General features: G+C 40.3%; 4 protein-coding genes and 1 long non-coding RNA gene across 7 annotated transcripts; all 5 read right to left on the bottom strand.

Annotated features, from left to right (window-relative positions):
- Nucleotides 1–7,529: 7,529 nt before the first annotated feature.
- Nucleotides 7,530–11,213, bottom strand: LOC111720287 (immunoglobulin superfamily member 1-like; the record flags this gene model as incomplete). The annotated part of the gene is made up of 5 exons (XM_031961782.1): nucleotides 7,530–7,655; nucleotides 7,951–7,988; nucleotides 9,199–9,486; nucleotides 9,910–10,209; nucleotides 10,892–11,213. Coding segments are annotated over 5 exons (1,074 nt in total), but the record flags the coding sequence as incomplete, so codon positions are not given.
- A 258-nt stretch (nucleotides 11,214–11,471) lies between these two features.
- Nucleotides 11,472–43,166, bottom strand: LOC111720215 (leukocyte immunoglobulin-like receptor subfamily A member 6). Its single transcript, XM_031961783.1, is given in 11 exon segments — nucleotides 11,472–11,789; nucleotides 13,560–13,835; nucleotides 14,145–14,164; nucleotides 14,424–14,487; nucleotides 37,747–38,034; nucleotides 38,466–38,759; nucleotides 39,669–39,968; nucleotides 40,286–40,585; nucleotides 42,485–42,760; nucleotides 42,919–42,954; nucleotides 43,133–43,166. Coding segments are annotated over 11 exon segments (2,196 nt in total). The 3' UTR covers nucleotides 11,472–11,481.
- Nucleotides 43,167–51,496: 8,330 nt separating this feature from the next.
- On the bottom strand, nucleotides 51,497–90,488 carry LOC105750101 (immunoglobulin superfamily member 1). The gene is given in 24 exon segments (XM_031961784.1): nucleotides 51,497–51,622; nucleotides 52,962–53,242; nucleotides 53,669–53,968; nucleotides 61,109–61,238; nucleotides 65,774–65,890; nucleotides 66,256–66,293; nucleotides 66,402–66,478; nucleotides 66,645–66,672; nucleotides 66,783–66,890; nucleotides 67,332–67,619; nucleotides 68,063–68,362; nucleotides 69,061–69,360; nucleotides 69,665–69,964; nucleotides 72,299–72,574; nucleotides 84,920–85,027; nucleotides 85,517–85,804; nucleotides 86,251–86,366; nucleotides 86,368–86,435; nucleotides 86,437–86,537; nucleotides 87,237–87,536; nucleotides 87,841–88,140; nucleotides 89,695–89,970; nucleotides 90,159–90,194; nucleotides 90,455–90,488. Coding segments are annotated over 24 exon segments (4,296 nt in total).
- Nucleotides 90,489–106,020: 15,532 nt separating this feature from the next.
- Nucleotides 106,021–107,432, bottom strand: LOC116422937. The gene is made up of 3 exons (XR_004233430.1): nucleotides 107,196–107,432; nucleotides 107,050–107,087; nucleotides 106,021–106,684 (listed from the first exon to the last, which is right to left on the bottom strand). It is a non-coding gene; the product is annotated as an uncharacterized LOC116422937 (long non-coding RNA).
- A 15,761-nt stretch (nucleotides 107,433–123,193) lies between these two features.
- On the bottom strand, nucleotides 123,194–134,213 carry LOC105750182 (immunoglobulin superfamily member 1). 3 transcript variants are annotated; one of them, XM_012547172.3, is made up of 15 exons: nucleotides 134,091–134,213; nucleotides 133,576–133,669; nucleotides 131,047–131,143; nucleotides 130,109–130,181; nucleotides 129,854–129,889; nucleotides 129,359–129,637; nucleotides 127,307–127,606; nucleotides 126,688–126,987; nucleotides 125,888–126,181; nucleotides 125,216–125,485; nucleotides 124,726–124,824; nucleotides 124,602–124,629; nucleotides 124,361–124,437; nucleotides 124,201–124,238; nucleotides 123,194–123,834 (listed from the first exon to the last, which is right to left on the bottom strand). In XM_012547172.3, the coding sequence occupies exons 4-15, from the start codon at nucleotides 130,140–130,142 to the stop codon at nucleotides 123,712–123,714; spliced, it is 1,878 nt and encodes a 625-aa protein (XP_012402626.1). In that variant the 5' UTR covers nucleotides 130,143–130,181; nucleotides 131,047–131,143; nucleotides 133,576–133,669; nucleotides 134,091–134,213; the 3' UTR covers nucleotides 123,194–123,711. The 3 variants fall into 3 exon arrangements, with proteins under 3 accessions (XP_012402626.1, XP_012402625.1, XP_023357064.1); XM_012547171.3 differs by having other exon boundaries at nucleotides 124,602–124,632; XM_023501296.2 differs by lacking the exon at nucleotides 129,854–129,889 and having other exon boundaries at nucleotides 124,602–124,632.
- Between the last annotated feature and the right edge of the window lie 9,966 nt (nucleotides 134,214–144,179).

Raw genomic sequence — 144,179 nt, forward strand, 5'->3', positions numbered from 1 at the left:
GCCCTATTCCAACCATCCCTTCAGAATTCCCTGGATCTTCTGCTGTCCCCCTAGTTTTGTGGGCCTCTCTGTGGGGACATGGAATGGATACTTAGGTATTCCCATGACTAGTCACCAAGCACAGTCAGCTCCACGGCTGGGCTAAGATGGGATGCTCTGTGTGGTGGTGTCTTGTTGTAGTAAATACAGCTGTAGCTCCCAGTGTCCTCGGTCCCCACAGGTGGAAGTGAGAAATCGGCCCTGGTCCCTATAGGGTCCTGTAGTTGTAAGGGCTCCAGGCTCTTTGCATCCAGCAAGGCAAAACTGTAGTTCTGAGTGGGAGATTGTGTAAACATTTGGCACCAGATGCTCACTGTTTCCCCTGAAGATATCAAGGGTCCAGGTGAAGCTCCAATGTTGGGTTTGGGGAGGACTCCTGGTAAAGGAGGAAGGAAGAAAGTTAATGGTCTGATCTCCCCAATCCCATGCAATCATTCCATGAAAAGATCCAAGCAGGGAAAGGGTGGGCCAAGGGTGCTTGATCAGGTCCATTTGCACAGTCCTGTAGGCCTGGGATACTCGGTACATGGGCTCCTTAGTCACTTTAAGAAAGATGTTCTGGGCCCCAAAAGACTGTGAACCTACAGAACAATGAAGGACAAGGATCAAGGTGGGCAGCAGGTAACCCTTTCATATTTGTTCCCCTTCTTACTCCCTTCAAGGGGTCCAAGTCTGACCCTACAGCCAGGCCAGCAGGACCAAGTATGGACTCTAATACAACATGGCTGGCAAATTCATACCTTTCTTTTGCATTTTAAGGTTTGAAAATCTCTGTCTTCTCTTCCCAATAACTCCATAATTCTGGGATAGAGAGAATTTCTAGATTCCCAGGCCCCAATTTCCCCATACTGTGGCAGGTCCTTGTCTTACCACTCACTGTTCATACTGCAGGGAAACCAGAGCAGGAGCTGCTAGAGGAGAATGGGGGCTCCTTCTGAGCTCTGCTTTTTCTGTGTCAATCATCATTTATCAGTCATTCACTATTCGCTGAAGGGGCAGCCCCAAAGATTTAGGGAAGGGGTCACCCTTGCTACCTGAAGATGATCACAGTTCCAAGGATGATGGGGTTTGAGCTCAAGAATCCCCATTAGACCATTCACACCATTCGAATATGAGCTTCATGTCATGAAGGGGGGAACTGAGTTCCAGAAGGCCAGGACTTTCCCATAATGACGCCATCAGCAACTAGAGTGACAGGTGTGTGAATGGTATTTCACAGCCACCATATCTGAGGCTCCTTCTCCCTTCATCAGGCTATCTTTTGTCACAAGCAGATGGATAGTAGCTTGGGGTGGTGAGAAGGGCCCCTGTGCTAGAGTGGATCCATGAGAGCAGTAAAGATGGCATGCTGGGAAGGGCCAGGACATTGCCACTTGATAGCAGCTGGGACAGCATCCTGGGGCAGCCAGGGTCTGAGCTGGGCTTTAAGCATGTATAGGAAAGCGATGGGTGAAGGTAAGATGGGCATTACAGGCAGGGGAAACAGGGTGAGCAAAGGCAAAGAGGTGGAACATGATGGGGGTTAGGGGAAGCATCTGTCCAGGCTGATGGGAATGTCAGGAGGCCAGAAGGGAACACTGGGAGACACAACTGGACAGTTGCGATATTGGCAGTGTGAGCATAAAGAAGAAAGAAAAGTTCATCAAGGGAAAGTTTCCTGTGTAAATCTAGGTGCCCCTGATCCCAAAGGCAGCTGTGTATGTCTGAGGGAGGAGCATCCTGGCTAATATGGCTGAGTCACCAAGGGACACTGAACAGTTGAGGGGAGATCCCTGGGTTTGCTGCTAGGATACATGTCTGTTAATCCTGTCTTATGGAATATGGTGGGCATGTAATCCTGCATGTTAATCATGCTGGGATGTATTCCTGCAAAGCTCCTGGTGAAACACATATGGGAAGGAAAGAAAAGCAAAGTCAGGGAAGGCCTTGGAAGAAAAAGGTTTAGTCCTTATCCTCTCTGTTTCATCCTCTTTTCCCCAAACTTACCTAGAGGAATGGACCCATGGTAGTGGAGTGCAAGCAAGAGAAGGCAGAGCAGGAGGAGCAGAAAGGAAGCACAGCTGCGGATGATGATGAGGTTGTTACTTGGCTCTGAATATAGGTGAGGGGAGAGAGAAGAGTCATCATGACTGAATGTGCTAAGGTCCCGCTGACCTGCTTGAGTCCCCTTACCTCTTCTCCCCACCTCAGTTTCTCCATCTCTAAAAGAAAAATCTTCACATGTGAGCTCTCCTCCTGGCAGAATTATTGAGGGGAAATATTTCTAAACTTTATAATCTTAAACTCTGAATGGGAGAGGTGGTTGGTGAGTGGAGACAATGAATAAAGATCGAAAGTTTTCCTTATACCCATCAACTCTCTAGAGATGGATCTGGGGCTCCTCTCCCAGGACTGGCCTTTCCTCAAAGGATTGTTTGATACCTGCACCCCTCACCTGTCACCATCAGGGCCAGGGGTTCACTGTACTCTGACCACAAGGGCCCCTTTCCAGAGCGGCACCTGTAGCTTCTGGCATCTCTCCAGTCATCTACTTTCTTGAGCACAAAGTCTGCCTGTGACCACGAGTCATTTCTCTCCTCTCTGAACTCTCCATCCTTCCAGAGCTGGAACTTGTCACTCCCCAGTCGGCCCTGGCACCTCAGGGTCACATCCACTCCCTTGGATACCACGGGACTTGGGAGAGCCCAGAGGGTGGGTCTTGGGAAGATTTCTGAAGAGGAAACAACTTTGATTTTTAGGGAAGCCTCTGGAGCCAGTGTTTCTCCTCCACATCCTGAAGTCACCTCCTTTCACCACCCCATTCATTCCTTGCAGTGTCTCCTGTTTTCCTCCCTGTTTATCCTGGGAGTAGATTCCTGGGGTGATTTGAGACAAAGACTGAAAAGAGAACATTGTGCTTTTGGGGGCAGGACTCACCCATCTGTGCCCTAACCTCCCAGTGCAGACGCAGCCCTGTAAGAGAAGACCAAGTTACAGATGGCTCCCCTTCAGCCCATGCTGACTTCTTCCCCAGCTCTTGCCAAAGCCCCTGATCTTCTAATTCTTCTTTGATCAGAATATGAAGGGAGATACCTGTGAGTAGAGCCTGGGTCCTGCTTTTCCCCCAATGATTCTGTCTCCTCTTTAGGTTTCCTATCTGTTCTTCTGACTCAGTCAAGTCCATTCCACAATATCCCTCCTTCACCAGGGTTAACTTAGGAGACTCACCAATGGAGAGCAGCAAAGTGATTGTGAAGTCCATGGTGGGTCTTCAGCTCTTTCCCAATCTCGACTGTGCAGAGGACCAGAGGTTGCAGGACTGGAGGCTAGCCCAGGATGTGGTGGCCAGCCCCACTGTCTTACACCCTCCAAACTCAGGCCTCACAATTTCCGCTCTTATACTGATCAAAGAAACCATGGTTCTACAAGGCTTATTTCTGAATAAATAAGAATGATTTAAAGTAAATAGAACCAGGGAAAAAACTGTGGAATATGATGGGCATTTAGTGTTAAAGACAAAAGAAGGTGATCTGTGGCCTCCATAGGTGCATCCCTGTTCTGTGAAAGAACAACATCCATCATAAAAAGTCTGACCATGTAATCACCAAGATTGAGCACAAACTCTTAATTCCATAGTCTGGGAAGGCTGACTCCATATCCTTCACTTGGGGGGGGGGTGGATGGGCACATATTCCATTCCTAGTATGACTTCTGGGTGAGTGTCATTTGCTGTCTTAGTATGAACATCATCACCAGCAGCCACCACACCCACAGTAACAACCACAGTGGATATCATTTTAAAGTACTTTCAGCTTGGGAAATGTTTTATAAACGTGTTCTCATTTGAGCCTCCGAACAACCTACAGCAGTAGGTATCACATTATCCAGATTTTACAGATGAGATTTCTGATGTAGACAGTTAAATTCCCTCCCCAGATTCTCCGAGTCATGTTTGAACTCAGCATTTCCTGGTTTCTAATAGATTAAAATCATGAATTAAAATGCAGATGATTTAGGCATTTGTTGCCCTTAATCACCAAGTATATACATGACTCAGTAACTCCATCTCCTGTAGGATGCCAAAATGGCCACACCTTCCAACTGAGAACTTGCCAGCACTGGTATTGCCCTTTGGCCAGCCCTTCTGCATATGCTTACAATAGCTGGTTGACTAGGACATATCGAGAGTCAATGGGGACAGTAGCTGACTGTTCTGGGATGTCTTGCACATCATTAGTCAATAATCTGTTGGCACAGAGTCCCATGACACAGGTGGCATCCTACCTAGAAAGACCCCAGCTCAAACTCTGTTGGAATCTTTACAAACTGTTATGGGCCAGAAGAAACAAGGTACTAAGTGGAAGTGAGAAACAATACTTGTTTACTTATTGGAGTTCACACATTTGGGAGATTTAAGGGTTTAGTATGAGATATCTGAATTTACACCTCCCTTGAAGCTCTTAGGGCCAGAGAGCACGCTGGGAGATATCCCACAATCCTACTCTTGGAGAAGCAGCATAAATACAGCTTCAGTGAGGCACTCAAGAGCTTTTACTTGGGAACATTCCCAGGGGTCAGAGATTCAGCACAGTGGGAGATTGAGAGCCAGAAGCCATCTCTCAGAGGCAAGAGAGATTCATTGCCTCTTCCACCTTGGTGTTGCCTGGAGGCTGAAGAAATCAGAGGCAGAAGCCAAGGACAAAGCTGCAAGAGCTCTTAGAACCAAGCAGAGAGATAGGCCTCAACTAACCGGGCTATTTTGGAAGGAGAAAATAAACGTTTGCATTTTTACCAGCTGGCTGCGATTTTGGGTGATTATTTACTTTCAACTAAAACTAAGGCTGCCTCCAGAAAACCTCCCCGAGAAACCTGCTCTCCCTCAGAGAGAACCATTATATTATTATTTTAAAGAAGAAAAAACACAACATTTTGGCACCCTGAACGTGGGACTGACAGGCCCCTCAGTGGATTTCAGTGGAAAAGTTCTGATCCTGATTTCAGTGGAAAAGCCTCTGATCCTGAATCCAGTGGAAAAGTCTCCTCAACCCAGAAATTAGGGTGAGTACATCAAAGAAATTTTGTTAAAAGAGTTAAAGTAGAATTTCAGCTAAGATGGGACAGATGTTTAGAAAAGAGTCTTCTGTTTCTGTTCAAGGAAAATGTTTAGAGAGCATTGTCAAGATTATGGAAAGCCAAGGTTTGATTATAATTTTGCAGCAGATCACTGAACTTTTACAAACTGTTAAGAACATATGGCCTTGTTTCTCTCTGGAAAAAGAATTGGATTTAGACGAATGGAAATTAGTAGGAGAGGATCGTTGGCAATTCTATAATAAAAATGGACCTAACAATTTCCAAAGACATACTTAATACATATAATTTAATACAACTGGCTTTAGGGAATTTTCTGAAACTAAAGCTGCCTCCAAAAAACCTCCCCAAGAAACCAGCTTTCTCCCAGAGAGAACCATTTATATGATAAAGAAGAAAAAACACCAACATTTTATAAGTGTTAAAATAAGGAAAAAATAGAAAGTGCTAACTAAACTAGGTGAGAAGCAGGAAAATTCAGATAAGAATGGAGTTAAGTACAATTCTGAGTGTGATACTTCACAACAGGAGGAATTAGATCATTCCACATCTCATGATCCTTCCCCCTCAAATAACCCTTCATGGGTGGAGGAAGAAGGGGGAGGAAGAGAGGCAGAAACACAGTCAGCTTCTCTTGTGAAGCAGAATATGACAAGATTAGAAGAAGCATTAATTAAGGCAAAAAATGAACGAGAAGATGCATCTGATTTTATAAATGCATATCCTGTGATTGAAAAACTTGACTCTTCAGGACAAAAGGAGAGAAAATACAATCCTTTTAATTTGGAAAAACTTAAAAGATTTGAAAAAGGCTTGCACTCATTATGGGGCTACATCATCTTATGTGAAGATGTTACTAGATAATTTGTCTTATGAAATCTTAACCCCAAATGATTGGAAATCCATAGCAAAGATATGTTTAGAACCGGAACAAAATTTATTGTGGCTTTTGGAGTTTCATGAATTATGTAGGAGTCAACCCCAACGCAATAGGCAAACAGGAGCTTATGGCAAAAATCATACTTGTGACACCCCTTTTCATAGTGGCAAGACACTGGAAACTGACTATTGCCCATCAATTGGAGAGTGGCTGAATAAAGTATGGTATATGAATGGTATAGAATACTCTTGTTCTATAAGAATCAACCACCACAATGATTTCAGAGAGGGCTGGAGAGACTCACATGAAGTGATGCTGAGTGAAGTTAGCAGAACCAGGAGATGATCGTACACAACAACAACAAGACTATATGACGATCAATTCTGATGGATGTGGTTCTCTTCAACATTGAGATGATTCAAACCAGTTCCACTTGTGCAGTGATAAAGAGAGCCATTTACACCCAGAGAGAGAACCATGGGAACAGAGTATGGAATACAAAACAGCATTCTCACACTCTCTGTTGTTTTTCACTTGCATTTTGTTTTCTTTCTCACTTTTTCTTGAAAGATTCCTTCTTGATCTGATTTTTCTTGTGCAACAAGAAAACTGTATGTATACATATATTGGATCTAACATGTATTTCAATGTATTTAACATATATTGGACTACCTGCCAGCTAGGGAAAGGAATGGGGGGAAGGAGGGGAAAATTTGAAACAAAAGCTTTTGCGAGGGTTAATGTTGGAAAAATTACCCATGAATATGCTTTGTAAATAAAAAGGTTTAATTAAAAAAAAAAGGAATGAATCTTAAATCAATCTTACTTTGTAGCAAAGTAAAGGTCTAATAATTTGTTACTACCCAGGGCCTCCACTCAGAATTCTGATTCCAAGGTTACCCAGGAAAATGTTATCTTTCTAATATTCAGACTGTCTCCTATTATTTCCATCTGTTTTACATTTAGTTCGTCTTGATTTGTTTTTCCTGGTGACTTTCTTTTTTTACATTTCTTGTAATGTATATGAAAGCCAAACTTTCTAATCAGCTCTTTTCTTTTCCTCAAGAATATTTGGAAATCCTTTATTTCACAGAACATTCATGCACCACTCAGGGATTATAATCAGTTTTGTGGGGTTGGTGATCCTAGGTTTTAATCCTATCTCCATTGCTTTTCAAAATGTTTTATTCCTGGGCAGCTAGGTGGCACAGTGGATAGAGCACCAGACCCAAAGTCAGGAGTACCTGAGTTCAAATCTGGCCTGACACTTAACACTTCCTAGCTGTGTGACCCTGGGCAAGTCACTTAACTCCAATTACCCTAGGAAAAACAAAACAAACAGACAAAATAACTTAATCTAAGTTCTCCAATCGCTTAATGTAGAAACAGCTGTATCTTCTTTGATTTTGTTTTCATGATTATTGAATCGTTAATTTCTGGGAAAGATGCATTACGGAGCAGATGGAATGAGGGTGAGGGAGAGGAGAAGAAATAGAAGAGAAGAAGGGAGAGAATTCTTTTGTGAAAAGTGCCTAAACCTTCAGTTCATATTGACATAGAGTGTGGCTTCTGTTGGTGTCTTCTTGGTGTCAGTTTTCCTCTTATTCGATGCTCTTATGTTCAGCTGAGTGTGTGTCTCTTCCTGTGGATCGTCGGCCATGGGAACCTGAAGGAGAAATAGAAGAGGGAGAGAACAGTGATGAATTAGGAGCAGATGTTCTTAATCTGTTTCTATGTCATGAAATCTTTGAAGACTCATCTGCTGAAAGCAATAGATGCCTTCTCATTCTCATATTTTTAGATAAATGAAATATACCTCATTAAATTATGAAGGAAATAAAGGGTATTGAAATACTGTCATTGAAATGTTATAGAAATAGTCACAATAATTTAAGATATCCTCATTTTAGAGTCATTGAATGGCATTCCTGGGGGTAGAAGACAGAATGGGGTTAACTCACCAATGGTCCTCTTGTTGTTTCGCTGATCTCTTCTTCATCTGAAGTGAAGAATAGATTCCATCATTCCCAAGCTCCTAGGACCAGGATTCCCTTCTATTATTCCTCTCCCCCCGGGCCAGGATTCTGTCATCTCCCTGAACAGATAACTTATGTGACGACCACGCTAGCATCCAGGACACCCAAGAATCAGCTGGAGTCAGGATTAGCAAAAGTCCTTAGTCTTTATTCTTGGTCTTTAGGGGTAAAAGTGAAGGGGATGGAAGAGAATCTCCAAAACCACCTTCTTCCTCATCCACTGCAAAGGGTGACCCTGACTAGTCTTGCTCCACCCCCTAGTCCCTCCAACAATCCTCTTTATGCACCAATCATTGAGCCAGCACAGCATAGTGGGAAGGATCATTTTCCAGCATATGCTCATGGAGTATTGTTCAATCAGTAGTTAGCCTCAAGTGCTTGGTAGTCCTGACCCTCAGTGCATCAATTCAATAATTTCAGCCCTCTACAAACTCTTTCCTCTCTTGGTGCCTCATCATGATGGGGCTTGCAGGTATTCCAAGGAAGACAAGAGCAACAAAAATAGCTACAGTAGGAAGAAAGGGAAGAAATGGGATAAGAGGCTAGAGTCACTCTCGGATTTTCTGCTAGCATTTTCCCCTCACCAGAATCTCTGACTGCTTCAGAGAGTCCAACTTACTTGGGAAAAAAGAAAAGGGCACCATGGGAGGAGGTGCTGAGTTTCCTTACCTTCTAGGGATGTATTCCTGCAAAGATCCTGGTGAGACACATATGGGAAGGAAATAAAAGCAAAGTCAGGGAAGGCCTTGGAAGAAAAAGGTTTAGTCCTTACCCTCTCTGTTTCATCCTCTTTTCCCCAAACTTACCTAGAGGAATGGACCCATGGTAGTGGAGTGCAAGCAAGAGAAGGCAGAGGAGGAAGAACAGAAAGAAAACACAGCTGCGGATGATGATGAGGTTGTTGCTTGGCTCTGAACATAGGTGAGGGGAGAGAGAAGAGTCCTCATGACTGAATGTGCTAAGCACCCGAATAAAGATGTATTTGTCAAATATGACATAAGAGGAATGCTTCATGTCCCAGATCACACATTGGGTCCCCATTAGCCAGGAAGTGAGAGTCTCTATAGATCCTTAAACTATGTTTCCAGCCAGAAGGAAGGTCATGCTTTCAGTTCCTTGTAGGGGCTGAGGAATGGGGCAGTTGCCAGTACCTTCCTATTGGGGCCCTCTCACCTCTTACTAGAAGCTCCAGGGCATCACTAGGCTGCTTCCAGAGACTTTCATTGGTGCCCAGCTGATAGCTGCAGCTGTAATTGCCAGAGTCCTTGGAGGTAACATGGGTCAAGAAGAACTTGCCCTGGTCTTCATGCGCTTCCATGCTGTGCAGGATTCCCTCAACTCCCTCCTTGTACAGAGCAAACCTAGGTATCCATGAGGATCCCCAGCAAAGGAGGATGACATTGCTCCCCGACGCTACCTCTAGACCAGTCCAGGCTGAAAGGGAAGGCTTGGGGAGTGCATCTGGAAACACAAATAAAGACCCAAGATGCTCAAGATCCCCTCCACAGTTATGTTGAGGGTGGGTATGGGGGGGCAAGATCATAGAGGTCTCTGAAGAATTCCTGATCAACCATTCCATTGATTCTGACCATCATTGCCTTTAGTTTGTTTCCCTTAACAGGGGTAGATACTAAACTTCAGATGGTCTTTGGGGCTGTCTAGGAAAATATGGTTGTTTCTCTTTCCATTCTTGTCCCTTGATCTTGGTGTATTTCCTGAGCTGGTCCATCCTTCCATCTATGTTTTCCACTTCCTAAAGCATAACCAGTCCTTATCCCAACCTCTCCTTTTGCTGTTAAAAGGTGCCCACGTTTTCTGGGCTACCTTTCAATCTTAACTTCCATCCCTCTATTTTTTGCCTGGAGAACTTGAAGCCATTCATACCTGTCACCCAGATCTCTAGGGCATCACTGGGCTCTGACACCTGGTATGGAGTCATTCTTTCAGAGTAGACACAGGTGTAGTTCCCAGCATCCTGGGCCCTCACAGAGAGGAGGGGGAAGTAAGCCGAGATACCAGATGTGCTCTGGCTCTGCAGGGGCTGAGGGCTGCCCACCTTCAGCAGAGTGAATGTCGCTCTCCAGAGTGCTGACCGAGGGGGCTTCCTGCACTGGAGAGTCACATGCTTCCCAGGCTCCACCACCAGGCCTGGGAGGGCTGAGAGGGAAGGCTTGGGCAGAGATCCTGAGAGGGGAAGAATGGGGGGGGGGTATCAGGACTCCTAGCTCAAGTCCCTGTTTGATTCCTGTGTGACCATGGCTCATTCATCGGGTCCATCTGAGACTCAGTTATCTCCTCTGTAAAGGAGCAGGTATGAATAAAAGATGTCTGCTGTCTTTCTATTCACAACCAGCTAGCAATCTAAGGAGACTGTCACACTGCAGGGACGTCACCTAGCCTATGACCTCATGCCTCTGATCATTGACAGGCAGGGAGAGCATGGTCTCCTCCTTCTCATTGGGGCCACCACATTGGGGCTCAGGGCTGAGCCTAAATCCAGTGCTCAGATCAGGGTCCAGGAAAGAGAAGGCTTGTCTCTGGGCTCTGTCTCACTTTTAAGTGAGGACAAGTCCTTTCCCCTGTCAGGACCTCATGTGATCATTGGTAATGGGAGGGTTTGGCCCCTTTCAGCTCTGGGTCTCTGTGCCTCTTCTACCTCCTAACTCAGAGCTCACCATCAACTTTTACCTAAGATCCCAGATCACAACAGAACTATCTCATGTCTTACAAGATCCCTGACTCAGGACCGGCCCCAGAACAGATCAGGCTGTGTAGGCCCCCTGCCCTTGGCTCTGTGAGACCCCTGCCTGGGCAGAGGGCAGAGGGGTCACACTCAGCATTATTCTGGAGTCCCCACACCCCTCACCTGTCACCACCAGCTCCAGGGCCTCACTGAACTCTGATTGTGCATCAGAGGCTGTCCTGTCCTTGTAAGTACATCTGTAGCTCCCAGTGTCCTCAGGTCTGACAGAAGGGAGGGAGAAGTCAGTCCAGAGATCTGCTGAGTTCTGGTTCTGTAAGGGCTGCCAGGTTCCAGTCTTCCACAGAGTGAAAGTCACCTCCTCAGGAGAAGCCAGACTGGGCCTTGAGCACCAGAGAGTGATGTTGGTCCCTGGGACCACCACAAGGCCCGGCTGGGCCCACAGAGTGGGTCTGGGTAGTTTTCCTGAGGAGAAAGGGGTGCCTGAGGTCAATGTCAGATGTCATTTCTAGACCCCTCTGCTAACCCCCTGAGAGGGCCAGCAGAAATCTTGTTTCTGGTCTCACTCTCTCCCTTAGGTCCTGTCTGAGTGAAGAACACCTCTGTTATCCTGGGGCCTAAACTGAGATGGCCCAGAGGTTCCTTCCAGCCCTATTCCAACCATCCCTTCAGAATTCCCTGGATCTTCTGCTGTCCCCCTAGCTTTGTGGGCCTCTCTGTGGGGACATGGAATGGATACTTAGGGATTCCCATGACTAGTCACCAAGCACAGTCAGCTCCACGGCTGGGCTAAGATGGGATGCTCTGTGTGGTGGTGTCTTCTGGTAGTAAATACAGCTGTAGCTCCCAGTGTCCTCGATCCCCACAGATGGAAGTGAAAATTGAGTCCTGGGCCCTGCAGAGATCTGTAGCAGTAAGGGCTCCAGGCTCTTTGCATCCAGCAGAGCAAAACTGTAGTCCTGAGTGGGGGACTGTTGGGGCATTTGGCACCAGATGGTCACTGTTTTCCCTGGAGATATCAAGGGTCCAGGTGAGGCTCCCATGTTGGGTTTGGGGAGGACTCCTGAGAAAGGACGAAGGAAGAAAGTTAATGGTCTGATCTCCCCAATCCCTTCCATTATTCCATGAAAAGAGCCAAGCAGGGAAAGGATGGGCCAAGGGTGCTTGATTAGGCCTATTTGCACAGTCCTGTAGGCCTGGGATATTCGGCTCCTTGGTCATGACTCCTGGGATTTGGGTTCCTTGGTCAACCTGAGAAAACTGTTCTGGGCCTAAGAAGGCTGCGAATGTACAGAGCAATGGGGGAGAAGGAACAAGGGGGGAGCAGGTCACCCTGCCCCCCTTCTTACTCCCTTCAAGGGGGCCAACTTTGGCCCTGTAACCAGAGCAGCAGGACCAAGAAAGGACTCTCATACCTCACAGACAAATTCAGACTTTTCTCTTAGATTTTAAAGTTTGAAAATCTGTGTCTTCTCTTCCAAACTCCAACTGTGGGATAGAGAGAATTTCTAGATTCCCAGGCCCCAATTTCCTCACACTGTGGCAGGTCCTTGTCCCATCGCCCACTGTTCATATTGGAGTGAAACCAGAGCAGGAGCAGCTAGAGGAGAATGGGGACTCCTGAGCTCTGCTTTTCATGCCCTCCTTCATCATCTATCAGTCATTTCCTGCTTGGTGAAGGGGGGAGACCCAAAGATTTAGGAAAGGGGTCACTCTTGCTACCTGAAGACAGTTACTCTCACAAGGATCACAGAGTTTTTAGCTCAAAAAACCCCATTAGAACATGCAGCCCATTAGAACATGAGCTTCATGTCATGAAGGGGGGAACTGAGTTCCAGAAGGTCAGGACTTTCCCATAATGACATCATCAGCATCTAGGGGGACAGGTGCGTGAATGGCATTTCACAGCCACCATATCTGAGGCTCTTTCTCCCTTCATCAGGCTATCTTCTGTCACAAGCAGATGGACAGTAGCTTGGGGCTGTGAGAAGGGCGCCTGTGCTAGAGTGGACCCATGAGAGTGGTAAAGATGGCATGCCGGGAAGGTCCAGGACATTGCCACTTCATGCCAGCTGGGACAGCATCCTGGGGCAGTCAGCGTCTGAGCTGGGCTTTAAGCATATATAGGAAAGTGATGGATGAAGGTAAGATGGGCATTACAGGCAGGGGAAACAGGGTGAGCAAAGGCAGAGAGGTGGGACATGATGGGGGTTGGGGTAAGCATCTGTCCCAGGCTGATGGGAATGTAGGGAGGCCAGAAGGGAACACTGGGAGACACAACTGGGCAAGTGTGGTATTGGCGGTGTGAGCATAAAGAAGAAAGGAAACCTTCATCTAGGGAAAGTTTCCTCTGTAAATCTGGGTGCCCCTGCTCCCAAAGGTAGCTATGTATATCTGAGGGAGGAACAGCCTGACTTATATGGCTGAGTCACCAAGGGATACTGAGCAGATGAGGGAAGATCCCTGGGTTTGCAGACAAGAGAAATGGGTCTTAATCCTATCCCTGACACTTAAGGTCCCGCTTATCTGCTTGAGTCCCCTTACCTCCTCTCCAGGTCTCAGTTTCTCCATCTCTAAAAGAAAACTCATCACATGTGAGCTCTCCTCCTGGCAGAAATATTGAGGGGAAATATTTCTAAACTTTATAATCTTAAATTCTGAGTGGGAGAAGCAGGTTGTCTCAGAGCCTATGGAGGTGGTTGGTGAGGGGAGACAGTTAATAAAAACTGACAGTTTTTCCTTTTACTTATCAACTCTCTAGAGATGGATCTGGGGCTCCTTTCCCAGAACTGGCCTTTCCCCCAAAGGATGATTTGATACCTGCACCCCTCACCTGTCACCATCAGGGTCAGGGATTCACTGTACTCTGACCACAAGGGCCCCTTTCCAGAGCGGCACCTGTAGCTTCTGGCATCTCTCCAGTCATCTACTTTCCTGAGCACAAAGTCTGCCTGTGACCACGAGTCATTTCTCTCCTCTCTGAGCTCTTCATCCCTCCAGAGCTGGAACGTGTCACTCCCTAGTCGGCCCTGGCACCTCAGGGTCACATCTGCTCCCTTGGAGACCACGGGACTTGGAAAAGCCCAGAGGGTGGGTCTTGGGAAGATTTCTGAAGAGGAAAGAAATTTGATTTTTAGGGAAGCCTCTGGAGCCAGTGTTTCTTCTCCACATCCTGAAGTCCCTCCTCTCATTATCCCTTTCATTCTTTGCAATGTCGCCTGTTTTCCTCCCTGCTTAACCTGGGAGTGGATTCCTGGGCTGATTTGAGACAAAGACTGAAAAGAGAGCATTGTGCTTTTGGGGGCTGGACTCACCTGTCTGCACCTGGCTTGACCCAAGGTGGAAGAGATTCTTTTCCTACCCTGCCTTATTCCTTATTCCTTATTCCTTATTCCTTATTACTTATTCCTGCCCTAACCTCGCAGTGCAGACAAAGCCCTGTAAGAGAAGACCAGGTTACAGATGGCTCCCCTGTAGCCCACGCTGACTTCTTCCCCAGCCCTTGCCAAAGCCCCTGATCTTCTAATTCCTCTTTGATCAGAATATGAAGGGGGATCTCTGTGATCAGAGACTGGGTCCTGCTTAGCCCCCAATGATTCTGTCTCCTCTTTAGGTTTCCTCCCTGTCCTTTTGACTCAGTCAGCCAAGTGTCTTTGCACAATGTCCCTCCTTCCCAGGGTTAACCCGGGAGACTCACCGATGTAGAGCAGCAAAGTGAGTATGGAGTCCATGGTGGGTCTTCAGTTCTGTCCCCGCCTCGACTGTGCAGAGGACCAGAAGTCACAGGACTGGAGGCTGGCCCAGGATGTGGTGGCCAGCCCTTCTACCTCAGGCCTCCTAAAGCCAGGCCCCACAGTTTCCGCTCTTATACTGATGAAAGGACCATGACCCTCCAAGCCTTATTTCTGAATGAATTAGAGTGACTTAAAGTAAATGGAACCTAGAATAGACTGTGGAATATGATGGGTATTTAATGTTAAAGACAACTGACGGTGTTCTAGGTCTTCATACAAACATCCTTGTTCTGTGAAAGGATCAGCATCAGCGACAAAAAGCCTGACCTTGAAATCACCAGGATTCAGCTTCAACGCCCAACCCCACAGCTCCGGAAGGCTGACTTGGTAGGTAGATGGGCACATGTTCCATGCCTGATATGATGTCTGGGTGAGTGTCATTTGCTGATGTCTTAGTATGAACATCCTCACCAGCAGCCACCACACCCACAGTAACAAGAACAGTAGAAACCATTGTAAAGTACTTTCAGCTTGGCCAATGTTTTACAAACAGGTTCTCATTTGAGCCTCAGAACAACATGTGAGGTAGATATCACTATCCAGATTTTACAGATGATATTGCTGATGTAGACAGAGGTAAATACCCTGCCCAGGCTCATAAAACAAATAAGTATTTCCATATCAGCATTTCCTTGTTCTAATGGATTAAAATCATGATATAGGCAGATGATGTAGGCATTTGTTGCTCTCAATCTCCAAGTATATAAATGACTCAGTAAACTCCATCTCCTGTAGGATGCCAGCATGGCCAGCACTGGTATTGGCTGCTCTGCTTGCCCTTTTGTCAGCCCTTCTCCATACGCTTACCATAGATGGCTAACTAGGACATATCGAGTCAGTTGGGACACGAGCTGACTGTTCTGGGCTGTCTTGCACATCATCAGTCAATAATCTATTGGCACAGAGTCCCATGACATCCTAGCTAGAAAGACCCCAGCTCAAACTCAATGACCATTTATCAAGCTTCTGCCATGTTGCCTGACCTGTGCTACTTGCTGGGAATTCATAGAGAAAAAAGAGATAAATCAGTCCTTATGGAGCTTATACTTTACTGGCAGGGGCAAAAATATATTTCAGTACAAGCATTTATGCAGGATGAATTTGCAGGTTAAGGGTCAACTCTCATTTGAATGATTGTTAATGAAAATACAGGTATTGAAAGAACACAAAGAAAATGTGGGGAATAATGGGTTGGGACACAAGAGAAACTGAAAATTAAGCATGGCAAAAGAGAGTCTAGAATGCATACAGCTTTGACCTTGGCAATATGTGGCTCAGCATACCTGGTGAAGGCATTGGGTGGTTCCCAGGCAGGCTTTCAGTTCATTTAAAAGTAAGATTCATCAATTTTACTTCCCTGTGTTTGGAAAATGTGAATGGGAACACAATTTGTTTGTAGATCTGATGGTCCCAGGTTCTGTCTGATGCACAATCAGTGCATTGAGCAGACTCTGTAATCTCTTGGGGATGCAAAAACAGAAATCTTCCCAAAGAGCCTCCATTCTCTCAGGTTACATAGCATGTACATGGGCTATATTTATACAGAATAAATATACCAAGGTTAGTATAAAATAAATATACATCTGTGAGTAGATATGTATTTGTCAGGGAGGTAAGGCACTAGTATATATGCTACTAGGAATGATTCCATTTTCACGATGGTGTGTGAGCAGATTCTCCAATGAATGGAGGGTCTCAGTGAGACAAAGGTGGTGGGGGCAGGGCATACAGAAATGACAGGTGGCCCAAACAAAGATATATCCCTATATAGAAACAGATCTATGTATATAAATACACACTTCATAGCAGAGTATAAATATCAGAGTCAATTTTTCATCTAACTATCTGATGGTTTAAGGGAATGGAAAACCTGAGGTGAGACCAATGTGGTGAGATGACAGTTCCAAACATTGCTGAAACCCTCATCTTCATTTCAAGAAGTGTTACAAGCTTAAGCTGTGAGAGTGCTGCTTTGCCATGCCTCCATCAGGCCACATCCAAAGTACCTTGGAGTCCTGTAGAATCTGAGGCATCCTGTAGAATAATGAGGGAAAATCCTGGGCAGGGTGATTTGAATGATCACCAGTCATTGATCTGGCAAATCCCCTCCATGAATTTGGGGGATTTACAATTCAGAGGCCCTGCACTGAGGAATTAGAAGAAAATATTGGTAAGTGATTAAGAATTAGTTCAGCTCTGGGCCTAGAGCCTGCTGGGAAAACTTAAGGTCAAGGAGAAACAGCTTCTTCCCTGGGGAGGACCAGACGGCTAACTCATGAGTTTTTCCCTTGATCTCTTCTTGGTCCCTTTTGTATCTTAGGAAGAGGGAAGTTTCCAGAACTGGGAATCTCTTCCACAATCCCCTCCCCTTGACTCATTATCCTTCCTTGCCTCAATAACTTACATAGTGGTTCCACTTTGGGGCCCTCAGGCTGCATATGGGTACTCTAACAGAGACAAGGGTAGCAAAGATCACTGTGATATGGAGAGGAGGAAATAGGACAGGGGGAAAATGTTCCATCTGGGAGGCTTTATGAACATCCTGTAGTCACCATGTCTCCGATTCAATGTAGAGGTTCCAAGGTTATATTGGAAAGAAGAAATAGAGGATTATGGGGAAAGAGGTGAATCTACTTATCTCCTAGGGCTCTCTTCTTGCCCATACCTTGGTGATGCACAAGGGAAGGGAAAAAGCAAATTCAGGGAAGATCACAAAGAAGAAATTGCAAGTCCCATTCCCAACCTAATTTTATTCCTTACGACATAAAGGTTTAAGGCTGTTTTTCCTATGGAGATGAATCCTTATGCCATCAAGAGAAGGAGGGAGGAATAGAGCTGAATCTGATAATGAGGGTATTACTGGGATTTGATCCTAGTGATTGAGGGAGAAGAATCTTCATAAATCAATATCGTTAGATAACCCTCACATCATCATCTGTCATCTCACATCATCTGTCATCTAGGTGACCTCGCTAGGCTCAGAAACCTGGTAGGGAGCCATTCTTCTATAGTGGAAACAGCTGTAGTGCCAGCATCGTGGACTCTCACAGAGAGCAGGGATAAGTCAGCCGAGGTTTCATGTGGGATCTCTATGGTTCTGCAGGAACTGAGGGCTCCTTACCCTCGGCAGAGTGAATATCACTCTCCAGAGTGCTGCTTTAGAAGCCTTTCTGCACTGAAGAGTCACATGCTTCCTAAGTTCCACCACCAGGCCTGGAAGGGCCAAGCAGGAAAGCTTGGGCAGAAAATCTGATCTGGGGTATACTTCCACCATTGTTCAAACCTATCTTTGAAACCCTCAGTCTTTTCCCAATTTCTATCTCATAATGGTCAAATCAAGCTACAACAATGTAACTTAAAGGCATTCCTGGCCTGGTTCACAAGTTTGAGTCCTATATCTGTCATCTAGAGCTTTAAGATTTCACTTGTTCAGAGATTTGAAAGGAATAGTAAGATTTGAACCTATTCAGAGTCCTACTAGATTCCTTTTATGACACAGATATAGTGCTGAGAGGTAAACCAGGTAGGGTACAAGCAGAGAAAGAAAATTATAGACCAATTTCCCTAATGAATATTGTTGCCAAAATCTTAAATAAAATATTAGCCACGAGATTACAGAAAATTATCCTCAGGATAATAGATTATGAACAAGTAGAATTTATAGTAAGAATACAGGGCTGGGTCAATATTAGGAAAACTATTAATATAATCAAGTATATCAATAACCAAACTAACAAAAATCATCTGATTATCTCAGTAGATGTAGAAAAAGCATTTGATAAAATCCAACACCCATTCCTATTAAAAACACTTTCCTGAAGTCAGGATGATCTGAGTTCAAATTTAGCCTCTGACGCTTAACACTTCCTAGGCGTGTGATTGTGGACAAGTCACTTAACCCCAATATAATAATAAATAAGTAAATAAATAAATGAAAAGAAGTCTTAGTTTTGGCAATAAGTGAAGAGAAAGAGATAAAAGGAATTAGAGTAGGCCATGAGGAAACTAAATTATCACTCTTTGCAGATGATATGGTGATATCCTTTGAGAACCCTAGAGAATCAACTAAAAAATTACTATAAAAAGGAATTAGAGTAGGCCATGAGGAAACTAAATTATCACTCTTTGCAGATGATATGGTGATATCCTTTGAGAACCCTAGAGAATCAACTAAAAAATTACTATAAACAATTCACAAGTCTAGCCAAGTTGCCAAAAACAAAATAAATCCACATAAATGATCAACATGTTTATATATTACCAATAAAGTCTAGCTGCAAGAGATACAAAAGATTCATTCAAAATTCATTCAAAATACCTGTCAATAACATAAAATATTTTTGAATCTATCTGCCAAGGGAGAGTCAGGAACTATATAAACAGAACTCCAAAAAACTTTCCACACAAATGAAGTGAGATCTAATGAGTTGGGAAAATATCAAGTGCTCATGGGTAGGCTGAGTGAACATAATGAACATACTACTTAAATTAATCTACTTATTTAGTGCCATACCAATCAAAATCCCAAGATATTATTTTACAGATCTAGAAAAAATAGTAACAAAGTTCATCTGGAAGAACAAGGTCAAGAATTTAAAGGGAATTAATGAAAAAAACTGCTAATGAAGATGACCTAGCTGTGCCAGACCTAAAACTATATTATAAAAGAGCAGTCATCAAAACCATTTGGTACACATTAGGAAATAGACAAATTGATCAGTAGAATAGGTTAGGATCACAGGCAAAATAATGAATGACTATAGTAATCTAGTGTTTGAGAAACCCAAAGAACTCAGATTTGGGATAAGAATTCACTATTTGACAAAAACTGCTGGGGAAAATTGGAAACTAGTATGGAAGTAATTAGGACTCCACCTACACCTAACACCACATACCAAGATAAGATCTAAATGGGTTCATGATTTAGATATAAAGAGTGATATTATAAGCAAATTAGAAGAACATAGGATAGTTTACTTGTCAGATCTGTGGAAAAGGAAGGAATTTGGGTAAGACGAAGAACTGGAACTCCTAACTGAACACCAAATAGATAATTTTGATTATATTAAGTTAAAAAGTTTTTGTACAAACAAAACAAATGCAGACAAGATTAGACAGGAAGCAATAACCCATACAGACCCATAGAGAACCCTGTGAGAATTGAATGTGGATCAGGCACAACCTAGAATTCTCAGACATTTTATTGTTGTTCGCTTGCATTTTGTTTCCTTACTCATTTCTTTTTTTTTTTTTTTAATCTGATTTTTCTCGTGCAGGAAGAGAATGTATGAGTTTATACATATTGGATTTAATATATTTTTAACATGTTTGACATATATTGGATTGCTTGCTCATCTAGGCAAGGGGATGGAGGAAAAAAGGAGAAAATCTGAAACACAAGGCTATGAAAGGGTCAATTTTGTCAAATTATCTGTGCATCTGTTTTGAAAATAAAAAGCTTTATTAAAAAAAGATTTGAATCTTCTCTCTCATGGAAATGATTCAAAGTGGGAATATAACTTAGATAGTCATTTGGGTATAGAAATCTATCTTGTCCTACAGAGAAAAAGTAGGGGAGGGTGAATGAGAAGCGATGGCTTGATAAAAGGGAAGGCAGCAGTTAGAAACAACAATCTTTTAAAGATGATGGTGTGAAAGAAGAGAGAAGAACAAAAAAGGAGTAATGTTAAATGGTGGAAAACACAGTAATCATAAGTGTAAATTAAGAATGTGATGAACCCAATAATTAAATCAAAGTGCACTGAAGAATGCATCAAATATTATAATTGTATGGTACATTGTTTAGAAGAAACACATTAGAAGCAGAGAGACAAAGTAAGACTAAGACTGGAACAAAATATATTATGCTTCATCTTAATTTAAAAAAAGACTGAGGAGCAATCAACTAAATTTAATAATCTTATCCAAAAGCATGAGTGGGTCAAAGAAAAAAATCATAAATGCCATTTATAATTTTATCAAGAAGGATGACAATAATTGCACTATATAGCAGAATTTATGAGATGAAGCCAAGGATGTGCTTTGGGAAAAAATTACATCTGTGATAGCTTTCATTCATAAAATAGAGAAAAAGGAAGGAAATGTATGATTTGTGCAGTCAAAAGTTTAAATAAAAATTATCTAATTAAATATTTAATTGGACTGTCTGAAAAATCCAAGAAATAATGATTAAAATTGAAGGAAAAACATCAAACAAAGAATTTTTTTGTTTTTTTATTGTATTTAGTATGTTATTTCCCCATTTTTACATGAATAATAAATTTTAACATTTTTACATTCACTAAATTAATTTTAAAAATTATAAAACTTTTCTTTCAAAGAAACATTATATTATGAGCACTGCTCTGAATATATGACAGAAGCATATGGACTACTGAAACTCTTTCTCCCTTGTCTCACTCTCTCAAAAAATTATGGTGACTCCAAATCAATGTGGTTGCAATATTTACAGGAGGGGAAACATTATTATTATTGCTACCAACAATGAACAAAAATGAAATTCATTCTCTGCTGGTGTTTCATAATTTCAATAATGTTTTTTTTTTAAAACTTTGAGTTCCAGATTCTCTTCTCCTCCTTCCTCTTCAACCACCTTTAGACTGGTGTACTCTGTTTGTCTAAACCTATACCCCAGTGGATGTTCTACTACCATGGCTCCTCAGTGGTGGCAATGAGATAAGGTGCACACGGGAACACATGAAATAAGGATCAGTGAGAGGAGAAGAAAGGGAAGAAGAGAAGAAGAGAGATAGTTCCTTTGTGAAAAGTGCCCAAACCTTCAGGCTAAATATTCAGGGGCATAGATTGTGGGTGCTGTGAGTATCTATTTGCCATTCTTTTTCTTCTTATTTAAGGTTCTTAAGTTTGACTTAGTATACATCACTTCCTGTGTGTTTTCAGCCATGGGGACCTGAAGGAGAAATATAAGAGGGAGGGAACAATAAGCGACTTCACAGCAGCAGTTCTTAATCTATTACTGTTATGAAAGCTTTGAAGACTTGTTTGAGAATGTTCTAGATGCCTTCTCAGTCTTACAGTGTTAGATACATGAAATGTATTCCAAAGAATTATGAAGGAAATAAATGATATTGAAGTATAGTTATGGAAATGTTATTTATATATTCTCACAAATTTAAGAGATTCTCATTTTAGAGGCATTGTACTAATTTGTTCTCCATCTGTAGAGATACAAGCAAACCCTCTCCCCCAAGCAGTTAACTTATCTGGTCCCTTCTATTCACCACTTTCTGGATCTCTCCATATCACCTGGTATTTATCTAAAAATAGAGGATCTGCTCGCACTGAACGCTGCCCTCCTGGTGGGTTGTAAAACCTGTCTGCTGGAGCCAATGCATTTTTATTGAAAATTTTAAAATAATAATGGTATAGAGAGCTAAGTTTAAAAGTTCCCTTGAGTTACCTGTGGATCCCCCTCCCTTTTGTTTCACCTCTGCAGGTGATATCTCAGTAGTCTCAGCTGCATGCAACTCTATTCTCCCCAATTGTAATCCATTTCTCCCATTGAGTTGCTTCATGGCTGATTGATCATGTTAGATTCTCTGGGTATAATATCGGCTGCCATCATGCCCCAAGAGTTTTTTTGGCTGGGGCCCTGGAGCTGGGCCTTGCTTCCTGTTTCCTTGAGTCAATCTACATTATAATGCCCAATAGAAACCTCTGTTGCATTTTGGACATAGGGTTTTGAGTCTTGTTCTCCCACCCTGTTTTCTCACTCTATCTCTATGCCAACATTGAGCTTTCAGATGCCCTACTTTACCACATTGAAAGCACTGATGAGTGTTTTTGGAAGTCCCTTGCCAAAAGGCATACTGTCTTTCCATGTTCAGATCTTGAAAAGTCTGTATCATAGCCTGGGTATAAAAGGTATTTGTGCCCACTGTGGCACCGTGTCTTATGATCTCATCTGAAGGAGCATCCTTGTGTAGTCCTATTATAATTCTTCTACAAACCTCATTAGCTTTTTCCTTAGCAAGTTGTATTATCATAATTTCTGTTGCTGAATTTTCACCAATAGTTTTTATGATAGTTGTCTGCAGATGTCCACGAAATCACCAAAGGGTTCATTTGGACCTTGTGCTATTTGGTGAAGGCTTCCCCTCTATCTTGTCTTCCTGGCATGCTTTGATAGCATCAGCAGCAATTTGTTCATATGCTGCCAAAGGGTAATTAATCTGCACTAAAGTGTCTGCATAATGATCTAAACCTGTTAGTTGGTCAGAGGTGACTGGTATAGTAACTCCAGGTTGCCTATTTTTTGGGATTGTATTCTTCAGAGTTTGCCATACTCAGAAAGCCACATGTCCTTGCTATAGATTTCTGATCATTAGGGGTTAAAATTTCAAAAACCAAATTCTCTAATAATATTTTAACATGAAGAGGTAGACCCATAAAGAGTGCAAGCCTTTTTCAGATTTTTAATAATTTCTAGATTAAAACGAGTGTATCTTCTCTCTTCTTGATCGGGAGTCAAACTCTTCAGTCACATTGTATTCTTCTGTTCTTAAATCAGTTGTATCCTATCCTTCCCCTTCAGCTTTAACTAGTGTTTTTTTGTAAACATGTCATAGTGTGTGGACAAAGATCCTTTATGGGGGGTGCTGATGATGTTACTGCCTTTCCCACTCCTCCTCTCTCCTCCACCCCTGAAGAGGAAATTGAGGGAGAAGGGTCAGGAGATGGGGAATGCCCTAAGGGTGCCTGCTGGGGTGTAACTGAGCTGTGAAATTGAGAAGCACCACACCCCTATAATTTATCTGGGCTGTACTTAATTCCTTTCTTGTCCAAGTGTCCATGCTTTTCAGCTGCTTTGTTAATACATCCCCCCTCCTGCTCTTTCTCTTCACACTTCCTTGTCTGCCTGTCCTCCTTAAAACTTTTCCTTTTTTTTTTTTTTTTTAAAGAACTTGTGGTATTCTATAAAGCCAGTTGTATTATATTGTACATAAGAAATGTTTATTCAGGAATTGAATCAGGACCCATAGATTCATCGTATTTGATTAGTTGCTCTCCCACTATTTCCCACTTATCTGGCTCTAGTTTTTCTTCTTTAGAGAGACAAGGAGACATGCACTCTAATATATTGAAGAGTCCAACGATCTGCTTCCAAGTTAACAACAAATATTGCTTCTTTCTTAATCTAACTATGCATTCTACATACTTTCCTTGGGGTGGGAGAGGCTCTTTTCTTAGTATTTGCCCCATTTCAGCTGAAACAAAATAAAAGTGACTAGTTTAGCCCTTCCCCAAGTTTCCTGCTTGTCTATTTTTATACTCATCCTATTTCCTGGTCACAGAGACTTCTCCACTGAGTTTAAGATCATGTCAGTTGAATTGATTTGTGCCCTGCTTTGCAAGGCCCTGAGTTTCTGGGGCCCCATGTTTAGGTGACAAAATGTAATGTCTGGGCTAGCTCTCTGGAGGATCTTGGGATTGAATCCTTGATCTTAGTGGAGGAGTGAAGGAGGCAGGAGGGCCACCACGAGGCTGGTGAAAGATGGAGTACCAAATCTTCTCTATGTATGTGTCTGAGACTCTTCTATATCTGTGGCTGAAAGAGTCCTCTGTGTCTGTGGCTGAGAGAGTAATTTGTGTCAGTGGCTAAGAAGCTGATTCCCAGTCTTCCCAGCCCTTAAATATTTCAGTACAGTTACATAACTACAGCACACTTAGCATGGGCCAACTAGAGTTATTACATCACCATATTATATTAAGTATAGATTCAGAGAATTGTTATCTCACCCTGAGTAGGTGCCTAACTATAAGCACCCTACTGTCCTTGGTTCAAATACACCTTTTCAGAGTTTGGGCCCTCTACCAGATTACCACATAGTTTTTTCACCTTTTTATTGTTTTTGTTTGCTTTCCATTTTTTCATTTTTGATCTGATTTTTTTGTACAACATGATAAATATAGAAATAAATATGTGTGGAAGAATTATACGTGTTCAACATATAGTGGATTACTTACTGTCTAGGGGAAGGATTAAGGGAAGGGAGGGAGAAAAATTTGGAACACAAGGTTTTGCAAGGGTGAATGTTGAAAATTATCTTTGCATGTATTTTGAAGATAAAAAGTTATTCTTAAACAAAAAAAGTAATGACGTTACACAGTTAATTGTTGCCAGTGACATAAACATATTTTGCTTTTTTCCCAAACAACTTTAATCTATCAAGAGAAATATGAAAAAAGTTTTTAATCATAGATAATTAGACATGTTAATTAAAGTAACTCTCCATTATACCTCCCTCTTTTTAGAATGTTAAAGGTGAGAAGGTAAAAAGAAAAGCAAATCATTGAAAGAGGCTGTGAGAAAATTGGAAATGAAAAAACTTTATATTTAGCTCTAAAATGAGCACATATTTTGAAAATCATTTTAAAATTAAACTCAATAATCTGACACACCTTTTAGATAACAATGAAAGAGAGGCAGCAAGGGAAGCAATAAACTGGGAAAATATTTTTACAGTCAAAGGATCTGATAAAGGCCTCATTTCCAAAATATATAGAGAATTAACTCTAATTTATAAAAAATCAAGCCATTCTCCAATTGAAAAATGGTCAAAGGATATGAACAGACAATTCTCAGATGAAGAAATTGAAATTATTTCTAGTCATATGAAAAGATGCTCTAAGTCATTATTAATCAGAGAAATGCAAATTAAGACAACTCTAAGATACCACTACACACCTGTCAGATTGGCTAAGATGACAGGAAAAAATAATGATGATTGTTGGAGGGGATGCGGGAAAACTGGGACATTGATGCATTGTTGGTGGAGTTGTGAACGAATCCAACCATTTTGGAGAGTAGTTTGGAACTATGCTCAAAAACTTATCAAACTGTGCATACCCTTTGATCCAGCAGTATTACTACTGGGATTGTATCCCAAAGAGATTATAAAGAAGGGAAAAGGACCTGTATGTGCACGAATGTTTGTGGCAGCCCTTTTTGTAGTGGCTAAAATCTGGAAACTGAATGGATGTCCATCAGTTGGAGAATGGCTGAATAAATTGTGGTATATGAAAATTATGGAATATTACTGTTCTGTAAGAAATGACCAACAGGATGATTTCAGAAAGGCCTGGAGAGACTTACACGAACTGATGCTGAGTGAAATGAGCAGGACCAGGAGATCATTATATACTTCAACAACAATACTAGATGATGACCAGTTCTGATGGATCAGGCCATCCTCAGCAACGAGATCAACCAAATCATTTCTAATGGAGCAGTAATGAACTGAACTAGCTATGCCCAGAAAAAGAATTCTGGGAGATGACTAAAAACCATTACATTGAATTCCCAATCCCTATATTTATGCCCACCTGCATTTTTGATTTCCTTCACAAGCTAATTGTACAATAATTCAGAGTCTGATTCTTTTTGTACAGCAAAATAATGTTTTGGTCATGTATACTTATTGTGTATCTAAGTTATATTTTAATATATTTAACATCTACTGGTCATCCTGCCATCTAGGGGAGGGGGTGGGGGGGTAAGAGGTGAAAAATTGGAACAAGAGGTTTGGCAATTGTTAATGCTGTAAAGTTACCCATGTATATACCCTGTAAATAAAAGGCTATTAAATAGAAAGAGAGGCAGCTAGGTAGCACAGTGGATAGAGCACCAGCCCTGAAGTCAAAAGGACCTGAGTTCTATTCTGACCTCAGACACTTAAAACATCCAAGTGTGTATGACCCTGGCCAAGTCACTTGACCCCAATTAACTCAGTAAAAAAAATAACATTGATAGAGCATAAGGAGCCATTGATTTTTTTTTTTTGTATTGGCAGAGGACCAGAAACTCAATCATTAACCATAATTTAGAAAATTGTTGTTCAAAAATGACATATGAGCATATTATATTTCTTGACCAAAAGAAATAATGGAAAGACTTGTTTAAGAGAAACTTGGGAAAAGTTGTATAATGTGATGCAGAGTAAAGTAGACAAAACAAAGAGCTGGATTTCTATAATAATAGCATTATAAAAGAAGACAATTTTTGCCTAAAATGACAACTCTGATCCTGTAATGACCATCTGCCCTTCTAGAGAACTAATTATCATGCATGTATTTACCTCTTGACAGAAAGGTGATGAATCGAGATGGAGAATAAGAATAAGAGATGGGACACAACAAAGTTTAAATTTTTTTATAACATTTTTAGAAGGTCTTTCTTTTATTTTTCTTTTACAAAGAGAGGGCTGAGTTTTTGGAAAATGACAGGTGATAAGAATAGGATAGGAAGAAAAAACAAAGAAAGAGAATAGAAAAATATGAATGCTCTCTCTTTCATTAGGCTGTGACCTTCTTGAAGACTGAGAATTTTTTTTACCTTTATTTGTAACCTCAGAACATAGCACAGTGCCTGCATAGATGTTTGTTGACAAATTGAAAACTGATGATGTGTTGTCACCACTGTCATTGTATATAGTTCTAGAGATGGTAGCTAATTAATCCCAAGAAAAAAATTGAGGCAATACAAGAAACCTCAAAAGGATTGTTTTTTTCAGGTGATATGATTACTTAAATGTTGAACCATAAAGTGCAAAATAAAAAAAAAATTAACAAAATAATTTTGTTAATTTGTAAGATATAAAACCAACCCAAGAAATCTGGAGTATTTTTGTACGTTAACAACAAAGCTCATGAGAAAGAGATATAAAATACTGTTTATTCATAATTAACATAGAATATATAAATTAACTGAGACTTCTTTTACCAAGACACAAAGGAGAACAAATGGACTTCAACACTAATTAAAGACAAGCTTTAATCATTTGAATATTGACTTTGCCTGTAATTCTGCTGGGAGAGGGAACTTCCAGGTGAGGAATTCCATCTATTAATGTACTAGGCCAATCCTGTGCAATTTAAAGTCTAAAAAAATTGACAGAGCATTGAGAGGCTAAAGCATGTGCCTAGAATTGGAGAACTAAGATGTGGTGGAGTGAGATCTGAAAGAAGGTTTTGATGGCTTCATGTCTGCCTTCTCTCAACTGCCTCCTACTGCTTATAAACTTCTCATGGTTAAGCCTTTCTAACAGAACAAAACTATAAGACTATAACACTAAATATTAAAACCAATGAATTTATATGCTCTTTTCAATATCAAAAAATTACCAAATATTTCCTCATAGAATCAAAGGCATATGTACATGTAAATATGTAATTTATATATTTGTGTTCATATAGATTTATACATACATACATAAGTATACGCACACACATTTCCAGGAGTATGTTATGCAAAAACAACAACAAACATTGTAAAGAAAAACAACTTTGAAAGTCTTAAATACTCTGAAAATGCAGTGATCAAGTGATCAATATCTGCAGAAGACCTCCCAAGAAGCATGGACTCCAAATCTTGACTGAGAAGTCATGGTTACCAGGAGTGTGTGTGTGTGTGTGTGTGTGTGCATCCAACAGCTTCATAGAAATCCTGCTCAGGGTTTACCTCTTGGAATCAGAGTGAGATAAGCAGAAAACTGGATAAAGATGTGAGGGTCAAAAGGGAAAAAAGAGGAATGCCTCATGTCTCAGCTCACATTCTTGGTCACCATTAGCCCAGAACTGAGGACAATGCCAAAGTCTCTGTAGACCCTTATGCTCTATCTCTTGGCCAGATTAAGGCCATGGCTTTATATTGGCACCCTCCCTTTGTCTTCCTTCACTTCCTTCTAGAAGCTCAGAAAATCACTAGGTTGTTCCCAGGGATATGTATTGGTGCCAAGCTGATGAATGGAGGTATAATTTCCTGAATGCTTGAGAGTCATATGAATTAGGAAGAAGTGGGCATTTCCATGCTGGGTAGTATTTTCTCAATTATCCCCTTGTACAGAACAATCTTAGTAGCCCATGAGGGTCCCCAGAACTGGAGGGTCACATTGGTTCCTGAGGCCACCTCTAGGCTAGTGAGGCTGTGAAGGAAGGCTTGAGGAATACATCTGGAAAAACAAATAGAGGCCAGAGGACCTCAAGATCACCTCCCCAGTTGCTATGGACATGGGTGGATGGGAAACAAGACTGGAGAGGTCTGTGAAGAACTCCCTGACTATCAACACCTGCTTCCATTGACTCTGATCATTCATTACCCAAAGTCTGTTTCCCTGAACAGAAGTATATATTAAACCTCAGGTTTTTTTTTTAGTGTTATCTAGGTATAGGAAAGTTATTTCCCATTGCATTCTTATCCCTTGAGCTTGGTGCAGTACCTGAGCTGGTCCATCCTTCCACTTATGTTCTTCACTTCCTAAGCATCACCCAGTTTTTGTCCCAATCTCTATTTTATGATGATACAATGAGCCGGAAAAGTATGTTCTTACAGATTTTCTGGGCTGCCTCTAAATCCTACTTCCCATCCCTCTACTTTGTACCTTGGGTACTTGAACCCACTCTCCCTTTACATCCAGATCTGTAGGATCTCATTGGGCTTAAACACTTGGTAGAAAGCCATTTTCTTCTAGTAGACACATCTGTAATTGCCACCATCCTGGGCCATCATCTTCATTACCATCATCTTCCTTATCATTGTCACTATCACCATCATCTCCTTTTTCATAATCACCATCACTACCACCACCACCACCACCAAGTTCATCCTCATTATTATAAAGGCTCAGAATTAGAGCTTTTATCACTAGGAGCTTCTAGGATATGGCTAATGTTTTGAGCTTTGGCTGCATTTTTACTTCCTCTTCATTTCCCTATAGATACTTTGAAAGCGCTCTAGAAAAGAAACAAAATAGGGCCTAAATAAAGTTTTAGTCTCATTGAACTTTTGCAGGTACAGGAACAGGATATATATGGGACAGGGGAGGGATGGGGTAGTGAGCCTTGGACAAGGCGTTGTATCAGAGACTAAAAGAAGAGAAAGTCATGGAATCCAGAGGGGACTAGTTAGGACTAGTGCAGAGCCTTTCACTCCCTTATATATTCATTCATAGTGGAAGGAGGAGCAAAAACATCCTCCCATCACTTCCTTTTATGGAGGGCTGAAAATGCATATCATCTCTTTATTTGCCACCTGGTGCTATGCTAGGATTTTTCTGCCACCATCATCTTGATAATGTTCAGATTCAGGTACTCTCTGACACTGTCGTTTCCCCATCTTCTTCAGGGTCCTCTTGCTTATCATCTTCTCCATTAGATTGTAAATGCCTAGGGGTCAGAGCCTTTTTTTTTTTTTTAATTTTTCCAAGTTGCCTCATTAGGGCTTATCACTTAGGACCTCAATAAATGTTCATTATATCATATTGTATCATTTATTGATTCATCCATTCAACAAACGCTTATCATATCCACTATGTGCAAAGCACGTTAAAGCTGTTGATGCAAAAATAAAGCTGAAAAATTTAACCCCTTCCTTCAAAGACATTACATTATTTCAAAGAGATTACACTGTAGATATACAGCTACAAGATGTATATAATGAGCAAATATCAAGTTAACAAAAGTTACATAGTCATTTCAAGAGAGGGAAGATGTCAAGAACTGAGGGAGGGGTAGTAGTATCAGCCAGGGTTTGGGAAGGACTTAGCCCCTAAGGAGTTGATCAAAGGAAGCTAATGATTCTAGAGGCCAAAAGAGAGGGTGAATGGTAATCCAGACAGGAGGCAGGGGCACATGCTTGAGGAGGTACCATTTCCACAGAAACTCAAACATTAGGTAGGCTTCCTTCCTTTTTTGCATCTAGGTTCCTGACCCGGCTGTTCAAGCTTTAGAGTCAATTTTTGGAACTCTGCCCTTGGTCCTCCTCCAGGTCTTCCATTCCTTGCCCAAAATGAACCCTAGGATTATAAGGACTAGTGTGGCCAGGCCAGTGCGCATGAGATTCCCCCACAGTATAATCCTTTTGAGTGGCATCTGAGGAAGAAAAGGTTAGAGGCAGTCATTGATGCAAGAATGGAAGTTTTTGATTCAAGAAGTCTTTGAAATGTCTCAGATCCTAGCCTGCTCCATTCTTCCCTCCTGTTAGCTGAGAGTTCCCCACAACTTACTTGAACTCAACTCTAAGACAGTTTGGTTTGGGACAGGACCACACTGGAGAAAAATGCTGAGAATGACTTTCTTGCTACTAACCTCCACATTCACATGAGGAAGATTCCTCAACTCTTGTATTTTCTTCCCCTTTCTCTGATCCTGTGTATTGGGGAAGCTGGAACTTTATACCTCCAACTTTTATTACTTCTCTAGAGGAAAGGTCATCCCTAAGATTGAGGGGCAGTGGAGTGCAGAAGCATACAATGACGACATCTGGGACAGGTGGTGAAACAGGGAAAGAAGAGATAGGTCAATCTGTCAAGAGATTCTGAAAGGTCAGTGTAACTGGAGGGTGGGCAGGCTGGCAAGGAGTCAACAGGGTGGTGAACGCGTGGCCTTAGAGGAGACTTGTATTAGAAGAGTGAGTGGGATGGCTTCTGAAATGAAGGACAAAATCTGTGCAAGTGGAGTTGGTGAGGAAAAGTGGACTGAGTAGTGATAGTTGAAATTGTTGGGAATGTCAGGAGGGTGCATGCTCCTTTGGGCAAGACACCTGAGGCATAGTGATCATTCATGAATAGGAGAGCTAATTCTGAACTTCTGAGAACCATGAAACTTGCAATATATAAAGGTCCTAATTTGCCTTAGAGCCTTCACAGATGTGAGCAGCATGGATATTTTCTTTGAGATGAACCTTCCAATTTCAGAAAGGCTTTCTCTGTGGCCCAGTCACGGCCCTGTGCTCCAAAGTGGTTCAGTAGATGAAGATATCTATGGGTTCAAGGGATTGGAAGGATTAGTTAATGTGAACAGATGATAAATGAGTTGTGTGAATTTCTGTCTAAGGTGATAGAAACCATACTGAAATCAACTGGAAAATAATCCTATCAAAATGAAGTTGGAGCTGAACATGGGCAGATCAGTCTAGATATAGATTGAAGAGACTATTGACAGCTTACCTTGAGAATTAATTCTCTTCACACTTATGTAGGCTGTTTGTTTTATCTGGCAACAGCTGTTGCATAGGGTTGGAGGTGAAATATATGTCCTTGTGGAGAGGTTCATTATAACTACTGACTGTGAACTCTGTCAGGTTCCTGAGCTAGGAAAAATGTTCTCCCAGCACATCTTCTGTTCAGACTTCTTTCAGAAGACTTCTCCAGGAAAACAAATACTAAACTCCTCCATTGCCCATAAATTCTGTGAATGTTAGTACAACCCTAATCTCCATTGCTTCCATGTTGCCATCTCTCAAAGGTGCCCACTTGTCTCCTCTGTGACTACCCTGCCCTGATTCAAGGTCTCATCATCAAGTGGCTAATTATAGCAAAAACCTTTTTGAATCTGACCTGTCTACTCCGTGACTCCCCATGTTTAGTGCTCCCTTTATTAACCTGCCAAAGCACAGGGCCATGACTGTATCTTTACCCTACTCAATAAACTTTTGTGCTTTTCTTCTACCCCCAGGATTGAAAAGAAAATTCTCTGTTTTGTATCTACATCGCTTGACCAGCTCTTCCTTTCCTCTCTTTGGTCTCTTCTACTATTTTATTGTCCTGCTTTAACTCTCCCATTTATCCTCACTGATCTCTGGGAGGATGCTCCCAGATTATGCTCCAATTTCTGAATCTGTATATTTTCAGTAGCTGGCATACCTTGTCCCCTCACCTTTCTGGTCTTCCTCACAATGTGCCTAAGATCCATTTTTGGCTTTCCCAGTTATGCTAGTATCTCCTCTCTGAAATGACCACTCATCCATCCTATTTATATCTTTTAAGCACATGTATTTTTACATGTTCTCTCCTCCATTAGAGTATCTCCTTCTTGAGGGATAAGTCTGGCTTTTGCATTTCTTTTTATCCAGAGGTATTAGTCCATTGCCTAGAAAATACTGAGTGCTTATACACTGAGATTTCAATGTACCATGAGACATTGGTACAATTCCTCCTCAGAGAGGATTTATCTCTTAGATTGAGAGTGAGATAAACAGAAACCAGGATAAATATGTGTGGGTCAAAGGGAAATAAGGGGGAATACCTTGTCTCAGCTCATATAGTTGGTAACTATTGGCCTGGAACTGAGGAGGATGCCAAGGTCTCTTGAGACCCATACTCTGGGATGCAGGGAGGGGGCAGAGCTAAGATGGCTGAGAGTAAATACTCCTCTAACTGACCTCTTCTGAGTTTCCATCAAATTAACAGCAGATTAAAACTCTGAACTGGTTTGGGAGTGACAGAACCCACAAATATTTGGAGTATAACAAATTTCCAGAGGGCAACCTTTAAAAATGAGCCCAAAACCATAAGAACTCTGACCACAGACAGCTTTTATGAAGAGAGAAGAACAGACCTCAAACCTGAGGTTCCTAAAGGCAAAAAAGCTCCAGATGAAGCCCTGAAGAGTGATATGAGCTGATCCCCATTTCACAAGGCTGTCTTGGAAGAATGCAAAAAGTATCTTAAAAGAGAGAATAAAATGGTGAAAGAAAATGAGAGTTTGGTAAGAGGATATGGAAAAGAAAAAAAACAGAAATTATCTGAAAAATTTTCTTAAAAATAGATGTGATAGGGAGCAGTTAGGTGGCACAGTGAGTAGAGCACCAGGCCTGAAGTCAGGAGGATCTGAGTTCAAATCTGGTCGCACATGTTTAACACTTCCTAGTTGTGTGACCTTGGGCAAGTCACTTAATCCCCATTGCCTCAGCAAAAAAAAAATAGATATGATAAAATGGGAAAAGCACATAATACTCTACAAAATATATTTGATGAAATGGAAAAGGCAAATAAATCCTTAAAAATAGACTTTATGAAATGGACAAAGCATATAACTCCTTACAAAATAGATATGAAAAAGAAATCAATTCATGGAAAAACAGAATTTGTGAAATGCTAAATAATGCAATGAACAAAACAACTCATTTAAAAATTCAATTGGCCAAATACAAAAGGAGCTAAAAAAAAGCTAACTGAAGAAAATAATACACTCAAAATTAGAAATGAACAAATGGAAGTGAATGACTCAATGAGACTTCAAGAATCAGTCAAACCAAGCCAAAAAAAATATGAAAAAAATAGAAGAAAGTGTGAAATTCCTTATTGGAAAAATAACTGATCAGGGAAATAGATCTAAGAGTGACAATCTTAGGATCATTGAACTTCCTGAAAGCCATGATGGAAAAAAAAGCCTACACATGACCTTTCTGGAAATCTTTAGGAAAACTACACTGATGTCCTAGAACCAAAAGGTAAAGTAGGCATTGAAAGAATTCATTGATCACCTCCTGAAAGAGACCCCAAAATGAAAACTCCAAGGAATATCATGGCTAAATTTCAGAATTATCAGATCAAGGAAAAATGTTGTAAGCAGCCAAGAAGAAACAATTCAAATAATAAGGAGCTATAATGAAGATTACCCAGAATTTAGCATCTTCCACCTTAAAAGAGAGAAGGGCCTGGAATCTGATCTTCTGAAAGACAAAGGAACTTGGATTGCAGACAAGAATCAACTATTCAGCTAAACTAAACATTATCTTTCAGGGAGAAGATGGACATTCAATGATACAGGTAAATTGCATTTATTTCTGATGAAAAGGCCAGAGCTGAGCAAAAAATTGATCTCCAAATACAGAACTCAAGAGAATCATAAAAAGGTAAAAACAAAAGAACTCTTGCAGACTATATCTTTGTTATGGGTATACTTAGAGAGTGAAGTATTATTAGATCTTATTATGATATGAAAAAGAAACTAGAGATGAAAATGGGATTGTACGTGAAAAAGAGGAAAATGAAGGGGAAGGGGAAAAGGAAATCCATTATCACCTACTCCTCTGTAAGCCACATATTATATTATTTGCCACCCTTATATAATCTCCACTTAGCTTTATAAGAGCAATAGTACTAATAATCACCCATGGACTCACTTCCTCAATACTATTCTGCCTGGCCAATATAAACTATGAATCTATCCACAGCTGAACCCTAATCCTAACCCGAGGCCTCTAAATAATTCTTCCACTCATATGCCCCTGTGTGCCTACTTGCCAGCCTGGCAAACCTAGGTCAACCCTCTAACATCAACCTACTAGGCGAACTAATAGTAATCATAACCACATTCTCCTGATCTAACTTCTCCATTATCCTCCTAGGAATTAATACAGTAACTACAGCCCTTTATTCACTCCATGTACTAATTACCTCACAATGAGGCAAATTTACCCACCACATATACCCCATCAAACCAACCTTCACTGGAGAACATATGCTAATAGCATTCCACCTCCTACCACTCCTAATTATTTTCATCAATCCCACATTCATCCTGGGTCCCACATACTGCAAATATAGTTTAACAGAAACATTATATTGTGAATCTAAACTTTAAACCTTCTTATATGCCCTAGAAAGTTATAAGAACTCCTAACTCTCAAACCCATGCCTGAGACCCATGGCTTTCTTACTTTTAAAGGGTAATAGTCATCCATTGGTCATAGGAACCAAAAATTTTGGTACAATTCCAAATAAAAGTAATTAACCACCTATTAAATTCTTCACTCTCACTATCTATCATCATACTTACTTTTTCTCTAATCTGTAACATTATCTTCCCACATAAAACTAACAACTTTCCCACACTATGTAAAAACACAGTTAAACTCACCTTCTTTACCAGCTTCATTCCACTTACCCTCTTCATGGGTACAGGACAAGAAGCCACAATCACCAACTGACAGTGATTCTCAATAAATACCTTCAATCTAATCTTAAGCTTCAAACTAGACTACTTCTCTACCATCTTCATCCCTATCACACTGTACATCACATGATCTATCCTAGAATTCTCAACATAATACATACATGCAGACCCTAACATCCTCCACTTCTTTAAATACTTATTCACATTCCTATTTACCACAATCATTCTTATTTCTGCAAACAACCGATTCCAACTTTTCATCAGCTGAGAGGGCGAGGGAATCATATCATTTATACTCATTGGATGTTGGTTTGGACGAATTTATGCAAACACTGCCACCCTACAGGCCATCCTCTACCCAAGAACAGGACAGTTAAGATGGCAGAATTGGTAATTGTGTAAAGCTTAAGCCTTTATCCCCAGAGATTCAAACCCTCTTCTTAACAAATGTTCACCCTCAACCTTCTACTCTACATCATCCCCATTCTCCTAGTAGTAGACTTCCTTACACTCATTGAACACAAAGTGCTTGGCTACATGCAATTCCAAAAGGGCCAACATCATAGGACCCTATGGCATCCTACAACCATTTGCCAGTGCTGTAAAGCTATTTACCAAAGAAGCACTTCATCCCCTAACCTCTTCCATCTCAATATTTATCCCTGCCCCATTCTAGCTCTCTCCATTGCCCTCAAAATCTGAACACCACTACCCATACCCAACACACTTCTAGACCTTAACCTAGGACTTCTCTTCATAGTATCACTCTCTGATCGATCAGAATACTCAATCCAAGCATCACACTCAAATTATGCCCTAATTGGAGCCTTACGAGCAATTGCACAAACAATCTCATACCAAGTAACACTAGCCATCATTCTACTCTCAATCATACTAATTAACGGATCCTTTACCCTAAAAACACTTTCAACAACCCAAGAAAACTGATCACTAATCATTACAACACGACCCCTTGCCATAATATGATGTATCTCTACACTAACAGAAACTAACCATGCACTATTTGACCTAACTGAAGAAGAACTCGAACTGGTATCAAGCTTCAATGTAGAATACACAGCTGGTCCTTTTGCCATATTCTTCCTAGCAGAATACACAAACATCATTGCTATAAATGCCATCACAAGTATCCTATTCCTAGGATCCTCCCTCATCCCCAACTTCACCCACATCAACACTATTTCCTTCATACTAAAAACATTACTCCTTACCATAGCCTTCCTATGAATCTGAGCCTCCTATCCCTGCTTTCGTTATGATCGACTAATACTCTACTATGAAAAATCTTCTTACCAATTACACTAGAACTATGTCTATGATTCATCTCCTTACTTATTGTCCTATCATGTATCCCCCACAAATATAGAAATAGTCTAACAAAGGAATTATCTTGATAGGATAAAAAATAGGGGTGCAAGTCCCCTTATTTCTAGGACAATAGGACTCAAACCTGTACTGAAGGACTCAAAGCCCTTTGGGCTCCCTTTACACCATATCATAATAAGGTCACCTAAATAAGCTATTGGGACCATACCCTGAAAATGTAGGTTCATACCCTTCCCATACTAATGCCCCCTACGTACTCATCATTTTATCACTAAGTCTCTTTATCACCATATGCTTCACTTTATTCAGCAACCACTGATTTACAGCCTGAATGGGCTTAGAAATCAATACCCTAGCAATTATCCCCCGAATACCTTCTCCACACAATCCCTGCACCACAGAAGCTGCCACAAAATACTTCCTTACAGAAGCCACTGCCTCCATAACAATAATATTCGCTGTCATCTACAATGCATGCTCAATAAACCAATGAACACTCTTCCAACTATCTGACCAATGAGCCTCTATCTCCATACCCCTAGCCCTCTCCATAAAATTAGGCCTTGCCCTTTTTCACTTTTGAGTGCCTAAGATAGCCCAAGGAATCCCACTCCTAACCAGGATAATTGTTCTAACCTGACCAAAAATCACCCCAGCATCCATCCTCTAGCAAATTGCCCCCTGCTTAAACATAAATATCCTCATTACCTTTGCAATTCTATCCACCATCCTTGAAAGATGGGAAAGACTTAACCACTCACTTACAAAAAATCTTAGCCTATTCATCCCTCATCACCTACTCCTAGGGAAAAAAAGTCAAATGAAGGAAATTACATCTCATGAAGAAGGAAAGAAGACCTATTAAAATTGAGAGAAAGAAGAGAGGAGAATGAATATTGTGTGAATCTTACTTTCATCAGATTTGGCTCAAAGAGAGATTATGAGGCATATTTGGTTTCAAAGAGAAACTTGACTCAACTTATAGGGAAGTAGGAGGGGAAAGGAGAAAGGAAAGGGGGAGGCTAATAGAAGGGAAAACAGAATTGTAGCAGGGGAAAGATGCCCTGCATCTCCAGGTTAGACGAAAGGCATGCTTTTATTTCTTTGTAGGGACTGAGGAATGGAATGATTATTAGCACCTTCCCAATTTGTTCTTCTCACCTCTTACTAGAAGCTCCAGGGGATTACTAGGTTGTTTCCACGTACTTCTACTGGTGCAAATCTGGTAACTGCAGGTATAATTTCCAGAGTCCTTAGGGGTGACATGAGTCAGGAAGAATTGGACCTGATCTTCATGGGTTTTCATGCTGGGTAGTATTCTCTCAACACCCTCCTTGTATATGACAAATCTAGTAGTCCATGAGGGTCCCCAGCAGATGAAGGTCACATTGGTCCCAGAGGCCACCTCTAGGCCAGGCCAGGCTGAGAGGGAGGGTTTGGAGAGTGCATCTGGAAACACAAATAGAGAACAGACGTCCTCAAGGCCTCCTCCACTGCTGTAATTTGGGGGGGGGGAGTGGAGGGAAGAGTAGAAGAGAGCAAAGCTGTAAAAGTCTCTGAAGAATTCTCTGATAATCATCTCCCGCTTCCATTGAATGTGACCACTAACTCTCCTAATTCTGTTTCCCTGAACAGGGTAGATGTTAACTATCAGATGTTCTTTAGTGCTATCTGGGAATTGTGTTTTTACCTTAGTGTAGTACCTGAGCTGGTCCATCCTTTCATCTTTACTTTCTGCTTCCTAAGGGACACCTTGTCCTTGCCTAAAGCCTTGTCCTTGCCCCAGCCTCTACATCATACTGCTAAAATGAGCCCAAAAAGTATTCCTAACAGACCCAGTGAGTGAGCCTGACACCTTGAGAACTTGAACACGCCCTCACCAGTCACCCAGATTTCTAGGACCTCACTGGGCTCAGACACCTGGAATGGAATTTCATAGTAGACACAGGTGTAGTTGCCAGCATCCTGGGCCTTCACAGATAGGACAGAGAAGACAGCAGAGGTCCCAGCTGGGCTCTGGCTCTGCAGGGGCTGAGGGCTGCCCACTTTCAGCAGGGTGAATGTCACTCTCCAGAGTGCTGACCGAGGGGGCTTCCTGCACTGGAGAGTCACATGCTGCCCAGGCTCCACCACCAGGTCTGGGAGGGCTGAAAGGGAAGGCTTGGGCAGAGATCCTGTGAGGGCAATAAGGGGGATGGGGGAATGGGGAGGAGGCTGGAGGTCAGGACATTTAGGTCAAGTCCCTGCTCTGTCTCTCATTTGCTGTGACTATGGCTCCCTAACTAGGTGTGTCTCAGTCCACTTTGGTTGTCCAGGTGTTTTTTAATCATGTCCAATGATAGGACCCCATTTAGAGTTTTCTTGACAAAGATATTGGGGTGCTTGGCCATTTTCTTCTCTAGCTCATTTTATAGATGAGGAAAATGAGATCAACAGAGTTAACTGAAACGGGTAGTAATGGTATGGAAGCCAGACTTGAATTCAGGGAGAGGAGTCTTCCAAATGTAAACCCAGCTTCTATCCCTGATCCATGAGCTTCCTTTAAGTCTTTTGTACATGAGAAGTTTGACTAGCTATCTGGCTGGTGCTAGTCAGGGGGGTAAGGAGACTTCCAAACTGGAGGGTGTTCCCCCAGCCTTTGATCTCATACATCTGATAAGTTCCCGGGATTGAAGCTCATGGCCCCTCATTCCCTTCCCTTCTAGTCTGTGAAAGATAGGTCCAGGCTGAAGCCTAATCTTGGCCTCAGATCAGGGTCTAGTAGTGAGAAAGCTCAGGCTTTTCTCCAGGTTTTGTCCCTCACTTGTTGGGTGACCCTGGATAAGTCCTTTCCTCTCAGGGCCTACTTTATTCCTTGGTAATGGGAGGGTTTGGCCTCAAGAACCTTCAAAGTCCCTTTCAGTTCTGAGTCCCTGTGCATCTTCTCCTATCTCGCAACTCAGGATCCACAATAAGATTTTACCCAATATTTGAGATCACAAGATCACAAGAGCTGCCTGTGTAGGTACCATGCCCTTTCCCCCATGTGGGCAGAGAAGGGAGGGATGGTTCTGGCCACTCTCCTGGGTCCCCAGCAGGCTCACCTGGCACCACCAGCTCCAGGGCATCACTGGGCACTGATTCTCTACCAGAGCCTGTCCCGTTCTTGTAAGTACAGCTGTAGCTCCCAGTGTCCCTGGGTGTCACCGAGGGGAGGAAGAAGTCAGTCCAGAGATCTGCTGAGGGCTGCTGCTGTAAGGGCCCTGGGGTCCCAGCCTTCCACAGAGTGAAAGTCACTTCCTTAAGAGAAGACAGCCTGGGTCTTGAGCACCACAGAGTGCTGCTGGTCCCTGGGGCCACCACAAGGTCAGCTTTGGCCCAGAGAGTAGGCTTGGGGAGTGGTCCTGAGGACAAAGGGGTGACAGTTGTCAAGGTCCTATGTCATTTCTAGGCACCCTTTTTATTGCCCAATGAAAGGTATAGCAGAAATTTTGCCTCTTTTCCTACTTTCTTGGCTGGGACCTGCCTGAGCTGGGAACAGCCACATCGTCTTGAGGCCCAAAGCTGAGTCCATATAGAACAGGATAGAGTACCAGAGTCTCCCCTCCCCCAAATCTTCCCTCAACAATCTGTGGATTTTATTCTGTCCCCATAGCTGTATGCCCCGCCCCCCCATGTTGGGGATGGAATTGGACACTTAGGATGTTCCATCTCTAGTCACCAGACACAGTCAGCTCCAGGAGATGGCTGGGATTCAACCCTTTGTAGGGGGGTGTCTTCCTGTAGTAAATACAGCTGTAGCTCCCAGTGTCCTCAGCCTTCACAGATGGAAGTGAGAAAGCAGCTTAGCTCTCTGTAGGACTTCGCAGCTGCAAGGGCTCCAGGCTCTTTGCCTCCAGGAGGGCAAAAGTGTAGTCGTGAGAGGGTGACGGTGATGGTATTTGGCACCAGATGGTCACTGTTGTTGCTGGAGCTACTGGGAAGCCATGTGAAGATGAAATGCTGGGTGTGGGGAGGCCTGCTGTGAAAGGATGAAGGAAATGAGAGACCTGATCTCTCACCCCCAGCCATTCCCAGCATTGCCTGAAAGAGCTTAGCAGGGCTAGGGTGGGCTGAAGGTCCCTGGCCAGACCCCTGTTCCCTGTCCTGTTGGCCATTTCACCGGTCAGTAACGTGGCTCTCAGGATGATCAGAAAAAATTTTCTGAGCCCAAGAAGGCTGTGAATGTGCAGAGCCATGGGAAGGGAAGAGTCCTGGACAGAGGAGTCCCCCTGCCCCAGCTGCCCCCTTCTCACCTCCTTCAAGGCACAAAGCTCTGGGCCCAGAGCCTGACCTTGCTCCATCAAGGAAGGCTGTCTTCTCTTAAGGAAGTGACTTTTATTCTGTGGAAGGCTGGGACCCTGGGGCCCTTACAGCAGCAGCCCTCAGCAGATCTCTGGACTGATATCTCCCTCCCCTTGAGGACATCCAGGGATACTGGGAGCTACAGCTATGCATCGCTTGCAAATTCAGACCTTTTCCTCAGCTATATAGTTTGAAAAGCTCTTGCTTCCTAACAATCCCATGACCATGTGGCTGGGATGTGCTTAGAGAGAAATTCAGCTTCTCAAGACGGGCTCTATGATTTTCCAACACTGCTGCACGATGATTGGTCTTTGGCCTGCTTATCCTTGCCCAGCCCTCAGTGAGGCTAGAGAGGATCTGGCAGAGCTTTGTGTGGCCAGTGGTGGGGAAGATCCTGGTACAGGAGGACAGGGGATCCCTCTGGACTCATCTAATCCTGCCCTCACTCATCACTTACCAGTCATTTCCTGCTCAGTGACTGGGGTCGGGGGGGGGGGAGGGCCCAAAGGTTTAGAAAAAGCACCATCCCTGCTCCCATCAGGGCCTTGTATTCCCAGAGGTCACAAGGTTTTGAGTTCAGATGACTTCATTATATAATCCTTCCCCTTCATGCCATGGAAGGGGGAGCTGAGATCCTCAGGGACTAGCCCACTGTTACCTAGCCAGGAGCTGGGGGTGCAGGTCTCTGAGCCCCTGTCCCAAGTTTCCACTCTTAGGCACTTTCCCTCTTCAGCAGGTTCCCTTCTAACACTAGCCAGATAGACGACACCCTGAGATGCTGGGAAGGGTCCCAAACTTAGAGCGGGCACAAAAGAGAGGTGAAGATAGCATGCTGGGAGGTCCGAGGAGCAGGAAAGTGACATTTGTTGCCATCAGAGAGAGCAGGAAAACCAGGGTCTGAGCTGGACTTTAACCATGTGCAGGAAAATGAGTATCAAGTTGGGAAAGGCATCAAAGACAGGGGAAACATCTGTTCAGGGTAATGGGAATGTAGTGAGGACAGAAGGGAGCGGTGGGAGATAAAACTGAACATGGAGGGTGTTGCTGGGTTGGACCTTAGAGAAGAAAGAAAAAGTTCATCTAGATTCCATTTGCTCAGGGAAAGCTGTGTCCCTCTTCTCCCAAAGGCTGCTGGGTATCATCTGAGGAAGGAGCAGTCTGGCTCCCATGCCTGCATCACCAAGGACTCTGAGCAGGTTGGGGGAGGTCCCTGGGATTGAAGGTAGGAGACATGGCTTCTAATCCCCTGACCTAAAGAACCTTCTCACCTACTTAACTCACCTTACTTTCTCTCCAAGCCTCAGTTTCCCCATCTCTAAAAGAGAAATTATGGTACATGTGTACTCCTCATCATAGGGTTATTAAGGAAGATTTCAAAACTCAAAATATGAGCTTAAGGACAACAGGTTCCCAGAGCACTGTGAGTTGTGAGAAAGTAAAGGAGAAAGAAGAGGAAGATAGTACAGCCTGAGGGTTTGCCCCATTTATAAGTTTACTTTCTAGAGAGGGATCTGGGCTTCCTGTCCCAGGATTGGTTCCTTGCCCCCAGGGATGGTTTAATACCGGCACTGTTTACCTGTCACCACAAGGATCAGGGGGTCACTGAGCTCTGACCACAAGGATCCCTGCCCAGAGCGGCACCTGTAGCTTCTTGCATCATTGAAGAAGTTCACTTTCCTGAGCACAAAGTCTGCCTGTGACCACCAGCCATTTCTCTCCTCTCTGAGCTGTCCATCCTTCCAGAGCTTGAATCTGTCATTCCCCAGTCGGCCCTGGCACCTGAGGATCACATTCCCTCCCTCCAGTACCACAGGACTTGGGTCAGCCCAAAGGGTCGGCCTGAAAAGGGCATCTGAGAAGGAAAAAGATTCAAGATTTTTCAGGATTTCTCTCACCCTATGAATCTTTCACGTCTGGACTCTGAAGTTCCTATCCTGGGAGTGGATTTCTGAGTTGTTTTGGGACCAGGAGTACAAGAAGAACAATGGGATGTTAGGGGGCAGCACTCACCCATCTCTGCTGTAGACTCCCAGTTCAGGCACAGTCCTGTAAGAGAAATTGAGGTCAGAATATGGAGGAAGAACCATTTGAGCCAACATTGCGGTCCTCTTTCCCCCCAGGGCTTCTGTGTCCTACTTAAGTTTCTTCCCCATTGACCAGGTCAGCCAGCGTAGAATCCTGTCACAATGTCCTTCCTTACCCTGGTTTGACCCTGAAGACTCACCAGTGGAGATCAGGAAAGTCACTGTGGTGTCCATGGTGGTTCATTAGCTCTGTCCTGGGCCGTGTACCCTCAACTGTGCAGAGCGGAAAAGGCAGGCCAAATGGAGGCTGGCCCGGGATGTGGTGGCCAGCTCTGCTGCCTCATGCCTCCTTAACCCAGGCCCCACAGTTTACGCTCTTATACTGATGAAAGGGACCATGGTCCTCCAAGGCTGAGTTCTGAGGGGATCAGGGTGGCTTATGATAAATGGAGTCTGGTAAGGAGTGGGGAGACTGATGGATATTTATTTAGTGTTAAAGACAACTGAAAGGGGTCTGGGGTCTCCACAAATGCCTCGCTGTTCCATGAAAGGATTAACATCCCCTTAAGTAGCCTCTCCCTGAAATCACCAAGATTGGGTGCAAAATCTTAATACCACAGCCCCAGAACCTGACCTCAGACCCTTGGCTTAGATGAAGGTGAGCACATGTTGCATGTATCTTATGACTTCTGTCTTAGTATCATTTCCTACTGTCTTGGTGTGAACATCATTATCCACATCATAAGCACAACAACAAAGCAATAATGATGGATATCATTTCTATAGTACTTTCATCTTGGCAATTCTTTTACAAATATTTTCTCAACATTTTTGAGCAGCCTGGAATGCAGAGTCTATGTTGTCCCCATTTTTCAGATGAGAAAACTGAGGCAAAATTAAGATTTTGGCCTCGGCTCTCACAACTTGTAATGATCTATGTTCAATTGTGAACTCATTTTCTGATTTCCAGTCAGTTGAAATCATGAATCAGGCAAATAATGTAGGAATCTGTTACCCTTTATCTCCAAGTATATAAATGGCTCAGTGGCTGCATCCCCTGTAGGATGCCACAGTGGGCACACTTTTCAGCCAAGCATTGGCCAACCTTGGTGTTGGCTGCTCCGATTGCTCTATGATAAGCCATTGTACCTACTCTTACAACAGAACCCTGACCAGGCATCTCAGGAGTCAGTCAAGACACCACTGACTTTTCTGGCTTGAGTAGCACATCATCATTCAGTGATTCTCTGGCTCAGAGTTCTAGGAGACAGGCAGCATCTCACCTAGACAAGACCCAGCTCAGACTTAATGACCAGTTATCAGTCTCTGCTTTGTGGCCTGCCCTGTGCTACTTGCTGGGAATGCAGAGAAAAAAGAGGGCATTCCTTATGGAGCTTATACTTTACCAGTGAGGAAAAAAAATACATTTCAGAACAAGCATTTCTGCAAAAAAAACCCCCACAGAATCATCTTCTGTTCTCTTGGAGTGAATATCATAAACAACAACACCAGTGACAGCAAGTGACTGGTTATCATTTCTTTATCACTTTCCATTTTGTATAGATTGTACAAACATTTTTCTCATTTAATCCTCACAACATGAAAGATGGCTTCTATCTTATCCCCAGAGTTTGTCTGTTGCTTGGATTCACAGAGCTAATAAATGGCAGTGGCTTTTGGTCCTGGAATGGCCAGCCATAGTAAGCAGGAGATGGATGCTCTGTTGACATTTTCATCAGGCATTGTACCTTCTGAAAGTTTTTTCTTGAGAAGGAGGCATTGAGAGTCCTTCAGGACAACATATAGTTGTTCTGGGCTTCCTTTACATCATGATTCAATACTTTTCTGCTTAGAGTTCTGTCTTGACAAGACTCAGCTCAAACTTAACGACCTTTTATTAGTCTTCTAATATGTGATCTTCCCTGAGCCAGGTGCTGAGAATGCAGTGACAAGAAAAAGACAAAATTATCCTATGGCACTTATATAAGGGCAAAAATATATTGAAGTATTCTAATCAGTACAAGATATCTATTCAAAATGATTTTAGGGTGAAAAGTAGAGCTGGCTTGAATGGAAGTTTGTTAATAATAGAAGTGGGATTCCAGGGGCAGAAAGGAAAATTGGGGAAAGTGACTTGGTCATGGGAGGAACTAAATGTGAAATAAATGGAAATAATAGGAGACTGTAATGAGCTGAAGCTTGAGTTGATGCACTGAGGTCCCAACCACATGAGGCTAAATAGTAATTGGACCATACGCTATTAATATATATATATATATATATATATATATATTCTAGGAGAAAGAATGGCCCCCTGCCCATTCTTTATGCAAGTCTTGATGTGTTGTATAGGAAATGACGATTTTGGTGGGTGGAGGCAGGGGGGCAGAGAGAGAAACAGAAGGGACTGCTGGCTGGCTTCTTGACGCAGCTGTACACATTGCTATTGTGATCCCCCTTCACCTCCGATCCTTCACCTCTACTGAGAATAAAGATTGAAGATTTTCCCTTAACCTGAATTCCTGACTCCGGCTGATTTTAAAATACACAGTCATCACAGGAGACAGCCTGAATATTAGAAAGATAACATTTTCCTGGGTAACCTTGGAATCAGAATTCAGAGTGGAGGCCCTGGGTAGTAACAAATTATTAGACCTTTATTTTGCTACAAAGTAAGATTGATTTAAGGTTCATTCTTTTTTTTTTAAATTAAATCTTTTTATTTACAAAGCATATGCATGGGTAATTTTTCCAACATTGACCCTTGCAAAAGCTTTTGTTTCAGATTTTCCCCTCTTTCCCCCCATTCCCTCCCCTAGCTAGCAGTTAGTCCAATATATGTTAAATACATTGAAATACATGTTAGATCCAATATATGTATACATACAGTTTTCTTGTTGCACAAGAAAAATCAGATCAAGAAGGAATCTTTAAAGAAGAAGTGAGAAAGAAAACAAATCGGTGAAAAACAAACAGGGAGGTTTTTATTCCCCTTTATTTTTCCTCGGGTGTGATGGTCTCTTCATACGCCAAAAGTGGAATGGTTTAATTTCAATGTTGAAAACCATCCAAGAATTTCTCATTTCTTTTGTTTGTAATATTTTCCTGATTCTGTTTATAACATCAGTTTCTGGGTTTCCCAGATCCCAAAATTCCCAGGGGTTTCTTAAAAAAAAGACAAAATTTTAACCATAATTTTTTATCCACCTTTCCCAATTTCCCCATTCTTTAGATCTTCCATATGAAAGGGATGAAAATATTTTTGAAGGGGCCCTTTCCCTCCAAATCTCTTTGGGTTGTGTTGTTGGTAAACGTATTCTTTGATCTTTTTCATAGTTTTCTCTCAGAAGGGTTGGAACATTCCAATTCCAAACAATGTATTTTGTCCCAATTTTCCCATCCCCCAAGATTTGTCATTTCTTTCAGAAAAAAGATTTCCAAATTTCACGTAGGTTAACCTTTTCTGGGATTTTTATAAAGAATAAATACATTGGGTCAAAAAAATAAATCTATTCTTTGGGGATAGTTAAAGTTTAAGAAATAATTACATTCACACTGTTAAAATTTTATCTTCGATTTTATGCTTTTCAAGAAAGATTTAAGTTTAAATTTGGGAGGGAGGAAATTATAGAATATAGATGGCCCAAAAGAAATCCCTATATGTAAGATTTTAAATAATAACAATTCACGTTGAAAAATTAGTTCAATTTTTCATCTAATGGTGGGTTTTGTGTAAAGTTGAGGGAAAAAAGTTGAGACAATTACCAAACAGAAATTGAAAACCCATTTAAAGATGTTTCAGATTATTTCATCTCTTTTTTGTATACTGGGGTAAAACCTTGGTTAGTAAAATTGGAATCCTTAAGGGAAAGATTTTGGGAAAATGGGGAATCTTTTGTTTTCTATTCAAATCTTTTATTGAACGAGGTCTCCTCAAAAGGGCACCTGCTGATATTTCCAATTCCCTCATTTATGATGCAAACTCTTGTCCAGTAAATTTTAATGACATGTTCACTATTAGAAAATGAAAGACCATTCCCTTTGAGGATGATAAAAGAAATGTGATGTATTTAGCTCTAGTAAATAAAATACTGGGAGAAATCACTGGGATTTTTATTTTTAAAATAGATTTTTATTAATCTTTTTGAAGTTTTGCATTTGCTTAATTTCTTCCAGTATACTTTTAGTAGTTCTCCTTCAAAAGGCATCTTCCTATAAAACTAATGACGCTTTAAAGGAAAAAAGCGAAAAAATGAAAAGGAAGAGTATCAAACCCAGTCAATACTTTTATAGAAGCTTAAAAATATGTGCAATGTATCAAATTCATGAAGTTCCCCTTTGCAGAGGAATGGGCTATGAATGTCTTCTCATTTTTTATCTTAACATTTTTTTGACTGGAATAATGGAGAAATGGAGGAAGGCGGTCAGGATTGAACTTATTGACGAAAGTTAACATTTTGCTAATTAGTAAAGAAGAATAACCAGTTTTGCTTGAGAAATTACTTGGATATTATGAATCTCAGAGGAGGAGATGTTTTTAAAAGTGAAAAATCATAGAAAGGATCATTCCAAATCTGTAAATATGAGATTTTGGGGGACATATCTGGGGACATGTATATATCTATACATATATATTCTCATTTTGGAGATTCACATATAGTTCCCTTTCTGTATTCTAGAATTTTACTTCCTGGATCCTTGAAGAGACCTGATGCTCCCCTTCCTTAGTGCATGTTGAGGAGTCATGGGTAGTAATGATCAAATTCACCTATCATCATGATCACAGTAATCCCCGAACATTGGGAGAAAGTGAATAAAAATGTCTAAATCTGGTATTATGGGGTCCTATGCCCAAGAGTAATTCTCTAATTATGTTCAAAAAACAATGTTTTTAAAATTTGTTTTAAAACTTTTTGAATTCTAGGTTCTCTCCCTTATCCCCACCCACAATTAAGAAACCACATGTGAAGTTATGCAAAACATTTCTATAAAACTCCGTTGTGGGAAAAAAAATAAATCTCCCACCCTCGTCAAAATAAAAAAGGCTCCAGAAAATTTAAATTTTTTTTTCAAAGTGAGAGATAGTGAGAGAAAGAGAGATGCTTCACTCTGTATTAGACATCATCAGTTCTTTCTCTGGGTATGGATAAGATTATTCATAAATTCTTCTGAGCAATCATCAATGATTGTACTGCTATGAATAGCAAAGTCAATTATAGGTGGTTTTCCCAGAACATTGTCAGAAATGTTATTAATGGTAAAGAAGATGAGAAATGTTTATCATATTTTAGAAAAATGTCCAGAAAATAAGATTTGATGTAATGAAAAAAAGAAGTCGACAATCGATAGAAGAATGCATCACTCTCTAATTACTTATCTTAGGGGAAAAGAGGGGGGAACTTAAATAATGCGATAAAAGCAAGGAAGAAAAGAAAAGTAAAAAGCAAAACTATAAAATCAGGACAAGATGTTCCCATCTGATCATTGTACTGGGGAAGGTGCAGAAAATAAAGCAAAGGGAACTGGTAAAAAATAGAATGCATTCAAAAAGATTAAGATAATGAAATGGAAGATACGTAATGTTGTATTTATTTTTAAAAAGAGTAAAATTCCATTTGGGGAAAAAAGAATGAGAGTGTGGATAAGTAAATCAGCCACCCACACACAAGTTATTCCTTAGAAGAAAAACATTTAAAAAACATGAATGATTTAGTGAATAAAAAAAAATTAGGAGCTCCTGTCTTGCCATAAGAAATATCCAGAAGAAATGTTTGTAACAAAAATACATTAAACTGAAAGAAGTTCATAGACAACAAATCCATATCAATATTATTATATTATCCTAAATGTCAGCACCGAAATTCCTAAATTCTATTGAGCTAATGATAAGAATATCTTCTCAGTAACAAAGTAACATGAGGCAATTTCATTGTCTCTTGCTCTGTTTTGGATACATGGAAACAAAAATGAAACAAAAGAGAAAATATAGATCCAAAGACATTGCTGGAAAAGGTACAGCTAAAATACATATGGTGACTTCAAAAGGAAATTTCAATTGTATGTGCACATCATGCAAAAATTACCTTGTATAAATCCCTAGAATGTGAAAAATTCTTGCAAAAATTCAGGAGCAGTAAAATGTATTCTTTATAGACCATAATAGTAAAAATTATAAATTGGTTCAGGGTTAGAAAAAGATCCAGACTCACATAAAGCCTTAATAATGAAATCCTAAATTATGACGAGTTGAGGAACAAATCAGAGAAGTAATAATTTTATAAAAGAAGATGATGAAAAGCCATACCAAAATGTACTGAGATACGGCTAAAGCAGTCTGCATGGGAAAAGGCATGTGTCTTTAAAGATATCTTAACAAAATAGGAAAGAAAAGGATTAAATGAATATTCATTAAAGATTAAAATATAAAATCAACATATATTAAAAGCCATAAAAGAAAAGACATAAAAAACACAAGCGGAACACATAAAGTAGAAAGAAAAACAATCCCTAGAAATGATTAATGAAATTTAAAGCTCATTCTTTTAAGGGACAAAATGGGATGAATATTTTTTCCCCATTTCTCTTATGTTGTATTTTATTTCCTCACAGTTACACACAGAAACATTTGTTCTAAAAGAAAACAGACCAAAAATGCCCCACAGAAAATAAAGCAAGGAAAAAAAAATATTTTCTATTCCAAGAGCACCAGGTCTTTTCTGAGGATGGATAGCAATTTTTAAAAAATAAATCCTTCAGAATTGTCATGTATCACTCTATTGTTGAGAATAGTTGCCCTTCACTTTTTCTCATCTTATTGCTGTTACTTTATACACAGTATATTTCATGTTGCATCAGCTCATAGAAGCCTTTTCAGGTTTTTCAGAAGCATCCTACTAACCATTTTCTAATAGTACAATAGTATTCCATCAAAATTACATATTTCAGTTTGTTCGGCCATTCCATAGTTAATGGCTATCCCCTTGATTTCTAATTCTTTACTCCCAGAAAAGATCTGATATAAAAACTTCTTTTGTTTTTGTTTTTGGTTTCTCTTTTAAATACAGACCTGGGAGTGTAATTGTTAGCTCAAAGGGTCTGCATGGCTTTGTGGCCCTTTGGACACAGTTCCAAATCACTCGATATAATGGTTGAATCAATTCACAGCTCTGCCAATAAGGCGTTAACATTTCATTTTCCCCACATGCCCTCTACCACTTGTCTTTTTCCTTTTCTGTTCTATTAGTCAATAGAAAAGAGAGAGTTCATTAGAATTGTTTTAATTTTTATGTCTCCATTCACTAGTGAGATAGAAAAATTTTTCATATGATAAATTAGCTTTGATTGTATCATTTGAGGTGTTCATATCTTTGATTAGTTAGTAATTGAGCAATTGCTCTTATTTTTATAAATTTGATGCAGTTCTCTATATGTTTGAGATATGAAACCTTTATCAGAGAAAATTGCTTTGAATTTTTTTTACAATTATATTTGCAAACAGTATTTTTCTCTAACCTATATCTCCTGTTTATTCTATTCTTTCTCTCCTTTCCCCCTATTCCTCCTCAAAATTGTTTTGTGTCTGACTAACTCTTCCCCAGTCTGCCATCCTTTCCATCACTCCCACTTCTTCTCTTATTCCCTTCTCGCATTTCCTGTGGATATGGTAGATTTCTATACCCAATTGAGTGTGTGTATTATTCCCTCTTTGAACCAGTTCTAATGAGAAGAAAGTTCAGTCACTCCTTCTTACTTTCCCAGTTTTTTCCTCCACTGTAAAAGCTTTTTCTTGTCACTTTTACTTAAGATAATTTCCTTTATTCTACTATTTTCCTTTCTCCCAGCATATTCCTTTCTCAGTCCTTAATTTTATTTTCTTTAGATACCATTTCTTCATATTCAATTAATAATTTTGGTATATATATCTAAACTGCCCTAATTTGAGAAAGTTCTTATGAGTTATAAGTATCATCTTCCCATATAGGTACATAAACAGTTTAACCTTGTGAAGTCCCTCTTGATTTATTTTTCCTGGTGACTTTTTTTTTTACATATCTTATAATGTATCAGAAAGCCAAACTTTCTAATCAGCTCTTTTCTTTTCCTCAAGAATATTTGGAAATCCTCTATTTCACAGAGTATTCATGCACCACTCAGGGATTATAATCAGTTTTGTTGGTTTGGTGATCCTTGGTTTTAATCCTATCTCCATTGCTTTTCAAAATATTTTATTCCTGGGCAGCTAGACGGCACAGTGGATAGAGCACCAGACCCGAAGTCAGGAGTACCTGAGTTCAAATCTGGCCTCAGACACTTAACACTTCCTAGCTGTGTGGCAAGTCACTTAACTCCAGGAAAAACAAAACAAACAAACAAAATATCTTAATCTATGTCCTCTAATTGCTTAATGTAGAAATAGCTGTATCTTCTTAGATTTTGTCATCATGATTATTGAATCGTAAATTTCTGGGAAAGATTCATTAAGGAACAGATGAAATAAGGGTGAGGAAGAGAAGAGATAGAAGAGAAGAAGGGAGAGAATTCCTTTGCAAAAAGTACCTAAACCTTCAGTTCATATTGGCATAGAGAGTGGCTTCTGTTGGTGTCTTCTTGGGGTCAGTTTTCCTCTTATTCAATGCTCTTATGTTCAGCTGAGTGTATGTCACTCCCTGTGGATTGTCGGCCACGGGAAGCTGGAGGAGAAATAGAAGAGGGAGAGAACAGTGATGAATTAGGAGTAGATGTTCTTAATCTATTTCTGTGTCATGAAATCTTTGAAGACTCATCTGATGAAAGCAATAGATGCCTTCTCATTTTCATATTTTTAGATACATGAAATATACCTCATAGAATTATGAAGGAAATAAAGGGTATTGAAATACTGTCATTGAAATGTTATAGAAATAGTCACAATAATTTAAGATATCCTCATTTTAGAGTCATTCAGTGGTATTCCTGGGGGTAGAAGACAGAATGGGGTTAACTCACCAATGATCCCCTTGTTGTTTCCCTGGTCTCTTCTTTATCTGAAGTGAAGAATAGATCCCATCATTTCCACGCTCCCAGGATCAGGATTCCCTTCTACTATTCCTTGTCCCCCCACTCCCCACCAGGATTCTGTCATCTCCCTGAACAGATAACTTACATGGCCTTTCCTCTCTGGGTGCCTCATCATGATGGGTCTTGCAGGTATTCCAAGGAAGACAAGAGCAACAAAAACAGCTACAGTAGGAAGAAAGGGAGGAAATGGGATAAGAGGCTAGAATTCACTCTCAGATTTTCTGCTAGCATTTTCCCTTCACCAGAATCTCTGCTTGAGAGACTCTGGGTTACATGGAAAGAGGAAAAAGGGCACAATGGGAGGCAGATGTGAGTTTCCTTACCTTCTAGGGATGCATCCGTGCAAAGATCCTGGTGAGACACACATGGGAAGGGAAAGAAGCAAGGTCATGGAAGATGTTAGAGGAAGAAGGTTTAATCCTTACCCATCTCTGTTTCGTCCTCTTTTCCCCAAACTTACCTAGTAGTGCAAGCAAGAGAAGGCAGAGGAGGAGGAGGAAGAGAAAGGAAGCACAGCTGAGGATGATGATGAGATTGTTACTTGGCTCTGAAGATAGGTGAGGGGAGAGAGGAGTCATCATGAATAATTGTGCTAAGCAATGCCCACATTTCCATAATACTTGCCACTACATTTTCTTCTCTTATTCCCTTCTACAGCTTCCCATCACCACGACCATCAAACAGTTGGGTACAAATTATGCAGAGGGAGGGTTTATCTTTTGGAATATAGTGAGATAGACAGAAACCCGAATAAAGATGCATTTGTCAAATATGACATTAGGAGGAATGCTTCATGTCCCAGCTCACACGTTGGGTCCCCATTAGCCAGGAAGTGAGGACTGGGTGAAAGTCTCTATAGATCCTTACACTATGTTTTCGGCCAGAAACAAGGCCATGCTTTCAGTTCCTTGCAGGGGCTAAGGAATGGGGCAGTTACCAGTACCTTCCTGTTGGGGTCCTCTCACCTCTTACTAGAAGCTCCAGAGCATCACTAGACTGCTTCCAGAGACTTTCATTGGTGCCCAGCTGATAGCTGCAGCTGTAATTGCCAGAGTCCTTGGAGGTTACATGGGTCAAGAAGAACCTGCCCCGGTTTTCATGGGCTTCCATGCTGTGCAGTATTCCCTCAAGTCCTTCCTTGTACAGAGCAAACCTAGGAATCCACGAGGGTCCCCAGCAAAGGAAGATCACATTGCTCCCTGAGGCTACCTCTAGACCAGGCCAGGCTGAGAGGGAAGGCTTGGGGAGTGCATCTGGAAACACAAATAAAGACCCAAGATGCTCAAGATCCCCTCCACAGCTGTGCTGGAGGTGGGTATAAGGGGAACCAAGATCATAGAGGTCTCTGAAGAATTCCTGACCAACCATTCCATTGATTCTGACCATTCATTGCCCTGAGTCTGTTTCCCTTAACAGGGGTAGATTCTAAACTCCAGAGGGTCTTTGGTGCTGTCTAGGAAAATACGGTTGTTCCTCCTTCCATTCTTGTCCCTTGAGCTTGGTGCATTTCCTGAGCTGGTCCATCCTTCCAACTATGTTTTCCACTTCCTAAAGGATAACCAGTCTTTATCCCAACCTCTCCTTTTGCTGTTAAAAGTGCCCACATTCTCTGGGCTGCCTTTTAATCTTAACTTTCATTCCTCTATTTTTTCCCCTGGAGAACTTGAAGACATTCCTACCTGTCACCCACATCTCTAAGGCATCACTGGGCTCCGACACTTGGTATGGATCCATTCTTTCAGAGTAGACACAGGAGTAGTTGCCAGAATCCTGGACCCTCACAGAGAGGAGGGGGAAGTAAGCCGAGGTGCCAGATGTGCTCTGGCTCTGCAGGGGCTGAGGGCTGCCCACCTTCAGCAGAGTGAATGTCGCTCTCCAGAGTGCTGACTGAGGGGGCTGCCTGCACTGGAGAGTCACATGCTGCCCAGGCGCCACCACCAGGCCTGGGAGGGCTGAAAGCGAAGGCTTGGGCAGAGATCCTGATAGGTGAAGAATGGGGGGGGGGTATCAGGACACCTGGGTCAAGTCCCTGTTCTGACTCTCACTTTCTGTGTGACCATGGTTCATTCAATGGGTCCATCTGAGACGCAGTTATCTCCTCTATAAAGAGGAGATTATTGCTCTCTGTAAAGGAGCAGGTATGAATAAAAGATGTCTATCGTCTTTCTATTCACAGCCAGCTAGCAATCTAAGGAGACTGTCACACTGCAGGGACTTCACCTAGTCTATGACCTCATGCCTCTGATGACTTGGTAGGGAGATCATGGTCTTTTCCTTCTCATTGGAACCATCACAGTCAGGCTCAGGCATGAATCAGGGTCCAGGAGAGAGAAGGCTTATCTCTGGGTTTTGTTCCTCACTTTTAGGACTGGACAAGTCCTTTCCCCTGGCAGGACCTCATGTGATCATTGGTAATGGGAGGGTTTGGCCCCTTTCAGCTCTGGTTCTCTGTGCCTCTTCTACCTCCTAACTCAGAGCTCACCATCAACTTTTACCTAAGATCCCAGATCACAACAGAACTATCTCATGTCTTACAAGATCCCTGACTCACCGGCCCCGGAAAGATACTTTGGTGCCCTTGACTCTGGGACCCCTGTCGGGCGCCCAGAGCAGAGGGGTCACCTCAGCCTTACGGGGTCCCCACCCCTCATCTTCCCACCACCCGGGGCTCTGGACTCGTTCTTCCAAGGCTGTTTCAAAACATTTAGCTCCCAGTGTCCTCGGTCTGACGGGGAGGAGGAAAGTCCCAGTCTTGGTTTGGCTGTAGGGCTGAGGTTTAGTCTTCCACAAATTATTCCTCCTCAGGAGGAGCGGAGGCCTTGTGCGGGGTGATGTTGGTCCTGGGACCACAAAATTTTGGGCCCATGAGGTGGGTCTGGGTAGTTTCTGAGGGGAGGTGCCCTGATAATGGATGTCTTCTAACCCCTTTAACACCCTGACAGGGCCAGCAGAAATCTTGTTTCTCGTCTCACACTTTCCCTTAGGTCCTGTCTGAGTGGACAAACCTTTTAAAAGGCCCTAAAGTGAGATGGCCCCGGGGGTTCCTTAGCCCTATTTTCCCATCCTTAAAATTCCCTTTCCTTTTTCCCACTGGTTTTGGGCCTCTATGTGGGGAAATGGAATGGGGCCCAAGGTTCCTGACATCCCCACAGTCCTTCAGGCTGGACTAAGATGGGATCTCTGGGGGTGGTTTCTTGTTGTAGTAAATACAGCTGTAGCTCCCGTTCCTAGGCTTCACAGATGGTGAAAATTTGCACTGAACCCTGCAGGAATCTGGGTGAGAAACCTTTGCCCAAGGGCAAAACTTATCCTGGTGGGTGGACTGGGCAGCCCAAATGGTCCTTTTTTCCCCGGAATATCAACTAGGTGAGGGCCATTTGGGTTTGGGGAGGACTCCTGAGAAAGGAGGAAGGAAGAAAGTTAACGGTCTGATCTCCCCAATTCCATCCAATCATTCCATGAAAGATAAGCAGGAAAAGGTGGGAGGGGTGGGTCGGCCCTTTCGTTTTTGTGTGGTTTCTCTTCTTTTTATATAATGGTTCTCTCTAGCAGGTTTTTGGGGGAGGTTTCGGAGCCCTAGTTTGGTTTTAATTTTTTCCAACTCTTGCAGCTTGTTTTTGCCCGCTTTTTAGCCTCCAGCCAACACAAGATGGAAGATAAATGAATCCTCCACCTCCGAGAATGGGCGGGACTTTCCCTCCTCCCAAATTAATCTCCTAAATTAACCAAACATTGTTTTAAATTTTAGCAATATGGTCCCCTCTTTAAATCAATTTCTAAAATGGTTAACATTGTTTAAATTCTAATACAACATTTAAGGCCTGGGGTACTTGGTACATGGGCTCCTTGGTCACTGAGAAAGATGTTCTGGGCCCCAGAAGGTTGTGAATCTACAGCACAATGAAGGGAGGGAGCAGGTCACCCTTTCGTATTTGTCCCCCTTCTTACTCCCTTCAAGGGGTCCAAGTCTGCCTAGCCAGGGAGGAAAATGGACTCTTAAACTTTGGAAAATTCAGACCCTTTTCTTTAAGATTTGAAAATCTCTGTCTTCTCTTCCCAATAACTCCATAACTCTGGGAGAGAGAGAATTTCTAGATTCCCAGGCCCCAATTTCCCCACACTGTGGCAGGTCCTTGTCTTTCACTCCTTTCCAGCGGAAACCAGGGGGCTGCTGAGGGACAATAGGCTCCTTCTGACTTTCTTTTCGCATCATTCTTTTCATTTATCGTCATTCCTATTCCTGAAGGGCAGCCCAAAAATTTGGGAAGGGGTCCCTTGCCCTGAAAGATCATAGTCCCAGGGATGACGGGGTTTGAGCTCAAGCATCCCCATTGCCCTCAGACCATTGAATTAGCTTCATGTTGAAAGGAAGTGAGTTCAGAGGCCAGGACTTTCCCACAATCACCTCACCAGCATCTAAGGGGCAGATGTGTGAATGGTATTTCACAGCCACCAAATCTTTCTTCCTTCTCCCTTCACCACATTATTTTCGATCACAAGCCAAATGGACAGAAGCTTGGGGTGTTGAGAAGGGCCCAGAGCTAGCGTGGATCCAAGAGAGAGGTAAAGATGGCATGCTGAGGAGGACCAGGACTTTGCCACTTGATGCCAGCTGGGACAGCATCCTGGGGCAGCCAGGATCTGAGCTTGGCTTTAAGCCTGTATAGGAAAGTGATGAGTGAAGGTGGAAGGGCTTACGGCAGGAGGGGTGGAAGGCAGAGGTGGGACATGATGGGGGTTGGGGCAAGCATCTGTCCAGGCTGATGGGAATGTAGGGAGGCCAGAAGGGAACATGGGGCACAACTAATTGGCGTGTGGCATAAAAAAAGAAAAGTTCTCTAGGGAAAGTTTCCTCTGTGCAGGGTGCCCCTGCTCCCAAAAGGCCTTTTGTCTGAGGGAGGAACAGCCTGGCTTATATGGCTGAGTCACCTAGGGATATTGAGCAGATGAGGGGAGATCTCTTAAGTCCCCAAAGGTCCCACCCGCTCATTCCCTCCTACTGGGCCGTTTCTCCATCTTGAAAACTCATCACTTGACTCTCCTCCTGAAATTATTGAAGGGAAATATTTCTAAACTTTATAATCTTAAACTTTGGTCTGGGCGGTGGTCTCCCAAGGCTACAGGTTCGTTGAGGGGGACGTTTGCTGACAGTCTTTCTTTTACCCATCGACTCTCTAGAGATGGATCTGGGGCTCCTCTCCCAGGACTGGCTTTCCCCTCAAGGATGGTATTTCCGCACCCCTCCCCTTACCATCGGGGCCCGGGGTTCATTACTCTGACCACAAGAGCCCCTTTCCAGAGCGGCACCTGTAGCTTCTGGCATCTCTCAGTCATCTCTTTCCTGGGAAACAAAATCTCCTTGACCACGAGTCATTCTCTCCCTCTGGCTTTTCATCCTTCAAATGGAATGTCACTCCCCAGTCGGCCCTGGCCCTGAGGGTACATCTGCTCCCTTGGTGACCCAGGACTTGGGAGGCGGGGTGGGTCGGGAAGTTTTAAGAGGGGAAAAATTTGACTTTTGGTTCTGGAAGGTGTTTGTTCTTCCCACATCCTTTCCCCTTTCTTTCTTCTGTCCCTTTTTTTCCTCCTGTTTAATTGGGTAGTTCCTGGGTTATTTGAGACAAAAGATGGGCATTTGCTTTTGGGGGGCCCTCCCAACCTTGTGCAGACAAAGCCACCCGGGGCCCCAATGTTATGGTTTCCCCCTGCCACCCACTTTTCCCCCCTTTAAACAAAGCCCTTGGTTCTCTAATTCCATTTGATTTAAAAATCGGGGATCCCGGAAAGGGGACTAGGTTGCTTTTTGCCCCAATGATTCTGTCTCCTCTTTGGCCTCCCTTCCTTCCTGACCAGTAGCCAATCTTAACAATGTCCTTTTTTTATTAATTTGGAGACCACCAGTGAGAGCTATCATGAATAAATGGGTCCAAAGCCCCAAACCCCAGTCAGAACGGTTTTAAGGACTGGAGGCTGGAGGATTTTTCCCCTGTTTTCAAACCAGGCCCCAAGGGTTTCCCTTATGGATTTAAAGGGGACCAGGCTAGGTTTTTTAAAAAAGGTGATTTAAAAATTTTTTTAAAACAAAAAACGAATAAATAAATGGGCTTGTTTTTAAAACCCCAAAAGATATCTTTGGGTCAGTAAACTCCCTCTTCTTGAGGAACAAAATCCACAAAAAGCGCCAGCAAAGGATTGGCCAAACTTCCCCCAGCCCTTGGGAATGTTCGTTTTCCAACTTAGGGGTGCTGTGGATGACAATATTTCCCTCCAATTTTGGCAGGTTGAACTCATCGCAAAGACCAAACAAAGAAAGGGCAAAGTTTCCTATCCTTTTAAAGTAAACTTTCTTGGGGAAAATTTAAAAAAGGCCCTTTTAAGGGCCTTTCCCCAACGGAAAAAATTTTCCAACAAGGGAAAATCGGGAAATTTAAGGTTAAATTCCCCCCATTCCAACGTTTGAAACAGCATGGTCTTAAGAAAACGAAAAAATGCAATATGGGCTGGGCCCTAATTGTATTTAACGAAAAAACTATTTAATGGGTGGCAAAGGGGCCAAAATTCACTGGCTTACATTTTGGGTATTTGGTTTCAATTTTTCCTTTGGGCTTGAAAAATTTGGGTTTAAACAAAGATGGTTAAAGTTTTGAGGAAATCGGAATAATTTTTACCGGGGGTCAGCAACTTCAATTTCTCCCGGAGTTTTCCCCATTTAAAGGTGGCACCCCTTGAAAAAATAAATCTTTGAATTTTATTTTGCATGCCTTTTCTGTATGGGTCTGAAATTCCCAAAGAAAAATTTTGGGCGTTTCCTTTTGGAGGCTTTAAAATTAAAGGGAAAAATAAATATTTTAAAAGAATTTTCAGGGAAATGAATTTGATTAAATAAACCTTTCAATGTTTGGGAAAAAGTTTTAGAGGGGCCAAAAAATGGGTGGGGGAAAATAAGGGCCCAAACAAAGGGAAACCTTACCTTTTTAAAATAATTAAGGGTTTGGGGATCCTGGAATGGAATAGTACCTTATGTGGTCAAATAATGAGGTTTGGGCGGGGTTGGGTTTTTCCCAGTTTCCCAAATTTAAAGAGGGGATTTTACAATTTTCCCCTGTGGGAAAAGGAATGGAAAAAGATTGGGTAAAATTTGATTAGGTTTTCGTCTGGGCTAACCTGCTGGGAAAAAGGGGTCGTAAAACCTTTTCCGGGAAGGACAGGAAAAACCCCAAGCCTTATCTCTCCTTGTTTCCTTCTTTCAGGGAAAAGGGGTTTCAGGATAAATTTCCCCACAACTTTATAAAATTTTTTTTAATATTCTGTGGTTTTTGGGATATTATATTCAAAGGAGAAAGGGCAACAAACCTTGTATAAGGAAAGGAATGGACAAAAATTTTCCATTGGGGGTTTTAGAATTGAGTCCAATACCCCAAATTGGGGCCATGGTTTGTGGAAAAAAAAAATTATGGGGAAAAATAATCTATTTTTTTCTCCTTTCCCATAATGGTGAAAAAGGGAAACAAGAAAGCAAAATTGGGAAGATGAAGTTAAACCCATCCCTAATTTTACTTTTATCGGGTTTAAGGGTTTACCTTGAGAGTTGTTGGCAAGGCCCATCAAAACAAAGGGGGGGACTGAATTTGATAATGAAAGATCTAAGCAGGGTTGAAAGGAAAATTTCAAATTCCTATCTGAAACTTCCATTTATTTAGATTTCCCCAATTAAAAACCCTGCATAAAAAAAAATTAGAAATGTTAGGATGGTTTTCCTTTGAAATTAAATTTAGATAAAAACTTTTTCAAAATATTTTATTTTTTTTATTTTAGCCTTTTATTTGGAAAGAGGGAATTTCAGCAACTTCCAAACCTCTTGACTTTTCCTTTCCCCTCAACCAAATTTAAATATTTTAAAATTAAAATTGTCCTCTGACCCTTATTTTCTGCAAAAATCCCAAAAGGGAAAACGGGAAACAAAAAATGAATTGGAAAAAGGGGATTAAGGAACAAGAAAGTTTTATCTAGGTTTTTTCGGGCATACTGGTTAGTTCATTACTCCATTAAAGGGTTGGTTATTATTGGGGAGGGGGAAAAGGGTGGAAAAGTTTTTTATTAATGTTCCTGGTCCTCTCTTTCCCCATTTCCCTAATTCCCCAAGGGAAACCCAAGAACAAAATTTAAAAATTTCAAAAAAAAATTGATTCCCAAGTCCCCATTTATTTTACCCTGAATAAAAAATTTAAAGGCCCCTTTTTCTTTATAATTTTTGGGGGAACCCATAGAAAGCGGAAAAGGGATACGTTTGATAATTTTGAGATGTTAAACTTTCCTAAAATGTTGGTTGAAAAAAAATCTAATTCCCATTTTTCCCCCTTAACAATCTCATTATTTTTTCCCTTTTTTTCCCCAGGTTTTTTACCCAATGTTATAAAACCCTTAAAAAATCTTTTTTAAGGTCTGGAAATTAAATTTAAAATAACATAGATTCCTTTTTTCTTTTAAAAAATTTTTTTTTTTTTATTTTAAAGGTTTTTAAATTTCAGGATATTGGGGTTCTCGCTTACTGCAAATCTTGTCTTTTCCCCCCCCTTGGTGCAAATTGAAGTAGAAATTTAATTAATTATTAATAGGTTTCCCATTTGGTATACCTGCAAAAGTTATTTTTTCCTTTTAAAAAAAAAATTCCAGGGCCCTCACAAATAATTGTAACATTTTGCCTTGGTGGGAGGGAATCAAAATAAAAATAAAAAAGTTAAGAATTCAATTGCAAATTTTTTAAAGTTAAACCAAGGGTTCAGAAAAGCACCATCATTCCGTAGGTATTTTTGAAATCTTCATCCCAAAAAAGGCATAGTTGTTGAACCTCTAATGTTCTTTGGGCCCACCTAGAAACAGGCTCCTTCTTTGTCCTTTGAGTTTGGAGCTATACTTGAGCTGGTCCATTCTTCCACCTTTGTTCAAATCTTTCTTTAAGACTCTCAGCCTTGTTCCAATTTTTATCTCAAATAGTCAGACCAGCCCAGAATAACATAAGATCTCTGTTTTCTTAGCCTGACTTTCAAACTTGAAATACAAATTTCTATTTTATATCTTTAGTACATGGAGACACTCACCTGTCATCTAGGTGACATCACTGGGCTCAGATAACTGGTGGAGAGTCATTCTTCTAGAGTGGAAACAGCTGTAGTTGCCAGCATCCTGGACCCTCACAGAGAGCAGGGAGACCTTAGCCAAGGCTTCACCTGGGATCTGGATCTGCAGGAGCTGAGGGCTGCACACCCTCAGTAGAGTGAGTGTCACTCTTCAGAATGTTGATTTAGAGGCCTTTGTGTACTGAAGAGTCACATGCTTCCCAAGTTTCACCAACAGGCTTGGAAGGGACAAGAAGGAAGTCTTGGGCAGAAAAGTTGATCTTGGTCATATTTCTACCTTTGTTCAAACCTATCTTAGAAACCCTCAGTGTTTTCCCAATTTCTATCTTATAATTATTGAATCAAGCTAGAACAATGTATCTTAAATGCATTCCTTCCCTGCTTCACAAGCTTGAGTTCCATATCTGTCATCTAGATCTCTAAAACCTCACATGTTTCAGAGATTTGAAAGGAATAGCAAGATTTGAATATTCTTGGAGTCCTACCAGATTCCTTTTATGACACAGATAGGGTGCTGATAACTAAACCAGGTAGGGTGAAAACAGAAAGAAAATCATAGAGCAATTTCCCTAATCAATATTGATGCCAAAATCTTAAGTAAAATATTAGCAACGAGATTACAGAAAATCATCCCCTGGATAATACACCATGACCAAGTGGAATTTATACTAAAAATGGTTCAATATTAGGAAAACTATCAGCATAATCAACTACATCAATAACCAAACCAACCAAAATCATATAATTATCTTGATAGATGCAGAAAAAGCATCTGATGAAATCCAACACCTATTCTTATTAAAAACACTGGAAAGTATAGGAATAAATGCATTTTACCTTAAAATGATCAGTAGCATCAATTTAAAATGACCAGCAAGCATCATATATAATAGGGAGAAACGGAAACCATTCCCAGTAAGATTATAAGTGAAATAGGGCTTCCCACTATCACCATTCTTATTCAATATCATATTAGAAATCTTGGCTTTGACCACCAGCCCTGAAGTCAGGACAATCTGAGTTCAAATATGGTCTCAGACACTTAACACTTCCTAGCCGCTTCCCAGGGCAAGTCACTTAACCACAATTGCCTTAGCAAAAAATAAAAATAAATAAAAAAATCTTAGCTTTGGCAATAAGAGAAAATAAGGAGAATTAGAATAGGCTATGAGGAACCAAATTTTTGCAGATGATATGATGGTATCCTTAGAGAACCCTAGATAATCAACTAAAAAACTACTAGAAACAATTTACAACTTTAGCCAAGTTGCAGAATAAAAAGAAATCTACAAAAAGTATCATTTATGATAATCTTTATATATTACCAACAAAGTCCAGTTGCAAGAGATACAAAAAGAAATTCCATTCAAAATAACTGTCAATAATATAAAATACTTGGGAATCTATCTGCCAAGGGAAAGTAGGGAGCTATATAAAGACACCTACAAAACATTTTCCACACAAATAAAGTCATATCTAATCAGTTGGGACAATATCAAGTGCTCATGGGTAGGCTGACTGAATACAATAAACATGCTAATACTACTTAAATTACCTACTTATTTAGTGCCATACCAAGCAAAATCCTAAAAAAAATATTTTCCAGACCTAGAAAAAATAGTAACAAAGTTCATCTGGAAGATCAAGGTCAAGAATTTCAAGGGAAATAATGAAAAAAATGCTAATGAAGGTGGCCTAGCTGTGCCAGACCTAAAACTATATTATAAACAATCAGCCATCAAAACCATTTGGTATGGGCTAAAAAATAGAGAAGTCGATCAGTAGGACAACAGGTTAGGATCACAGGACAAAACAATGAATGACTATAGCAGTCTAATATTTAAAACCCAAACAACTCAGATTTTGTCATAAGAATTCACTATTTGACAAAAACTGCTGGGAACATTGGGGCAAAGTATGGAAGAAATTAGGGTTCAACCCACATCTAACACCACATATCAAGATAAGATCTAAACAAAAGAAAGACATAAAGGGAGACATTATAAGCAAATTAGAAGAACATAAGATAGTTCCCTCTCAGATCTGTAGAGAAGGAAGGGATTTGGGTCCAAAGAAGAACTGGAACTCATAATTGAACAGCCGGTAGATAATTTTGATTATGTTAAATTAAAAAAGTTTTTGTACAAACAAAACAAATGTAGACAAGGTTAGAAATGAAGCAATAAACTGGGAAATCATTTTTACACTTAAGGGTTCTGATAAAGGCCTTATTTAAAAAAAATATAGTGAATTGACTCTGTTTTATAAGAATCCAAGCCATTCTCCAATTGATAAATGTGCAAAAGACATGAACAGACAATTTTCAGATGAAGAAATGAAAATTAATTTTAATCACATGAGAAGTTACTCTAAATCACTATTGATCAAAGAAATGCAAATTAAGACAACTCTGAGATACCACTATCTACATCTCAGATTGGCTAAGATGACAGGAAAAGATACTGCTGAATGCTGAAGGGGATGTGGGAAAATCCGGACACTGATCCATTGGTGGTTGAACTACGAACAGATCCAATCATTCTGGAGAGCAATTTGGATCTATGCTCTAAAAGTTATCAAAGTGTGCATACCTTTGACCCAGCAGTGTTTCCATTGGGCCTATTCCAAAGAGATTTCAAAAGAAGGAAAGGGACCCACGTTTGCAAAAATGCTTGTGGCAGCCCTTTTCATAGGATTTTTCAGAGTGAGTGCCCATCAATTAGAGAATGGCTGATTAAGTTATAGTATATGAATGTTATGGAATATTATTTTTCTAAAAGAAATGGTTAGGAAGATGATTTTAGAGAGACCTAGAGAGACTTACATGAACTGATGCTAAATGAAAAGGGCAGAACAAGGAGATCATTGTTTAATGGCATCATCAATATTATACGATGATCAATTCTGATGGATGTGACTCTTTTCAATAATGATCAATGCCTGCTCCAATGATCTTGTGATGAAGAGAGCCATCTACACTCAGAGAGAAGACTATGGGAACTGAATGTGAATCACAAAATAACATTCACAGTCTACATGTTGTTGTTGACTTGGTTTTGTTTTCTTACTCATTTATTTAATTTTTTGGATCTGATTTTTTTGTGCAGCAAGAGAATTGTATAAATATGTTTATACATATTGGAATTAACACATGTTTTAACATATTTAATATATACTGGATTGCTTGCTATCTAGGGGAGGAGGTAGAGGGAAGAAGGAGAAAATCTGAAAAACAAGGCTATGAAAGAGTCAATTTTGTCAAATTATCTGTGCATATGTTTTGAACATAAAAAGCTTTATTAAAAAAAGATTTGAACTTTCTCATGGAAATGGTTCAAAGTAGGAATATAACTTAGATAATCATTTGGGTATAGAAATCTATCTTGTCCAATGGGGAAATAGTAGGGGAGGGGTGAATGAGAAGAGAGGAGTGAAAAAGGGGGAGGCAGCTGTTAGAAACAACAATTTTTTAAAAATGATGATGTGAAAGGAGAGGGAAGAACAAAAAAGCAGTAATATAGGATGGTGGAAAACACGAGGATCATAACTGTGGATTAAGAATGTAATGAGCTCACCAATTAAATCAAAGTGCACAGCAGAAGGCATCAAATATCAGAATTGTATGGCACATTATTTAGAAGAAACACATTAGAAGCGCAAAGCCAGAATAAGGCTAAGAGTCTGGAACAAAATAGATTTTGCTTCTTCTTAGTTAAAAAAAAGACTGAAGAGTGACAATTAAATTTAATAATCTTATCCAAAGGCATGAGTGGTTCAAAGAAAATCATAAATACCATTCATAATTCTCTCAAGAAGAATGACAATTGCACTATATCACAGAATTTATGGGATGAAGCCAAGGAGGGGCTTTGGGGAAAATCTACATCTCTGATAACTTTCATTCATAAAATAGAGAAATAGGAAGGAGATCTATGATTTGAGCATGTAGCCAAAAATTTAAATAAAAATTGTCCAATTAAATATTTAATTGGACTTCCTGAAAAAATCAATGAAAAAATTATTAAAATTGAAAGGACAACAACAAAAAAGAAATTTGTTTCGTTTTGTTTTATTGTATTTATTATGTTATTTCCTTCTAATGACATGAATAATAATTTTTAACATTTTTACATTCACTAAATTAATTTTTAAAATCATAAAAGATTTCTAAAAAAGGAACACTATAATATGGACACAGCTCTGAATATATGCCAGAAACATATGGACTACTGATACCCTTTTTCCCTTGTCTCACCCCCTCAAAAATTAGTGACCCCAAATCAATGTGTGTGCAATAGTTACAGGGGGTAAAATATTATTATTATTATTATTATCATTTTGCTACAAACCATGAACAAAAATGAAATTCACTCTCTGCTGGTGTTTCATAATATCAATGATGGGTTTTTTAAACTCTGAGTTGCAGATTCTCTTTTCCTCCTTCCTCCTCAGCCACCATTAGACTTGTATACTCTATCCAAGTCTATACCCCAGTGGATGTTCCTAATAGCTACCATGGTTCCTTAGCGATGGCAATGAGGGAAGGCACCTTCAAATAAGGACCAGGGAGAGGAGACAAGGTCGAAGAGGAGAATAAGGGAGAGAATTCCTTTGTGAAAAGTGCCCAAACCTTTAGTCTAAATATACAGTGTCATAGATCGTAGATTATGTGGGTATCTCTTTAGCATCCCTTTTTTTCTTATTCAAGGTTCTCAAGTTCAACTGACTGTATATCACTTCCTGTGGGTCTTCAGCCCTGGGCACCTGAAGGAGAAATATGAGAGAAAGGGAAGAGTGAGTGACTTCAGAGCAGCAATTCTTAATCTATTTCTGTTGTGAAAGCTTTGAAGACTCATTTGGGAAAACTATAGATGCCTTCTCGGTCTCAAACTGTTACATACATGAAATGTACTCCAAAGAATTATGAAGGAAATAAATGATATTGAAGTACAGTTATGGAAATGTTATTTATATATTCTCACTAATTTAAGAGATTCTCATTTTAGAGACATTGTATTGGAAGAGAGGAAATACGAAAGATCTTTTCCAACCTAGACCCTGCTGTTAAAAGTTAGGGTCAAGTTTGAAAGGAGTTTCTTGAGGTAGAAGACAGGATGGAATTAACTTACGAATAGTTCCCCTGGTCTGTCCTTGGCAACTTGTGAATCTGAGGTGGAAATGAGATCATATCATTCCCAAGCTTCCCAACCAGAATTTCCTTCTACTATTCCTCCCCCTCCCAGGATTCTGCCCTCTTCCTGATCAGATAACTTACATGGGCTTTCCTCTCTGGGTGCCTCAGAATGATGAGACAAGCAGGTACAGCAAGGAAGACATGGATGACAAAAACGGCTACAGTAGGGAGAAAGGGAAGAAATAGCATAAGCAGATGGAATTCATTCTGCGAGGTTCTGTCAGCTTCCTCTCCTCACCAGAATCTCTTTCCAGTTCAGAGGGTCCAGTTTACATGGAAAAGAAGGAACAGAGGGTAATAGGAAGAGGAGCTGAATTTCCTTACCTCTGAAGGCTGTATCCCCGCAAAGACCCTGGGAGAAAGAAATGAGAAGAAAGGAGTAAAGTCAGGGAAGACCTCAAAGAAGGAAATGGAGGTCTAGTCCTTATTATTTCTGTTTCATCCTCTCTTCCCCAAACTCACCCATAGGGATGGATCCATGGCAGAGGAATGCAAACAGGAGTAGGCAGAGGAGGAGGAGAAGAAAAGAAACACAGCTGAGGAGGAGGATGATGGAGTTGTTACTGGGATCTGAACATAGATTGGGGCAGAGAAGAACCTTCATAAATACTCAGGCAAAGGAACACTTACCCTTCCTATATAATTGTTATTAAGTTTTTCTCTTATCCCCTCTACAGCCTCCCATCCCCAGCATTTAACAGTTTGGTTCACATCTTGTTCAATGAGGGTTTATCTTTGGAATCAGAGTGAGATAAACAGAAGCCAGAATAAAGATGTGTGTGTTTGTGTGTGTGTGTGTGTGTGCGTGTGTGTGTGTGTAAAAAGGAATAAGGAAGAATGTCTGATGTCTCAGCTCACACACTGGGTCTCCATTGCCTTGGAAATGAGGACAATGTTGAAGTCTTTGTAGACTTTATCCTGGATCTCTAGAACCAAGGCCATGCTTTCCTTACTTTGTAGGGGCTGAGAAATGGAGTGCTAATTGACATCTTCCCATCATCCTGCTCTCACCTCTTACTAGAAGCTCCACGACATCACTACATTGTTTCCAGAAATTTCCATTGGTGCCCAGCTGATAGCTGCAGCTGTAAATGCCAGAGTCCTTGGGGGTCACATGAGTCAAGAGGAACTGGCCCCCATCTTCATGGGCTTCTACACTGTGTGGGATTTCCTCAACTCCCTCCTTGTACAGAATAAACCTTGCAGCCCATGAGGGTCCCCAGCAAAGGAGGGTCACATTGGTTCCTGAGACCACCTTTAGTCCAGGTGAGGCAGAGAGGGAAGGCTTGGGGAGCTGATCTAGAAGCACAAAGAGAGAACAGAGATGCTCAAGCCCCACCCCCATAGTTGTGATGAGGGAGTATGGGAGGGAAGCAAGATTGTAGAGGCCTCTGAAGATTTCCCTGACCATCAGCTCCAGCTTCTATTGACTCTGACCATTCCTTGCTCTATTTTCCTGAATGGAGAGGGATGGTCAACCTCAGGTGTTCTTTGGGGCTACCTGGCTAATTACTGGCAGGTTGTTTCTCCTTCCATTCTTGTTCCCTGAGATGTGCAATACTGAGCACGACCTTTTTTTCCTCTTTTGGTCTCTACATTCTGACACCCAATAGATGAAGCATCTTCTATTCATGATGATAAATGAGCCTGAAAATGTTTTTCTCACAGATTTTCTGGGTTGCCTTTCAATCATACCTCCCATTCCTCAAGTTTATGCCTTGAGAACATGAATACACCCTCACCTGTCACCTGGATTTCTAGGATCTCACTGGGCTCAGACACCTGGAATGGAGCCATTCTTTCATAGTAGACACAGGTGTAATTGCCAGCATCCTGGGACCCCACAGAGAGGAGGGGGAAGACAGCAGACATCCCAGCTGGGCTCTGGCTCTGTAGGGGTTGAGGGTTGCCCACCTTCAGCAGAGTGAATGTCGCTCTCCAGAGTGCTGACCGAGGGGGCTGCCTGCACTGGAGAGTCACATGGCTCCCAGGCTCCACCACCAGGCCTGGGAAGGCTGAGAGGGAAGGCTTGGGCAGAGATCCTGTGAGGTGAAGAAGGGGAGGCTGGGAGTTAGGACACCTGGCTCAAGTCCCTGTTCTGCCTCTCAGTTCCTGTGTGATTATTGCTCATTCATTGGGCCCATGTGAGACTCAGTTATCTCCTCTGTAAAGGAGGGATTAGAAATAGAAGATCTTTTTTATCTTTCTAGCCACACTTAGCTAGGAATCTAAGGAGACTGCCACATGGAGGGAACTCACTCAGGCTAAGGTCAGGCATCTGATGACTAACAGAAGCGAAGATCACAGCCCCTCCCTTCTCCTTGGGGACATCATGGACAGGTGCAGGGATCAGCCTAAATCTATAGTTCAGATCAGGGTGTAGGAGAGAGAAAGCTTATGTTTGTCTCCAGGCTCTGTGCCTCACTTGTCAGGTGACCCCCTAGACAGTCCTTTTGTCTCTCAGGGTCTCATCTTATGCTTAGTAATGGGAGGGTTTGGTCCCTCTCATCTCTGGGTCTCTGTGTCTCTTCTAACTCTTTACCCAGGTTGCATCATAATTTTTTACAAGATCCCAGATCACAACAGAAATAGCTCATGTCTTACAAATTCGCTGAGTCAGGACTGGCCCCAGAACAGATCAGGCTGTGTAGGCCCCTGCCCTTGGCTCTGTGAGGATCCTGTCTGGGCAGAGGTCAGAGGGTCACATTCAGCCTTATTCTGGGGTCCCCACACTCCTCACCTGTCACCACCAGCTCCAAGGCCTCACTGGACTCTGTTTCTCTTCCTGAGGCTGTCTTATCCTTGTAAGTACATTTGTAGCTCCCAGTGTCCTCAGGTCTCACAGATGGGAGGGAGAAGCCAGTCCAGAGAGTTTCTGAGTCCTGGCTCTGTAAGGGCTCCTGGGATCCAATCTTCCGTAGAGTGAAAGTCACCTCTTTAGGAGAAGCCAGCCTGGGCCTCGAACACCAGAGAGTGATGTTGGTCCCTGGGGCCACCACAAGGCCAGGCTGGGCCCACAGGGTGGGTCTGGGTAGTTGTCCTGAGGAGAAAGAGGTGCCTGAGGTCAATGTTAAATGTCATTTCTAGATACCTCTGCTAACCCCCAGAGAGGGCCAGCTGAACTCTTGTTTTTGTTCTCACTTGCTCTCTTAAGGTCTATCTGAGTGGAGAACACCCCTATTATCCTGGGGTCCATATCCTGCTTATCCTGAGGTTACAGAGAACAGTAGAGGATACAAAGGTTTCTTCCTGCCTCCCTTCCCAAATCAGCCCTTCACAATTCCCTGAATTTTATGTTGTCCCCATAGCTTTGTGGGTACTTAGGGATTCCCATGACTAGTCACCAAGTACAGTCAGCTCCATGGCTGAGCTAAGATGGGATGCTCTGTGTGGTGGTATCTTCTTGTAGTAAATACAGCTGTAGCTCCCAGTGTCCTTGGCCCTCACAGATGGAAGTGAAAATTCAGTCCTGGGCCCTGCAGGAATCTGTAGCAGTAAGGGCTCCAGGCTCTTTGCATCCAGCAGGGCAAAGCCATAGTCCTTAATGGGGGACTGTTGGGGCATTTGGCACCAGATGGTCACTGTTTCCCCTGGAGATATTAAAGAGTCAGCAGAGGCTTCAATGTTGGGTTTAGCGAAGACTCCTGAGAAAAGATGAAGGAAGAAAGTTAATGGTCTGATCTTCCCAATCCCATCCAATCATTCCACGAAACAGAGCCAAGAAGGGGGAGGGTGGGCTGAGGTTGCCTGGCCAGGCCCATTTGCACAGTCCTGCAGACCTCTTGATGACTGGACTCTTGGCTCACCTTGAGAAAGATGTTCTGGGCCCAGGAAGGCCATAAGTGATGGAGGAGAAGTATGACCTCTCACAACTTCCCCTCTTCTTACCCCCTTCAAGGGGCCCACATCTGGTCCTATAGCCTAGACCTATTGGAACAAGGAGGACCCTAATGCAAATCACTGGAAATTTAGAACTTTCTCTAAGGTTTTGAGGTTTGCAAAACTGTATTTTCTCTTCCCAATAACTCATGAGTGCAGATTTGACAGATCTACAGATTCCCAGGTCAAGTATTCTGCTAGAGGAGGATGGGTACTTCTAGTCTCTGTGGTGAGGAATTATGTTTTCTCTGCTTTTCTTGTCCTTGTTCATCCTCTGTCAGTTATTCCCTGCTCAGTAAAGAGGGAGTCTCAAAGATTTATTGAAGATTTAACCGTTACATTGATGCATTGTTGGTGGAGTTGTGAACGAATCCAACCATTCTGGAGAGTAGTTTGGAACTATGCTCAAAAAGTTATCAAACTGTGCATACCCTTTGATCCAGCAGTGTTACTACTGGGCTTATATCCCAAAGAGATCATAAAGAAGGGAAAGGGACCTGTATGTGCACGAATGTTTGTGGCAGCCCTTTTTGTAGTGGCTAGAAACTGGAAACTGGGTGGATGCCCATCAGTTGGAGAATGGCTGAACAAATTGTGGTATATGAATATTATGGAATATTATTGTTCTGTAAGCAATGACCAACAGGATGATTTCAGAAAGGCCCGGAGAGACTTACACGAACTGATGCTGAGTGAAACAAGCAGGACCAGGAGATCATTATATAGTTCAACAACAATACTATATGATGACCAGTTCTGATGGACCTGGCCATCCTCAGCAAGGAGATCAACCAAATCATTTCCAATGGAGCAATAATGAACTGAACCAGCTACGCCCAGAGAAAGAACTCTGGGAGATGACTAAAAACCATTACATTGAATTCCCATTCCCTATATTTTTGCCCACCTGCATTTTGGATTTCCTTCACAAGCTAATTGTACAATATTTCAGAGTCTGATTCTTTTTGTACAGCAAAATAACAGTTTGGTCATGTATAGTTATTGTGTATCTAATTTATATTTTAATGTACTTAACATCTACTGGTCATCCTGCCATCTGGGGGAGGGGGGGGTAAGAGGTGAAAAAGTGGAACAAGAGGTTTGGCAATTATTAATGCTGTAAAGTTACCCATGCATATATCCTATAAATAAATTTAAAAAAATTTAAAAAAAGATTTATCCCTTACTCTCTTGAAGGGATCACAGGAGTTTTAGCTCAAACAACCCATTAGACTATCCAGCCTTGTCATTTCACAGGCCCTCAACCTGATTCCTGTTTCACCAGGCTGCTTCTAACACAGGGCAGATGGACACTAGCTTAGGGTGGTGAGAAGGTCCCCCAAATGAGTAGGTACATGAGAGTGGTGAAGGCAGCACATGGGAGGGCCAGTAGCTAGGACCTTGCTGTTTCATGTTGTCAGGGACGGCATTCTGGGTCAGCCAGGGTCTGAACTCGGCTTTAAGCATGTGTAGGAAAGCAATGGATGAAGTTGAAGGATATGAAGGGCAGGGGTAACTGTGTGGGCAAAGGCAGAGTGGTCGGACATAATGAGGGGTGATGGAAGAATTTGTCCAGGCTGATGGGAATGTAGGGAGGAGAGAAGGGAACAATGGGAGACACAACTGGGCAGGTGGGATGTGCCGGTGTGGGCATAGAGAAAAAGGAAAAGTTCATCTAGGTAAAATTTCCTCTGTAGTGTATCTTTGAGAGAACAGCCTGAGCTGTGGGAGCAGGTGGGAGAAGATCTCTGGGTTTTTAATCCTGTCCCTGAACTTCTGACCTGCTCAAGTCACTTTACTTCCTCTGAAGGCTTCAGTTTCCCCGTCTCTAAAAGAAAAAAATCATTAAATACTTGTTCTCCTATTTGCAGAATTATTGAAGGGAAAGATTTCAAGACCTTATTTATAATCTTAAATTGTGAGTGGGTGAGGCAGGTGGTCTCAGAGTCTAGGGAGGTATGGTTGGTGAGGTGAGGGGTCATAAAGCCTGAAGGTTTTCCCTGCTACTCATTGACTCTCACCAGATGAATCTGGGTCTCTGCTCCCAGGCCTGCTCTCCTTCCCCCCCCAAGACTGGTATTATCCCAGCACCCCCTCACCTGTCACCACCAGGGCCAGGGGGTCACTGAGCTCTGACCACAAGGGCCCCTTTCCAGAGCGGCACCTGTAGCTTCTGGCATCTTTCCAGTCATCTACTTTCCTGAGCACAAACTCTGCCTGTGACCATGACTCATTTCTCTCCTCTCTGAGCTCTCCATCCTTCCAGAGCTGGAACCTGTCACTCCCCAGTTGGCCCTGGCACCTGAGCGTCACATTCGCTCCCTTGGGTACCACAGGACTTGGGAGAGCCCAGAGGGTGGGTCTTCGAAAGATTTCTGAAGAGGAAACAAATTTGATTTTTAGGGATCCAGTGTTTCTCCTCCACATCCTGAAGTCCCTCCTTTCATCACCCCTTCCATTCCTTGCAATGTCACCTGTTTTCCTCACCCTGGGTGTGGATTCCTGGGTTGATTTGAGACAAAGAATGAAAAGAAAACATTGTGCTTTTGGGGGCAGGACTCACCCGTCTGTGCCTTAACCTCACAGTGCAGAAAAAGCCCTGTAAGAGAAGACCAGGTTACAACTGGCTCCCCTCTAGTCCACACTGACTTCTTCCCCAGCCCTTGCCAAAGCTCCTATTCCTCTAATTCTGCTTTGATCAGAATATGAAGGGGGATCCCTGTGAGCAGAGACTGGGTCCTGCTTTGCCCTCAATGATTCTGTCTCCTCTTTAGTTTTCCTCCCTGTCCTTCGGCTCAGTCAAAAGGGTCTTAACTTTGTCCCTCCCCTCCCAGGGTGACCTTGGAGACTCCCTGGAAACAGGAAAGTATTAAGGTCCATCGTGGGTCTTCACCTCTGTCCCAATCTCGATTGTGCAGAGGACCAAAGGTTACAAGACTGGAGTCTGGCCCAGGATGTGGTGGCCAGCACTGCTGTCTTACAGACCTAAACTCAGGCCCCACAATTTCCGCTCTTATACTGATGAAAGGGACCGGTTCTCCAAGGCTTTTTTCTTTCTTTCTTTCTTTTTAATTAGTCCCATTTTGTTTTATTTATTTATTTTTTTAAATAACTTTTTTTTAAGAACCCATCCGGAAATTTTCTACCAAATTATCCCTTGCATCACTTCTGTTATATTTTCCTCTCCCTTCCCTCCACCCTCTCCTCAATGGCAACAGTCTATACATTTAAATAGGTTACAGTTATCCTAAATACAATATATGTGCAAAAAACATTCTCTTTTGCTCAGGAAATTGGATTTAGAAGGTTAAATCCGGGGAAGAAGAACAAAAATAAAACAGTTTAATTCATTTCCTAGTGTTGTTTCTTTGGGTGTGCTGTTCTGTCCATCCTTGATCAATTGGAAAAGGTTGTCTTCTCTTTGTAAAATCCCTTCCATCAGAATACATCCTCATACGGTATTGGTGTTGGGGAATATAATGATCTCCGGTTTCTCATTTTCTCAGCATCAGTTCCAAAGTCTCTAATCCTCTCTTTTTTCCTGCTGGTCATTTCTTACAAAAATAATATTCCATAACATTCATATAACAATTTACTCAACTATTCTCAATTGATGGGGATCATTCATTTCAACTTCAAACCCTACAAACAGGGCTGCCACAAACATTTTAGGACATAAGGTCCCTTTCCTTCTTTAGTATCTCTTTAGGGTATAAGCCCAGTAGAAACACTGCTGGATCAAAGGGTATGCACAATTAGATAACTTTTTTAGCATAGTTCCAAATTGCTCCCCAGAATGGCTGGATAGGTTCACAATTCCACCAATAATGTATCAGTATCCCTGTTTTCCACATCCCCTCCAACATTCCACTTATCTTTTTCCTACCAATCACAGGTGTTAGTTATCTCAAGTTTCTTAATTTGCATTTCTCCGATTAAAATTTGATTTGGGTATTTTTCCTATGGATAGAAATGTTTTTAATTCTTCTTTGAAATTATCTGTTCTACCCTTTGACCATTTTTAATTGGAAACCGTTTTTAAATTGAGCATTTTTTTGGAAAATTTTTATCAAATTTGGAAAATTTTAATTTTTTCCTTCTAATCTTGGGAAATTGTTTTTTTTAAAAAATTTTATTTGAAATTTTTTCATTTTGGTAAAAATTTCCATTTTTTTTCTAAATTCCTTCCCTTCCAGTTGGGGTCACCAAACTTTCCAATTATTTATAATTTTCTTTTCCTGGGTATAATTTTTTTTTTTTTTGGTTTAATTTCCTTTCCAATTTCTGTTTAATTTCCAATTTCCCCAATTTTTTAATCAAATTTTATCCCCAAAACTGGGCTTTGGGTTTTTTTTAGGTTTAAAGTTATTTTGTTTTGCCTTTACTTCCATTCCACATTTATCATTTCTTACCAAACCGGGTTTTCCCTGTTTTAATAAATTTTAGATTTAAAGGGTTCTTTGATTTTTTTTCATTAATTACTTAAATTCTTGCCTTTTGTTTTTATAACTTTTTTTTATTTTTTTCTGGTACAAAATGGTTTTATTGATTTTGGCCTAAATAAATAATTTTTGGGAATTTTTATATATTTTCTTTTTTATTTTCTTGCCCATTCAAAGTTTTTTTTTATTGGTTAGCAATTAATTTTTGGAAAGGTTTGTAGTTTTTTTAAATTTATTTTTTAAAAGATTTAAATATTTTTCAAGGTGTTAGTAAATAATTTTTTTAAAAATTTTTGGGTTTTTTTTTAATAAAATCTGATTTTGGGGTTTATTTTTAAATATTTTTAAAGGTTGGTTTTTTAATAATTTTAGTAATCTCTGGGTTTTTTAAGTATAATAATTAGCAAAGGGTATTTGGTTTTCTACCCTTTTCCTTTAATTTTTTACCTTTTGAAGGTAGTTTCTTAAAATTTAAATATAACGAAATGGGCAATTGTTTCCTTGTTTTAATTTATTTTCTCCCATTCAAGAGCTTCTTCGGTTTTAAATGAACGTAATTTTGGAAAACCTTTTTCCAATTTAATTTTTAATGGTGGAGTTGGTTTTTAAATGTTTCTCTTTAATAATCATATATTTTTTCTTTTTATCTAGAATTTTGAATTTTTTTTAAATTTTTTTCCCTTTGGATAAATTATTGTCTGGTTTTTGGGGATATTTTTGTAGTTTTTTTAATATTTTATTTAAATTTTAGCATAATTTCTTGGGAATTGGTTATAATTTTCTTTTTGTTTTCGTTTTTGTTTAAGTTTGCCATAAAAATTTGGGGTTTCCCTTTTTCCTTTTTTCTAGTTTAAAACCTTGGGTTTGCTTTGAAATTTGGTTTCCTTAAATCCTCGGCCAAAATTTTTTTAAGGTTGAAAAGCGTTTAATTTCCTTTTCAAAGGATATTTAAAAAGGGCCCTCCTCTGTAACTGGGAAGCCATTTTTATCTCCTTTGTGGTTCAACATTGGTAAATTCCATTCCCTTCTTATTTCTTTAATTTCCTTTCTTGGGGAAATTCTTTTTTATTTTCTTAATTTGGTTTTTCTTCTTTTTAAGAACAAGGTTTTCTTTTTTTTTTTTTCATAAAAAATTTTTTTTTTATTATTCAATAGTTTTTTTTTTTATTTCTATTTTTTTAATTTAATTTGATTAGGGTTTTAATTTTGGTTTTTTCCTTTTTTTCAGTTTAACCCAACCAATTTTTGGGATCTTTGAAAAGGCTAAATAAAATAATTATTTATAAGGTCTTTCTTTTATATTTGCTTGCCCAACCAAAGATTTTAATAATTTTTTTTTTTTTTTTAAAATGTTTTGATTTTTTTTTTATTTTTCCTTTTTCCCAAATTTTTAAATAATTTTTGAAATGGAATTTTTTTTTTTTACTTGGGTTTTTTTGAATATAAAAAATTTTTATGTTGGTTTATTTTAACCCAATTTTAAAAGGGGGTTCTTTTTTTTTTTATTTAATACCTTTATTTACAGGATATGCATGGGTAACTTTACAGCATTAAAATTGCCAAACCTCTTGTTCCACTTTTTTCACCTCCCCCGCCCCCCTCCAGATGACAGGATGACCAGTAGATGTTAAATTATTAAAATATAAATTAGATACACAATAAGTATAATGACCAAATCGTTTTTTGCTGTACAAAAAACGTTCAAATATTGTACAATTACTGAATAAATCAAAAAAATCGGTGGGCATAAATAAGGGATTGGGAATTCAATGTAATGGTTTTAGTCATCTCCCGATTCTTTTCTCTGGGGGGGTGCTGGTTCAGTTCATTACTGCTCCATTGGAAATGTTTTGGTTGATTCATTGCTGAGGGATGGCCAGGTCCAAGAACTGGTCGTCATATTTTGTTTTGGGAGTATAATGATCTCCTGGTCCTGCTTGTTTCCCCCAGTATCAGTTCGTGTAAAATCTCTCCGGCCTTTCTGAAATATCCTGTTGGTCATTTCTTACAGAACAATAAACCCATAATTTCATATACCACAATTTTTCAGCCATTCTCAACTGATGGGGATCCATTATTTCCAGTTTCTAGCCATACAAAAAGGGCCCACAAACATTCGTGCCATAAGGTCCCTTTCCCTTCTTTAGATCTCTTTGGGTTAAGCCCGTAGTAACATGCTGGATCAAAAGGGTATGCACAGTTTGATAACCAGATGTTAAACTCTCTCCAGAATGGTTATTCGTTCACAACTCCCCAACAATCCATCAATTGTTTTCCCCTCCCCTCCAACACTCATATTATTTTTTCCTGTCATCTTAGCCAATTGACGGTGTGTAGTGGTATCTTAGGTTGTCTTAATTTGCATTTTTGATTAATAATGACTTGGACATCTTTTCATATGACTAGAAATAGTTTCAATTTTCTTATTGAGTTGTCTGTTCATATTCTTTGACCATTTTTTAATTGGAGAATGGCTTGGTTTTTATAAATTAGGTTAACTCTATATATTTTGGAAAGGTCCTTTATCCGAACCTTTGACTGTAAAATTTTTCCCAGTTTTTTCCCTTCTAATCTTGTCTGCTTGTTTTGTTTGTACAAAACTTTTCAGTTTTATAATCAAAAATTTTCTTTTTTGGGTCGTAATGATCTCTAGTTCTTCTTGGTCATAAGTCCTTCCCCTTCCCCGGGTCTGAGAGGTAAACTATCCTGTGTTCCTCTAATTTATTAATAATTTCATTCTTTATCCTGGTCTGAACCCATTTTAATTTATCTTGGTGTAGGTGTTAAGTGTGGCTCAATGCCTAGTTTCTGATATTATTTCCAATTTTTCCCAGCAATTTTATCAAACAGTAAATTCTTATCCCAAAAGCTGGGGTCTTTTTTTAAAAGATAGCTTGCTATAATTGTTATTTTTATCCTTGAACCTAACCTATTACTGATCAACTAATCATTCTTTGAATAAAATGGTTTGGGTAATGCTGCTCTATAATATAATTTAGATTGGACAGCTAAGCCACCTTCATTTGATTTTTTTTTTTCATTAATTCCTTGAAATTTTTTTTTTCCATGGAAGTTTGTTGTTTTTTTTTCGTCATTAAAATGTTTTAGTCATTGGTATGCGCTAAATAAATAGATTAGTTTAGGTATTATTGTCATTTTATATTTGCTCGCCCATCCAAGAGTATTTAATATTTTTTCCCATTGGTTAGATCAGACTTAATTTTGTGAAAAAGTGGTCTGTAATTTTGCTCATAAAGTTTCTTATTTTCCCTTGGCAGATAGATTCCTAAATATTTTATATTATCAATAGATACTTTAAATGGAATTTCTCTTTGTAACCTGACAGTTGGATTTTGTTATGATTATAAGAATGCTGATGACTTATGTAGTTTTTTTTAACCAGCAACTTTGCTAAAGTTGTGGATTATTTCTAATAAGTTTTTAATAGAGTCTCTGGGGTTCTCTAAGTATACCATCATATCATCATCAAAGAGTGATAATTTGGTTTCCTCATTGCCTATTCTTATTCCTTTAATCTCTTCCTCAACTCTTATTGCCAAAGCTAGCATTTCTAACACACTATTAAATAGTAACGGTGATAGTGGGCAACCTTGTTTCACTCCTGATCTTACTGGGAATGGTTGCCGTTTGTCTCCATTACATATGATGCTTCCTGCTGGTTTTAAATAGATGTTACTGATTATTTTAAGGAAAAGTCCATTTATTCTTATATTCTCAAGTGTTTTTTAATAGGAATGGATGTTGGATTTTATCAAATGCTTTTTTTGCATCTATTGAGATGATCATATGGTTTTTGTTACTTTGGTTATCAATATGGCCAATTATACTGATAGTTTTCCTAATATTGAACCAGTCCTGCATTCCTGGCATAAATCCTACTTGATCATGGTGTATTATCCTGGGGATGATTTTCTGTAGTCTTTTTGATAATATTTTATTTTAAGATGTTAGCATCAATATTCATTAGGGAGATTGGTCTATAATTTTCTTTCTCTGCTTTCAACCTTCCTGGTTTAGGCATCATTACCATGTCTGTGTTATAAAAGGAATTTGGTTTGACTCCTTCATTCCCTATTTTTTCAAATAGTTTATAAAACATTGGGACTAATTGTTCTCTGAATATTTGGTAGAATTCACATGTAAATCCATCTGGTCCTGGGGATTTTTTTTAGGGAGTTGATTAATAGCTTGTTCTATTTCTTTTTCTGAAATGGAACTATTTAAGCAATTTACTTCCTCCTCTGATAGTCTGGGAAGCCTGTATTTTTGGAGGTAGTCATCCATTTCACTTAGGTTATCAAATTTATTGGCATAAAGTTCGACAAAGTAACCCTTTATTATTTCTTTAATTTCCTCTTCATTGGTGGAAAGTTCTCCCTTTTCATTTATAAGACTACTAATTTGATTTTCCTCTCTCTTTTTTCTAATCAGATTTACCAAAGTTTTATAAATTTTATTGTTTTTTTTTCATAAACCAACTCTTAGTTTTATTTATTAGTTCAATAGTTTTTTTTTACTTTCAATATTGTTAATGTGTCCTTTTAATTTTAGAATTTCAAGTTTAGTAATTGATTGGGGGTTTTTAATTTGGTCTTTTTCTAGCTTTTTAAGTTGCAAGCCCAATTCATTGACCTTCTCTTTCTCTATTTTATTCAAGTAAGCCTCTAAGGATATACAATTTCCCTTTATTACTACGTTGGCTGCATCCCACAAATTTTGGTATGATGTCTCACCATTGTCATTATCTTGAGTGAAATTATTAATTGTGTCTATAATTTGCTGTTTCACCCAATCATTTTTTAAGAGGAGATTATTTAGTTTCCAATTACTTTTTGGTCTATTTACACCTAACTTTTTGTTGAATGGAGTTTTTATTGCATTGTAATTTGAAAAGAAAGCATTTACTATTTCTGCCTTCCTGCATTTAATTCTGAGGCTTTTATGTCCTAATATATAATCAGTTTTTGTGTAGGTTCTATGAACTGCTGAGAAGAAAGTATACTTCTTTCTGTCACCATTCAGTTTTCTCCAGAGATCTATCATACCTAATTTTTCTAATATTCTATTTACCTCTTTAATTTCTTTCTTATTGGTTTTGTGATTTGATTTCTCTAAATCTGAGAGTGTAAGATTGAGATCTCCTGCTATTATAGTTTTGCTGTCTATTTCTTCTCGCAACCCTCTTAACTTCTCCTTTAGGAAATTAGATGCTATATCACTTGGTGCATATATGTTTAATACTGATATTGCTTCATTGTCTATAGCACCCTTTAGCAAGATATAGTTTCCTTCCTTATGTCTTTTAATTAGATCAATTTTTTATTTTGCTTGATCTGAGATAAGGATGGATACCCCTGCTTTTTTGATTTCACCTGAAGCATAATAGATTCTGCTCCAGCCTTTTACCTCCACTCTGTATGTATCTCCCGGTTTTAAATGTGTTTCCTGTAAACAACATATTGTAGGGTTCTTACTTTTGATCCAGTCTGCTCTTCACCTCCTCTTTATGGGAGAGTTCATCCCATTCACCTTTATGGTTAAAATTAATAATTCTGTATTTCCTGCTATCCTAATATCCCCAGATTATGCTTTTCTTTTTCTTGCCCTCCTTCCCCCCTTCCCTAGTATTAAACTTATTGGTACCCCTTGCATCATTCAGCTCTCCCTCTTTAGTGTCCCTCCTTTCTCCATATGAATCCCTTCTCCTTTCTTGTACCTTTCCCTTATTATTCTTTTTCCTTTTCCCTTTTCCTCTCCCACTTTTTAATGAGGTGAGAGAAGATTCTCTGCAAAACAAATATGTCAATTATTTCCTCTTTGAGGCAACTCTGATGAGAGTAAGATTCACACAGTGTTCCTCCCCCTCTCTAAGTTCCCTCAGATATAATAGGTTTTCTTTTGCCTCATAGTGGCATGCAGTTTCTCTCTTTTTATCTCCCCTTTTCCCTTTTTCGGACACTATCCCTTTTCCAATTCTACTTCCCTTTTTTATGCTATATCAGTAAAATCAAATCATACATGTGGTTTTTATGTATATCCACAACAGAAATACAGTTCTCAAGAGTTGCTTAGAAAGTACAGTGTGCCTTCTCTGCCATCTTGTCTCAGCCCTTTTCCCAGGCTTATTTCTGAATGAATAAGAATGATTTAAAGTAAATGGAACCAAGTCATTATTAATCAGAGAAATGCAAATTAAGACAACTCTAAGATACCACTACACACACCTGTCAGATTGACTAAGATGACAAGAAAAATAATGATGATTGTTGGAGGTGATGCGGGAAAACTGGGACATTGATGCATTGTTGGGGGAGTTGTAAACGAATCCAACCATTCTAGAGAGTAGTTTGGAACTATGCTCAAAAAGTTATCAAACTGTGCATACCCTTTGATCCAGCAGTGTTACTACTGGGCTTATATCCCAAAGAGATTATAAAGAAGGGAAAGGGACCTATATGTGCACGAAGATGTTTGTGAACTGGAAGTGAATGATCCCCATCAGTTGGAGAATGGCTGAATAAATTGTGAGGTATATGAATATTATGGAATATTATTGTTCTGTAAGAAATGACCATGGGATATTGATTTCAGAAAGAAGGCCTGGAGAGATTTACCCGAACTGATGCTGAGTGAAATGAGCAGGACCAGGAGATCATTATATACTTCAATAACTTTTCAATACTATATGATGACCTGTTCTGATGAACCTGGCCATCCTCAGCAACGGAATCCAGCAAATCATTTTCCAATGGAGCAGTAATGAACTGAACCAGCTACGCCCAGAGAAAGAACTCTCGGTGATGACTAAAAACTATTACATTGAATTCCCAATCCCTATATTTGTGCCCACCTGCATTTTGGATTTACTTCACAAGCTAATTGTACAATATTTCAGAGTCTGATTCTTTTAGTACAGCAAAATAACGGTTTGGTCATGTATACTTATTGTGTATCCAATTTATATTTTAATATATTTAACATCTACTGGTCATCCTGCCATCTGGGGGGGGGGGGGGGGGGTAAGAGGTGATAAATTGGAACAAGAGCTTTGTCAATTGTTAATGCTGTAAAGTTACCCATGCATATAACCTGTAAATAAAAGGCTATTAAATTAAAAAAATAAAATAAAAAAATAAAGTAAAGGGAACCAGGAAAGAACTGTGGAATATGATGGGCATTTAGTGTTAAAGACAAAAGAAGGTGATCTGTGGCCTCCACAGGTGCATCCCTGTTCTGTGAAAGGAACAAAATACATCATAAAAAGCCTGACTATGTAATCACCAAGATTGAGCACAAATTGTTAACCCCATAGCCCTGGAAGGCGAATTTAGGGTTAGGGTTACTCTAAATCACTATTGATAGGAGAAATGCAAATCAAGACAACTCTGAGATACCACTATCCACATCTCAGATTGGCTAAGATGGCAGGAAAATATACTGCTAAATATTGGAGGGGATGTGGGAAAACCGGGACACTGACCCATTGGTGGTTGAACTGCGAAGAAATCCAATCATTCTGGAGAGCAATTTGGACCTATGCTCTAAAAGTTATCAAAGTGTGCATACCTTTGACCCAGCAGTGTTTCCATTGGGCCTATATTCCAAAGAGATTTCAAAAGAAGGAAAGGGACCCACATGTACAAAAATGTTTGCGGCAGCCCTTTTCATAGGAGTTTTCAGAGTGGGTGCCCATCAATTGGAGAATGGCTGAATAAGTTATGGTATATGACTGTTATGGACTTTTATTGTTCTATAAGAAATGGTTAGGAAGGTTAGGAAGATGATTTTAGAGAGGCCTAGAGAGACTTACATGAACTGAGGGGGTGGGGGTAAGAAGGAGAAAATTTGAAACACAAGGCTATGAGAAAGGGTCAATTTTGTCAAATTATCTGTGCGTATGTTTTGAAAATAAAAAGCTTTATTAAAAAAGTTTGAACTTTCTCTCTCATGGAAATGGTTCAAAGTGGGAATATAACTTAAACATTCATTGGGTATAGAAATCTATCTTTTCCAACAGGGAAATATTAGGGGAGGGGTGAATGAGAAGAGAGGATTAAAAAAGGGGGAGGCAGCTGTTAGAAACAACAGTTTTTTAAAGATAATGATGTGAAAGGAGAGGGAAGAACAAAAAAGCAGTAATATAGGATGGTGGAAAACACAAGGATCTTAACTGTGGATTAAGAATGTAATGAACTCACCAATTAAATCAAAGTGCACAGCAGAATGCATCAAATATCAGAATTATATGGCATATTATTTATGCCATTAGAAGCAGAGAGACAGAATAAGTCTAAGAGTCGGGAGCAAAATAGATTTTGCTTCATCTTAATTAAAAAAAGACTGAGGAGTGACCAACTAAATTTAATAATCTCATCCAAAAGCATGAGTGGGTCAAAGAAAATCTTAAGTACCATTCATAATTTTATCAAGAAAAATAACAATTGCACTATATTGCAGAATTTATGGGATGAAGCCAAGGAGGGGCTTTGGGGAAAATTTACATCTCTCATAGCTTTCATTCATAAAATAGAGAAATAGGAAGGAGATCTATGATTTGAGCATGCAGCCAAAATTTAAATAAAAATTGTCCAATTAAATATTTAATTGCACTTCCTGAAAAATTAAAAAAAAATTATTAAAATTGAAAGGACAACATCAAACAATGAATTTGTTTCATTTTATGTTATTTATTATGTTATTTCCTTCTAATTACATGAATAATAACTTTTAACATTTTTATATTCACTAAAATAATTTTTAAAATAATAAAACATTTCTAACAAAGGAACATTATATTATGCGCACAGCACTGAATATATGCCAGAAACATATAGATACTGATATTCTTTTTTCCCCTTGCCTCACCCCCTCAAAAAATTAGTGACCCCAAATCAATGTGGTTGCAATAGTTATAGGGGGTAAAATATTATTATTATTATTTTGCTACAAACCATGAACAAAAATGAAATTCACTCTCAGCTGGTGTTTCATAATATCAATGATGGGTTTTTTTAAACTCTGAGTTGCAGATTCTCTTCTCCTCCTTTCTCCTCAGCCACCATAAGACTGGTATACTCTGTCCAAGTCTATACCCCAGTGGATGTTCCTAATAGCTACCATGGTTCCTCAGTGATGGCAATGAGGGAAGGTGCCTTGAAATAAGGACCAGAGAGAGAAGACAAGGTGGAAGAGGAGAAGAAGGGAGAGAATTCCTTTGTGAAAAGTGCCCAAATCTTTAGTCTAAATATACAGTGTCATAGATCGTAGATTATGTGGATATCTCTTTAGCATCCCTTTTTTTCTTATTCAAGGTTCTCAAGTTCAACTGACTGTATATCACTTCTTGTGGGTCTTCAGCCCTGGGCACCCGAAGGAGAAATATAAGAGGAAGGGAAGAGTGAGCAACTTCACAGCAGCAGTTCTTAATCTATTTCTGTTGTGAAAGCTTTGAAGACTCATTTGGGAAAACTATAGATTCCTTCTCAGTCTCACACTGTTAGATACATGAAATGTACTCCAAAGAATTATGAAGGAAATAAATGATATTGAAGTACAGTTATGGAAATGCTATTTATATATTCTCACTAATTTAAGAGATTCTTATTTTAGAGACATTGTACTGGAGGAGAGGAAAGACGAAAGATCTTTTCCAACCTAGACCCTGTTGTTAAAAGTTAGGGTCAAGTTTGAAAGAAGTTTCTCAAGGTAGAAGACAGGATGGAATGAACTTACGAATAGTTCCCCTGGTCTGTCCTTGGCAACTTGTGAATCTGAGGTGGAGAGAAGATCATATCATTCCCAAGCTTCCCAATCAGGATTTCCTTGTACTATTCCTCCCTCTCCCAGTATCCTACCCTCTTCCTGACCAGATAACTTACATGGGCTTTCCTCTCTGGGTGCCTCAGGATGATGAGACAGGCAGGTACAGCAAGGAAGACAAGGACAACAAAAACAGCTATAGTAGGGAGAAAGGGAAGAAATAGCATAAGCAGAAGTAATTTACTCTGCGAGGTCCTGTCAGCTTCCTCTCCTCACCAGAATCTCTCTCCAGTTCAGAGTCCAGGTTACATGGAAAAGAAGGAACAGAGGGAAATGGGAAGAAGAGCTGAGTCTCCTTACCTCTGAAGGCTGTATCCCCGCAAAGACCCTGGGAGAGAGAAATGAGAAGAAAGAAATAAAGTCAGGAACGACCGCAAAGGAGGAAATGGAGATCTAGTCCTTATTATTTCTGTTTCGTCCTCTCTTCCCCAAACTCACCCATCGGGATGGATACATGGCAGAGGAATGCAAACAGGAGAAGTCAGAGGAGGAGGAGAAGAAAGGAAACACAGCTGAGGAGGATGATGATGGAGTTCTTACTGGGATCTGAACATAGATTGGGGCAGAGAAGAACCTTTATAAATACTCAGGCAAAGGAACACTTACCCTTCCTATATAATTTTTATTAAGTTTTTCTCTTATCCCCTCTACAGCCTCCCATCCCCAGCATTTAACAGTTTGGTTCACATCTTGTTCAATGAGGGTTTATCTTTGGAATCAGAGTGAGATAAACAGAAGCCAGAATAAAGATGTGTGTGTTTGTGTGTGTGTGTGTGTGTGTGTGTGTGTGTGCGTGTGTGTGTGTGTGTGTGTGTGTGTGTGTGTGCGTGTGTGTGTGTGTGTAAAAAGCAATAAGGAAGAATGTCTGATATCTCAGCTCATACACTGGGTCTCCATTGGCTTGGAAATGAGGACAATGTTGAAGTCTTTGTAGACTTTATCCTGTATCTCTAGAACTAAGGCCATGCTTTCCTTTCTTTGTAGGGGCTGAGGAATGGAGTGCTTATTGTCATCTTCTCATCATCCTGCTCTCACCTATTACTAGAAGCTCCAGGGCATCACTACTTTTTTTCCAAGGTTTTCCATTGGTGCCCAGCTGATAGCTGCAGCTGTAAATGCCAGAGTCTTTGGGTGTCACATGAAATAAGAGGAACTTGCCTCGATCTTCATGGGCTTCCATGCTGTGTGGGATTTCCTCAACTTCCTCCTTGTACAGAACAAACCTAGTAGCCCATGAGGGTCCCCAGCAAAGGAGGGTCACATTGGTTCCTGAGACCACCTTTTGTCCAGGTGAGGCTGAGAGGCAAGGCTTGGGGAGCTCATCTGGAAGCGCAAAGAGAGAGCAGAGATGCCAAGCCCCACCCCCATAGTTGTGATGAGGGAGTATGGAATGGGAGCAAGAGTGTAGAAGTCTATGAAGAATTCCCTGATCACCAGCTCTAGCTTCCATTGACTCTGACCATTCCTTGTTCTATTTCCCTGAATGGGGAGAGATGGTAAACCTCAGGTGTTCTTTAGGGTTATCTACCTAATGACGGGCTGGTTGTTTCTCCTTCCATTCTTGTCCCCTGAGAGGTATAACACTGAGCAGGACCTTTTTTCCTCTTTTGGTCTCTGCATTCTGACACCCAGTCAGTTTTGCCCCAATCTCTACTTCATGATGATAAAATGAGCCTGAAAATAATGTCCTCACAGATTTTCTGGGTTGCCTTTCAATCATACCTCCCATCCCTCGAGTTTATGCCTTGAGAACATGAATACATCCTCACCTGTCGCCTGGATCTCTAGGACCTCACTGGGCTCAGACACCTGGTATGGAGCCATCCTCCAATAGTAGACACAGGTGTAGTTGTCAGCATCCTGGGCCCTCACAGACAGGAGCGGTTCCAGCTAGGTTCTGGCTCTGCAGGGGGTGAGGGTTGCCCACTTTCAGCAGAGCGAATGTCACTCTGTCAGAGTGCTGACCGAGGAGGCTGCCTGCACTGGAAAGTCACATGGTTCCCAGGCTCCACCACAGGACCTGGGAGGGCTGAGAGGGAAGGCTTGGGCAGAGATCCTGTGAAGTGAAGAAGGGGAGGCTGGAAGTTAGGACACCTGGCTCAAGTCCCTGTTCTCCCTCTCAGTTCCTGTGTGATGATTGCTCATTCATTGGGCCCATGTGAGACTCAGTTATCTCCTCTGTAAAGGAGGGATTAGAAATAGAAGTTCTTTTTTATCTTTCTAGGCACACTTAGCTAGGAATCTAAGGAGACTGCCACACTGGAGGGAACTCACTCAGGCTAAGGTCAGGCATCTGATGACTAACAGGAGAGAAGATCACAGCCCCTCCCTTCTCCTTGGGGACATCATGGACAGGTCCAGGGATCAGCCTAAATCTATAGTTCAGATCAGGGTGTAGGAGAGAGAAGGCTTAGGCTTATCTCCAGGCTCTGTGCCTCACTTGTCAGGTGACCCTAGACAGTCCTTTTGTCTCTCAGGGTCTCATCTCATCCTTGGTAATGGGAGGGTTTGGTCCCTCTCATCTCTGGGTCTCTGTGTCTCTTCTAACTCTTTACTCAGGTTGCATCATCATCTTTTACAAGATCCCAGATCACAACAGAACTATCCTATGTCTTACAAGATCCCTGAGTCAGGACCGGCCCCAGAACACATCAAGCTGTGTAGGCCCCCTGTCCTTGCCTCTGTGAGGCTCCTGTCTGGGCAGAGGGCAGAGCGGTCACACTAAGCATTATTCTGGGGTCCCCACACCACTCACCTGCCACCACCAGCTCCAAGGCCTCACTGAACTCTGATTGTGCACCAGAGGCTGTCCTGTCCTTGTAAGTACATCTGTAGCTCCCAGTGTCCTCAGGCCTGACAGAAGGGAGGGAGAAGTCAGTCCAGAGATCTGCTGAGGTCTGGTTCTGTGAGGGCTGCTGGGATCCAATCTTCCACAGAGTGAAAGTCGCCTCTTTAGGAGAAGCCAGCCTGGGCTTCGAACACCAGAGAGTGATGTTGGTCCCTGGGGCCACCACAAAGCCAGGCTGGGCCCACAGTGTGGGTCTGGGTAGTTGTCCTGAGGAGAAAGGGGTGCCTGAGGTCAATGTTAGGTGTCATTTCTAGACCCCCTCTGCTAACCCCCCCAAGAGGGCCAGCAGAAATCTTGTTTTTGTTCTCACTTTCTCTCTTAAGGTATATCTGAGTGGAAAACACCCCCATTATCCTGGGGTCCATATCCTGGGTATCCTGAGTTACAAGAACAGTAGAAGATACAAATGTTTCTTCCTTCCTCCCTCCCCAAATCATCCCTTCACAATTCCCTGGATTTTAAGTTGTCCCCATAGCTTTCTGGGTACTTAGCGATTCCCATGACTAGTCACCAAGCACAGTCAGCTCCACGGTTGGGCTAAGATGGGATGCTCTGTGTGGTGGTGTCTTCTTGTAGTAAATACAGCTGTAGCTCCCAGTGTCCTCAGTCCCCAGAGATGGAAGTGAAAATTCAGTCCTGGGCCCTGCAGGGATCTGTAGCAGTAAGGGCTCCAGGCTCTTTGCATCCAGCAGGGCAAACCTGTAGTCCTGAATGGGGGACTGTTGGGGTATTTGGCACCAGATGGTCACTGTTTTCCCTGGAGATATCAAGGGTCCAGGTGAGGCTCCAATGTTGGGCATGTAGAAGGCTCCTGGTGAAGGAAGAAGGAAGACATTTAATGGTCTGATCTCCTCAATCCCATCCAATCATTCCACAAAACAGAGCCAAGAAGGGGGAGAGTGGGCTGAGGTTGCCTGGCCAGGCTCATTTGCACAGTCCTGCAGGCTTCTTTATGACTGGACTCTTGGCTGACCTTGAGAAAGATGTTCTGGGCCCAGGAAGGCTATAAGTGATGGAGGAGAAGTATGACCTCTCACAACTTCCCCTCTTCTTACCCCCTTCAAGGGGCCCACATCTGGTCCTATACCCTAGACCTACTGGAACAAGGAGGACCCTAATGCAAATGACTGGAAAATTTAGAACTTTCTCTTAGGTTTTGAGGTTTTCAAACTGTATCTTCTCTTCCCAATAACTCATGACTGTAGGTTAGACAGATCTTCAGATTGCTAGGCCAAGGTCCCACCCATTTCCCCATACTGGCAGAGGTCCCTCTCCTGCTACCCCTTGCTCATTTTGCAGTGAAACCAGAGTAGTGGCTGCTAGAGGAAGATGGGTACTTCTGGTTTTTGTGATCAGGAATTATGTTTTCTCTGCTTTTCTTGTCCTCGTTCATCCTGTTTCCGTTATTCCCTGCTCAGGGAAGAGGGAATCTCAAAGATTTAGGGAAGATTTAACCCTTACTCTCCTGAAGGGATCACAAGAGGTTTAGCTCAACCAACCCATTAGACCATCCAGTCCTGTCATTTCACCAGCCCGCTTCTAACACAGGGCAGATGGACACTAGCTCAGGGTGGTGAGAAGGTCCCCCAAACGAGTAGGTACATGAGAGTGCTGAAGGCAGCACACGGAAGGGCCAGTAGCTAGGACCTTGATGCTTCATGTCAGCAGGGATGGCATTCTGGGGCAGCCAGAGTCTGAACTGGGCTTTAAGCATGTGTAGGAAAGCAACGGATGAAGTTGAAGGACATGAAGGGCAAGGGTAACTGTGTGAGCAAAGGCAGAGTGGTCGGACATAATGAGGGGTGATGGAAGAATTTGTCCAGGCTGATGGGAATGTAGGGAGAACAGAAGGGAACAATGGGAGACACAACTGGGCAGGTGGGATGTGCCGGTGGGCATAGAGAAAAAAGAAAAGTTCATCTAGGTAAAATTTCCTCTGTGTGCTCCTTCTCCCAAAGGCTGCTGTGTATCTTTGAGAGAACAGCCTGAGGTGTGGGAGCAAGTAGGAGAAAATCTCTGGGTTTCTAATCTTGTCCCTGACCTTCTGACCTGCTCAAGTCACTTTACTTCCTCTGAAGGTCTCAGTTTCCCCATCTGTAAAAGAAAAATCATTATATGCTTGTTCTCCTACTTGCAGAATTATTGAAAGAAAAAATTTCAAGATCTTATTTATAATCTTAAATTGTGAGTGGGTTTGGCAGGTGGTCTTAGGGCCTAGGGAGGTATGGTTGGTGAGGGGAGGCAGATAGTAAAGCCTGGCGGTTTTCCCTGCTACTCATTGACTCTTGACACATGAATTTGGGGCTCCGCTCCCAGGCCTGCTCTCCTTCCCCCCACAGATGGTATTATCCCAGCACCCCCTCACCTGTCACCACCAGGGCCAGAGGGTCACTGAGCTCTGACCACAAGGGCCCCTTTCCAGAGCGGCACCTGTAGCTTCTGGCATCTTTCCAGTCATCTACTTTGCTGAAAACAAAGTCTGCCTGTGACCACGAGTCATTTTTCTCCTCTCTGAGCTCTCCATCCTTCCAGAGCTGGAATCTGTCACTCCTCAGTCGGCCCTGGCACCTGAGGGTCACATCTGCTCCCTTGGATACCACAGGACTTGGGAGAGCCCAGAGGGTGGGTCTTGGAAAGATTTCTGAAGAGGAAACAAATTTGATTTTTAGGGATCCAGTGTTTCTCCTCCACATCCTGAAGTCCCTCCTTTCATCACCCCTTCCAGTCCTTGCAATGTAACCTGTTTTCCTCAACCTGAGAGGGGATTCCTGCTTTGATTTGAGACAAAGAGTGAAAAGAAAACATTGTGCTTTTGGGGTCAGGACTTACCCATCTGTGCCGTAACCTCACAGTGCAGACAAAGCCCTATAAGAGAAGACCAGGTTACAGATGGCTCCTCTCCAGCCCACGCTGACTTCTTCCCCAGCCCTTGCCAAAGCCCCTGATCCTCTACTTCTGCTTTGATCAGAATATGAAGGGAGATCCCTGTGAGCAGAGGCTGGGTCCTGCTTTACCCTCAATGATTCTGTTTCCTCTTTAGTTTTCCTCCCTGTCCTTCTGACTCAGTCAGCCAAGCGTCTTGGCACAATGCCCCTCCCTCGCCAGGGTGAACCTTGGAAACTCACCAATGGAGAGCAGGAAAGTGAGTGTGGAGTCCATGGTGGATCTTCAACTCCATCCCAATCTCGACTGTGCAGAGGACCAAAGGTTACAGGACTGGAGGCTGGCCCAGGATGTGGTGGTCAGCACTGCTATCTTACACCACCTAAACTCAGGCCCCACAATTTCCGCTCTTATACTGATGAAAGGGACCATGGTTCTCCAAGGCTTATTTCATTCTTTCTTTTTTAATTAGTCCCATTTTATTTATTTATTTTTTTAAATAACTTTTTATTGCCAGAACCCATGCCAGGGAAATTTTCTACAACATTATCCCTTGCACTCACTTCTGTTCATATTTTTCCTCTCCTTCCCTCCACCCTCTCGCTCAGATGGCAAGCAGTCCTATACATGTTAAATAGGTTACAGTATATCCTAAATACAATATATGTGTGCAGAACCAAACAGTTCTCTTGTTGCTCAGGGAGAATTGGATTCAGAAGGTATAAATAACCCGGGAAGAAGAACAAAAATGCAAACAGTTTACATTCATTTCCAAGTGTTCTTTCTTTGGGTGTAGCTACTTCTGTCCATCCTTGATCAATTGAAACTGAGTTAGATCTTCTCTTTGTCAAAGAAATCCACTTCCATCAGAATACATTCTCATACAGTATTGGTGTTGAGGTATATATAATGATCTCCTGGTTCTGCTCATTTTACTCAGTATCAGTTCATGGAAGTCTCGCCAATCCTCTCTGTATTCATCCTGCTGGTCGTTTCTTACAGAACAATAATATACCATAACATTCATATACCACAATTTACTCAACCATTCTCCAATTGAGGGGCATCCATTCATTTTGCAGCTTCTAGCCATTACAAACAGGCCTGCCACAAACATTTTGGCACATACAGGTCCCTTTCCCTTCTTTAGTATCTCTTTGGGGTATAAGCCCAGTAGAAACACTGCTGGATCAAAGGGTATGCACAGTTTGATAACTTATTTAATATAGTTCCAAATTGCTCTCCAGAATGGCTAGATGTGTTCACAATTCCACCAACAATATATCAGTGTCCCTGTTTTCCCACATCCCTTCCAACATTCTGTGTTATCTTTCCTTGTCATTCTAGCCAATCTGACAGGTGTGTAGTAGCATCTCAGAGTTGTCTTAATTTGCATTTCTCTGATTAATAATGATTTGGAGCATATTTTCATATGGATAGAAATAGTTTTAATTTCTTTGTCTGAGAATTGTCTGTTCTTTGACCACTTATTAATTGGAGAATGGCTTGATTTCTTATAAATTAGAGTCAATTCTCTATATATTTTGGAAATGAGGCCTTTATCAGAACCTTTGACAGTAAAAATGTTTTCCCAGTTTATTGTTTCCCTTCTAATCTTGCCTGCATTAGTTTTGTTTGTACAAAAACTTTTCATTTTCATATAATTAAAATTTTCTATTTTGTAGTCAATAGTGATCTCTAGGTCTTCTTTGGTCATAAATTCCTTCCTCTTCCACAGGTCTGAGAGGTAAACTATCCTATGCTCTTCCAATTTACTTATAATCTCATTCTTTATGCCTAGGTCATGAACCCATTTTGACCTTATCTTGGTGTCCGGTGTTAAGTGTTGGTCAATGCCTAATTTCTGCCATACTAATTTCCAATTTCCCAGCAATTTTTGTCAAATAATGCATTCTTATCCCCAAAACTGGGGTCTTTGGGTTTGTCAAACACTAGATAATTAAAGTTATTGGCTGTTTGTCCTTTGAACTTAACCTATTCTATTGATCAACTCGTCTATTTCTTAGCCAATATCAGAGGTTTTAGTAACCGCTGCTTTATAATATAATTTTAGATCTGGTACAGCTAGGCCACCTTCATTTGATTTTTGTTCATTAATTCACTTGAAAATCTTGACCTTTTGTTTTTCCATATGAACTTTGTTTTTATTTTTTCTAGGTCATCAAAATAGTTTTTTGGGAGTGTGATTGGTATAGCGCTAAATAAATAGATTAGTTTAGGTAGTATTGTCATCTTTATTATATTTGCTTGCCCAATCCAAGAGCATTTAATATTTTTTCAGTTGGTTAGATCAGACTTAATTTGTGTGGAAAGTGTTTTGTAGTTTTGCTCATAAAGTTTCTGATTTTCCCTTGGCAGATAGATTCCTAAATATTTTATACAATCAATAGTTACTGTAAATGGAATTTTTCTTTTTAACTCTGCTGGGTTTTCTTAGTGATATATAAGAAGGCTGATGACTTATATGGGTTTATTTTGTAACCTGCAACTTTGCTAAAGGTGTGGGTTCTTTCTAATAACTTTTTAATAGAATTTCTGGGGTTCTCTAAGTATACCATCATATCATCAGCAAAGAGTGATAATTTGGTTTCCTCATTGCCTATTCTTATTCCTTTAATCTCTTCCTCAACTCTTATTGCCAAAGCTAGCATTTCTAATGCAATATTAAATAGTAACGGTGATAGTGGGCAACCTTGTTTCACTCCTGATCTTATTGGGAATGGTTGCAGTTTATCCCCATTACATATGATGCTTTTTGCTGGTTTTAAATAGATGCTACTGATTATTTTAAGGAAAAGTCCATTTATTCTTATACTCTCAAGTGTTTTTTAATAGGAATGGATGTTGGATTTTATCAAATGCTTTTTCTGCATCTATTGAGATGATCATATGGTTTTTGTTACCTTGGTTATCAATATGGCCAATTATACTGATAGTTTTCCTAATATTGAACCAGTCCTGCATTCCTAGCATAAATCCTACTTGATCATGGTGTATTATCCTGGGGATGATTTTCTGTAGTCTTTTTGATAATATTTTATTTAAGATGTTAGCATCAATATTCATTAGGGAGATTGGTCTATAATTTTCTTTCTCTGTTTTCAACCTTCCTGGTTTAGGCCTCATTACCATGTCTGTGTTATAAAAGGAATTTGGTTTGACTCCTTCCTTCCCTATTTTTTCAAATAGTTTATAAAGCATTGGGACTAATTGTTCTCTGAATATTTGGTAGAATTCACATGTAAATCCATCTGGGGATTTTTTTTTAAGGAGTTGATTAATAGCTTGTTCTATTTCTTTTTCTGAAATGGAATTATTCAAGCAATTTACTTCCTCCTCTGATAATCTGGGAAGCCTGTATTTTTGGAGGTAGTCATCGATTTCACTTAGGTCATCAAATTTATTGGCATAAAGTTCGACAAAGTAACCCTTTATTATTTCTTTAATTTCCTCTTCATTGGTGGAAAATTCTCACTTTTCATTTATAAGACTACTAATTTGATTTTCCTCTCTCCTTTTTCTAATCAGATTTACCAAAGTTTTATAAATTTTATTGGTTTTTTCATAAAACCAACCCTTAGTTTTATTTATTAGTTCAATAGTTTTTTTTTACTTTTAATATTATTAATGTGTCCTTTTAATTTTAGAATTTCAAGTTTAGTAATTGATTGGGGTTTTTTAATTTGGTCTTTTTCTAGCTTTTTAAGTTGCAAGCCCAATTCATTGACCTTCTCTTTCTCTATTTTATTCAAGTAAGCCTCTAAGGATATACAATTTCCCTTTATTACTGCTTTGGCTGCACCCCACAAATTTTGGTATGATGTCTCACCATTGTCATTATCTTGAGTGAAATTATTAATTTTGTCTATAATTTGCTGTTTCACCCAATCATTCTTTAAGATGAGATTATTTAGTTTCCAATTACTTTTTGGTCTATTTACACCTAACTTTTTGTTGAATATAGTTTTTATTGCTTTGTGATCTGAAAAGAAAGCATTTACTATTTCTGCCTTCCTGCATTTAATTTTGAGGCTTTTATGTCCTAATATATAATCAATTTTTGTGTAGGTTCCATGGACTGCTGAGAAGAAAGTATACTCCTTTCTGTCATCATTCAGTTTTAGCCAGAGATCTATCATATCTAATTTTTCTAATATTCTATTTACCTCTTTAATTTCTTTCTTATTGGTTTTGTGATTTGATTTATCTAAATCTGAGAGTGAAAGATTGAGATCTCCTGCTATTATAGTTTTGCTGTCTATTTCTTCTCACAACTCTCTTAACTTCTCCTTTAGGAAATTAGATGCTCTATCACTTGGTGCATATATGTTTAATACTGATATTGCTTCATTGTCTATAATACCCTTCAGCAAGATATATTTTCCTTCCTTATTTCTTTTAATTAGATAAATTTTTGCTTTTGCTTGATCTGAGATAAGGATGGCAACCCATGCTTTTTTGACTTCACCTGAACCATAATTGATTCTGCTCCAGCCTTTTACCTCCACTCTGTATGTATCTCCCGGTTTTAAATGTGTTTCCTGTAAACAACATATTGTAGGGTTCTGACTTTTGATCCAGTCTGCTCTTCACCTCCTCTTTATGGGAGAGTTCATCCCATTCACATTTATGGTTAAAATTACTAATTCTGTATTTCCTGCCATCCTAATATCCCCAGATTATGCTTTTCTTTTTCTTTCCCTCCTTCCTCTCTTCCCTAGTATTAAATTTATTGGTCCCACTTGCATCATTCAGCTCTCTCTCTTTAGTATCCCTCCCTTCTCCCTTTGAATCCCTTCCCCTTTCTTGTACCTTTCTCTTATTATTCTTTTTCCTTTTCCCTTTTCCTCTCCCACTTTTTAATGAGGTGAGAGAAGATTCTCTGCAAAATAAATATGTCAATTATTTCCTCTTTTAGGCAAATCTGATGAGAGTAAGATTCACACAATGTTCCTCCCTTGCTCTAAGTTCCCTCAGATATAATAGGTTTCCTTTGCCTCATCGTCGCATGTAGTTTCTCTCTTTTTATCTCCCCTTTTCACTTTTTCTGACACTATCCCCTTTCCATTTCTACTACCCTTTTTTATGCTATATCAGTAAAATCAAATTATCCATCTGGTTTTCATGTATATCCACAACAGAAATACGGTTCTCAAGAATTCCTTTTACCTTTTTCTACTTCTCTTGAGTCTTGTTGTTGGAGATCAAATTTTTTGTTTAAGTCTGGTTTTTTCCTTAGAAACAGATGGAATTCCTCTGTTTCATTAAATGTCCATCTTCTTCCATGGAAAAAAAAATGCTCAGCTTAGCTGGGTAGTTTATTCTTGGCTGCATTCCAAGTTCTTTTGCCCTTCAGAATATCAAATTCCAGGCCCTTTGATCCTTTAATGTTGAGGCAGCCAGATATTGCGTAACCCTTATTGTGGCACCTTGGTATTTGAACTGCTTTTTCCTGGCTGCTTGTAAAACTTTTTCTTTAGTCTGAAAATTCTGAAATTTGGCCACAATATTCCTCAGAGTGTTTATTTTAGGGTCTTTTTCAGAAGGTGTTCGATGGATTCTTTCAATGCTTATTTTACTTTTTGGTTCTATTACTTCTGGGCAGTTCTCTTTGATGATTTCCTGTAAAATAGTATCTAGGCTCTTTTTTTCATCATAATTTTCGGGTAGTCCGATGATCCTCAGGTTATCTCTCCTAGATCTATTTTCCAGGTCTGTTGTTTTTCCAAGTAAATATTTGACATTTTTTTCCAATCTTTCATTTTTTTGGTTTTGCTTGACTGATCCTTCCTGTGTCAATGCATCAGTCATTTCTATGTGTTCAGTTCTGATTTTTAGTGAGTTATTTTTTTCCTTAGATTTTTTTACTTCTTTTTGTATATGTCCAATTGACTTTTTAAATGAGTTGTTTTGCTCGATGGAATTTTTTTCCATTTCACTTTTTTTTTTTCTTAGTGAGTTATTTTCTTTTTCCAATTCACAAATTCTGTTTCCCTGCACTTCTTGGGAGTTTTTTTTTTACCTTTTCCAATTCACATTTCAGGAAGTTGTTTTCTTTTTCCACTTTATCAAATTTTTCTTTTAGTGAAAGAAATATGTCTTTTCTGTACTCTCTTGCATAGCTTCTCTTTCCTTTCCCCATTTTTCTTCTAGTTCTCTTTTAAGGTTTTTACTAGTCTCTTCTAGGAGAGCATTTTGTATTGGGGACCAACAATTGTCTGGAGACTGTCTGCTATTAGTCTCTTCAGGGTTGAAAAACTGTTCTCTTTCTGAATAGAAACTATCAATCATCCTTTTGATTTTTTTACTCATTTTGTTAAAGCCTGTAGGGCCTGCCTTCAGGGCCAGGAGGTTACCAACTTTCTCTGCAGAGCAGTGAAAGGTGTATGGATGGGTAGCCAGCTGCAAAAAGCAGCAAGGTACTGGAGTGCTCTGGGAAAGAGCTCCCCACCCAGAAGTAACTCAGGCCTGCAGGGCAGAGCTGGGAAAGTGCCCTGCAAAGAACCTTTACTGTGTGAGATAATGACTGCCCTGTGACTAGACACTGAGCAGTGAGAGTTTCACTACCCCAAGCCAAATCCTGCCCTGGGGCTGTGGGTAGTAGCAGTTGAGCAGTGAATGGACTAGCAGGGACCGGAAGTGTCTCTGCCCTGGGAAGCACAGTTTGGCTGGGAAGTTTTTTTGCCCCAGGCTGAGCCACCCACTGTGCCGATTAGAGGCTGCCCAAGCTGTGCCCCCCTGCCTTGCCAGTTTGTAACTGCCCCTGCAAAAGCCCCAAACTTCAGGATGTGGCTGCAGGGCTGCATTACAGTCTACCTGAGTCACTTCTGGGTTTGAGTAGTTACAGCCAGATCTTGTTAGGTTCTGGCGTTTTTTTTAGAGTACCCTTTGTTTAGGCTTTAATTTCTCTGCCAGTTTACTGCTTTGTAATCAAGGCAGAGCAGTTAGCCTACAGCAGAGTCATCTCTATAACTTCTCTAGCCACAGAGATCACCCCCACCCCTGGTCGACTCAGGACAGTGCTCTCTCCCTGCCTGGGCTTGTCTGTTCCTGGCCACTCAGGACAAACCTTTGCTGGCGATGTGCCAGACTGACTTCACTTGGTAAGTTGTAGTGCTTCTGATCTTCATGAATTTAAGCAGTGAAGAGCTATTTTTCAGGCTGAATTAAAAAGTTGGTTATGAGGGGAATGAGAGGAGCTAAGAAAGTCACAGTGTGCCTTCTCCCCCATCTTGTCTTAGCCCCTTTCCAAGGCTTATTTCTGAATGAATAAGAATGATTTAAAGTAAATGGAACCAGGAAAGGACTGTGGAATATGATGGGCATTTAGTGTTAAAGACAAAAGAAGGTGATCTGTGGCCTCCACAGGTGCATCCCTGTTCTGTGAAAGGAACAAAATCCATCATAAAAAGCCCAACCATGTAATCACCAAGATTGAGCACGAACTCTTAACCCCATAACCCTGGAAGGCTGACTCCATATCCTTCACTTGGGGGGTGGATGGGCACATATTCCATGCCTAGTATGACTTCTTGGTGAGTGTCATTTGCTGTCTTTGTATGAACAACCTCACCAGCAGCCACCACACCCACAGCAACAACAACAGTGGATATCATTGTAAAGTACTTTCAGCTTGGCAAATATTTTACAAACGTGTTCTCATTTGAGCCTCTGAACAGTCTACAACAGGAGGTATCACACTATCCAGATTTTACAGGTGAGATCGCTGATGTAGACAGAGTTAAATTCCCTCCCCAGATTCTCTGAGTCAGGTTTGAACTCAGCACTTCCTGGTTTCTAATTGATTAAAATCATGAATCAAAATGCAGATGATGTAGACATTTGTTGCCCTTAATCTCCAAGTATATAAATGACTCAGTAACTCCATCTCCTGTAGGATGCCAAAATGGCCACACCTTCCAACTAAGGACTTGCCAGCATTGGTATTGGCTGCTCTGCTTGCCCTTTGGTCAGCCCTTGTACATATGCTTACAAGAGCTGGTTGACTAGGGCATATCAAGAGACAATTGGGACAGTAGCTGACTGTTCCGGGCTGTCTTGCACATCATCAGTCAATAATCTATTGGCACAGAGTCCCATGACACAGGTGGCATCCTAGCTAGAAAGACCCCAGCTCAAACTCAATGACCATTTATCAAGCTTCTGCCATGTTGCCTGATCTGTGCTAGTTGCTGGAAATTCAAAGAGAAAAAAGAAATAGATCAGTCCTTGTGGAGCTTATACTTTACTGGCAAGGGCAAAAATATATTTCAGTACAAGCATTTATGCAGGATGAATTTGCAAGTTAAGAGTCAATTCTCCTTCCAATGCTAGTTAATGGCAGCATAGGACTCGAGAGGACACAAAGAAAATGTGGGGAACAATGGGCTGGGACACAAGAGGAACTGAAGTTAAAGTAATTAAGCATGGCAAAAGAGAGTCTGGAATGCAGACAACTTTTTTTTTTTGTTAGGGAGAAAGATGAATTTATTTATGTATTTATTTATTTTTAAATATCTTTTTATTGCCAGAACCCATGCCAGGGTAATTTTTTACAACTTTATCCCTTGCACTCACTTCTGTTCCAATTTTTCCCCTCCCTCCCTCCACCTTCTCCCCCAGATGGGAAGCAGTCCTATACATGTTAAATAGGTTATAGTAGATCTTGGATACAATATATGTGTGCAGAACCAAACAGTTTTCTTGTTGCTCAGGGAGAATTGGATTTAGAAGGTATGAATAACCTGGGAAGAAGAACAAAAATGCAAGCAGTTTACATTCATTTCCTAGTATTCTTTCTTTGGGTGTAGCTGCTTCTGTCCATCCTTGATCAACTGAAACTAAGTTAGATCTTCTCTTTGTTGAAGAAATCCACTGGAATGCAGACAGCTTTGACCTTGGCAGTGAGTGGCTCAGCATACCTGGAGAAGGCATTGGGTAGTACCCAAGCAGGCTTTCAATTCATTTAAAAGTAAGATTCATCAATTTTTCCTTTTTTATGGCTGGAAATTAGGGATGAGGACAAATTTGTGATTATAGGTCCGATGGTCCCAAGTTCTTTCTGATGCACAATCAGTGCACTGAGCAGGTTCTGTAACCTCTTGGGATTCAAAGACAGAAATCTTCCCATAGAGGCTCCATTCTCTCAGATTACATAGCAGGTACATAGGCTATGTATATACAGAATAAATACACGCAATGTTAGTATAAAATAAATATATATCTGTGGGTAGACATGTATTTGTCAGGGAGGTAAGGCACTAGTGCATATGCTACTAAGAATGATTCCATTTTCATGATGGTGTTTGAGCAGATTCTCCAATGAATGGAGGATCTCAGTGAGATAAAGGTGGTGGGGGCCGGGCATACAGATATGATAGATGGCTCAAAGATATATCCATATATAGAAACAGATCTATGTATATAAATACACACCTCATAGCAGAGTATAAATATCAGAGTCAATTTTTCATCTAACTATCTGGTGGTTTTAGTGAATGGAAAACTTGAGGCGAGACCAATGTGGTGTTATGACAGTTCCAAGCATTGTTGAGACGCTCGCCTTCATTTCAAGAAGTGTTACAAGCTTAGGCTGTGATAGTGCTGCTTTGCCATGCCTCCAACAGGCCACATCCAAAGTACCTTGGAGTGTGATCCTGTAGAATCTGGAATAAGGAGGAAAAATTCCGGGCAAGATGATATGAATGATCACCAGTTACTGATCTGGCAAATCCCCTCAATGAATTTGAGAGATTTACAATTCAGAGGCCCTGCACTAGGGGATTGGAAAAAAATATTGGTAAGTGATTAAGAAGTAGTTCAGCTCTGGGCCCAGAGCCTGCTGGGAAAGGTTAAGGTCAAGGATGAAACAGCTTCCTTCATGGGGAGGACAGGAGGTGTAACTCATGAGTTTTTCCCTTGATCTCTCCTTGGCCCTTTCTGTATCTTAGGAAAAGGGAGGTTTGCAGGACTGGGAATCCCTTCCATAATCCCCTCCCATTGACTCATTATCATATCCCTTCATTGCCCCAGTGACGTACATAGTGGTTCCGCTTTGGAATCCTCATGCTGCATTTGGGTATTCCAAAGGAGACAAGGGCAACAAAGACCTTGATATGGAGAAAAAGCAATAGGACAGGGGAAAATGTTCCATCTGAGAGACATTATGAACATCCTGTAGTCACCATGTCTCCCATTCAATATAGAGGTTCCAAGGTTATGTTGAAAGGAAGAAACAGAGGATTATGGGGAAAAGAGTTGAATCTACTTATGTCCTAGGGTTCTCTCTTTGCCCATACCCTGGTGATAGACAAGGTAAGGAAAGAAGCAAAGTTAGGGAAGATGACAAAGAAGAAATTGAAAGTCCCAGTCCCAACCTAATTTTATTCCTTATGACATAAACGTTTAAGACTGTTTTACCTATAGAGATGAATCGCTGGCAGAGGAACGCCATCAAGAAAAGGCAAAGGAGGGAGGAAATGGAGCTGAATCTGATAATAAGAGTGTTACTGGGACCGAAGCTAATGTGGTTGAGAGAGAAGAATCTTCATAATTGTTAGACAACCCTCACATTGTATCTATATTTTCCTCTCTTATTTCACCCCAGATATATATATATATATATATATATATATATATATATATATATATATATATACCTTTGTTCACCAGCAATCCAAAGATTAAGGGAAATGCTGCTTAGCGTTGTCTTTTTCCTTGAAATTAAATTCAGAAACCTAGAAATTAGCATAGCATTATGGGTCCCAGGGAAGTATGAGGGAAAGTCTCACATGCCAAGCCACAATCTTTTTTTTCTACAGGCCTGGAATTGAGGAAAATTTTAAACTAACAGTAGTGTCTGTTCCCATGTTTCTTGGCCAGAGCCAAGATCTTGGTTTCTTTTCCTTGTATTGGCTGAGTAAGAGAGGGTTCATTGGCACCTTCCAGTGAGTATTGTGGACTTCTGCTTCTTACTGCAGGGGGTCATTGCGTTTTTTTCCAGAAACTTCCCTTGGCACAAAATTGATATTGGCAGCCAAAGTCCTTGAAGATCACCTTCATCAGGAATGGCTCAATCTTGAGTGATATCCATGCTCAGAAGAATTTGTTCTTCTCCTTCCTTTTAGAGAACAAAGCAATTATTCCTTTAGGATCCCCATCACAGCAGGGCCACATTGCCCCTGAGATCACTTCTGCACTAAGTCAGGCTGGGAGGGAATGCTTGGGAAATGTATATGGAAATCCAAACAGAAGTTAGAGATCAAGTTCAGCTTCACAGTCATAATTTGTGTGGGTGGGAAAAGGTATAGCAAGAGCTGCAAAGTGTCAGAAAGACACCTTCACTTCCTTTGTCACTTTGGTCATTTTTTGACCCATGTCTCCATCCCCAAAAAAGCATAGTTGTTGATGTTCTTTGGGCCCACCTAGAAACAGGATCCTTCTTTGTCCCTTGGGCTTGGAGCAGTACCTGAGCTGGTCCATCCTTCCACCTTTGTTCAAATCTTCCTTAAAGACCCTCAGCCTTGTTCCAATTTTTATCTCACATAGTCAGACCAACCCAGAATAATGTAAGATCTCTACCTTCTTAGCCTGAATTTCAAATTTGAAATACAAATTTCTATTTTATACCTTAAGTACATGAACACACTCACCTGTCATCTAGGTGATGTCACTGGACTCAGATAACTGGTAGAGAGTCATTCTTCTATAATGGAAACATCTGTAGTTGCCAGCATCTTGGACCCTCACAGAGAGCAGGGAGACATTAGCCAAGATTTCAGCTGGGATCTGGCTCTGCAGGAGCTGAGGGCTGCACACCCTTAGTAGAGTGAGTCTCGCTCTTCAGAGTCCTGATTTAGAGGCCTTTCTGCACTGAAGAGTCACATACTTCCCAAATTCCACCAACAGGCCTGGAAGGGCCAAGAAGGAAGGTTTGGGCAGAAAACTTGATCTTGGCCATATTTCCACCTTTGTTCAAACCTATCTTAGAAACCCTCAGTCTTTTCCCAATTTCTATTTTATAATTATTAAATCAAGCTAGAACAATGTATCTTAAATCCATTCCTTGCTTCTTCACAAGCTTGAGTCCCATGCCTGTCATCTAGATCTCTAAAACCTCACATGTTTCAGCAATTTGAAAAGAATAGCAAAATTTGAATCTTCTTGGAGTCCTACCAGATTTCTTTTATGACACAGATAGGGTGCTGATAACTAAACCAGGTAGGGTGAAAACAGAAAAAGAAAATCATAGATCAATTTCCCCAATCAATATTGATGCCAAAATCTTAAATAAAATATTAGCAATTAGATTACAGAAAATCATCCCCCAGATAATACACCATGACCAAGTAGAATTTATACTAAACATGGTTCAATATTAGGAAAACTATCAGCATAATCAAGTACATCAATAACCAAACTAACCAAAATCATATGATTAACTCAATAGATGCAGAAAAAGCATCTGATGAAATCCAACACCCATTCCTATTAAAAACACTGGAAAGTATAGGAATAAATTTACCTTAAAATGATCAGTAGCATCAATTTAAAACGACCAGCAAGCATCACATATAATAGGGAGAAATGGAAACCATTCCCAATAAGATTATAAGTGAAACAGGGCTTCCCAGTATCACCATTCCTATTTAATATCATATTAGAAATGTTGGCTTTGAGCACCAGCCCTGAAGTCAGGACAATCTGAGTTCAAATATGGTCTCAGACACTTAACACTTCCTAGCTGTGTTACCCAGGACAAGTCACTTAACCACAATTTCCTTAGCAAAAAATAAAAATAAATAAAAAAAATCTTAGCTTTGGCAATAAGAGAAGATAAGGAGAAAAAAGGAATTAGAATAGGTCATTAGGAACCACATTTTTGCAGATGATATGATGGTATCCTTAGAGAACCCTAGATAATCAACTAAAAAACTACTAGAAACAATTTACAACTTTAGCCAAGTTGCAGAATACAAAAGAAATCTACAAAAATTATCATTTATGATAATTTTTATATATTACCAACAAAGTCCAGTTGCAAGAGATACAAAAAGAAATTCCATTCAAAATACCTGTCAATAATATAAAATATTTGGGAATCTGTCTGCCAAGAGAAAGTCGGGAGCTATATGAAAACACCTACAAAACACTTTCCACACAAATAAAGTCAGATCTAATCAGTTGGGAAAATATCAAGTGCTCATGGGTAGGCTGAGTGAATACAATAAACATGACAATACCACTTAAATTACCTACTTATTTAGTGCCATACCAAGCAAAATCCTAAAAAATTATTTTATAGACCTAGAAAAAATAGTAACAAAGTTCATCTGGAAGATCAAGGTCAAGAATTTCAAGGGAATTAATGAAAAAAATGCTAATGAAGGTGGCCTAGCTGTGCCAGACCTAAAACTATATTATAAAAAAGCAGCCATCAAAACCATTTGGTATGGGCTAAAAAATAGAGAAGTCTATCAGTAGATTAGGTTATGATCACAGGACAAAATAATGAATGACTATAGCAATTCAGTGTTTAAAACCTAAAAAACTCAGATTTGGGGATAAGAATTCACTATGTGACAAAACTGCTGGGAACATAGGGGAAAAGTATGGAAGAAATTAGGGTTCAACCCACATCTAACACCACATCCCAAGATAAGATTTAAATGAAAGAAAGACATAAAGAGAGATATTATAAGCAAATTAGAAGAACATAAAATAGTTACCTCTCAGGTCTGTGGAGAAGGAAGGAATTTGGTTCCAAAGAAGAACTGGAACTCATAATTGAACAGCCAACAGATAATTTTGATTATGTTAAATTAAAAAAAAATTGTACAAACAAAACGAATATAGACTAGGTTAGAAAGGAAGCAATAAACTGGGAAATCATTTTTACATTTAAGGGTTCTGATAAAGGCCTCATTTTAAAAATATATAGTGAATTGACTCAGATTTATAAGAATCCAAGCCATTCTCCAATTGATAAATGGGCAAAAGACATGAACAGACAATTTTCAGATGAAGAAATGAAAACTATTTTTAATCACATGAGAAGTTACTCTAAATCACTATTGATCAGAGAAATGCAAATTAAGACAACTCAGAGATACCACTATCTACATCTCAGATTGGCTAAGATGACAGGAAAAGATACTGCTGAATGATGGAGGGGATGTGGGAAAACCGGGACACTGATCCATTGGTGGTTGAACTGCAAACAGATCCAATCATTCTGGAGAGCAATTTGGATCTATGCTCTAAAAGTTATCAAAGTGTGCATACCTTTGACCCAAAAGTGTTTCCATTGGGACTATATTCCAAAGAGATTTCAAAAAAAGGAAAGAGACCTACATGCGCAAAAATGTTTGTGGCAGCCCATTTCATAGGATTTTTCAGAGTGGGTGCCCATCAATTGCAGAATGGCTGAATAAATTATAGTATATGAATGTTATGGAATATTATTTTTCTATAAGAAATGGTTAGGAAGATGATTTTAGAGAGATCTAGAGAGACTTACATGAACTGATAGTAAATAAAAAGAGCAGAACCAGGAGATCATTGTACAATGGCATCATCAATATTATACAAGGATCAATTCTGATGGATGGGACTCTTTTCAACAATAATTAATGCCTGCTCCAACGATCCTGCAATGAAGAGAGCCATCTACACTCAGAGAGAAGACTATGGGAACTGAATGTGAAGCACAAAATAACATTCACAGTCTACATGTTGTTGTTGACTTGCGTTTTGTTTTCTTACTCATTTATTTACTTTTTTGGATCTGATTTTTTTTTGTTCAGCAAGAGAATTGTATAAATATGTTTATACACATTGGGTTTAACACATATTTTAACATATTTAATATATACTTGATTGCTTGCCATCTAAGGGAGGAGGTGGAGGGAAGAAGGAGAAAATCTGAAACACAAGGCTATGAAAGGGTCAATTTTGTCAAATTATCTGTGCATATGTTTTGAAAATAAAAAGCTTTATTAAAAAAGATTTGAATTTTCTCATGGAAATGGTTCAAATTAGGAATATAACTTAGATAATCATTTAGGTATAGAAATCTCTCTTGTCCAACAGGGAAATAGTAGGGGAGGGGTGAATGAGAAGAGAGGAGTGAAAAAGGGGGAGGCAGCTGTTAGAAACAATTTTGTAAAGATGATGATGTGAAAGGAGAAGGAAGAACAAAAAAGCAGTAATATAGGATGGTGGAAAACTCAAGGATCTTAACTGTGGATTAAGAATGTAATGAACTCACCAATTAAATCAAAGTGCACAGCAGAATGCATCAAATATCAGAATTGTATGGCACATTTTTTACAAGAAACACATTAGAAACACAGAGATAGAATAAGGCTAAGAGTCTGGAACAAAATAGATTTTGCTTCTTCTTAATTAAAAAAAAGACTGAAGAGTGACCAACTAAATTCAATAATCTTATCCAAAAGCATGAATGGTTCAAAGAAAAGCATAAATACCATTCATAGTTCTCTCAAGAAGAATGACAATTGCTCTATATTGCAGAATTTATGGGATGAAGCCAAGGAGGGGCTTTGGGGAAAATCTACATCTCTGAAGCTTTCATTCATAAAATAGAGAAATAGGAAGGAGATCTATGATTTGAGCATGTAGCCAAAAATTTAAATAAAAATTGTCCAATTAAATATTTAATTGGACTTTCTGAAAAAATCAATGAAAAAATTATTAAAATTGAAAGGACAACAACAAACAAGAAATTTGTTTCATTTTGTTTTATTGTATTTATTATGCTATTTCCTTCTAATGACATGAATAATAACTTTTAACACTTTTACATTCACTAAATGAATTTTTAAAATCATAAAACATTTCTAACAAAGGAACACTATAATATGCACACAGCTCTGAATATATGCCAGAAACATATGGACTACTGATACCCTTTTTCCCTTGTCTCACCCCCTCAAAAAATTAGTGACCCCAAATCAATGTGGTTGCAATAGTTACAGGAGGTAAAATATTATTATTATTATCATTTTGCTACAAACCATGAACAAAAATGAAATTCACTCTCTGCTGGTGTTTCATAATATCAATGATGGTTTTTTTAAACTCTGAGTTGCAGATTCTCTTCTCCTCCTTCCTCCTCAGCCACCATTAGACTGGTATACTCTGTCCAAGTCTATACCCCAGTGGATGCTCCTAATAGCTACCATGGTTCCTCAGCAATGGCAATGAGGAAAGGTGCCTTCAAATAAGGACCAGGTAGAGGAGACAAGGTGGAAGAGGAGAAGAAGGGAGAGAATTCCTTTGTGAAAAGTGCCCAAACCTTTAGTCTAAATATACAGTGTCATAGTTCATAGATTATATGGGTATCTCTTTAGCATCCCTTTTTTTTTATTCAAGGTTCTCAAATTCAACTGACTGTATATCACTTCCTGTGGGTCTTCAGCCCTGGGCACCTGAAGGAGAAATATAAGAGAAAGGGAAGAGTGAGCGACTTCAGAGTAGCAGTTCTTAATGTATTTCTGTTGTGAAAGCTTTGAAGACTCATTTGGGAAAACTATAGATGCCTTCTCGGTCTCACACTGTTAGATACATGAAATGTACTCCAAAGAATTATGAAGGAAATAAATGATATTGAAGTACAGTTATGGAAATGCTATTTATATATTCTCACTAATTTAAGAGATTCTCATTTTAGAGACATTGTACTGGAAGAGAGGAAATACGAAAGATCTTTTCCAACCTAGACCCTGCTGTTAAAAGTTAGGGTTAAGTTTGAAAGAAGTTTCTCAAGGTAGAAGACAGGATGGAATGAACTTACGAATAGTTCCCCTGGTCTGTCCTTGGCAACTTGTGAATCTGAGGTGGAAAGAAGATCATATCATTCCCAAGCTTCCCAACCAGGATTTCCTTGTACTATTCCTCCCCCTCCAAGGATCCTGCCCTCTTCCTGACCAGATAACTTACATGGGCTTTCCTCTCTGGGTGCCTCAGGATGATGAGACAGGCAGGTACAGCAAGGAAGACAAGGACGACAAAAACAGCTACAGTAGGGAGAAAGGGAAGAAATAGCATAAGCAGATGGAATTCACTCTGTGAGGTTCTGTCAGCTTCCTCTCCTCACCAGAATCTCTTTCCAGTTCAGAGGGTCCAGGTTACATGGAAAAGAAGGAACAGAGGGCAATAGGAAAAGGAGCTGAATCTCCTTACCTCTGAAGGCTGTATCCCCGCAAAGACCCTGGGGGAGAGAAATGAGAAGAAAGAAGTAAAGTCAGGGAAGACCTCAAAGAAGGAAATGGAGGTCTAGTCCTTATTATTTCTGTTTCATCCTCTCTTCCCCAAACTCACCCATAGGGATGGATCCATGGCAGAGGAATGCAAACAGGAGAAGGCAGAGCAGGAGGAGAAGAAAGGAAACACAGCTGAGGAGGATGATGATGGAGTTGTTACTGGGATCTGAACATAGATTGGGGCAGAGAAGAACCTTCATAAATACTCAGGCAAAGGAACACTTACCCTTCCTATATAATTGTTATTAAGTTTTTCTCTTATCCCCTCTACAGCCTCCCATCCCCAGCATTTAATAGTTTGGTTCACATCTTGTTCAATGAGAGTTTATCTTTGGAATCAGAGTGAGATAAACAGAAGCCAGAATAAAGATGTGTGTGTGTGTGTGTGTGTGTGTGTGTGTGTGTGTGTGTAAAAAGGGATAAGGAAGAATGTCTGATGTCTCAGCTCACACACTGGGTCTCCATTGGCTTGGAAATGAGGACATTGTCTTAGTCTTTGTAGACTTTATCCTGTATCTCTTGGCCAGAACCAGGGACATGCTTTCCTTTCTTTGTAGGGGCTGAGAAATGGAGTGCTAATTGACATCTTCCCATCATTCTGCTCTCACCTCTTACTAGAAGCTCCAGGGTATCACTACATTGTTTCCAGAGCTTTCCATTGGTGCCTAGCTGATAGCTGCAGCTGTAAATGCCAGAGTCCTTGGGGGTCACATGAATCAAGAGGAACTGGCCCCCATCTGCATGGGCTTCTACACTGTGCGGGATTTCCTCAACTCCCTCCTTGTACAGAATAAACCTTGTAGCCCATGAGGGTCCCCAGCAAAGGAGGGTCACATTGGTTCCTGAGACCACCTCTAGTCCAGGTGAGGCTGAGAGAAAAGGCTTGGGGAGCTGATCTGGAAGCACAAAGAGAGAGCAGAGATGCTCAAGCCCCACCCCCATAGTTGTGACGAGGGAGTATGGGAGGGAAGCAAGATTGTAGAGGCCTCTGAAGAATTCCCTGACCATCAGCTCCAGCTTCCATTGACTCTGACCATTCCTTGCTCTATTTCCCTGAATGGGGATAGATGGTAAACCTCAGGTGTTCTTTGGGGCTACCTGGCTAATGACTGGCAGGTTGTTTCTCCTTCCATTCTTGTCCCCTGAGAGGTGCAATACTGAGCAGGACCTTTTTTCCTCTTTTGGTTTCTGCACTCTGACACCCAATAGATGAAGCATCTTCTATTCATGATGATAAACGAGCCTGAAAATGTTTTCCTCACAGATTTTCTGTGTTGCCTTTCAATCATACCTCCCATCCCTCTATTTTATGCCTTGAGAACACGAATACACCCCCACCTGTCAACTGGATCTCTAGGACCTCACTGGGCTCAGACACCTGGAACGGAGCCATTCTTTCATAGTAGATACAGGTGTAATTGCCAGCATCCTGGGCCCCCACAGAGAGGAGGGGAAAGACAGCAGACGTCCCAGCTGGGCTCTGGCTCTGTAGGGGTTGAGGGTTGCCCACCTTCAGCAGAGTGAATGTCGCTCTCCAGAGTGCTGACCGAGGGGGCCGCCTGCACTGGAGAGTCACATGGTTCCCAGGCTCCACCACCAGGCCTGGGAGGGCTGAGAGGGAAGGCTTGGGCAGAGATCCTGTGAGGTGAAGAAGGGGAGACTGGGAGTTAGGACACCTGGCTCAAGTCCCTGTTCTGCCTCTCAGTTCCTGTGTGATGATTGCTCATTCATTGGGCCCATGTGGGACTCAGTTATCTCTTCTGTAAAGTAGGGATTAGAAATAGAAGATCTTTTTTATCTTTCTAGCCACACTTAGCTAGGAATCTAAGGAGACTGCCACACTGGAGGGAACTCACTCAGGCTAAGGTCAGGCATCTGATGACTAACAGGAGAGAAGATCACAGCCCCTCCCTTCTCGTTGGGGACATCATGGACAGGTCCAGGGATCAGCCTAAATCTATAGTTCAAATCAGGGTGTAGGAGAGAGAAGGCTTAGGCTTGTCTCCAGGCTCTGTGCCTCACTTGTCAGGTGACCCTAGACAGTCCTTTTGTCTCTCAGGGTCTCATCTGATCCTTGGTAATGGGAGGGTTTGGTCCCTCTCGTCTCTGGGTCTCTCTGTCTCTTCTAACTCTTTACTCAGGTTGCATCATCATCTTTTACAAGATCCCAGATCATAACAGAAATAGCTCATGTCTTACAAGATCCCTGAGTCAGGACTGGCCCCAGAACAGATCAGGCTGTGTAAGCCCCCTACCCTTGGCTCTGTGAGGCTCCTGTCTGAGCAGAGGTCAGAGGGTCACATTCAGCATTATTCTGGGGACTCCACACCCCTCACCTGTCACCATCAGCTCCAGAGCCTCACTGGACTCTGGTTGTCTTCCAGAGGCTGTCTTATCCTTGTAAGTACATTTGTAGCTCCCAGTGTCCTCAGGTCTCACAGATGGGAGGGAGAAACCAGTCCAGAGAGTTTCTGAGTCCTGGCTCTGTAAGGGCTCCTGGGATCCAATCTTCCATAGAGTGAAAGTCACCTCTTTAGGAGAAGCCAGCCTGGGCCTCGAACACCAGAGAGTGATGTTGGTCCCTGGGGCCACCACAAAGCCAGGCTGGGCCCACAGAGTGGGTCTGGGTAGTTGTCCTGAGGAGAAAGAGGTGTCTGAGATCAATGTCAGATGTCATTTCTAGATCCCCCCTGCTAACCCCCCGAGAGGGCCAGCAGAAATCTTGTTTTTGTTCTCATTTTCTCCCTTAAGGTATATCTGAGTGGAGAACGCCCCCATTATCCTGGGGTCCATATCCTGGGTATCATGAGGTTACAGAGAACAGTAGAAGATACAAAGGTTTCTTCCTTCCTCCCTCCCCAAATTATCCCTTCACAATTCCCTGGATTTTATGTTGTTCCCATAGATTTGTGGGTACTTAGGGATTCCCATGACTAGTCACCAAGCACAGTCAGCTCCATGGTTGAGCTAAGATGGGATGCTCTGTGTGGTGGTGTCTTCTGGTAGTAAATACAGCTGTAGCTCCCAGTGTCCTTGGCCCTCACAGATGGAAGTGAAAATTCAGTCCTGGGCCCTGCAGGGATCTGTAGCAGTAAGGGCTCCAGGCTCTTTGCATCCAGCAGGGCAAAGCCATAGTCCTTAATGGGGGACTGTTGGGGCATTTGGCACCAGATGGTCACTGTTTCCCCTGGAGATATTAAAGAGTCAGCAGAGGCTTCAATGTTGGGTTTAGCGAAGACTCCTGAGAAAAGATGAAGGAAGAAAGTTAATGGTCTGATCTTCCCAATCCCATCCAATCATTCCCGAAACAGAGCCAAGAAGGGGGAGGGTGGGCTGAGGTTGCCTGGCCAGGCCCATTTGCACAGTCCTGCAGACCTCTTGATGACTGGACTCTTGGCTCACCTTGAGAAAGATGTTCTGGGCCCAGGAAGGCCATAAGTGATGGAGGAGAAGTATGACCTCTCACAACTTCCCCTCTTCTTACCCCCTTCAAGGGGCCCAGATCTGGTCCTATAGCCTAGACCTACTGGAACAAGGAGGACCCTAATGCAAATCACTGGAAATTTAGAACTTTCTCTAAGGTTTTGAGGTTTGCAAAACTGTATTTTCTCTTCCCAATAACTCATGACTGCAGATTTGACAGATCTTCAGATTCCCAGGTCAAGTAATCTGCTAGAGGAGGATGGGTACTTCTAGTCTCTGTGGTGAGGAATTATGTTTTCTCTGCTTTTCTTGTCCTTGTTCATCCTCTGTCAGTTATTCCCTGCTCAGGGAAGAGGGAATCTCAAAGATTTGGGAAGATTTAACCCTTGCTCTCCTGAAGGGATCACAGGAGGTTTAGCTCAACCAACCCACTAGACCATCCAGTCCTGTCTTTTCAAAGGCCCTCAACCTGATTCCTGTTTCACTAGTCTACTTCTAACACAGGGCAGATGGATACTAGCTCAGGGTAGTGAGAAGAGAAGGTCCCCCAAATGAGTAGGTACATGAGAATGTTGAAGGCAGCACGTGGGAGGGCCAGTAGCTAGGACCTTGCTGCTTCATGTCAGCAGGGACAGCATTCTGGGGCAGCCAGGGTCTGAGCAGGGCTTTAAGCATGTGTAGGAAAGCAATGGATGAAGTTGAAGGACATGAAGGGCAGGGGTAACTGTGTGAGCAAAAGCAGAGTGGTTGGACATAATGAGGGGTGATGGAAGAATTTGTCCAGGCTGATGAGAATGTAGGGAGAACAGAAGGGAACAATGGGAGACACAACTGGGCAGGTGGGATGTGCCGGTGTGGGCATAGAGAAAAAGGAAAAGTTCATCTAGGTAAAATGTCCTCTGTAAAAGCTATGTGCCCCTTCTTCCAAAGGCTGCTGTATATCTTTGAGAGATAGCCTGAGCTGTGGGAGCAGGTGGGAGAAGATCTTTGGGTTTCTAATCCTATGCCTGATACTCAAAAACCTTCTGACCTGCTCAAGTCACTTCCTCTGAAGGCCTCAGTTTCCCTATCTGTAAAAGAAACATCATTATATACTTGTTCTCCTATTTGCAGAATTATTGAAGGGTAAGATTTCAAGACCTTATTTATAATCTTAAATTGTGAGTGGGTGAGGCAGGTGGTCTCAGAGTCTAGGGAGGTATGGTTGGTGAGGGGGGGGGCAGGCAGTAAAGCCTGAAGGTTTTCCCTGCTACTCATTGACTCTCGACACATGAATCTGGGGCTCCGCTCCCAGGCCTGCCCTCCTTCCCCCCAAGGATGGTATTATCCCAGCACCCCCTCACCTGTCACCACCAAGGGCAGGGGGTCACTGAGCTCTGACCACAAGGGTCCCTGCCCGGAGCGGCACCTGTAGCTTCTGGCATGTCTCCAGTCATCTACTTTCCTGAGCACAAAGTCTGCCTGTGACCATGAGTCATTTCTCTCCTCTCTGAGCTCTCCATCCTTCCAGAGCTGGAACCTGTCACTCCCCAGTCGGCCCTGGCACCCGAGGGTCACATTTGCTCCTTTGGTGACCACGGGACTTGGGAGAGCCCAGAAGGTAGGTCTTGGTAGGGTTTCTGAAGAGGAAAAAATGTGATTTCCATAAATGTGTCTCAACTCAGCGTTTCCTTCTCCATATTTTGAAGTCCCTCCTTCCTTCACTCTATCTATTCCTCACAATGTTGTCCATTACCCTTCCCACTTCTCCTGGGGGTGGATTCCTGGGTTAATTTGGGAAAAGGAACAAAAAGTAGATAGTGTGATGTTGGGCGCAGGACTCACCCATTTGTGCCACAACCTCCAAGTGCAGACACAGTCCTGTAAGAGAAGGCTAGGTGATAGATGGCTCCCCTGTAGCTCAAGCTGACTTTAGCCTCAGTTCTTGCAACAGCCACTGAACCTCTAATTCCACTTTGATCAGAATATGAAGGGGGATCCCTGTGAGCAGAGACTGGAGTCCTGCTCTGGTCCCAATGATTCTGTCTCCTCTTTAGGTTTTCTCCCTGTCCTTCAGATTCAACCAGCCAAGGAGCTTGTCACAATGTCCGTCCCTCCCCAGACTTAATCTTGGAGAATTAAACTTGCAGACTCACCAATGGAGAGCAGCAAAGTAAGTGTGGAGTCCATGGTGAATCTTCAGCTCTGTCCCAGCCTCAGCTGGGCATAAGGGCAAGACTGAAGGCTACCCAGGATGTGGTGGCCAGCCCTGCTGCCTTACACCCTTAAACTCAGGCCCCACAATTTCCTCTTTTATGTTTGATGAAAGGGACCAGGTTCCTTCAAGGTTTCTTTTTTTTATAGCTTTTTATTTACAAGATATATGCATGGGTAATTTTTCACCATTGACCCTTGCAAAACCTTCTCTTCCAACTTTCCCCCTCTTTCCCCCAGCTCCCTTCCCCAGATGGCAGGCAGACCAATGCATATTAAATACATTAAAGTATATGTTAAATACAATATATGTATCTATATCCATACAGTTATTTTGCTGTACAAGAAGAATCAGACTTTGAAATAACATAAAATTAACCTGAGAAGGAAATAAAAAATGCAAGAGGATAAAAACAGAAGGATTGGAAATGCTATGTAGTGGTTCACACTCATTTCACAGAGTTCTTTCAGTAGTTGTAGCTCGGTCTGTTCATTATTGAACAAATGGAACTGATTTTGTTCATCTCATTGTTGAAGAGGGCCATGTCCATTAGAATTGATCATCATATAGTATTGTTGAAGTATATAATGATCTCCTGGTCCTGCTCATTTCACTTAGCATCAGTTCATGTAAATCTCTCCAGGCCTCTCTGTATTCATTTCTTACAGAATAATAATATTCCATAATATTCATATACCACAATTTACCCAACTATTCTCCAATTGATGAGTATCCATTCAATTTCCAGTTTCTAGCCACTACAAAAAGGGCTGCCACAAACAGTTTGCATATACAAGCCCCTTTCTCTTCTTTAAGATCTCTTTGGGATATAAGCCTAGTAGTAACACTGCTGGATCAAAGGGTATATATCAAAAGTTTGATAACTTTTTGAGCATAGTTCCAAATTACTCTCCAGAATGGCTGGATGTATTCACAATTCTACCAAAAATGCATCAGTATCCCAGTTTTCCCACATCCCCTCCAACATTCAGCATTATCTTTTCCTGTCATCCTAGCAAAACTGAGAGGTGTGTAGTGATATCTCAAGAGTTGTCTTAATTTGCATTTCTCAGATTAATCATTACTTAGAGCATGTTTTCATATGGCTAGAAATAGTTTCAATTTTTTCATCTGAAAATTGTCTGTTCATATCCTTTAACCATTTATCAGTTGGAAAATGCTTGATTTCTTATCAATTTGAGTTAATTCCCTCTATATTTTGGAAATGAGGCCTTTATCAGAACCTTTCACTGTAAAAATGTTATCCCAGTTTATTGTTTCCCTTCTCATTTTGTCTGCATTAGTTTTGTTTGTACAAAAGCTTTTAAATTTGATATAATCAAAAATTTCTATTTTGTGATCAATAATGATCTCTATTCTTCTTTGGTCACCAATTCCTTTCTCCTCCACAGGTCTGAGATGTAAACTATCCTGTGTTCTTCTAATTTGTTTATAATCTCATTCTTTATGCCTAGGTCATAAACCCATTTTGACCTTATCTTGGTGTACGGTGTTAAGTGTGGGTCAATACCTCGTTTCTGCCATACTAATTTCCAATTTTCCCAGCAGTGGGAAACCCCTAAAAGCTGGGGTTATTGGGTTTGTCAAACACTAGATTATTAAAGTTATTGACTATTTTGTCTTGTGAACCTAATCTATTCCACTGATCAACTAGTCTATTTCTTAGTCAATACCAAATGGCTTTGCTGACCACTACTTTATAGTATAGTTTTAGATCTGGTATAGCTAAGCCGCCTTCATTTGATTTTGCCTGCATTAGTTCCCTTGAAAGTCTTGATCTTTTGTTCTTCCAGATGAATTTTGTCACTATTTTTTCTAGATCATTAAAATAGTTTTTTTGGGAGTCTGATTGATATAGCACTAAATAAATAGATTAGTTTAGGTAGTATTCTCATCTTTATTATATTCACTTGACCTATTCAAGGGCACTTAATATTTTTCCAGTTGGTAAGATCTGACTTTATTTCTATGGAAAGTGTTTTATAGTTTTGCTCATATAGTTCCTGACTTTCCCTCGGCAGATAGATTCCCAAATATTTTATCCTCTATTTTTTTCATAATTATAACTTTTTATTGACAGAACCCATGCCTGGGTAATTTTTTACAACATTATCCCTTGCACTCACTTCTGTTCCAACTTTTCGCCTCCCTCTCTCCCCACCCTCCCCTAGATGGCAAGCAGTCCTATACATATTAAATATGTCACAGATATCCTAAATACAATATATGTGTGCACAACCAAACAGTTCTCTTGTTGCACAGGAAGAATTGGTTTCAGAAGATAAAAATAACCTGGGGAAAAAAACAAAGATGCAAACAGTTTACATTCATTTCCCAGTGTTCTTTCTTTGGGTGTAGCTGCTTCTGTCCATCATTGATTCATTGAAACTGAGTTAGATCTCTTTGTCGAAGAAATCCACTACCATCAGAATACATCCTCATAGAGTATCGTTGTTGAAGTATATAATGATCTCCTGGTTCTGCTCATTACACTCAGCATCAGTTCATGTAAGTCTCTCCAAGCCTCTCTGTAATCATCCTGCTGGTCATTTCTTATAGAACAATAATATTCCATAACATTCATATACCACAGTTTACCCAACCATTCTCAGTTTGATGGGCATCCATTCATTTTCCAGTTTCTAGCCATTATAAACAGGGATGCCACAAACATTTTGGCACATACAAGTCCCTTTCCCTTCTTTGGTATCTCTTTGGGGTATAAGCCCAGTGGTAACACTGCTGGATCAAAGGGTATGCATAGTTTGATAACTTTTTGAGCATAGTTCCAAATTGCTCTCCAGAATGGCTGGATGTGTTCACAATTCCACCAACAATGTATCGGGTGTCCCTGTTTTCCCACATCCCCTCCAACATTCCGCATTATCTTTCCTGTCGTTCCAGCCAATCTGACAGGTGTATAGTGATATCTCAGAGTTATCTTAATTTGCATTTCTCTGATTAATAATGCCTTGGAGCATCTTTTCATATGGTTAGAAATAGTTTGAATTTCTTCATCTGAGAATTGTCTGTTCATATCCTTTGACCATTTATCAATTGGAGAATGGGTTGATTTCTTATAAATTAGCATCAATTTTCTATTTATTTTGGAAATGAGCCTTTTATCAAAACCTTTGACTGTAAAAATGTTTTCCCAGTTTATTGCTTCCCTTCTAATCTTGTCTGCATTAGTTTTGTTTGTTCAGAAACTTTTCAATTTGATATAATCAAAATTTTCTATTTTGTAATCAATAATGAAATCTAATTCTTCTTTGGTAATAATTTCCTTCCTCTTCCACAGGTCTGAGAGGTAAACTATCCTATGCTCTTCCACTTTATTTATAATCTCATTCTTTATGCCTAGATCATTAACCCATTTTGACCTTAATTTGGTGTATGGTGTTAAGTGTGGGTCAATGCCTTGTTTCTCAGCAGTTACTTTAAATGGAATTTATTTCTAACTCTGTTGGATTTTGTTAATGCTATATAAGAATACTGATGATTTATGTGGGCTTATTTTGTATCCTGCAACTTTGAAAAAGTTGTGGATTATTTCTAATAATTTCTTAGTAGAATCTCTGGGGATTCTCTAAGTATACCATCATATCATCTGCAAAGAGCGATAATTTGGTTTCCTCATTACCTACTCTAATTCCTTTAATCTCTTCCTCAACTTGTATTGCCAAAGCTAGCATTTCTAATACAATATTGAATAGTTATGGTGATAGTGGGTAACCTTGTTTCACGCCTGATGTTACTGGTAATGGTTCCAGTTTATCCCCATTACATATGATGCTTACTGATGGTTTTAAATAGATGCTACTGGCTACTTTAAGGAAAAGTCAATTTATTCCTATACTCTCAAGTGTTTTTAATAGGAATAGATGTTGGATTTTATCAAATGCCTTTTCTGCATCGCTTGAGATGATCTTTTTTTTTTTGTTATTTTGGTTATTGATATAGTCAATTATGCTAATAGTTTTCCTAATATTGAACCAACCCTGCATTCCTGGTATAAATCCTCTTTGGTCATGGTGTATTATCCTGGGATGGTTTTCTGTAATCTTTTTGATAATATTTAAGATTTTTAGCATCAATATTCATTAGGGAGAATGGTTTATAATTTTCTTTCTCTGTTTTAGTTCTATCTAGTTTAGGTGTCAGTACCATGTCTGTGTCATAAAAGGAATTTGCTAGGAGTCCGTCATTCCCTATTTTTTTCAAATAGTTTATATAACATTGGAATTCATTGTTCTTTAAATGTGTGGTAGAATTCACATGTAAATCCATCTGGTCCTGGGGATTTTTTCTTAGGGAGTTAATTAATAGCTTGTTCTATTTTTTTACCTGAAATGGGACTATTCAAGCAATTTGCTTCCTCCTCTGTTAATCTGGGAAGCCTATATTTTTGAAGGTAGTCATCCATTTCACATAGGTTATCAAATTTATTGGCATAAAGTTGGGCAAAGTAACTCCTAATTATTGCTCTAATTTCCTAATAATTGCTCCTAATTCCTTCATTGGTGGAAAGTTCTCCCTTTTCATTTTTAAGAATAATGATTTGATTTTTCTTTTTCCTTTTTCTAATTAGATTTACCAAACGTTCATCTATTTTGTTGGTTTTTTCATAAAACCAACGCAGTTTTATTTACTAATTCAATAATTTTTTCTTTACTTTCAATTTTTTTCAATTTCTCCTTTTTATTTTAGAATGTCAAGTTTAGCATTTAATTGGGGTTTTTTTAATTTGCTCTTTTTCTAGCTTTTTAAGTTGCAAGCCCAATTCATTGATCTTCTCTTTCTCCATTTTATTCAAGTAAACCTCTAAAGATATAAAATTTCCCCTTATTACTGCTTTGGTATGTTGTATCATTGTTGTCATTTTCTTGGGTGAAATTATTAATTGTGTCTATGATTTGCTATTTCACCCATTCATTCTTTAGGATGATATTATTTAGTTTCCAATTACTTTTTGGTCTATTTACACCTAGCTTTTTGTTGAATGTATTTTTTATTGCATCGTGATCTGAAAAGAATGCACTTACTATTCCTGCCTTTCTGCATTTAATTTTGGGGTCTTTATGTGTTAATATATGGTCAATTTTTGTATAGGTTTCATGAACTGCTGAGAAGAAAGTGTACTCCTTTCTGTCTCCATTCAGTTTTCTCAAAAGATCTATCATACTTAACTTTTCTAATAGTCTATTTACCTTTTTAATTTCTTTCTTATTTGTTTGGTGGTTTGATTTATCTAATTCTGAGAGTGCAAGGTTGAGATCTCCCATTATTATAGTTTTTCTGTTTATTTCTTCTTGCAACTCTCTTAACTTCTCCTTTAGGAAGTTAGATGCTATACCACTTGGTGCATATATGTTTAGTATTGATATTGCTTCATTGTCTATGCTACCCTTTAGCAAGATATAGTTTCCTGAGTGAATACATTAGAAAACTGGCTCTTCACTGTCTAAGTGCAACCTTACTGACTTATTAATGCAGGTAAGGAAGGGGGTACTGAGGAGCTAGTTCAGAGTTCGTTTGACATTTTTAAACCTTTTGATTTTAGATGCCCTAAGTCATGGAAACAGCTGAAGCTACTTTATCTTTGTCTCATAAATTCTGTTTTGAAGAAAGGATTAGAGAAAAATATCTGGTCCTTCATTTTGTTAATCATGGTATCCACATTTGCATTTTTATTGACTCTGCTCTGTTCTTGTAGTGACTAAATTTATGGTTATTATAGCTTTTGTTTAGGTCATTTAGGAAAAGTTTCATGTTTAAGACTTTATGGTACCAACAGAATTTTTTATGTTAGCAAAGAATTGGAAAAGAAGTGAGCATCTATCATTTAGGGCACAGCTAAACAAATCATGATACATAAAAATAATAAAATTTTACTGTGATATAAAGGAAAGATGAAAATGAAGAATACAGATCATCATGACAAGATTTATTAGTTTAATTGAAAATAAAGTAATCAAAACCAAGAGAACAATATATAAACTGAGCAAAACTATAGAAGTGGAAAGAATAACTATAAAACTTTTAAAGGTGAATAAAGGATGAGACATCCCGACCCTCATTTCTTTGAAGAGGGTCCTTGCGGCTGCAGTACATTGCACACATTTTCAGATATTTTAATGTAATGATTAGTTTTGTTATTTAAAATTTTTTGTTATGTAACATGGCTCTCTGGAAGGGCAAACAGGAGAGATATTGAGAGAAACAATGTTGCATAGGAACATAGAATATAAGCTGTTTAAACTAAGGTAAGTTGGATGTGGTCACATAGGAGATGAAAAAATCAAACAAATATCTTGGGTCTTAGTGAACTTAAGTGGATGAGAATGGATGATTTTAATTTGGGGGTTATTGCATCTACTACTGTGAGCAAGAATTCATTAGAAGAAATGAAGTAGCCTTACTAGTCAATAAAATAAGAAAATCAGTACTAGGGTACAATCTCAAAAATGATCAAATGATATCTGTTCAAATCCAAGACAAATTATTCAACATCATAGTCATACAGTTCTATGCTCCAACCACTAATGTTAAAGAAGCCAAAGTTGATCAGTTCTCCAATATCTTCTAGAAATAACCCCTCCCCAAAAGATCCACATTTATCACAGGGAATTGGAAAACTAAAGTAGGAAATCAAATGGAGGAATATAAACTAGGAAATCAAACAGGGAAGTTTGGCTTGGAGTACAATATAAAACAGGGCTGAACATATATGCATCAAGTGTTATCAATATTAAACATATATGTACAAAGCTCTCAGAGAAGTTGAGTGAGTTATAGGAAAAAAATAAACAGCAAAACTATACTAATGAAGGATCTCAACCTCTTTCTTTCAGAACTAGATAAATGTAACTAAAAATAAACAAAAAATAAGTTAAAGAAATAAATGGAATCTTAGGAAAGTTAGGTATGATAGAATTCTGAAGAAAATTGAATGGGGATAGAAAGGAATACTCATTTTTCTCAGTGGTACTTAGAACCTACTCAAAAATTTACCATATATTAGGACATAAACACCTTACAACCAACTGCAGAAAGGCCGAAATAATAAATGAATTCTTTTGAAATCATGATGCATCAAAAATTATGGCTAGTAAAGGGCCATGAAAAAATAGACCAAAATTAATTGAAACATAAATAATATAATCTTAAGAACTGTTGGGTCAAACAAAAAATATTAGAAACAATCAATAATTGCATCCAAGAAAATAGAGTAATGGGACAACATATCAAAGTTTGTTGAATAGTCAAAGCAGTAAGGTAAATTTTCTATCTTTAAATTCTTACTTGAATAAAACAGAGAAAAAAGATAAATAAATTGGGCATACAACTAAAAAAGGTAAAAAAAAACAACAAACAAAAGCAAAAAAAAAATAAAATAAATAGAAGAAATTTCTCATTGTAATACCTCATTGGAAAAACAACTGACCTGGAAAATAGATCCAGGAGAGACAATTTAAGGATTATTGGACTTCTTGAAAACCATGATGAAAAAAAGAGCCTAGACATCATCAAGGAAATCTGCCATGATGTCGTAGAACCACAAGGTAGAATAGTCATTGAAAGAATTCACTGATCATCTCCTGAGAGCTCAAAATTAAAACTCCAAGAAATATCATAGCTAAATTTCAAAACTATTGGACTATTGGACCAAGGAAAAATTATTGCAGGAAGGCAGAAAGAAACAATTCAAATACCGAGGTGCCACAATCATGATTACCTAGCACCTAGCAGCTTCTACCTTAAAGAATCAAAGGGCCTAAAGGCAAAGGAACTTGAATTGTAGCCAAGAATCAATTATCCAACTAAATTGAACAATATCTTTCAGGGAAGAAGATGGATATTCAATGATACAGGTAAAATTGATCTCCAAATACAGAACTGGAACTGGAAATTGAGTGGATGCCCAACAGGTGGGAAATGGCTGAATAAGTTATGGAATACAAATGTAATGGGATATTATTGTTTTATAAGGAATGATCAATAGGCTTATTTTAAAAGGTCCTGATGAGACTCACATAAACGAAGTGAGTAGAACTAAGAAAACATTGTACACAGCAAGAACAAGATTATATGATGATCAATTGTGATCTTGGCTCTTTTGGCTCTTTTCAACAATGAAATAATTCAGGCCTATTCCAATAGATGTGATAGAGAGAGCCATCTGCTTCCAAAGGGAACTATTGAGACTTAATGTGGATCACAACACAGTATTTTCACCTTTTTTGTTATTCACTTGATTTTTTTCTTTCTAGTTTTCCACATTTTGATCAGTTTTTTCTTGTGTGGTATGATAAATGTGGAGATATATTTAGAAGAATTGTGCATATTTTAACAAATATTGGATTACTTTCTGTTTAGGGGAGGAAAGAAGTGGGAAAGAAAAGAGAAAAATTTGGAGCAAAAAGTTTTATAAGAGTGAATATTGAAAATTATCCTTACATGTATTCTGAAAAATAAAAAGCTATTATTATTATTAAAAAAAACTTAGAGAAAATAAACCATTTTGACCATTATAAATACTAAAATTAACTATAAAGAGCATATGAAGAAAGATGCTATATTCAGCCAAAGAAAGAATTCATAAACAGACCACATATAAAATAATTTTACACATATGCACACACAAATACAAACATATGTCTAATGGTAACCATTTCTAGGATAGAAGGCAGAGAAAAAAAGAAATTGACATAACTTCATTAGATATTTAAATGGAAAAATAAGTTGTACACAACAGACTTACCATTTCATGTGCAATCATATTTTTATTATAGTGTTTTATGAAAATATTTGTTTAATTTTATAAATTAAAAATTAAATAAAACATAAAAAAGGAAAATAAAGGAAGAACTTGAGATACTAAGGAATCACAGTCTGAGTCACAAAAGATATAGGAGCTTCTATTCTAAATAAGAGTAGATTTTTGAATAAAATATTAAAAAAATTTCTAACTCCGAAATTCAGAATAATTTTACCTTGTAAAACTAAATATATGCCTATAAAGTAAAAATGGTGAACTTTAATGAAATAGATTTTAGGAAAAAACAACAAAAACTCCAGTAACAACAGTTAAATAACAATTCAAGATTAAAGAGAAATATACAAATTCACTTAAGAAACTGGAAGGGATTTTATGGTGATGGAGTTTTAATATTCCATGCTCTTCATATTGGAAAAAAATGCCCATTGCGAGTTTTTTTTTAGGCTTCTGTTTGACATATTTTCTTGGTTATTGTGGCAAAAATTTTTGGGGGGGATGGAGAGCTGAGACACAGTTGCTAGTTCTCACTCTACCATCTTGAGCCTACCCTCACTGATGTTTAAATGAGGGGAAAGAAGTGCCTCTTCAGAAGCTTAATGCATTCAAAGAATAGAGCTAAGTAAGAAATCACAGTATGTGGATGCAGACTATTTTAATAGTTTTAAGAAGTGGAAGAGAAGAAAGGGTAGAAGGAATATGTTAATATAGACATGGGGAAGGAACGGGTAGTTATTCCTCATATATGAGAAAAATATATACAAATATATAGGAAGAAGTGAGGGATGAGAACCAAATGAATCTCATTTTTATATAAACAAATGAGAATTAAACACACACATAAACAATTGCATTTAAAAACACATCAAACTTAGTAGGAAAATAAGTAGGGATTGGGGTGGAATAGGTAAGGAAGAGAATAATAGTAATGAGGTGAAATATTCATTAGTAAATCTATCTTCCTAATTCTGAAAAGAAGCCTATGGGGGGGCAATAAAAGAACAAGAACCTAAATTGTCCAGCAGAAAACTGGGGAATAGCTGTACCAAATGAAAATGAAGGAATGATATTGTATCATATAAAACTGCAAATGAGATACTTTCAGAGAATTGTGGGTAATATGAATTGGTGCAGAGTAAAGGGAACATAATCAGAAGTGTAATTTATACAAGGAAAACATTGTTTTGCTGAAGAATTCAATGACCAGCTATGTCTCCAGAAGACTTCTGTATAAAAAAAACATGTTATTTGTTACAAGTTTTTTTTTTTTCCTTTAAAAAAACAACAACAACTGGGATTTGAACTTGAGTGGCTTCTTGTTTTCCAATCTTTTTGCATATCATTTCCTTTTCACTCTATGAGTCAGTCATTATAGCTGATTTTTTTTTTTTATATTTACAAAAAAATAGTTTCTCAGCTCCAGGGCTTTATGGTGGCTGTCCTCCATCCCTTGACTATTGTCTTTCTTCAAATCTGCTTCTTAATTTGCCTGGTTTTCTTTAAAATTCAGTTCTAATACCATCCAGTGCAGAAACTACTTCCTGGTCTCCACAACTACTAATGATAGGAATTATTACCATCAATTTACCCTCTCTATCTATCTTTTGTTTCTCATCATCATAGACAGATACTCTTCATACACAACTCTAGTGGCTATCCCCAATATGCATCATGGCTTTTCAACGATGGGAATCAGGAAGATGTATGAGTGGACACATGAGATGGGGAGAGAAAAAGAAAAGGGAGAGAATTTTCTTTTGAAAGGCACCCAAACTCTCAGTCTAAGGACAGGGTAGCATAGAGGGTGGCTTCTGTGGATGTCTCCTTGGGGTTTGTTTGCTTTTCATTCATGGTTTTTATGTTTAGATGAGCATAAGTCACATCTTTATCTATAGGCACCTAAAAGAAGGATGAGGATAAGGAAAGTGAGTGATATTGAAATAGAAGTTCTTAATTTTTTTGTATATCATGAAGGTTTTGAAGACTATTTGGTAAAACCTATGAATACTTTTTCAATCTCATGCCTTTAATTACATTAAAGAAACTACACAAGATTATAAAGAAAAGGAATAATATTTGAAGTGCTGTTGTTGAAAAATTTTAAAAATAAATGCCAAAAGTTCAGGGATACTCAATTCATAATCCATGAATTGGGGGAGGAGAAGAATTAATAGATAAATGATTAAGAAGCCAGGGCTTGTGGGAAAGGTTGGGGTCTGGGGCAAGATAGGTTATTCCTCCAGGTGAAGGACAGGGCCAACTCACCGAAGATTCCTTTGGTCTCTCTTTGGCCACTTCTGTATCTGAGGTAAAGGAAAGGTTCCATCATTCCCTAATCTCCCAGGACCAGTCCTTCCTCTCAAATAGTTCAGATAGTTCAGAACATGGTACCCTTTCCTGATCCCTTCCCAATCATATAACTTACACAGTGTCTCCTCTCTGGGGTCCTCAAGATGATGGGACAGACAGACATCCTTAGAAAGACAAGAACAGCAGAAGAACCTGTAGGGAGAGAAAGAGGAAATAGGAAAAGAGGACATAATTCACCCTGGAAATTTCCTTGACCATCTTCTCCATATCAAGCACTCTAGCCAGTGCCAAAGGGCCAGAGATACATAAGAAGAAAGAAACAAGGAACTATCATAGTAGGAGCTGAGTCTTCTTACCTCCTAAAGTTATCTCCAGGGAAACCCGCTGCTGAGAGAAACACAGGAAAGAAAATAATATCAGAGAAGTTCCCTAAGGAAGCAATGGAGTCCTAGAAGTCTCACTCTCTGTCCCCCTACTCACCTCGAGGGATGTACTGATGACAGAAGCAAACCAACAGGAGAAGGCAGAGGAGAAGGAAAGTGACACAACTGAGGGTGATGAGGAGGGTGTTACTGGACACTGAAGTGGGGGTGGAAGGAGAGAAGAGTCATCATCAATCATCATACTGAGGGGGCTCTCACTTTTATCTGTACATGTCCCTAAACTTTCTCTTCATATCACCGATCACCAGCAACATCCTATAGCCTCGCACAAATCCTGCCCAGAGGAGCAGACTTAGGATGAGAAACCCCAAACTGTGGAGGGGGACATGTCCGCCATAACCCTCATGGGGAAGTATGGAGGGAAGCCTCTTGTCCCAGCTCCCACTCTGGGTACTCAGATCTCAGAATCCGTTGGCTCTTATCCTCTGTGTTGTGCTTAGAATCAAGTCCTTGGTTTTATTTCCTTGGAGAGGCTGAGGGCTGGAGTGATCATTGGCACCCCCTGGGTTTCGTGGGCTACTTCTCACCTCTCACTATAAGCTGCAGGGGGTCACTGTGTTGTGTCCAGAGACTTCCATTGGTGCCGAGCTGGTAGCTGCAGCTGTAACAGCCAGAGTGCTTCGAAGTCACACGGGTCAAAAAGAAGTTGGCCTCATCTTGAATGATATCCATGCTACCCTCCTTGTGCAGAGCAAACGTGGTAGTCCATGGAGGCCCCTGACACAGGAGGGTCACATTGGTTCCTGAGGCTATCTCAGAGGCAGGCCAGGCTGAGAGGGAAGGCTTAGGAGATGCATCTGGAAGCCCAAACAAAGCCCAGAAATCGTGAAGGACCCTTCTACAATGGAGTGAGGGAGGCAAGGCACTGATGGGCCAGAAGAACCCCCTGGGCTTTAGCTCTTACTTTCATTGGCTAGTTCTTTATTCTTTTTGCAAAGTCCCCTTCCCTTGAGAGAGATAATGGGAAAGCAGATACTTTCTGGGCTTGCTAAGAAACAGGGAGGGTGTTCTTCCTTCAGTTCTTGTCCCTTGAGTTTGGAGTAGCTCCTGAGCTAGTCCTTTCTTCTAACTGTGGCCTCCAAATATAGAGGGCATAGAGACCTTATGATGTGGAAAAAAGCCCCCAATAATATGCCTTTCCTAGGCTGTTTCTCCACACTGACTCCCAATTTTCTGCTTCATGCCCTTCATACCCTCACCTGTCACCCAGATTTCTAGGACGTCACTGGGCTCAGACATCTGGGGAAACGTCGTTTTGTAGACACAGGTATAGTTGCCAGCATCCTGGGCCCTCACAGAGAGGAGGGGGAAGACAGCAGATGTCCCAGCTGGGCTCTGGCTCTGCAGGGGTTGAGGGCTGCCCACCTTCAGCAGAGTGAATGTCGCTCTCCAGAGTGCTGACCAAGGGGGCTGCCTGCACTGGAGAGTCACATGCTTCCCAGGCTCTACCACCTGGCCTGGAAGGGCTGAGAGGGAAGGCTTGGGCAGAGATCCTGTGAGGGGAAGAATGGGAGACTGGGAGTCAGGACAGGTCAAGTCCCTGTTCTGCTGCTGAGGCTGCTTGTGACTGTGGCCCATTTCCTGGCCCTGTGGGAGCCTCAGTTATATCCTACATAAATGAGAAGGTTGAAAGAGAAGATTTCTCAGTCCTCTCCTACTTTAGAATTCCAGGAATCTAGGACTCTCATACTTGAAGAGGCTCGCCCCACATGTGTTCCCACGCATCTGATGACTCAGGAGGGAAGATTGTGGCTCCTCCCTTCTCATTTGGGCCATCTTCTCCTAAGCTCCAACTCAGATCCCCCCATCAGCTTTTTTCCCACAATTTTAGATCACAAGAGAAAGATTTCCTGTCTTTCAAGTTCCCTGTGTTCTCACAAGGCCCCAGGGCAGAGCTGCCTGTATGAACACCATGCTCTTGTCTCTGGGGGGTCCCCATCTGGGCAGAGAGCAGAGGGGTCACACTCAAAATTCTCCTGGCCCCCCCCACACTCCTTACCTGTCACCACCAGCTCCAGGCCCTCACTGAACTCTGATGGTACACCAGAGGCTTTCCTGTCCTTGTAAGTACATTTGTAGCTCCCAGCGTCCTCAGGTCTGACAGAAGGGAGGGAGAAGCCAGTCCAGAGATCTGCTGAGTTCTGGTACTGTAAGGGCTGCCAGGTTTCAGTCTTCCACAGAGTGTATGTCACCTCCTCAGAAGAAGCCAGTGGAGGCCTTGAGCACCAGAGAGTGATGTTGGTCCCTGGGACCACCACAAGGCCCGGCTGGGCCCACAGAGTGGGTCTGGGTAGGTGTCCTGAGAAGAAAGGGGTGCCTGAGGTCAATATCAGATGTCATTTCTAGAGCTCCTCCTCTAATCCCATAATGGGAGGGGCAACAGCAATCCTGCCTTTATTCTCATTCCTTGCTTGGATTTTGCTTTGAACTGGGACATCCCCTTCCCTTGTAGCTTAAAACTGAATTCTTGTAGAACAGGAGAAGATCTCAGGGTCACCTTGGCCTCCCCCCAAAATAATTTCTTCAGAATTCCCTGGGTTTTATGCCATCTCCCTAGATCTGTGGATTTTTATATTGGGAATGAAATGGGGAGTTAGGGGGTCTCCATTTCTAATCACCAGACACAGTCAGCTCCAGGGTCTGGCTTGGATGTGATCCTTTGTAGGGGGGTGTCTTCCTGTAGTAAATACAGCTGTAGCTCCCAGTGTCTTTGGCTTTCACAAATGGAAGTGAGAAATAAGGTTGGCTTTTTAAAAGGTTCTGTATCTGTAAGACCTGCAGGCTTTTTGCCTCCAAAAGGGCAAAATTGTAATCCAGAGAGGATTGCTGGGATGACATCTGACACTGGATGATCACTGTTGTCCATGGGGATACCGAGGGCTTAGGTGAGACTGAAATGGAAGGTGTGGGGAAGTCTCCTGGAAAGTGAAAAAGGAAGACAATTAGGGACCTGATCTCTCACCTTTATGGACTCAAATCATTCCCTGAAGCAGCTGAGCAGTGGGATGGTGCACTCATTGGTGGGAAGGTAGGCCTCTTTGCCCAACCCTGTGGGCCTGTTCATGGCTCAGTAACTGGGCTCTGGGGTCACCCTCAGAAGGATGTTCTGGGCTTAGGAAGGCTAAGACCACAAAGTGATGGGAGAAGAAAGACATGAACAGAGGAGGTCACCAATCTCCCCACCCACCCCCATCCTTCTCATCCCTTCCAAGAGACCTAGCTCTAGTCTTACATTCTGGGCTTGCTGGCCTAAGGTGGGGACTTAATGCAACATCACTGGAAAATTCAGATCTTTCTTTTAAGCTTTGAGGTTTGCAAAGCTCTATCTTCCTAATAACTTCCATGCCTGAGAAGCTAGACTGAAGCTGACATCCCCAATCATGGGCCCTCCCTATTTCCCCATTACTACATGATGAAGGGTCCCCATCCTGCACCCTCTGTGACCCTCAGGGGAGCCAGGGCAGAGCTGGCAGATGTGTGTGGCCCTGGGTGGGCAGGGGCTAGCACAGGACCATGGGAGCTCCCTTGGGGCAGTTCTGGGAGGAATTTGATTTTCTTTGGTTCTCCTGCCCTTACTGATCATTCACTTCTCAGCCTCTTCTGCTCAATGATGGGAGAGCCCCAAAGGTTTCGAGGAGGCGCCACCCCTGCTACCCTCAGGGGGCTCACATTATAGACATCACAGGAATTGGAACTCCAATGATCTCATTAGACAATCCAGCCCATGAGTTTTATGTCATGGATGAGGGAATCGAGGTCTTTGCTCTTTAAACCTCCAGGCTCCCAATATAAGGCTCCTTCCCCTTTCAGCAGGCTGCAGTCTAACAGACCATATGGACAGCAGCCTGGTGTGGGGGGAAGGGCTCCAGTGCTAGAGAGGGCACATGGGAGAGGCGAAGGCAGCACTCTGGGAGAGCCAAAGGCCAGGGCATTGCCACGTGGTGCCTCCTTAGGCAGTCAGGGTCTCAGATGGGTTTTAATCACATGTAGGAAAGTGATGGATGAGTGAGAAGCGCATGACAGGCAAAGGCCACAGAGACAGAGAGGTGGGGCATGATGGGAGGTGGTGGAGGCACCCATCCATGCAGATGTGAATGTAGTGAGGGCAGAAGGGAACAATGGGAGACACAAGTGGACAGGCTGGTGTCTGGTTCTTAAAAGACAAGAAAAAGAAGCTGAGTGAATTTTGTTCAGCAAAAGCAAGCCTCGAAGGGTGTGAGTGCCCCATTTCTCAAATGCTGTCTATCTTTGGAGAAAGGAGCAGCACAGCTCCCATGGCTGGCCCTCCAAATAGAGAAACATCCCTGGATTGTTGCCCAAGGTGATTGTCCTGGTCAAATCTTGGACATGATAGTAAAGGTGACTTTCTTTCAAGTCACCATATTTCTTCGCTGGGCCTCAGTTTCCCCATCTCTAAAAAGGAAATGGTGGTACATATTCTCTTTTTCTCACAGTGTTACTTAGGGAGAAATTTCAGAACCATATCTATGCCTTACAAATGTGAGCTGGGGTGCCAGGGGTTTCCAGAGTTTGGGGTGACAAGGGGAGGCAGGCAGTACAGTCCGAGGGTTTGTACCATTTGGAATTAACTATCTAGGGAGGGATCTGGACTCATTTCTTGAGACTGGTCTCCTTTCCACTAAGGACAGTTATATACCAGCAGCCCTCACCTGTCATCACCACCAGGGCCAGGGGATCACTGAGCTCTGACCACAAGGGCCCCTGCCCGGAGCGGCACCTGTAGCTTCTTGCATCTCTCCAGTCATCTACTTCCCTGAGCACAAATTCTGCCTGGTGCCAGGATGCATTTCTCTCCTCTTGCAGCTCTTCATCTTTCCAGAGCTGGAATCTGTTCCTCCCCCTTTGGCTCTGGCACCTGAGAGTCACATCGGCTCCCTTGGGGACCACAGGACTTGGTTCAGCCCACAGGGTAGGCCTGGAAATGGTGTCTGAGGAGGAAACACAGACTGGACTTCCAAGATTGCTTTGGTTGTACTTTTTCCCCCCAGCTCTGCACTCTGAGTCCCCACCCTGAGTCACTCTATCCATTCATCTCGATGTCCTGTTCCCCCTTTTCCCCCAGTCCCAGTTACTGTGGGGATGGCTCTCTTCACTATTAGGACAAAGAGATGGAGGAGGGAAATAGAGTGCTGGGGACAACTCACCCAACTGTGCCTCCACCTCCCAATGCAGACACAGTCCTGTAAAATAACCTCAGGTTACAGATGTTGATTTTATCTCCAGCTCTTGCCAAAGTTACCGAGTCTCTGGTTCTGCTTTGGTCAGTTTATGAAGGCAGAGTCCTTTGAGGGGACACTGGCTTCTGTATCCTTAGGCTTCTTTTCTGTCCTTCAGAATTAGCAAAGCTTGCACCCTGTCACGATGTCCCTCCCTCCCCAGGTCTGCCCATGGAGACTCACCAATGGAGATCAAGAAAGTGAATGTGGCATCCATAGTGGGTCTTTAGCTCTGTCCTGGGCTGCTCAGCTTCAGCTGTGCAAAGGGGAAAAGAGAGCAGGACTGGTGGATGTGGTGGGCTGTCCTGCTGCCTCATGACCTTTATATTAAGACTCTACAGCTTCCACTCTTATACTGATGAAAGGGATCATGATCCTTCAAAGCTTAATCCTGAGGGGATCAGGGTAGCTTAAGGTAAATGTGGCCTGTCAAGGACTGGGGAAACTGATGGATATCTAGTATTGAAGACATCTAAGGGGTACCAGAGTCTAAAATAGCAAGACTTCCCTATTAATGACCAGAGTACACCATGGAAGCTTTGAAAGGACCAAGATTGGACACCAAGGCCAAAGAGAACCATGAAGCCTTGCCTCAGAACTTAATCCCAGATAAACATCGTTTCCTGTTTATTGGGTGAGTCATCCCTTGCCCTTGTTTTTTGCCTGATAATAAGAAATAACATAATTATAAATATATAACTATATGCTATATAATTATAGCATTACTTAGTACTTTCATTTTTGCCAAGAATTATATTCATATTAACTCATTTCATCTTAACAACAACCTTAAGGGATAGCTGTAAATATTGTCACCCCTTTACAGGATGAGAAAACTGAGAGAGACTAAAGTTAAATGACTAGCACAGGTTCACATTGACCTTTGCAAAAATTTGAGGAGGGATTTGAATTCCTGACTTCAAGTTAGGCCATGATATGAAGCTGGCAGCTTGTATTGTGGGGATTCAGTGGTGACAAGAAATACCCAACCTCCCCGTACTTAAAGGTCCCAATTATCGCATCTTCTTTAGGTCTCCCCAAAAGCAGCATTGTTTAGTCTGGAAATGGCAAACCATAGTGTTTGCTGCTCTGTTTGCAGTTTACCCAAGCATGGTACCTACCCACAGAGTTAACTGTTGACCTTGGGTGTAGAGGACCAGGAGGTAAGAATCCATTCGAGATCTTGAATCTTACAGTGACTTGGCTCACCAAAACTCCCTTGAAATAGCAGCAAAATACTTGTTAATATTAGAATAATTATATTAAATATATTTAATTAATTAAATTAAATTTATTTTTATTATATTTATGACATAAATATAATATAATAATTATATTGTAATTTATTATAAATTAATTTAATTAAATATATTAGATATAATAAATATATTAGAATAATATTAGAATATTAGAAATCAGCAACTGAAGCAAAATGTAAAACTACTATATGATGGATCAAAGGCTTACCTTTGATCTTTTTTTTTTCTTTTTCTTTCTTTTTTTTTTAATTCCACAAGTCACATGCATTGAAGTCACATAAGTTATATAAATTTTAAAGGAGACATATACATAAAATGATAGGATACACTTTTTACATTAACTTTATATTCTGATTTTTAAGTGGCTGAATCTTGTTTTTCCCTCATCAAACAAGTCCCAGCAAAGGACTTAATGGATATCATCAACCAACAAAGGAATTCTAACCTATATAGCCCTTAACTTTGTTATTAACAACACTGGTTTCTGCTGTTAATTCTCTCACAGACTCACTGTTACCTTGGTTCCTCTGCCTTTGAATAGATATCAATTTTGTCCCTTTACCATCAAGTCATAGGATTTTGACTTCAAAGGTCATCTAGTCCTACCTCATCTTTTTTATTATTATTGTTATTATTATAGCTTTTTATTTACCAAACATATGCATGGGTAATTTTTCCACATTGACCCTTGCAAAAACTTCTGTTACAACTTTTCTCCTTCTTCCCTCCCCAGCCCCCCATGGCAGGTAATCCAATACATGTTAAATATGTTAAAATATATTTTCCCTTTGATATTAGGACAGAAAAAGCAGCTCACAATAGAGACTAAAGGCATTTGGGAGAAAGGTACTTGAGGACATTGATATGATAAGTTTACTCTGATATGTGTCTGAACTATTTACATCTAAGTAACCAAGATTAGGACTTAATCACTTACTTCTCACTAGATGTGCTTTTTAGGAAAGGTATTAGGACATCAAAGAGTGTTTTTTGTATCAAGCCTATAATCACTGCAAGTATATATATTTGTCTCTCTGATCAATAAAATTTGAAGAGCTCTTATCGAATTCTTTCGCCTGGCCCTTGCATCTCACGCCCTTCATTTCACTACAGGAGCTGGACTCCAACACTGGGAGATCTCTGTATGAGCAGAGCTGACTGCCTATATTTTCTTGCAGAAGGCCCACGAAGCAGGTAGCCTCCCATTGAATCGAGTCCCAACTCAAATTCAATCACCACTGACCTGCCCTGTGCTGGGTGCTAGGAGGGCAAAGACAAAATAGATATAGTTTTGGACTTCACAGAGCTTACAGTCCCTTGGGGTGGGAGAATATAGGTTACGATATGGCCATGGAAAATATGTATGCAGAGATTTCAGGGGAATTCACAGTTTGGATGTGAAGGACAGTTTGTTAACAATAGAACAGGGCTTTCAGGGGGCACAAAGCAGGAAGAGGGAATGGGGGGAGGGACACTGAAGAGAGAGAAGCTGAAGGAACACTGAAGAGAGAGAAGCTGGAATGGATGGATGTGATAGAGGAGAGTCTGATGACCAGGAAGACAAGTTTGGTTGGGGAATCCCATAGCTCAGAATCTTAAGGGAGGCATTGGAGAGGAGGTTGTCAGCCCTTCACTGTGACAAAGCAAGATCATTGTGTTTATGAATCCCCGTGAAAGAGGTAGCAAGGAGGGGTGAAACCCAGGCATGGCAGTAAGATAGAAGGTCTATGACTTGTTGGCCAGGTCTAAGGTAACTTCAGAGGATGCAATGGCTAAGTGCTTCTCAAGGGATTTCCATTCTCTCAGATGAGACAATACCCACAGGTATGTTTATACAGATATAAAATTCATATATATTATGCAAAAATAAAAAAAATCAATACAAAATAAATGCACACATATAGTTGGATACAAACAAGCATGAGAGGGAGTGCACTAGAGAATGGAAGGATCAGGAAAGACTCAGTCCCAAATGGCATGTGAACAGGAGTCCATGACCTGAGTTCAAAGCTAAGAGGCAGCACATTACAGCCATGGAAGAGAGTCTTGTGTAAAAGCATGGAGATCATATATGGAGATCGGTGTGGGGAAAAGGACTTCTTCATCCAGACCTTAGAGTACGGAATGGGACCTATGCATCTCAAGGAAAGAAAGATACATTGGGACCAAGTTGTGAACAGTATTAAATGCCACACACAGAGGTCTGTATCTTGTCCTAAAAGGAGTTATTGGTGTTTATTGAGAAGGGACTGACATGGTTAGTCCTGTTCTTTTGGATAACCACTTTGCCAGTTGTGTGCAAGATGGATTGGTGTGGGGGAGAGACAGGGCTAAGTGGAGTCCTGGAGCCAGGCTGCTTCTAGAGGAGTAAGACACAGTTGAGATACTCACCCCTGCCACATCAGCTCAGCTCTATACTTGGGCTCACTTTCATTGAGTTGATTATGTCCTGCTAAGTGGTTCTTGAGCCAGAATCCTGTGCACACTGAGAGAGAAGGCAGAGCTCTGGTCCTTTCTGATGTTTTTTTTTTTTCATGATCCCTCTAGCTTTTAGTGACATGGAGGGACTTCAGTACCACATAAAGCAATTCAGTCCATGGCTGCACAACTCTGACTGGGAGGAGATTTTTCCTTACCTTTAGCTGATTCTGTCACCTTCACATTCCCCCCACTTCAGTTCAAATTCCCTAACTTGGGGCTTCCCAGAATAAACCTGATCTTTAGAGCTTCCTCTGACAGCTCCTCTCCCCCTTGAAAATAATTCTCATGTCCCACCCATCCCCAGGGACTTTAATATAGCCCAACAGCCCTAATTCTTTCCATAGATCTATCTATAATGAGGATTCACATCAATCCCTTAATCCCACTCCCTGTTCTCCTGGCCCAGTCAGGCTTGTGACGCTCACCTGAATCGTCTCTGGTAGATGTGGTATCCAAGAGGTTCATACAGAAAGAACCCTTTTATGGCACTAGAGTAGAGGAGATTTTGGGTACGGGTAGAGGTTGGACTCTGGGATTTGGAGAAGTTGCAGGACAAGGCAAAATGAAAAAAATGGCCCTGATTTCTCAATTTCCTGATGACTAAGTGTGGCCTGCAGATTGGCCAAGTTGAGCACATGTCTGTGGGGACAGTTGTTCTTTTCACCACAACTGTTGTTCAGTCTTAAAGGGGGAAGATAAGGGGGAAATGATATCTGAAGAGAAACTGCAGCCATGAATAGATCCACAGGTGGATGCACTTATACTTGTTATATTAAAAGTAAAAATAGTGACTCCTTTTTGCCTTTATCCACCTCCTTCAATCTTACCAGCAGAAGTGGGTCCTGGGAAGTCACTTTTATGTACTGCTCTAGTGGCTTCAAGGACTATATCGGAGATCTGGAGGAAGATCTGAGAAGACCTTTGGAAAAAAAGATTTCAGAAGACAGAAGGCCTCCTGGGAATTAAAGAGAGTAAAGAACAGAATTCATGTATCTGTTCTCTCTGTCTCTGTCTCTGTCTCTCTCTGTTTCTCTGCCTCTCTGTCTCTCTGTCTCTGTCTCTGTCTGTCTCTCTCTCTCTCTGCATGTATCTGTGTCTCTTGTCTGTCTTTCTTTCTGTGTGTCCCTCTGTGTCTGTCTCTTTCTGTCTCTATCTCTCTATCACTTTCACTGCCTCTCTCTGTCTCTCTCATCTCTCAATCTCAGAACAAGGCATGTTCATATACATAAATGGGCAAAGCAATGTTGTTTTCTAAGGGGTTATCAGTATGTGGCTGGTCCATAGTACAGAAGGACAAGAAAGAGGAGGCTTCATCCTTCTTTTTCAAATTCCCTTTGTTTTCATTAAGCATAAATATTCTCCCAGTGAAACTCAGGAGATTGAGACTAGAGAAATACAGAATTTTTGAAACATCAGACCTCGATTTTTTTCTTTGCCTCCATTCTGGATTCAGAAGAGCTCACAGACCTCTAAGAAGTCAGATATAAACTTCCATCACCAGATATCCTTGGTAAAATGAATTTTCTATAGTTGAAAAATAAAAACCTCAGAAATATGAGAAACTAATCAACATAGGGGAAACTTCTTTCTCCAGAATGTAGGATCTGAGATGCAGAGATTTGAAAAATCTTCATTTGTCAGGTGTGTTATACTAGGAAATTCTTACGTGAAAGAGTTGGAGCACATCACTACTGAGGGCTCCTCCAGTGTTCTCATTCAACAATTCTGTGATCAGAGTTCAATGGGATCTGGTTGAGTCAGATAAGGGGGAAATTTACTGAGAGCCTTGGGCCCAGGTTATGCATTGCTAAATTAATTCTTATCTGGATATAACTACTCAATTTCTTTACTCCTCTGTAACAACCTCTTCTTCTTTGGCTGTCCAGAAGATTTTAAGGGCACCCTATCCAGAAGATAGAGAACAAATAAGTTTTGAATCTAGCATAGATGGATGGAGGTCATTAAGACAGGGTGGCCAGAGCTGAGGGTCCCAAGTTTCTGCCTGTACTCTGAAGAGAGAATCCTAATACATGATTAATAGAGTGGGGGGCAATGGGTTATTATCTGCTCAACCCTCAAGTCCCACATCTAAGTCCTATAGTTATGAATGGAATAGATTATATTTCCATATCTTGTATCTTCTCTCTATCTTCCCATACACTCTCCCCAAACTTTACTTAGTCATAAGCTAGCCAAAAGAGAAAATTTTTTCAAGGTTGAGACCAATCTAGATGTGACATTTATGTTGCTCAAGGAAGAGTACAGGGGGAATATCATCTTTTCCTTTTTTCTTCTAAAGATCTGGTTTTAGTGGATGGAAAACTTGAGAAATCAACAATGTGGTGGGATAGTGGCCCCAAACATAGATGAAGTCTTCACCTGGCTTAAAAGAGGTACAATGTTGAGAACACAAATGGTGATTGTCTTTCTGTACCATACCCTGTTCAGATCACACCTAGAGTACTGTGATAAGAGGTACTCCAGAAAGGCCAAGTATAACCTGGAGAAAATCTAGTTCAGGATAATCAAAATGGATGCTATTTAATATCCTATATCGTAGATACAGAGTTTGGGAAGCACCTTAGAGGTAATCTATTTAACCCTTTTATTTAGGGAGAGGGGAAATGTGATCTATTACCTTACACTGAGCTAAGGGAATGGAAGACCATGTCATAATAAGGATAGATCAGAGTAACTATGCATACTGGGCCTGGAGAAAGTCTTAATGGTCATTATTTTTTTTTTTCAAAATAGTATTTTACTTTTCCCCCAACTTCATGTCAAGACAATTTTTGGCATTTATTTTTCCAGGAACTGGAATTCTAAAATTTCCTTCTCATTCTCCTATCCTTTTACTAAAATGGTAGGAAAATTAATTTAGGTTATAGGGGTTCTATCATGTAAAGTATATTTCTATATTAGTCACAGCTGTGCAAAAAGAAACATGAAAAGGAAAAAATCATGAAGAAGAATGAAATAAGTGGAGAAAGTAAGCTTTGATCTGTGTTTGGAGTCCACTAATTCTTTATCTGGATGTGAATAGCATTTTCCTTATGAATCTTTCATAATTGCCTTGAATCATTATCTTGTTGAGAACAATCAGGTCATTTATAGTCGATCATCTTTACAAAGATGTTGATTCTGTGTACAATGTTTTCCTGGTTCTGTTCATTTTATTTTGCATTAGTTTATACAAGTCTTTCCATTTTTTTCTGAAATTAGCCTGCTCATCATTTTTTATTGTACAATAAATAGTATTCTATTACATTCATATCCAACAGTTTATTGAGTCATTACTCAACTGATGGGCATCCCTTCAATTTCCAATATCTTGTTAGTGGCCATTACTGTTTTCTTCAAGTATCCGAAAAAGTGGAAGAAACATTACATTTGGAATGTTTACAATCAAATTATAAAATTAGGAGCAATAGTCTCAAATTGTAGGAAGGGAGAGTTCACCTTTAATATATATTAATAATATATGTATATATAATTAATATATATATATATATATCACCTTTAATATATATTAAATCATATCATAATATGATTATATACATAATGTTAATAAAAAAATTTGTCCCTCAAATTTGCTTTAAAATTTCTTACTAATGACCTGTGTTGTCCAAATTTGGCAAACAATCGACAAATACTAATGATGTTAACTTTGATCTCGAGTTTCTTTTTTGGAACTTAAAAGTAATTTTTAAGCACCATTGACCAAAAAAAAAAAAATCCAATCAGAAACTGCAGCCATCTCCCTGCTCCTGAGTCACCATAAGGAAATTCTTGCATCCCACCCTTGGAAGTATGAAAATCACATGTTTGTTTGGAGATAGAAACAATCATATCAGCCTCATGTTGTAGTATAAGCAATTTTTTTTCTTCATTTAGGAAGGATTGATGGAGATTTATCAGAATGCAACCTCGGGGGAAACTCATGGCCTTTTCTTGGGCAAAGAGGGAAGTTTGTCATGGGCACTGGTATGACTTGTTTACTGGAATCTTTAGGAATTAGAATTATCAATGCTGAGCTTTCAATGGGAATTTAATAAATGTAAATTGAATTAAATTGTTAATATTTTCATGAATTGAAACTCAGATTTTTGTTCTCCTAAAAAAAAGGAATTAGGATAATGTTTTATGCTGAGAGGATTTGATGTTTGTATTACTGATTGCATGTACTAGTTAGTATAAAATATAATATTATATATAACATAAAGTGCTAGTTACGATAATTCTGCTGAGTGTGTATCAACCCCAAAATAAGTATATGTGACACTAAATTGATTTTATGCATGTGATGTGGACTTCAGTCACCTTTGCTGGGAGTTTCTATGTAGTCAATATATATTCAATATTCTATGAAGTTCACTGTAAAGAAGAGATTCTGTGGTTCTGTTTATCTAAAAGACAGGAAAAAATCACATGACTGTTCTTTAGTTCTTTAGCAACTTACTAAGTTTCTTCTTGAATGAAATCTTGCATTTCTTGATAGTAGATCAGGTCTTAAATGTTTTCCTTGTGTAGCCCTTTCTGTCCAAGAAATTATCATATAACCCTGGGTATGTAGGTACATAAAATAGGTATACTGATAAATCACATTCTGATAATAAATTTACTGATAATAAATCATAATTTTACAATCCTCACATTCAAGTACAATACCCCATATTGGGTCATGACTCACAGTTTAAGAAACTGGGGAGGAAAGGACCTGTGCAGTCCTCCCTAGACTCCTTGGTGGTTCTTCTAAGAGACTACTTGGGAAGATTCAACATCTTCTACTTTGAATCAGTCTCTACTTATGGAAAAATTCTTAGATCCATTCAGAAAACAATCATGTCAGGCTCATGTTGTAGTAAAAGTAAATTTCTTTTCTTCAATTAAAAAACAAATATTTTAAAATCCATCAGATGCAGGTATGTTTGCATGAAAGAAAAAGCATGTAATTAACTAATAGTTGCCCAAATTAAGGGTTTGGGATACAAATAAAAGCAAATAACATCTTGCCCTTGAGGAGCTAATATACTAAATTAAGAATCTATATTCCTGTTAAGGGGAGAAAATTATAGGAATGAGAGGAGGATAGGCCTTTAGGGAGGAAATTGACCCAATCTATTCAGGAATAATGGAATTAAAATCATCAAAATTAATCAAAGGTTCATGCTTCTAGAATTCAAGGACAGCAGAGTTTTATGGTTATTAAGGAAGCAGGAATCAGAGAGAAAGGAGTGGATGGAAGCAAAACTGGAGTTTTTCTGAAATAGTGTTCTGGGAAAGGTAGTCATCACTTAGAAAAATGGGGCCTCAAGATAGAAGTTCCTCCAGGGAATGGTCTACGCTGTTTGTGATAAGATTGATTTTAAAGAAGCTGTAGGAGATTTGGCTGGCCAGAAGCTATAAAATTCAGACAAAATCATCATTTCATCTTTTTTATTTTTAATACATTTTTAACAAACATTTTAACAAACAAATAACATTTTAACAAACAAATACATTTTAACAAACAAACAAACACTCTTCCCCACTATCTCTACCAGTTAGAAAAAAATAGAAAATCAAAACCATTGCAACCAATATATACAATTAATCAACAGATTCCCACTTTGGCCATTCCCCCACATCTGTTTAATTCTGCATCTTGAGTCTATTTTTTCTTTTTTAAGAAATGGGTATCACATTTACCATTGGTAGGTATCATTAATTCTCAAGTTCAACATTCTTTCCTCCCATTCAAACCTGGTTCAGAGAAGAGGGTGCCATGCCTGAATCCCAGCCATAATATTTTCTATCCCTGTCTGTCCATACATTTCTCTATATTTGCACTTATCCTCACTGTCTCAGACATTCAGGCTGGCTGGCTCTTACTCTCAGTTCTAGAAAAAAAAGGAAAAAAAGAAACTAAATTGGAATATCAAGGTCCTGGAGAAATGTCTGTCATTTTCATGGTTCTATAGGCAAGATTGGTGTGTTTGTTTTCACACACTCCCAACACACACACACACACACACACACACAAACACACACACACACACTTTCTCTCTCTCTCTGATGAGCCAACACAGACTATGAGACGTCTGGCACATTAACTCAGGACTGAGCTGCAATGAGTCATTCAATAGGGAAGAAGGATGGGATAATGTGTTGTAGAAACTAATGACAAAACAGCTACATGAAGGAAGGTTTTACCATTTTCAAAGTATTCTCAGTCCTACCACCCTCTTAATCCTGTCCTTTGAGGCTTTTTATTTTTGATTTGGCCAACAGACAGAGGTGATATGTTAGGATATATAGACTGCTTGAGTTGGAATCAGGTAAACCTAGGTCAAATATCACTCTGGACACTGATTAGCTGTGTGACACAGGAAGAAAACTTTCTTAATCTTTTATGTGTTTCAGGTGCTTTCCAGATTGTACTGTTACAGAGATTGAATTTGGTGGAAGGAGATTCCACACTGGAATCACAATTTTGCAAATGACTGGAATAATAGTATTGATAACAATAATGAATATTTATGGAGCACTTTAAGATTTGCAAAACACTTTAAAATATTGTATTATTTAACAATGAAGATTGGCATCTAAAGACAAGAAAACAGAGACCCTGAGATGACTTTCTCATGATTACACACTTTGATAATATCAATAGAATGATGGCTACTGAAAATGTTTTATATGTCAATTTATAGTTATTCCATATCACTTTTCTAATATGTAGAAGAATCTGTTCTCTGAAGAGGATTCTTATAGCTCTAAGTGTCAGCTTTTCTCTGTGAATGAAGGGAAATTGATAGTGTTTGCATTCTCTTATCCAAATAACATTATCTTACCTACATTGCTAAAATGAGGCCTTTTCTCCTCCTCCCTTCTCTCTCCTCTCTTTTCCCTTTTTTCTCCTTATCTTTTCTTCCTTTTGTCCTCCCTTCTCTCCTTTTACTCTCTTTCTCTTTTATGTCCTTTTCTCTCTTCTCTTCTCCCCTTCCTCTCCTCCTTTTTTCCCTTCTCCTTTCCCCTCCCATCCTCTCCTATAGAAAAAAAAGAAAGATTGTAAACCATCTTTGGTTCTGATACTTGGAAGTAACATAAGTGGTAGCACTTCCCTTCCCTTGCACAGACCAGAGGTTTCCCAGAACTGGTAGAAAGCCATTCCTGTCATTGCAAATCCTCTGAAACCCCTTCCACTGCCACTGGTTTTTTGGAAGAGTGAGCTAACTTTTCTACCTAGAACATTTAATGCTTAAGATTCTTTTTCACCTTTCAGAGAGTTGGTAGAGACCTACTTCTCATGTAGTGTGGAGAAGTATCTCATATCATTTACAATCTTCTGGTAACTGATTATAAAATTAATCTTTAATAAGATCTGCTGGTTCTATGCATTTGATTTGTTTTCCCCATTCCCCATTTTTGTGCTTAGGGGGCACAAAAATTAGTCATCTAAAAAACAATTGAAACTAAAGGCAGAATATAACGTTAGTGGGATAGTCTACTGACTTCCTCTTTTGTGTTATCTCTCCTCCCCCATCAAAAAAGATCCCTTATTCATAAAAATAGGGAAGTAAAGAACTGGGGGAAAAAAATAAAACAAAACCTCATCTGAAGTGTATGACAATATTTGGATGCAGTACACTTTTGTCCTTATTATAACACCCAATTTCATTTTCACAGAGACAAAAAATAAATTGTTGGTTAAAAAACCATCCATTTATTCAATTTATTTATTCTGAATATTATTATTCAATAACATTTATTCTATTTATTCAATAGACATTGATTACGCTCCTGTGATATTGATGAGGTCTAGATTTGGGGTACCTAAATGAAATTAGGGTTTAGTTGAGATCTAGTGGCAGGTTCAGGGTACAGGGAGTCAAATGGAGCTCCCCTGCCTTGGATTCTACACAAGGATATTGCGGTAAATGAGGTCTAGTAGCATGCATCTCTTGTTTCTTCTGAGCTAATTCAATTCTGCTTTGTTCATAGAGCATAGCACTTTTCCTGATGAGGGTACACCATGCTAGGCAATCCTGTGCCAGTGCCTTCCAGCTCATACAATCAATTCTAAATCTAAATTCTTAAAAGAGACCTTGAGAGTCTGATTATATCACTTTTTCTTATCACCTTGTGAGCATTTGCTCTTTGTGAATTCTCATAAAATTATCTTTTTGGCAAGTGTATATTTGGCTTCTAACAATGTGGCTAGCCCAATGTGGTTGTGCTTTCTGCAGTAGAGTTGGAATGGTTGGCATTTTAGTTCAAGAAAAGATCTGGGTGTCTGATATTGTATCCTATAGGTAATGTTCAGAATCTTCCTAAGGCAATTCAAACCTGGTATAGTCTAGGTTTGACAGGCATGCAACAATGAAGTTAGTACAACAGCTCTGTAAACCTTCAGTCTGGTAGCCAATCTAATACTTCTCCTTTCCTATGCTTTCCTTCAGAACTTTACATGGAAATAACTGTGGCAATGTGTGTTTGCCAATCATTTTACAGATGAGGACACAGAGCAAACTGGGTGAAGTGACTTGCTGGAGTCCACACATCTAGTGAGTGTCTAAGGGTGGATTCAAATTCATCCCTTCCTGACTCCAATTTTGGCACTTTACCCACTGTACCATCTAGCTCCCTAACCACTTTTTTGGTCATCTAAAAGTGGATACTTTGTGCTAGGCTCTGTTCAAAACTTCTGTGGATATTAAGGAAGGAAAAAATAAACCAGGCCTGTTCTCAAGAAGCTCACAGCCTGATGGGGGAGAAAATATGTTAGCAGTTGTGTCCATACAAATTTCACAAAGAACAGAAGAGAGATGGCTTGAGAGAGAAGGCTATAACATTTTAGGGACCATTTTTCAGAAGGTAAGATTTTTTACTGAGACCTGAAGGAAGGTGAAGATGGAGGATTTTCCAGGCATGAGAGAAACTACTGGAAAGACGGGATCAGGAGATAGAAGGTCTGGTCAAGGGTCAGCCAGGAGGCCAGTATCTGTTAGCCTTAGAGGAGACTAAGAGGTGAAAAGTCTGGCAGGAGTTTTGGTCCTGATTATGTGCATCTACTCTGTGACAATGTAGGGGATGTGTTGGACCTAACTTTGGCCCTTAGGCTAAACTGTGAAAATTACTAACATGAGCATTTTCTAAAATCACTGATGTAAGCTAAAACTACAGAAAAAAATGTTTTCCTAGAAACTGTTCCTTGAATACAGGCAACCATATTAATGTTCTGGATACTTTTGCTTTTAAAATGATACTGTTTCTAACAATTTCTGCTTTTCAATAGCAATTTTTGTTTTGCTAATTATGGTTTAGAGACAGATTTATAAGAGAAGATTATAATAAGAATGCTTATATCTTCCCCCTGCCCATTAGTCACCCATAATACTTCACCCACCTGCTTTGGCAAAATAAAGCTTTGATTCAAAGATTTTCCTGTGATTGCTTTCAATCTGACTGCAAAGCAAATGCTCTCCCACAGTATCCGAGGCCTTATAAATTTTATCTCATTGGATCTTGTTGCAAGAATTGTCCGTCTTTACTAGCAACAGCTCGAAAAAGGCAGCATAGGATTTAGCCAGGAAAGTATGCTGACATTTTTGTAGCCACTCAAAAGGCAAAATACATCATGAGTAGGGAATGGACACAATGTCCTTCAGTTCCACAGATATCATACACAACTGTGTGAATGTATGCATACACATATATTTATGGATATACATACATATACACATATTTATATGCATATACACATACATACTAATATGTGTATATAAATACATACACTAATATATATATATATATATATATATATATATATATATATATATGTGTGTGTGTGTGTTTAGAGAGACCAATAATATTCTGTCCTCCTGAGCTACTGGACATGGAGAGTCAAAGCAGTTTTGGATAAGACAATGTAGGTCCCTTGGGCAGAAAAAAGGTGCAGAAATAGTACCTTTTATTCTTCCTAAAAGGAACTTCTATGTGTTCAAAGGCCTTTAGCAGATATATTTGTGACTAGACCAAAGAAAACAATACATTCTTTATCTTTTTAGTTAGTACTTTCTATATTACGATAAAGAGGAACAAATTCATAATAAGAGGAAGCAAGAACTGAAGGTCCAAAAGGACAACTGTTGTTCATTTGTGTCTGACTCATTGTGGCCCCATTTGGGGTTTCCTTGACAGAGATACTGGAATGGTTTGCCACTTTTTTCCCTAGCTCATTTTACAGTTGAGAAAACTGAAGCAAATAGAATTAATTGATTTCCTCTAAGTCTTAAGACTAGTCAGTGATTGGGCCATATTTAAATTCAGGTCTTCCTGATTTCAGTCCTGGTGCTCTATCATTGCATCACCCAGCTGCTTGGTCTTTGTTTTTGCTAATTTAATTATTTCTCTTTTTGTTCTGTAAATAGCTTGTTTGTATATATTTGCTTGTATGTTGTCCCCTCTATTAAATTGTGAGCTCCTTGAAGTCAGGGACTGCTTTCATCTTTCTTTGTATGCACATTTCCTGG

Source organism: Sarcophilus harrisii, chromosome 3 (assembly GCF_902635505.1).
Source record: "Sarcophilus harrisii chromosome 3, mSarHar1.11, whole genome shotgun sequence".
Taxonomy (NCBI): domain Eukaryota; kingdom Metazoa; phylum Chordata; class Mammalia; order Dasyuromorphia; family Dasyuridae; genus Sarcophilus; species Sarcophilus harrisii.

Bases quoted from the DNA above. Each gene is read 5' to 3' on its own strand.
- LOC105750182 (XM_012547171.3), bottom strand. From the start codon at position 130,142: ATGGATGCCACATTCACTTTCTTGATCTCCATTG. The intron at 126,182-126,687 runs GTAAGGAGTGTG...TTCCCCTCACAG, and splicing joins CCTGGAGCTGGTGGTGACAG to GATCTCTGCCCAAGCCTTCC. The intron at 125,486-125,887 runs GTGAGGGTATGA...TTGGGCTTCCAG, and splicing joins CCTAGAAATCTGGGTGACAG to ATGCATCTCCTAAGCCTTCC.